Source organism: Ptychodera flava, chromosome 5 (genome assembly GCF_041260155.1).
Source record: "Ptychodera flava strain L36383 chromosome 5, AS_Pfla_20210202, whole genome shotgun sequence".
Taxonomy (NCBI): Eukaryota; Metazoa; Hemichordata; class Enteropneusta; family Ptychoderidae; genus Ptychodera; species Ptychodera flava.
Window position 1 is genome coordinate 22,070,399 of NC_091932.1, and position 123,580 is coordinate 22,193,978.

The following is a 123,580-nucleotide window of genomic DNA, read 5'->3' on the forward strand; positions in this document are numbered from 1 at the left end:
AAAGCTACCATCTCAGTATTTGGTGTACAGGTAGATGCATGGGTCGAGATGTGAATTTGTTCAAATGAACACGTCAGTGTCAAAATGTGCAAATGAAGTAAGAAAAAGGGAAATCCTGCAAATGTGCAGCCACTGACTTGAGTCATTTCCTGTCATTGTGAACTGTTACATATTAACAGACCTGCTCAAACCATAGACAGTAGAGGGGACGAAGACCGTCAGTAGAGGGGAGGAAGACCGTCTATGGTCAAACTAAGAGGGGCTAGCTGCCTTTCTGCTATGCATGTTGCTAAAGTTGACCTCCAGTACCTAAAGTTTCAGACCTTAATTACTTTTGTCATTCTTGTTTTTCTGGTTTAAATATTTCTTGTTGTTTTTCTGGTTGTACTGTGCAGAAATCATTGTCATAACATCAACGTAGAATTTTCCTGCACTGAACAGATAGAAACAACATTTATTGCTGATCTTTGGTACCCATACTGGTATATACCAATTCTGATCAAATTTGAACGACACCGTATAATTGCGGTATTTTTTTACTAAGTGAAACTGTTAGAATACCTCAAGGGGGAGAGCACGAGAGGGGGGTTCCCCCTCTCGTATTGGAAATTTTGAGAAATTTAATGGTGCAATCTGAGAGGAGTTTCAGTTTATTTTGCACTCGGTAAAACTGTTTGAAAATGACATTGAACACTGATATTTTTTACATTTTTTCATGATCAGTGTTTGAGTCACAATATTCAACAACCAAACAATGACAATACAATTTGTGAAAAACAATTCTGTTTGCGAGAGACTGAAGACAAATGAATACAGGAACGAAAAATCTGTGACCTTCTTGTGTCATTTCTCCAGCTGCCAGCTTCTAATGAATAGCCTGAATATGGTATGTTGAATGGTCATTGAACTGACGTAAATTAAAACATGTTTCTGTGATAATAAAGGATGAATTCCCAACAGGTCAGTTTTGTCGATGTAAGTTCTCAGGGAAGATATATGTTCTCTTTTGTGGTCAGAGAAACAAGGCTCACACATTGTGTTTCATTATACTTGTTGTTCCTCAATTTTTCATTGTCAACTTGTACATCTTTCTAACATATTTATATTGAGAGAAGAATATGTTGGTTTTAACACTAGTTTATTGACTCCAGTCTTGTGTTTTAAATTTTCACAATTTACAGAAGTCAAATAGTCCCCTTTAGATAGTGCCTATGCCACTAGGATATTGCAACAGAAATCCTGAAATATGGTTTCTTGGGTCAGAAAAGGGAAGGAAAACATTGAGTGTACTGAGGTGTAAAGTTAGACCTATGTAGTGCATGCTTATATCATAAGTGCTGGGGAAAAAAACATAAGAATTGCTTGTGGTAAAAACATATGCGCCGCCTATGGCGGCGCGCTTGCAAAGAATACATGAGAATAAGGCTTCCAAATTTTGCTAATTTCTTGTGCATTGTGACAATTTTTTTTTTCACTTCTGTCTGTTATGACAAATTTGTTTTATCAGGCCATGACAGGATCAATTTTTTTCCTTCTATCTTACCTGGTGACAATTTTATTTCTCAAAATCCTCCATACCCCCCCCAGAAATCAAATGGTTCTCCCCTTATCGCCACTGCATGGGTGCTTGACGTCGACCTGCCGCTTTCCTGCAGACTTCTCCAAGAGAACGGTGGTGACCCTCTGATTTCTGGACGGTAACTTCAAGGACATACAGATACAAGTACTAACCAGAGGTAGAGGTCGCCTCGCGGACAGATATTCGGACTCTCAATTTTTTGCAGTACTGTTCCGGTTTAAGTCTTTCACTTTTGAAGTGCATTTTTAGTATGTGAAAAATAAATAACCGACACTGAGTGAAAGCACATAGTCTTTTCTGTCTGTCTGTCTGTCTGTCTGTCTGTTTTTCCTGTCATGACGTGAATATAAATTACCGAACAAACGACTGCTTGAGCGTAGAAACCGCCAACGGTATGTGGGTGAAATGATCGTTCATTTGTAAACAGAACCAGATATGAACTGAATATGCTCACGTGTTTTACAACAGGTACATTAATAGTAGTACGCTTCACAGAACAATAAGATATATGTTATCAATGTATGTAGCAGGTTTTTCAACTTCGCACAGTACTCTCAGAGTTTAATCGCTAATTACAAAACTTTATTTAATATGCAATAACTTGACACTGCTCAATGCTTTATGGAACAATTAGATATCCACCAGATCAACATTTGTAGCACGTTTTATTTAATTTAATGCTGTAATTTTAGAGTAATGTCACTAATTACAAAGTTCATTAAATATGCAAATGAACCCCTAAATTAACTTGACACTGTTCAATGATTCATAGCACAATTAAATATTTATCAAATCAACATCTGTAGCAAGTTTCATCAAATCTAACGCTGTAATTTTGGAGTTATACCTAATTACAAAGTTTATTAAATATTCAAATGAACCTTAATTAACTTACAGTACTAAATGCTTTACAACACAGTTAGATATCTGTCGTATCATTATGTGCAGCAGTTTTTACCACATTTGATGCAGTTATTTCGGAGTTATATGACTAATTATAAGACTTCATGAAATATGCAAATGAGCTGATTATTAACTTGACACTGCTCAATGCTTCTCAGTACAATTGGATATTTATCAGATCAACATCTGTAGCAAGTTTCATCAAATTTGTCGCTGTAATTCTGGAGTATATCACTAATTACAAAGTTTATTAAATATGCAAATGAAACCTTAATTAACTTAACGCAACTAAATGCTCTTCACCACAATTAGATATCTGTCGGATCAGTATCTGCAGCAGATTTCATCATATTTGGTGCAATTATTTTGGAGTTATATCACTAATTACAAAACTTCATAAAATATGCAAATGACCTATTTGTTAACTTGACACTGCCAATGCTTCTCAGCACAATTAGAATATTTATCAAACAATATCTGTACTCAATTTCACTCACCTGGGTGCCGTAATTTCAGAGTTATATACCTATTTACAAAGTTCATCAAATATGCAAATGAACCCTTAATTAATTTCACACTACTAAATGCTTTACACTACAGTTAGATAAAAATTGGATCAGTATCTGTAGCAGATTTCATCACATTTGGTGAAATTATATCAGAGTTATATGACTAATTACAAACCTTCATAAAATATGCAAATGAGCTATTTATTAACTTGACACTGCCTAATGCTTCTAAGTATAATAAGATATATATCAGATCAATATTTGCTGCAAGTATCATCAAGTTTGGTGCAGGAATTTCAGAGTTATCTCACTAATAACAAAAGTTCATTAAATATGTAAATGAGAAGATAATTGACATGACACTCACAGTATCATCATAATGTTCGTAGATTGTCATGTGTGAAAAGTTTCATGAAATTTTGTGCAGTATTTCTTGATATATGTCTACACTGTCATTACCGTCTCCATAGGGAAACCATTGTAAGGAAAAAAAACAATATTGCATAACTTCATTAATATGCAAGCCACACTAACAAAAATCTAATCAGTTCTTGCAAGTAGCATATGGTACCTGTGTACCAAATCTGACTTGAATCCGTTCAGGCGTTTTTGAGTTATCGTGTAAACAGACAGACAGACACACACACACACACACACACACTAACACACACACACACACACACGGACAGACAGACAGACATCGCTATGACAATAGCCCACGTGTTTACACACGTGAGCTAAAAATCGGGACATGCACAACTACGCCTACGCCAGTAACTAGAAATCTCAATGGTTTTTTTTCTCTCAAAACAGCGTAGAGAAACAGCAAAGGATAAAAACAAGCGTTTGTATTCTGACTGGAACGAGTACACGGCCAGATTCCAGAATGACACGGTCAACATCGTGACTTGGATGTACAGGAAGTGCACCATAATTCCATCAGCGATCGAAAGTCACAAAACAGCTGGTACAGGCGTGACTCTCAAGACATGGAGTGTCGGAGACCAGACAGTGGAATCTCTGCACCAATCAGCCAGTCAGTTAGTAATACTCCCTAGGTTCATATCTGTTTATTAGACTTGCATGATATGAACACTCACTGTTTCTTTCGATATTCTAATATGACAAGCTTATGTAATTACGTCATGCCTTACACAATCTTATTCGCTATATAATGTTTTATCTTGTGAGCATGTGAAAGGCAAAATGAGAATGGCTTTTGGCCCAGGTCTCAGTTAATAACTCCTAGAGGCCCTACCCGTGTCATCAATGGAAGCTCCCTTGTTCATGGGGTGGGGTGGGGTCAATGGACCAGCACTTCTTAAAGCATTTCTTACAAACGATAAGTATTTACAAACAACCGAACTGACAAAATGTAATGGATTCATGCAAATTGCCTACTATACACGGTGTAGCTATCAGGAAGTTTAACCCAGTAAAACCTTAGCCTGTTTTAGATGGTATCTGCTAAAGTGCGGGCTGCGGGTTGCGGGTTGCGGGCTGCGGGTTGCGGGTTGCGGGCTGCGGGCTGCGGGTTTTTAGAATTATGGCTAGATTTCTAATATATGTAATATGGCATTTAGTATATAAGAAATAAAACCTTTAGAAGGTGTCTATTATCAATAATCATGATCAGGTCTATCGTACAGTATCCCTTTTCCTGCCAAGTCCATATTTTCAACATCAGGTCAAGATGGTTAAAATTAATGAAACACAACATATTCCATATTGTGTATTTTAACATAATACTGTACATTTGAAGGCTGTTGAAAACATATATGCTGTAAAATTGATTTTTTGGACTAAAGATGCTATAACAGACCATACCAAGTGGGTGAAAATACGTCATGTTTCTGAAAAAAAAATCAAAATCTGCTAAACTAAAAGCGGCGATTCCGAGGACCAATTTATTTGTTCCGAGCTGCCTGGCCATCACAAATAATTTGGGATCTGAAATCACTTTTCTTTCTTGCCATGGATGTGAGTGAGAAATAATACCAGACTGACAAAAAAAATTCGCGCCTCGGAAATGTCGCCACTTATCGCGGAATGAAAATTGTTACATTTCTAGTATCAGGCCATAGGAAGTAAATTCTTTGTAATGCATCTATTCACAATTCGGTTCTAGGGCAACACATACAGAAAATTAAACAATGCCTACTTAAATGCAATGTGTAAGAAAGATTTGACTTCAAAAGCGTAGAAGTGTTGTGTATTTAAATGCCGTGTATTTTTCATGAAATCTTTAAAAAGAAAAAGACGTACGACAATGGACTTAGCTTACTTTGCCGTTTCGGTTCAACCGAGGTCACGACCACAGAGAACGACATTCCGCTAACATTTTACTCGAGAATTTCAGCGGGAAAAACACGTCCGGTGCGTTGACTTATTTTCAGGAATCGATCTAATAGGAATATTTTTGGATGAGTTTGTGTTCTGCAGCTCTCAATAATTGTGTATCTCCTAATATCATGAACATATTCTATGACTTGCACTTGCAGCATGATAGTCGCTCCATATGCATTTGATCCAGCGTGACTATGAAAAGTTTCCTAGGACTATTATCGTGTTCACCACAATAAAATAATTTTAAACGGCATTGAAAACGATTCTGAAAATTGTGCTTTTATCGGCGGTTGAACTAATCTGAAGTGTGAGAAGGGCATGGCATTCTATGAAAAAGTAACAAATTATTAGGCGTGTCGAGTTTCAACGAACAGAAGTTCATCTCCCAGTTCATCTGTGCTGTCAACGATCCGAAACTTACTTTTAAACTATCCGTCCTAATCATTACATAAAAAGTTAATATAGCGAGTTGTTGTGAAATCTGTCTTGTGTTCATATTATGGGGCGACTTGCAGCGATTTCGAAGCTGTTATCCAATTGGTCGGCAGAATCGTACCGTTATAATGAAATAATACAAATAAACTCCCTAAGTTGCTGTGAATAGTGACAATCGACCAATCAGATAACCTTGCAAACACGCTGCGAGTCAGCCGCATATTATTACTCACCCGTGTTCAGTCATATCATTTCGAAAGCTTCGATCGGCAGTGCGCTGTGCAACGGCGAATGTTGGATGGGAAATGGACTATCTGACGTTGGTGGTGCTTTACCAGATGTAAGCTAAAATAACGGCATTATTCAAGAAGTTCACGGCTTTTATTCCATAAACAAATACATCTAGATACTATTTTAGCATTTATTCTATCTACTAGCGAAAATGATACCAAAAATTACACATTTTTTCATGCCCGCAACCCGCAACCCGCAGCCCGCATGCCCGCAAAATAGCGCATCCTGTTTTAGACCTACTTACAGGCTTACTAGTCCTGCGCAACCCCGAAACTAAGCACGTCATATATTACAAAAGATTCGAGTTGGCTGTCGTAGCGTTTTGAATAGCAGGTTGTCATAGCGTGGATACAACAGCTGTGAAAATTGGCTGAGGTATAGGTAAGTCATACCGAAATCTACGTTTTTGCATGACTGCCGACATGTCGGGTCATCAGTGACAAATCTGGCAATTCGACCGATTTTGCACAATCTGGTTTTGATTATTAATTCACCCCTGTAGTTCGGAATAATCCTTCTACACTCCACAGACAGTAAACTGCAAAATCTGTTGGTCGTGTGTATGCACCAGGAAGGTTGTGTCTCATTGTGTAAATCTAAATAGAGTCTCGGCCAATCTTAAGTAAAACAGCTAGCATGGAAACAAATTGGATTTGGACTTCTTGCAATTGGTAAAGGTTCAGTAGCGGTAACACCTGACAATTTTCAATGTTTTTGTTTTTCAAGGCCAACTACAGTTCCTTACTCCACTTCCTTAAGTATGTTAACTTTGACCTCAACTGGACCCCAAACCGACTGGACCACTGTCAACTTGACCCCAAGTCAACTGCGCCCTAAATCCTGCACACGGTTACTCTACCCCAACCATGCCCTTAACAACTCTACCTTCCAAACGTTTTATCTGTTCAAATCAATTGTTATTTATGTTTATAATATGTGTATGGCCCCACTTTCGTAGTTAATTATCCCCTATTACTAAGTATTAGCCTACAACACAACTGTCTGTGTCTGTAACTGCGCCGCTTGGTTGCTGAATCGAAATCTATACTACTATCACGCTTGTTCGGGTACGATGCGCATTCTATCCTTATTTTCGGCTTAAGATTCACCGAATTTTCATGGTTACATTTTTTTAAGCCTGTTCGCCTGTGCGATGAAAGTCAAGCCTTTTAACGGGGGTGGTTTTTGTTTTGCGTTCATCACGTCCAAGAATGTCACTGCAAGTAGAAAATCATAACTTGGAGGTACCAGAAAAACCTCCATGGTCATAACCTCCAAAATAAACCTTTCGAGTGAAATTGATTTGGGGCCAGGGTGCTTTGGAAAAAAAGAATTTAGGGTCAAGTTGACTTGGGTATGGGGTCCACTTGACACGAGGGTCCAGATGACCAGTTACCAACCTGTACACCTATATGTAAACTCCACTTTTATTGTCAAAAAGTTGTTGACAAGCTACATAGTAGGGGTTTCTCGTCCTACTCCCAAAAATGCTTTGTTGAAACAAGCACCCCTACTATGTACCTTGTGGTTGAAATTTTAAAAAGTGGCAAAAATCATAAAAAGGTTACAGCTTCAGCCCTTTTTAAACAAAGTGACTTTTGACTCGTTTTTCTCGTTGATGTAAAATGACACAGTTTTGCTTTCAACCGTATCTCATATACAGCAAGTAAATTTTATATATAGCGTCACTCTAAGCTTAAATACATTACAAAAACGAGATGCCCTGAACATACCAAAGCATCACTTAAGGAATAAAAGTAATAAAGCACACCCAGCGACGGTAAACCATGAGATTTTGACCAGTTCATGACATATATGCACGAGCGATAGTGAGTGCATATTTGAAGTGAACTGGTCAAAATCGAGTGGTATGCCGTCGCTGGGGGTGATTTATTGCTATTTTATCATAACACTATATTGAAATTCTGGCGTGGAACGTCAAAAACGGGTTTTTGCTCAAGCTGAGAGCTCGCGCGTATGCCAGCCGTGATATATCGCCAATATACCACGGTTCTTTTGGCGTGTCGACCAATCAGATCGCCGTATTTGCCCCATCAATATACTGGTATGATATAATATATAATATCACATAATTACTATTATATATAATATGTTCCAAATGTATCGTTTTAGTTACAACGATCTATGGACAGAATATTTGTATTTTTGTCAACAACGAAAGTGAGAAAACACAGAAGATAATACTTCAAAAGACCGTGTTCACCAGCGTTTAGTATTGTATTCGGAAATCGTCCAATCATGTGTACGCTCATCAACTCAAACGCATGCTTGCCGATAGTGACATCGCTACATCGTCGTGAACCACGTTCCTCTTTTCACCAACAGCTTGGTGCTTGATTTTTGCGTAGGTCCGCGGAGCGGAAATCATTCTCTGGCTCGCAAGAATTCGAATACATCGCTAACAACCTATTCCAATCAAAGGTAGCGATATTAAAACCCATCATATTTTTGTTTGGCGGACTCCGGATGATCAAGTTGTGAGGTTCCCACATTTTTAAATTGACAGACCGTTGCCATGGGTTGAAATTCCCTGTCATGTATTCAATGAGATTCGCCTTCGACAAACTATTCCTTTGAGTTTGTCGAATAAAACAAGATAAATCCAACTACAGTGTATGCACCGTCCATTTGTGAAACTTGTCAAGCTCCATCGACGTCGCCATGTTGCGTTGGGTGCACTGTTTCCAGCTGGCCATGCCGTGACCAACTGACGTACGACCCGCTTCACCTGTCAACCATTTCTTCTGCGTCAGATACAACAGGGCTTTCCCGATCCCCGCTGTTGACGTATATAGGTCGCAGCGGATGAGGACACTCCCTTGTGCTTCCCATAGCTCACGCCGTCTGCGCTTGCGAATCCCACGTATTGGCGAGAGAATATATCAATATTAGAAAGAAACAGGTACAAGGGACCGTCGACAATCTATACATTACTATGTTGTTCATCCTCAGTTGCCTACGGAAGGAAGTCCAAAAGGCTGGACATGCACAGAAATTGTTTGTTATGGCACTTAACCCTATAAGCTTAGGTATGTACATATTGGCTTAGCATATATAGGGTTAAGTGTCATTACATATTGGGTTCATCATTACACATTTGGATGATACAACCCTAACAGTCGACTTGCCTGAGAACAGCTGCCAATTAGCGGCCACTGTTTAAACCATCAACAGAGTCGATACAGGGCGGAAAACATTTCAATTGATGACTTTCGGTTCAACTTGAATAAAAGACCGTAAATCACAACAGTTACATGTGACTTTTCAATGAAGGTAACAAAAATAAAAACAAATGTTTTGGCAATTTTTCTGACTGACACTGTCACCGCACTGGGAGAAAATGAGTTCCCATAGTAAGATTGATTCCAGTCTAGTCGGTAATATCAGCTGTTTGACTTTCAATTCTCTGAGTAAACCTCTTCAGTAATGGGAAACTCCCAAAATAAGAGTATGTTTAGGGCAATGTTTTGGCTCTTATTTTTGAATGTTTTGGCGTATTCCACTCGCTGATATCCAAAACCATTTATATTGTGTTGATATTTCAAACGGAACAATATACTCAAATTGGTTCAATTCAACGTCCTTTCACAGGCAGTATATGGCAGTTGAGGTAATAAATCAAATCGGAGGAAAAGCAATACCCAACAGATTACGTGTATGTAGTGAAAGAACTGAAACAAGATTTACATCAATGTCAGGTCTCCGCCAGTAAAGCTGGCTTTAATTCTCTTCGCCAGTAAAGCTGTCTTTAAATCTCGCGCAAAAGGAATGTCGATAGTAGGCCTATATATAGCGCTAGAGCAAGGGGTCAAAGGTCAGCTGTAAAACTGAGGTAAAACAAATACGTACACTGTACACCGTAAATGAATAATTTCAACAACTTTATTTTTCTAAAGTAGTGCAGAGAACACAGAATGACATCGTGTGAAAGTCGGATGTGACATTTAAAGGGACAGTCCTTAATCCCTGGTTCTTGGTTTAGTAGCCGGCTGTCCATATTGTTTATGTAATTTCAGTCATTTGATCTCCTTCGAAAGTTGTGCACAGCCGGTCAATTTACCTAGAGATGAAACTGATTAAACCTGCCCCTTTAAGCAACTTCCTGCAGATTTATCAAAGGTGCTTACTCCTACAAATTATTCTTGTCTAGACAGACAACCGAAATCCTACCCTGAACGCTTGTATAAAAGGACTGCTAACTCGATTTTCACTTTTCCATCAACTTTTGTTATATAAATCTTTATTGCACGAGAGAAAGCATTAATTTAAAGATACTGTCATATCAAAGTATATTTTTTTTGTAATTATACAGCAAACAACAATCGATGCGAGTGCTCACTTTTGTCAGTCAAAACATCCATTAAGGTGGGGTCTACTGAAAACTTAAAATTACCAGATATGAACTGAAAATGCTCACGTGTTTAATTATATGTTGCAGTTATGTGTAAATTTGAACCTTTGCCACATGTTTGCAACTTCATTGAAAGTGTTATGACCAACATAATGAATAATATTCACCACAGATTAATTTTAAATCCACGTAAATATCCCCAATCAGGAAAGTTACTTAAAATATGCAAATTAGGAATTGACTGTAATGTTCTCATTAAATATGCAAATTATGAATTGGCTGAAGTAAAAATGTTAAATGACTTTCAATAATGTCGTATCATAGTATCTTTAATGTACAAAGCAGTTCGTCAACTTTGGTCTAGTCAAGACAGATAAATATCCTTAATTAGGAAGATTCATTAAATTTGCAAATACGGAATCGGCTAAAGTAAATATGCTTAATGACTTTAAATGCTGTATCATAGTATCTTTAATGTACATAGCAAGTTTTGTCAAATTTGGTCTAGTCAATACAGATAAATATCCCTAATTAGGAAAGTTCATTATATATGCAAATTAGGAATTGGCTGAAGTAAACGATGACTTTAATAATGTTGTTTTATAGTATCTTCAATATATGTTGCAGGATTCATCAACTTCGGTCGAATCAATTCAGATATATATCCCTAATTAGTGAAGTTCATTAAATATGTAAATAAGTATTTGGCTAAAGTAAAACTGCTTAATGACTTTTCAACAATGTTATATCATAGTATTTTCAATGTACATAGCAAATTTCATCAACTTTGGTATAGTCCATTCAGATTTATATATGTAATAAGTGACGTTCATTAAATATGTAAATAAGTATTTGGCTGAAGTAAAACTGCTTAATGACTTTCAACAATGTCATATCACAGTATCTTCAATTTACATAGCAAGTTTCATCAATTTTGGTCAAGTCCATTCAGATTTATATATCTAATTAAGAAAGTTTATTAAATATGCAAATAAGTATTTGGCTGAAGTAAAAATGCTTAATGAATTTCAACAATGTTATATCGTAGTATTCTTAATCTACATAGCAAGTTTCATCAATTTTGGTCAAGTCAATCCAAATAAATATCCCTAATTCTAAAAGTTCATTAAATATGCAAATTAAGAGTTTGATGAAGTAAGAATGCTTGATGACTTTTAATAATGTTAAATCATAGTATCTTCAATATACATACCAAGTTTCATCAATTTTGATCAAGTCAAATCAGATATATATCCCGAATTAGGAAAGTTCATTAAATATGCAAATTATCCATTATCTTGTATGTCATCCCTTAATATCTTTCACAGCTGATATATCTTCGTGTGATCAACATTTGTAGCAAATCTCATCAAATTGTGTGCAATCATTGTCAATATATATCCGTTTTTTCTAAAATCATTAATTATGCAAATGAGCAAAAAGTAAGCAAGCCACACCAACCAAAAACTAATCAGTTCTTGCCATTTGCAAACTGAATCTATATATACTAGATTTGATTTTGATCTGATGAGCCGTTTTTGAGATATTGAGCCCACAGACAGACAGACAGACCGACAGACAGACAGACCGACAGACAGACAGACAGACAGACAGACAGACAGACAGACAGACAGACAGATAGACAGACAGACACACACACAGACAGACAGACAGACATCGCTGCGACATATGCTCACGTGTGTCAACACGTGAGCAAAAAATTATTGTCATTCTTCTTATTGTTACATATGTTGTGCCCTGTGTGCCCTGATCAAAAACATCAACCAAAATAGACGGGCCTACAGCCCCCCAGCCCCCCCCCCCCCATTCCCACACTCATTTTAACTGAGAGTACATACGGTCTTTTGTCATTTTCGATGGTTTCAGCAAAGAGCATGCCAAAAACTTGTCAAGGAATAATGTAATTTTCTGATTTTTGCGTATGTCGTCCTTTTTAACAAAAAATAAACAGAAAAAGGGGGGTCACTGGCCTTATATTTTAGTTAGGAAGTCCTGAAATGTCCTTACCCTGTCACAGGGCTTTCTCAGCGGCTTTTTCAACCGAACACAGGCTAAATTTTTCGTCGTTTTGTACTCAATACACGTATAAAAGTTGTCAGCAAATGTTGTCATTTTTCTGATTTTTGTAATTATGCTGTGTTGGGTACAGTTATTAGACAAGAAAAATAATTAGGAATAGTGTTGCTCCATCTCGCTTCTTGAGATAAACCGTATAGATATATGCCAGACTCATATTCTATTCAATTTTCACCGCTTTAAGACACATGTAAACCTTTAAACATGTAGGGAGCTGATTAAAGCTGAAAGTATTGCTATTTCCTGCAGTGTAGAGTTCGAAAAAATCCTTTACAAATGACTGTAAGATTTCATGAAGAAAACTGATGGTTGCTGGCCAGTTGATGGAGTTATACGATGATACGCTTATCAATTGCACTAGGGAAAATTGCTTGTTCATCACGTATTTGCAGGTACTTTTGCATTACCAGATATGAACTGAAAATGATCCCGTGTTACAGTATTTATTGCAGTTGTTCTGTAAATTTAAACTTTTTCCACAAGTTTGTAACTTCATTGAAAGTGTTATGACCAACATCATGAACAATATTCACCACAGATTAATTTCAAAGGTCATTAAATATGCATATATGTAATCAGCTGAAATGAAAATACTGAATTGTTTTGACTGCTGTCATTGTATCAGCACTATAAATAGCAAGTTTAATTGCCTTTGGTCAAGATTAAGCTTTTTAGGCTACCTATGAAAGCTCATCAGTTTCGCAAAATATATATTAGCTGACATGAAATGCAAAATATATTTCACTAGTACAATTTAATTGTCTCATCCATGCACATAGTAAGTTTCGTAAACTTTTGTTAGAGTCCTTCAAGTCTTATGTCCGTAATTGGGAGAGTTGGTTAGATATGCAAATTAGTAATAAGTTGATCTCAACATGCTTAACAACTTTCATGAATGTTGTATCTTTAATGCAAATAGACTATACGCAAATTAGTAATTAGCTGAAATAAAAATGCTAAATGACTTTCAATAATTTTATATCACAGTATCTTCAATGTACATATCAAGTTTCGTCAACTTTGATACAGTCAATTGAGATATATGTTCCTAGTTTAGAAAGTTTATAAATGTACAAATTTTTAATAAGCTGCAGTAAAAATGCTAAAGAGCTTTCAATAAATGATAGTATCTTCAATGCATATAGCAAGATTCATCAACTTTGATTAAACCAATCCAGATTTATATCCCTAATCAAGAAAGTTCGTTTAATGTGCAAATCATATTCAAGTTTAAGTTCAACTTTGCGAACACATCTGAATGGACTTTACCAAAATTGATGAAACTTGCGATGTACATTGAAAATACTGTGATATAACATTGTTGAAAGTCATTAAGCAGTTTCACTTCAGCCAATTACTTATTTACATATGTAATGAACGTTTCTAATTAGGGATATATATCTGAATTGACTCGACCAAAGTTGATGAATCTTGCTACATATATTTAAGATACTATAATACAACATTATTGAAAGTCGTTATGCATTTTTACTTCAGCCGATTTCTAATTTGCATATTTGATAAACTTTCTTAATCATGGATATTTATCTGCATTGACTCGACCAAAGTTGACGAAATTTGCCATGTACATTAAAGATACTATGATACAACATTATTGACAGTTATTTAACACTTTTGTTTCACCAATTCCTAATTTGCATATTTAATGAGAACATTTCAGTCAATTTCTCATTTGCATATTTAATGAACTTTCCTAATTAGGAATATATACTGGGATTTACTTGATCAAAGTTGGCAAAAAAAGCTCTGTACATTGATGATTATAGCAGGTTATAACAATATCGAAAGTCATTTTGCATTTTCATGTCAGCTAATTTATCATTTTCATATCTAATAAGCTTTCACAGTTTGGCATATATAGCTTGAAAAACTTGACCAAAGGCAATTACACGTGCTATATTAAGTGATGATTCAATGACAGTACTCAAAGAAATTAATTATTTTTATTTCAGCTAATTACATATTTGAATACTTAATGACCTTTAGAATTAATCTATGGTGAATATTGTTCATTATGTTGATCATAACACTTTTAAAAGGCTCAATTAACACATAAATGAGATATATAATGAAACACGTGAGCATTTTAAGTTCATATCTGGTTAGCTAATCTTACAGGAAGCGGCTGGTACCTCCAAAGAATAGTTTCCGTTGAACCTTAACTGTGATAAGCAATGCACCATTCAGATAAGAAATAAAACGGTAATATGAGTTACCATAGTAACCGCGATTATCAACATTCAGAGAATCCAGTAAACAATCTTATTCTCCATCAAAAGTGTTTAAAGGTAGATTGCGCCTTGGGGATAGATATTCGGACTCTCTAATTTTCAGAATTTCTTTTCTGATCTACCACTTGTGGGTGCTGACTTTGAAGCTCTTGAATTGAGATCAACATTAACCGTCTCATTTTTTCGGAAACCGAAAATTTAATTTTCCCCATAGATTTAACACAGAGATGGCAGCCATTTTGAATTTCAAATATCGGTAAATGTTAGATAATTTGTTTCTCTTGTTCCAAACTTTGCAAGATGACCCCTGATTTTTATTCTTGCTTCAATAAGAGTATGGTTGAAAATTACATCGAGGAAAGTTTGAGGCGTACAACCTTAATTTCACATTCCTGTAAACAAATTGTATTCAAACGCTATGACAGAAAACAATGAGTCGGAACTACTGATGGTTCAAACTTTAACTGTACTCAGAGACTCCACAGTCAAGGTATTACTGTATTTGTTCGATTCCTAGGCACATTTTCACTGCCAAAGGCGAGGGAAAAGATGGGGGGTTTCTTACACATGGATGTAACTGGTAAATCGAAAATCGCCGCTTATTTATGCTAATTAATGTAATGTTATGCAAATTTTATGCAAAGGATTTTTTTTTATTTCACGCAAGAGACAACCCATGCTGTGCGATACATCCATCAATCAAAAACACCTCTGGAGGGGGAGCGGGAGAATCCAAAAAAAGTTCTTTAATTTCTTCAAATGCCCCTCTAACAAAGTCAAAAGGCATTCAAGTACCCTTAGAACTTGCTATAATTTGAAACCCCCTCAAAATAAAACTGGTCTAACTTTGAAATTAGCAAATTTTTCCGGATGTGTGTGTTTTCTTCCAGGGAAGGAGGGTGCTGTTTTGGCATATTTTCTCGGAGTCTTACAGGAAAACTTCATTTTGTAAAACAGAGAAACAGCGATCACATGAAAAAAAAAGGTTTAGAAACAGGATGACTCCCCTTGCCTGCAAGGAAAACTGAACATGATCAAAATGATTGTATAAAAGGGACATTAGCTATACTATTCACCTCAGCATGCTAGAATAACAAACATTCTGTTCGGCATTTTTACTGTGTTCCCACTAGCCAAACCAACGCCGCCGGTAACTAACGGTTTTGATTGGTAAACACCTGTGGATTAACCCTTAATCTCTACTTATGTCCATACACGGAATTTCCTCCGGTGTTTTGAGGAAAACACCGGTGTTTTGCGCCCTCTACGTTCAATATATGTCTATAGTACAGGTTGGATATAAACAACAATAGCGGATGTCCAGGACGCAACTGTAGCGGCGTGTCTCCTGTATTTTCACCTTCATATGCGATCCAGACGGATTCAACAGTTCAATCGTCGCCTCAGGAATGCCCAGCAACATGGACACAACGTACTTCAGTTTGACCATGACGAGTACGCAAGAAATTTTCAAGAACGCCGTAGGCGATCGACCATGCGTTTCATGTACATGCTGCTTCAGCATTTAAACAATGCATTGACGCCAGTGGCCCGAGCATTCTGGACAAGAGAACGCTCAGATAATTGGTGGCAATCAGCCCTGAAAGCTGGAGGGCATTGAACGGGAGCGAGAGATCTGTTGTCTTCCATGGTTCGTGTCGAGTCCAGCTATGCGTACTGTGCACTCGAGCTGATAGGTCAGAGGTAATGTTTTGGACAAAAGTCGTCGCGAGAGGGCGTTTACACCGTCGTTAACCGTTCTGACACACAATTTGCGTCGGCGCGCCGTTGCAGGTCTGACGAAATTCGACGCCGTAGATCGACGCCGTCGCAGCACCGTCGTTAACTGTTCTCACACGTGGTTTTCGTCGTTGTTTACCATAACAACGGCGTTCACAACGTTGTTAAATGCTGTGTCAGAACGGGGTTTTAATTTTGTTTATGTGTAAAGACTAATCATTGTTATTGATGACTAACGAATTCTAGTCAGGACTTGAATTCAAATATTACACAATGACAATGCTGACTGTGCACATATGCCTATGTTGATAGGCTAAAAACTTAAATTTTCACCACGCTTCAGGTAGAAAAATACCAAAAAACAGTAGATACACAGAACAAAAGTATCAAAAAGTTAGCCAAACGTTACAGCTTAGACTCTCGCCAGTCGCTTGTACTGCTTGGTCCGCGTAGCTTCCGGTATCGGCACTCGATCTCGCGCCTTCGGCACGCGGCCCCGCGCCTTCGGCGCTCGATCGCCTACGTTGGATTGCTACCGCACTTTAATAATGTGAATCCGGACAAAGAAGGCACGAGGGACTGTCGACAGTCTAGTTACAGCTATGTAACATAGAGTAAGGTCACTCTCTCACCCATAAATCTGAAATATGAAAGGCCGTCAGAGTGTGTACACTGTTCCATTTGTGTCCTATTAAAGATGACACAGTGAGACCTCCACTGTTCCAGTGCCAATGTCACTGAAAGGGCCGGGGTCTCACAAGTTGTTTTCAGTACGGTTATCAACAGCTGCCGTTTAGCTTGACAACTTTAAGCTCAAACGTTTGATTTCCGGTCTCTGCTAGAGAATGCTGCAAAAGTTGTGGATTGGCTGTTTCATAAATCCCCGAATACTGTAATCTTTGCAGTGCTCTATAAAAACAAAAGAAGATTAATGCTTCTGTCGACATGTACAGAACAAAGAGGCTGGAGCAGTTCCACGTGATCTGGGTTAATGAATATGGGTATCAGAAAGTACCTGTATGTTAGTGTATGGGTTTTTAACAATACCGAATACTGTAATCTTTGCAGTGCTCTATAAAACAAAAGAAATTAATGCTTCTGTTGACATGTGAAGAACAAAGAGGCTGGAGCAATTCCGCGTGATCTGGGTTAATGAATATGGGTGTCAGAAAGTACCTGTATGTTAGTGTATGGGTTTTTAACAATAAAATACACACAGAGAATGTTCTTTCCCGCACAATTTATTTTTGCGACTTTTTTATTTAAGAGACATCCCAACATGTATTTCATATAGTTCAGAGACAGTTTCGTTTCGAGTCCTCCGCTACGTCCCCAAATGTTTTCAAGTGACCTACCCTAATCCTACTCCAGACCTTCACCCCAACAGGTGTATTGGAAGCATTTCATATGTAAATATTCAGGGTAGTAGTGCCAATTCCTTTTATCATAGCTAAAGTTTTATATTCAGTCATAGTTTTTGTTTGTATGTGTACAGGTGTTTTAATGGTACCAGTAATGAAGGGTTACATTGTTGGTCAGAAAGTTTTAACAGTACAGTTGTCAGTTCTTGTGTAGTCACAGTTTGTGTCTAAAAGTAAGGCGTTTTACTAGAAACTTTGACGATGTCGCATACGGTCACCAAGTATTAATTTTATGCTACCCTCTTATAATCACGCAAAGAACGTCACGATAGTGTGAACGGCCGCGTAAAATACTATGGGTTCATTACACTGGCATGCAACTCGAACTTCCGTGTAGCCATGAACTTATGGCCTATACGTATAGCAACTTGTCTTGGGGACTGATATCTTCATGTTGATTTCTGTCAACCTGGATTTCGTGATTACTGTATACGCGGATGTAATTGTGTTGGTCGAGACGAACTCTAATTGTGCTCGATAGGATGTTTTTGTATTGCCCATCCGTTTTGCACTGTTGATAATGGGCTGTTTTTGATACTGTAATGAACAAAAACTTGGTGTTACCTTCCATGTAGCAATATTTTGAAAAAAAAGTTTACTCTGTTTTTTTATCGAGTTGAAAACGGAGCCTCATTGTGCTAAAAATGTAGGAAAAGCAAGCTGTTTGAAGGAGTGATCAATGCAAATTTTTCGAGGAGATTTCAGTACTTTTAAGAAGTATTACTTGTAAAGAACACGCTTAAACTTCAAAGCCACATGCCGGTGTGTTCTCGGCATGTTGCTGCTGCGCGCTGCGTGGCAGGGCTGTGTGTTATCACCGGCTGCGGACGGAGCCCGCGGAGGCATAGCCAGTAACACTACATTGCCTTGCCGCGCAGAGCTACTCCGTCGAAGAATTTACCGGTAACGCTGTGTACGCCGGTCACAATAAAGACATTTCCAAATAAAGGATTTTTATCAACAGCTGTAGTCTGTAGTGTATCAAAATATTTACGAATTTCAAAGCACGTTTCTCTGTGACAAATCTCCTGAATTTCGACCTCAGCATCGGGTCGTTACCTTCCCTGGCCTGACCGTCCCACTTCACCGATGAGTTACAGTAGCTGTTATTTCTAACAGCCGCTCCCAGCAATTATTTACATGTATTTCCCCGAATCTCATTCATTTAATACCAAGGACAATGCGATGTCTACCCGGTCGACGCCGCAAACATCTGTTTGGTAAGACAAGTTCTTTTGGCAAATTCTTTGAGTTCTCTGTTGTCAAGTCCATTATTTCAATTGAAGGACAGAATAGTTTTGTCGTTTCAGGGTATGACTGCAGCCAGGGCAGTCAACGTTAACATTCCGAGTTTGCAAAGTAGCTGCCAGAGTTGTTTTATTGAAAACAATATTTAATTATAAGGTGTTCTGGCAAACAAATGCAATTTAGAGGAGAAAGTTACTTTTTCATCCACTAAGATTTGGAAATTGTCCCTCTCCAAGCCATGTACATCCTCGACATACGATCGATTGGTTCCTCCTGATCTATCTTGTGAGTTGTACACTGAGCGACACACTTATGATAAATGTCCCTACTTGTCCTTTATGTGTCCGCCAATGTTGAAATTCCCTCTTCCGAAAAAAACACATTTTTTACTTGAATATCTTTGTTGGCTGACCCGTCTCAAGCGAACCGAGAAACCTCATAGACGCAAATACAAATATACATACAAAATATATAGACAGACGGATGGACGGACGGATGGACAGACAGGCACATACATGCACATACATACATACATACATACACATACATACATACATACATACATACATACATACATACATACGGACAGACAGAAGACATATATACATACAGGCAGAAAGACAGATAGGCAGATGGATATGTGCGCACATACCATTGCATCAGACAGATAGATAGACGGATATACACACAGAGAGACAGATAGAAAGACAGAACGACCGACAGACAGACAGAAAGACCCACAGAGAGACATACCATACATACACACAGACAGGCAGACAGACAGGCAGATGGATATGTGTGCACATATCATTGCACCAGACAGACAGACAGACAGACAGACAGACAGACAGACGGATATATACTACACACCGACGGACAGGCAGTCGCATATGTGCGCAAATACCTTTGCACAGACCAATGTACATGATACATTCATCAACATTGTTGATAATTTTGATTGAGTGATATTCGAATTCAGTTCTAACATACGCAAGGATGCATGTAGATTGTTTACACCATAGACAGTTGAGAAATGTTTCCCTACTGTCTATGATTACACAGAACTTGACCGCTATTGCTTTCCAGACGAAGATTTATAGTAAACATTAACTTTCGTGAGTGAGTCATGGGCAACAGGAAGACTAGACCTTTGATCTGTAAAGTGCCCCTGTGTCGTTAGGACTTTGTAAGCAAATGAAACATGAGTTCGCGCGTGGGTTCATTTTACAATGTAGGTCCAGCACATGAAAACTCAGTTACATCCGTACACAGATGTTGTGAATAAAATCGGACAAGTTTCAAAGGCTCTTCGGTACAATTTTTTCTTGTACATTTGCACATTTGCACATAAACACCAAAGCTTGGAAATTCAAGAGTAAAATCCTACTGATTGATTGATCGATCGATTGATGGACAGATTAATTGATTGGTTGCTTGATTGTTTACTTGATTTATATTTTAAAAGGATCACATTTAAGATTTTACTAAAAGAAATATTTAGTTGATGAAAAAGGACATATTGCAGGGCTCGAAATTAGCGGTAGTCCCGCGTCCACAGACAACCAACTTTTCCCTGGGGCTACCAAAACCCATGAAATGGTAGCCCACACGGACTACCAAAGCCCGGGACATGAAATTACTTAGTGGGCGACATGATGTTGATCGCTGTGAGATGACCGACGCTCATACAGTCAACCCAGCTAGACATAAAAAGGCCATACTATGACTTTATTATAAAATTAAGAGGCGACAGTGCAGTCGAGTTTTTTTGCGACAAACTTTCAATAAAATATCATTATCTGAACTGATGTACCAGGATGACAGGCTCAGGAAATGATGGCCAATGAAAATTCATTTTCATAGTTATTTAATCACAATGCAACAATCACAATTAAACACAAAATTATTCAAACTGCAAAGAAAAAGCTGTCGGGCCATCCACAAATTACGCTTTCCGAAGTGTACGAGATCATCCTATGATAGTGTACTATCGTTGAGAAATATATACAAAATTGCCAAAATAGCCACGAAAGTATTTGGAACATGACTGTACCGAGTTGTCATCCTGAAATTCATAGCCAATCTATTTTTAGCCATGTTATGTTTACACGTGCTGAGTGAAAAGTCGTTGTCATGGCGAACATCAAACTTTGCATATAAGCTGAGTCTGCGTATGTGTGAATAGGTCGTCAAACTTTGAGGCGTCACCATTATCCACTACACATGCTTATACCGTTCTCCTTGGGCTATGATCTGCAGGTAATGATGTCAAATGACTAGAAAATTCACTTCCGGATAGAATGATGCAAAATAATTTTTCATTGTCTAGATATAAATAAAAATACCCTTTACAAAAACCTCTTCATTCATGCAGGGGCTTCCAGACCTTGTCGCTGGGCTACCAACTTCAGAAAATGGTAGCCCAAGGGACTACCAGGCAAAAAGTAATTTCGAGCCCTGTATTGTCAACAGTACTTCACACATCCTCTAATCCGAGGACGTTTGACCCCCGGGGGGGGGGGTACTTCCATTACTTGCCAATATGAATACGTGCCGCCCAATGGGGTGGGTATTTCAGCAACTTGGTCTAAAATGGGGGTATCAATTCACAGTAAACCAGGGTCTAAAATGGGGTCGATTTTGAGTGCCACACAAGAACAAATTCCAACTGTCAGTTCCCGTCTTCCAAGCAGGGTTTTGAGCTGCACTCAATCAAGCATCGATATCTTTTTGTATGGCAGGGGAACCATTAAAGAGACCCCCTGGCTTTAGCCAAAATAAATATAGACTTTGTTTTAAAACACTGTCACTAATTGGTCAGAACTCCATATATGGAAGAATTTTGCCCAATAGAAAATATCGAAACAAAGTGGCTCTACTACTACTATCATAACAGGTCGACCATGGGAAAACTAGCAGTGCCTTATTGACGAACGGCGAGGCTTCTTGTAGTTTGGAATTTTAAAAACCACCAGTCAGACTGTAACTGCAGATAACTGATAATTTCAGAAGCTGGACAAAACTTTGGTGAGGGTGAAAGATAGTTTCTTTCACTCAATTTTTTTAGTATTTCCAAAAACGTTTTTCGGAAATCATGGCTTGGCCAGCAACAACATAGCCGTAAATGCAGTATAGTGGTAAGCTCTGCCGGTAGCTCGGTCACGCAAATGCTTGCTTTTTATCCGATTAGGGAGCTTTCAGTAATTACAGGGGGGTGGGCCGGGGGAATTTCGCGAACACCTGTACCGTAAAATGTGACCCTCCCCCTATCCTCCTGTCTAAAATGTGACCCTCCCCCTTGTCCGACAATATAAAACTTGACCCTCCCCCAACCACTGCGGTATTCTCCCCAGGAATAACTAAAACAGTATCAGCTAATTTACATAACAATCGGTTCAATTGTTATGTTAGGGACAAATTACAGAGGGGAGGGCTGGTGTTTTTGGAAGGACAGTCGCAATTTATCACGCAAGAATTTTTGAAGAGATACGGTATTTCATACATTTGAGGGGGGTCACCATATTTTGTGCAACTATAAGAAGGCAAGATGTAGCTGATTTAGTGCTTCATCCAAAAATATCAAATCATAATAAACTGTACATGGAGTCTATAATCAGGCAAATTATTGACAATTTACCCCCGCAAAACATGCTATATCTGTATTTTATATATGTTTGATAATGTATTTAAATGTTCTTTGCTTGAATAGGGAAGTAAAATGTGCATTTAGGTACAAGAAATGATTTCAGAATTTCATCCAAAAAGTTTGTTCACTATCCATGGTGTCTATGATGAAATTATGAAAGTCTTTTCCTATAAAAAAATAGGTAAATCTTTGCATTTGTGTACTCTTGATTATTGATATCAATGTTCTTGATTAGACTAGAATGGTTACAAGTCTATGGTTGTGTAAGAAATTTGATTTTGTAATTTCACTGAAATGTCGATTCACTATGCATTGCGGTCTATGATGAAACTATGAATATTTTTTTTTCAGTACAAAATTAGATAAATCTGTGTATTTATGTATGCTTGATTATTAATATTATTGTTCATGATTAGACTAGAGTGGTTACAAGTCTATGGTTGGGTAAGAAATTTGATTCTGGAATTTCACCAAAATGTCAATACACTATGCATTGGGGTCTATGATGAAACTATGAATAATTTTTTTCAGTACAAAATTAGATAAATCTGTGCATTTATGTATGCTTGATTATTCACATTATTGTTTTTGATTAGACTAGAGTGGTTACAAGTTTATGTTTGGGTAAGAAATTTGATTTTGGAATTTTACCAAAATATCAATTGACTATGCATGGCGGTCTATTAGTGTGTGCGTATTTTGTTGGTGATTTCCTATTCAGGAAATATCACATGGACAATCAAAGTTTTGGCCATAATATAAGCTTCTGTCAAAACTGACCCTCCCCCCAAGATAGGTTTATAAAAAGTGACCCTCCCCCTTGAACTGTTTTCTAAAAAGTGACCCTCGCCCCAATTCTCCTGGCCCACTCCCCTGTAATTACTGAAGGCTCCCTTACGTTTTTGCAAATTTTGACACTATGACTTTTGACCTAGGTCAAAGGTCATAAGGTCTAAAATGGGGTCCTAAAATAACGAGATTTTAGGTCTAAAATGGGCCCCGGGTTTTTTACGTGCGGCCGCACACCCCTACCACTTCTCAGAGCAGGTACCCCCCAGGAGTTTGACTTAGAACAATACCTTCCAATACTTGTGAGATAGTTTGGAACTATTGTGTTTTAAACAACGTTTTTCGTACGGTAGTTTTAAGGTAGAACGCACCTCGGGGACAGACATTCGGACTCTCAAACTTTTGCAATTCTCTTCTGATATACCACATGTGGGGGTTCATTTTAAAGCTCTTGGTGAAGAAACTTTTCACTGGCTTAGTTTTTCGAAATTCGAAAATGTTTATATTTCTCCATAGAGTTAACACAGGGATGGCGGCCATTTTGAATTTCTCATATCGGTAAATCTTAGGTAATTTGTTTCTCTTGTACCAAAATTTGCACGGTGACCCCTATTTTTAATCTTGATTTTGAAAGAGAATGATTGAAAGATTCCTTGAGGAAAGTTAGAGCAAAAGTTTAAGTCTTTCACTTTCGAGGTGCATACTACCTTAACGTCCCCTGAGACCATAAATACAAAACTTTCTCCGGTACACTTAATTTAGATATAAGGAGCGATAGCAACCAAAACCGTATATACATGATTACATAACATAACTTTCAAGGGCAATACTTAAATAAAAAGATCAGCTAGGATTACAAAACCATGTAAACACATACGCATTCGCAACCATTCCGGTAGAGAAATAGATTTCGACGGGCACCATACTGCAAGCATCATACCCGGGCATCATGAATCACGACTATTAGTAGCTAACAATGACCCAGGTCACTGACCGATACGACTTGGCTCGCATAAATAACGAGTGATACACAGTAATCGAGGCAAACGAGAGTGAGGCCAAAGTAATTAAATTCTTTGTTTCGCGTCCCCACCCGCGTAGGTTTTTAAGGTTTTCATGAAAAACACACACGTTGTATTTGAATAGGAAATTTTAGAACATAACCGCGTAGCTATTCTGAACTAAATTTTGCTGCAATCAAATTACATTGTGTTACTTTTCTTGTGTGTGTTTTTCAGCCGCTTAGACGCGTACCTTTTCCCATTTTGAGTGGAGGCAAAACAAAGAATTTAATTACTTTGGCGTAACCGAAAAACCCCTTACTCTTATTTCGCAAGTACAGCTTCATTCGCTTAAACGCTTGATACGATTTACAGGGTTTTTGTTTTGATTTTATTGGAACACTTTCTTATTCTACTTCCGAAATAATCTCGAAGTACTCACTGGTCAATCGGTCAACATAGCCTGCGAGTATGAGCAATGTCCAATGTTACTTTTAATAGCAAGTGAATTTTAGTCTGGCGTGGAATCCACCTTTGAACAATAATGCGTCATGTTTGAGAGGAAGAAAGAGATAAGAAAATGAAATATACTGTTTACTTGAATGAAAAGAAATTAAATGTCATCAAAAGCTAGAGTAGGGCATATATATGTTGCCATTTTGAATTTGAATATTAGTAAATTTCTGTAATTTGTTTTTCTAGTCTCAAACTTTGCAGCATGACTCCTGATTGACATTGTTTTGTAGTATTTCATAAAATAAATGGTTTATGTTTTCTTTAAGGAACGTTTTTACACAGTTCTATATCGCCTTTGTGACAATCGACATGTAATCAGTGGCTTTGCGTTCACGATGAAAGGGGTAATTTCGGAGGTCAAGTACATGTATCAACTTCAGGTCTATGTTTGAAAAATTTTTCCAAGATTTCTCAAATTCGAAAAAAAAAATGAAAACACGAATGAACGTGATTAAAGCAACGAACAATTATGCGAATTACCACGAAAGCAAAACGGAAGTGGTAACAGAGTATGAAGTGCGTCGACCTCTCGCCACAATCATATTCACACTGGGTGTAACGCCGAAGTGTAAACAGTACCGACTGAACCATGGACCCTGTGGTCCTATGATTGTCCTCATGCATTTGACGCTTACCTAATGACGACGCGTACCTGCATGCATGACACAAGAGATGTTCAATCTCAGTGTTATCTACATGTTCACGCAGTCAGAATCTGTCTAACCTGTTATTTCCGGCTTCAGCCCGACGTCGAAAGCACGATTCCCGCGACTGTAGTTCGGGAAAACCAGGAAGTACTTTTCCGGGAATCCAACTGTAATCCTGATGTACATTTCAAAATGGAAAAAACAACAAAAACAAAACGTACAAACATTTAGAAATGAATTGCAAGATCCTTTACAAGTCTCTTCGAAAGAAAATGAAATCTTGAGACAACGTCTCATTATTTTATGATCGATGTCGGTGGTACTACGTTAGAATAGGAAATTGACAAACAACACACTTCCAAACAGCTGTGACTTTTCTTCAACACGCCTGACTCAACGTTCCTTCACGTACCTCGAACCAAATATCAAAAATACTACTTTCCTGACACTGTGAGTGGAAAAAGATTGTTCAGAGGTGTAAGATAAACTTTCAAATTTCCAACTTTCAAACCGGATCAGTGAAAGAGTTCTCCAAATAGTTTTAAAGTGAACCAGAAAACCAAGCTTGCAATACATTTTTTCTAAGCTTGCAAGTGTCGTTCGAAATATCCCCGAATCTAATTGTTTACCCTGACGGCAGGTAAATTACACAACAGCCAAGGTCACAGTGTTGTGACTGCGCATAAAGAGGCAGGCATAACTTTAATAAAGTGATATTAAAGCGATATGGCGTCATTTGAATATAATAAATGAGATTGACGGATTACCGTCGTCGATTGTGATTGGCTCGCATTTGCCTCTTCTCACGAATCACGCCGCTTCTTAGAACTTCATCTCCAAATCGTCCGATTGTTTGGATTGGCTTGGAGATTGAATGATCCATCAAGTCGGGAAAATCGTACAAATTACTTCCGTAAGTGGCAAGTTCAATTCACGTCAAGTGGATGGTCTAAATACTGGTGAACGTCGCCAGGCGTGTCAGTTTTCAGACTGCCCAGCGAAGCGGGGCGACGGTTGACTCGACGCTTATCACACCCAACCTTGTGTGCTCCCCCGTTGGTGCAGACTCTGGTTCCGTCTCGTCGATGCACAGTCTATGCTTCTAAGGTATGGTTTCTAAGTTATGTTAAAAGTCCTTTTAGCTTTTTCTTAACGCAGGAGATGATACCAGAACGAAGCACGTGATAACGAGGAAGACAGTGAAGGCGCGTGCAAGTAATTAAAAAATCCCCACAGCCATTTTCTTCTGATTGTAAAGGGATATCCAGATGGTATGCCCACCCGCTAACTTACAGACCGAGACGTGCGTTTAGTTCGCACATTCATTCATGGCGATACCCCTTAGGGACGGACCATTAAATCTGAGGAGGGGAGGGATGTCACAAACTGATTGTGAATATTTTTTTTTTACAATTGTAAATTTTTGAATTTTTTTCGCAACTGAGTCATGATGTAGTAATTATTTTTCTAAGTAAACTGTCAGATTTATCATTTCTTTTTTGCGTTTTGAAGAACTTTCCGCTAATTTTCTGTTTTGACCACCCCTTTCAAGATCTATAGGTTCATCCCCTACAGCGACTGTGTCTAAGGTTTTCTTGGAACGAAGCGTAGCAAAACTCACAGTACGGTCGACGTCATCAACTTATTAATTAGGAGAGACAAGAATGATAGTACACTGACGATACTGTAAACGCCGTAAAATTTGAATACTAAGATCACGGTCCCTCTATCCGTGCTATAATAAAATATGTATGGGTCCCGGAATACATAAAACTTGGAGACATTTTTTTTGTTCATGTTCCGTGCATATTTTTCTGTCCCGCTTTTATATCACGCGATTAGATTATATTTTACTTCTTGATACAGTAAAAGATTGTTGAGAGTGTTTTTTGCAGCAACTGTAATTATCGCCAACACGATTTTCAATACAAACCTCTGAAAGATGAACGTTAACAGAGAACTGGCTCGGACGGTGTTTTTTTCTATGAGAGGAAAATGAGGAACGCAAGGCATTGCCTATGATTTTATAAACATTTTAACCATTCCCGTTCTGTCTTGACCCCTTTGCTGGGACCTCACCACTTTTAGGTCGCCACGCTGCTTTGCCTATTTAGTCATCTATCCTAGCTGACCAAATTAAAAGCTGTGAATTTGCCGAGACCTTGATGTATTGTAACGTCTTGCGTACATTGTGTAATAACATTTTCCTCTTGTATATGAATATTTCAAGTCACTTGTACTCCGCGATAAGTTTACGATCAGTTCATTTGCGTTCTTCGGTTCTGTTGGCTGTATGACAAAGTTTATCGCCCTCATTCTATGGCTTACTATGCAATGTTTGTCCGCACTTATATGTGTCTGCTTGAAAGTAGCGTGACAGGCAAAGCGAGCTCTTGCGGCTCCTCCAACTTGTACACGCCCATATTCTACTCGTGACCGCATTTTGTCAGATGTCGACTATTGAGCTGACAAATTTTGTGAATTCCTGTGTATGAGCTTAAAGGCTTGATAATTCAAACAAGTCATTGTTACTCTAAATTTCTTCATCGGGCGGTTTGGGTTTGTTTTGCTTTCTACATGCCCGGAAAAGGCGAAATTTGATTACTCGTTTTATATTGGCATGGATTCCAACAGCACCAAGGAGAAAATCCACGCCAGGAAAAAATATTTACACATGCTTTTGAAATGTTATAAATCACTTGCCGGAGACATGCCAACCCAAGAACTTCACGTTCGGAAGGTTATCTTGCACGGAACGTCTACATCACGTGATTTGAGAATAAACACATGCCTTCTTGGGCTCAAACTAAAGATATCAGCTGAATCTTCGAAATGACAATAAGGTAACGATGAATTATTTTCAACAAAAATACGTCATTATTAGCTATTATAGACTATAGTCTATAGAAGCTATTTGGATGGGTATCCGTCCGGCGTCCGTCGTCAGTCTGTATGTATGTATGTATGTATGTATGTAATGATGTCCGTTTGTGAGGCGTCCGTCCACTCAAATATCTTGAGAACCGCAGTACTTACTGGTTTGATATTTGTTGTGTAGATTAAAAATATGATTTTGAGATTTTTTTAATTTTTGATATTGTTGAAAATATGCAAATTAATGCCAAAAAGGCGTTTTGGTAAAAAATATTCTTCTTCATAACCGCTGGTCAGACAGCTTTGTTATTTCATATACAGGTCGCTAGGGATAACCCAACTTAGATTTGTTCAAATTGTGATGAAATATGCAAATCTGTATTTTTAAGGAATTTTTTTTGTCATTTTCGTCAAAATTTGACTTACATTGTATGTAATTCTTGTACTGTATAAACCCTATCAATTCACCCAGAAAAAAAATAATTAATATGATTTTAAATATTGAATTAATTAGGAAATCATCAAAGCCAAATCAATTTTAGTGTAGAATTATCAGAAAGTTCAACTTTTTTGGACAGTTCATAGTGAAATGCTACCATCTTGGAGGATTAAAACATGTCAAGGCAACTTTCCTGAATGCCAACTTGACATATTCTGAACCGTCATTTATTGTGCCCTGTATGTTATCTAAAAGAAATTGCTCATAATAGATTTAGAGTGGTCAAATAAATAGAGATAGAGAAAGTTCTAATTTCCATTTATGGTTGACTTGGTAAGGATAAAATAAAATTACTTTTTGAGGAAAAAAATAGAGTGGTCAATTAAAACAGTGTATAGGGTTTTTTATGGTAAAGCTGGGCTGTAAGATTCCTCATGTGCTATTTATAGCAATTATACAATCTGTGTAAACAGTGCAATGAAAGTGTTACATGATTCCTTATAATGCTTTTGATGACCTTGAACTTCTTAAGTTTCAAACATTTGTCTCTTCTGTGTGCTTTCTCTGATTACCTACAGGCTCAACTTATTCAACAGAACTTATTTGCAATGTTAATTTGAAAGTTAAAATGTGCTTGGTTAATAGGATGAAATACTGATAAAGATAACCAGCTGAAGATTCTTTATAACCTGACAGATATGCTGTTTTTATGACGTAAATCTTGATAACAAGTCTTGTTTACTTTAATTAGAATGTAATTAACTCTCATTTATTAGCTACTATAGACTAATATAGTTTATAGAAGCTATTGGGATGGGTATCCGTCCAGCGTCGGCCGTCAGTCTGTATGTATGTATGTATGTATGTATGTATGTATGTATGTATGTATGTATGTATGTATGTATGTATGTATGTATGTATGTATGTATGTATGTATGTATGTATGTATGTATGTATGTATGTATGTATGTATGTATGTATGTATGTATGTATGTATGTATGTATGTATGTATGTATGTATGTATGTATGTATGTCCGTTTGTGAGGCGTCCGTCCACTCAAATATCTTGAGAACTGCAGTACTTACTGATTTGATATTTGTTGTGTAGATAAAATATATGATTTTGAGAAACCTGTTTTTATTAATTTTTGATATTGTTGAAAATATGCAAATTAGCGCCAAAAAAGGCGTTTTTGGTAAAAAATCTTCTTCTTCATAACCACTGGTCAGACAGCTTTGTTATTTGGTATACAGATCCCTAAGGATAACCCAACGTAGCTTTGTTCAAATTGTGATGAAATATGCAAATCTGTATTTTTAAGGAATTTTTTTTCCATTTTTGGTCAGGCCATCCTCAAATGAGCTATCAAAGATATCCACCTTCTTCAACAATACATGTGTCACAAAACGTTAATCTCTACATAACACAGCAGAGCTCTGTCAACTGTTGGGTTGCTTGTTTTTTTCAAAACCACTGGTCAGACAGCTTTAATATTTGGTTTACAAGTCCCTAGGATGACCTTAGTGAGATAATTTCATACAGTCGGAAGTACTTAATTTTGCGTCCATGTCTACAGTAGCTTCAGGGACTTTGGCCCTACGTTTATAAACTAAACACCAATGCAGGCTATTTTCACATACCTCATCTATATTTATGACACACATTATTTGCATAAAAGTCACGTGTTTTCTCGCGTATAAATGGATGTTTTTTTCTGATACGAAAACATTGCAACGACATAGTTTTACAGACGAATCAGGAGTACCGTAAAGATTTCGAACTCTGGTCGTGCAGAATCGGCCTCTCGTTTTAGGCTTGAACGTTTAGATTTGCAATGAGGTCTAAATTTTAGGCCATTCATAACGTGCTTAACGGTATAGTCTCCCACGGCCCCTTGTTCACAATGCAGCCTTAAATCTGTATCTCACACCGAAGTGTCCTGATTGGTTTGGATTTGCAAGGCTTACAGACACTGCTAGTGAATTGCTGTGGATTAACCTTGGCCTATTCTGTCGGTGGCAGGAAATAGCCACATTTTTTCGCAGTCAATGAAGAGCAGTGAGATTGTCTAGTTTAGCAGTAACACGTCTATCCTTTAAGACTTTGATGAATATGAACAAGTATCAGGTGCATAACTGTACTCTGTTAGCAAACCATTATATATAATACTGACACACACACACACACACACACACACACACACACACACACACACACACACATATATAATATATATATATATATATATATATATATATATATATATATATATATATATATATATATATATATATATATATATATATATACTATTAGTTGTTGTATCTCGGTGAAAGATGTTGATTGTAATATTTTTTACAATATCCATGCCTGCGACTGGTTTATCGTGTCGTCTCGTTTTCATATTCTCATCTAGTTCTGTTAAATTTTAAAAGCTCTCGAGGAATGCGTACCCTGTTTGTCTTCTCTGCGGTGAGACACCAACACTTTGACAACCTCGGATTCCAATGTTCTTTAGGTCAGTAACCTGCATGAGGTAATGTTTCCACCGAAACTAAATACTATGATCCGGATTTTCCCCTTAAAACACCGGACCTTTTTTATGATCGCAATAGCGGTCCCTTCCCAGTAGTTTGCCATCAAAACTTTCCGATGGCAAATCGTCCAACCACCAGACTTCAAGATAAACACGTAGATCACGTTTTGATAAAGGGCATAGCACTGAGCTTAAATCCGGGTCGATGAACCTATAGTGTTGCGATTTTATTAGTTGGCAGCTCTTCCGCTCAGTCCAGACATGTTTCGAGTGCGTGAGATGGAAATTCTTCGAAGGATAAATCGAACAGCTTATTTGTGTGCCATCATACCTTTTTCTGGTTAGCCAGCAATGCATTGCTGCGGTCGTGTAAAACTCGTTATATACGCTTCATCCAAAACATGAAATTTCTATCAGCGGAGAAGATATCTTTTTCATTTTTAGTTAGTTTGTCCGAAGTACTCCGATTTGAGAGCTAGATACATTCCTCACTACTACTATACCCTCTCTGTCTTTTTCAAGTTTAAAATACGACTCTAATCAGAGAAAGTAGACACCCTTCGAAAACTTAGCATATACATATTCTATGCGACAAATCGTAGACACGAATTTTTGGATAATTATGTTACATAGTTCTGTATGATATACTTTCTTTCTTGAAGAAAAAAGAAGTCTTTTTTTTTCGACAGACTTGTGTGTTTGCTTATTCTGTTATGTACTAGCGACTGATTCATGTAACATCTATTTCTCTGTACATTTTGGCCGTTGGCCAGCAGTAGTGAATAAACAAACAAACAAACTAACATGATATTTGTTTACTACATACGGTATGCCACTGTCCACTTATGGATTTCACAGTGTGCCAAGAACATGTTAGTTCCTTGTGCTTCGATCGGCGACGAATGTATTGCCCGGAGTTGTATCGTAAGTTACCTAGACCGGCGCGAAAAGCATCATGGGATCGTATGAGGACAGTCGCTTTTAGGCTGCGTTCACAAAAAACAGTTAGGGGGGGGCTGGAGAAATTCGGGGCGGGGGATTCGAAAATTTTTGGGGTAGTAGAAGGGGACTTGAAAGGTTTGCTCTACCTATGGAGGGATCTGAAAATTTTTTGGTTCCGTGCTCTTTACGATTCAAAGGTTTGATGGGTAATTCAATGAAAAATGAATAAAATTTTAATGTCATCCAATTGTTCTAATGTTTGTAATAATCGAACAAAATCTAGAACCATTTCGTTGCATTTTATTACTTTTTCTTAAAGAAAATCTAAAAATGAATGAATTTTCGTAATAAAACAAACAAGTAGGCCTAGTTTTAGGGCAGAAGCTGCAACTGTTGATAATTTTTTCAATATTTCTATGCACTATATCAAATACGTAGTTTCTTGCTATCTATACCTACAGCATGCTGAAACACAAAATATTCAGTTTGACGGCAAAAGCCTGGATATATAAATATTGGGTGATATTTGAATTAGAGTCCAGAGTGAAATACATTTGTCAATTATACAAATGCGGGGTCATATTCACAAGCTGTTTTTGCAAGCTGAATTCTGGACAGTTCAACACGCCGTAGAAAGTAGAACAAGCACGCAGTTGTATAAGGTGAACAAAAATTATTGTCAAAATTAAGTTAATTAAAGTTAATACAGCTACTGCCCTGCTGCTACCTACGGGCAGTGTTACTGTCACTGCATACCGGCAGTGACAGAGATAGATCTGACTATGAAGTAGCTGAAGAAGAGTTCGGGTCATGTGACGCTTCGGGTCATGTGACGCTCATGACAGTGAAGCATACACAAGATCAGGCCAGAGAACATAGAAGGCCAGGAAACTTGAAATTTATCACGAATTTTTGAATTCTAGCATATGAAAATAATCAAATATTAAAGAAAGAAGATGGCGTCACCATGCTTGATTTTGTAAATTTTCACATTCTCATCGTAAAATAACACAAAAGTAAAACTTTGTACAGTAAAGAATCTAATTTGAAAAACATGTGTGCCTAAATGGATTTATTTTAATTTTACCAAATTGCCATTGTTACCAAAAATTTCAGAGATGAAAACGTTTATTTGATGGGATATTTTGACCTTCGAGTACTGTATATTTTGTAAAACTTTACTAAACACTCTCTCATGATCGTCATTTTGTGGGCTCTTCAGCAGGTACCATTGACCTGGCCAGAGTTGAATTAAGTCAAGTCGGATTGACTGATAAATCAAAAATAGTCCACTGATGTGTTTAAAAATGAATACTTGCCTTAGGAATATGGTTCTACAAACTGCTAATAACAGGTAGTGTTAAACATCTGCGAGCAGAACTGCCAATATACATGTTTATTTTTTCTTTGTGTGCATTCCTAATAAATATGCGGCTATATGATAATTGGGGGGGGGGGAGGGCTTGTAAAATTTTGATCATATAGAGGGAGGGACTTGAAAAATTTTTAGCGTATTAAGGGGGGATCTAAAAATAAGATTTCAATCGCGATTCCTCCATCCCCCTCTAATCGTTATTTGTGAACGCAGCCTTTTCTATTGATGATTATCACTTTCAAATGACAATGCGTCAAGTTCTGCACATGCATATTTGAGTTCCTCGCTGTCAATAATTCAAGACTCTGCTTTGAGTACTCACTAATTATAAATATATTGAAAGTATTTGTTTCGTATAGCAGCTATAACGGAAAATGTTATCAAAATTATGTTTTGGCTATAATTTTTTATGTCGGAGAAAGTCTCCTGAAAGACTTTTGTTTTGTCTTTGTTAAACTACTTCATGTCGGCATGTCAAAGTGCTCAAAGGTGTTTCCATCGCATTGTAAATATACGAAACAACAGAAATTGTGGTACTGCCGATATTATTTACAAACGTGCCAGGCTTTACCCCGATTGGTCCCTTTGCTAATTGGAAAGATCAGTCACATAACCATTCTCGTCATTGAGAGGAGCCCAGCAATAGGGTTACAAGATCGTAGAGGTGAGACGTGTTCAGAAGCCCTTTACTAGTTTTCCTATTTTTGTTATCACAGAGGGCGTATACACCATGGAGAAGTTCATCTTTGCCGTGCTACTTTGCTCTCTACACGTCACTTGTGACGCAGTCACTCGGGTTCATTACATCACATGCGATGAGGAAGAATGGGACTACGCCCCCGGCGGCAAGAACATGATAAATGGAAAACTCATCGAAGATGATCCGTAAGTGAATAAAATGGTGTACTTCTCACTTCTGAATGCAATCTGCTACTCAAATGATGTTGTCTTCTCTACAGTTTTCTTTTTAAATTTTAGATATCCAAACATTAATTACAATTTTTAAATTATACGGTAGCATCCACCAACACTATCACGTGAGATGAAATGATGGTATCTGATACAAGGGAACTTGGACATCTCATACTTCAGTTTATAAAGTGGTTCAAGATGGTCCTACTGACCTAGTTCTATTATCGTTTCATTGACCTGTAAACTTTGTAACATTGAAGGAATGTGGCCATTGGACCAGTTTTGGTGCCATGTTAGAAAGGTGTTTACATCAGTAAGTTTCGTTGAATTGAGATTTGCTGTACGAACTCACGAGACAATCCATACTGGTTTATTTCTGTGTTCTGAACGTCAAATGTAAAGAAATCAGAGTCTGTCAAAGTGAACAGACAAGCTCAGGTTGAGCAAATAATCAAGGACGGGTCATTCGCACGCATGGATTGCTTTAAGTAATTAGCCTAATGCCCTTAACTCGTGAACATAACTCGTCAGGAAATGGCCTCCTCAGTGTCGATGTTATGAACACCGTGAAATTAGTCACTAATGGAGACAGAACACATACGAACATGGTCCACGTCGACAATGTTCTCAACAATCGAACGCAAAGGTTAAAGCTACCAAAATGACCGTCACGTGGTAGAGGATTACAGAGATCAGCGAACTCCATCATCGATTTACTTATACTAATCCCACTCAGATGTATGTAAATAGTAAGGCTAAAAAAGAAGATTTATTTCTAGTCCTTGACATTCAGCAAAGTGATGCGATGACGCGATTTTCTTTTCTTTTTTCCTTTTTTTTCTTCCAAAAAATGCTGATTTGTCATATTGATGCAACAGTTATTGTCTTTTATTACTGGCCGCAAAATATTCCTGTTTTCTTTTTAGCATTTTTGGACACGCATCGTAAGAACTTTGAATTGATGCCGGCAACCACACGAAATTCTGACTCATTTATAATTTTTACGAGAAAAAAGACATGACACACAGCTCCTGAAATGATGCGCACGCTGACCAGAAACAAAAGTTTTGTTATGTTTGTTTTGTTTTGTTTTGTTTTGTTTTTTTTTGGGGGGCGGCTAATTAAGCCAAAGCATATTCCTCGTATACTGATATTGTAGACCCTTACATTAATATCAAAGACAAAGAACAAACAAACAAACAAACAAACAAAAACACAGAAAGGTCAAAGGCAAAACGTGCCGTTATTAGAATACTTCCACAGGGTCAATACTATCTATTTCTGTAACTTCAAAAGATGAGATACGTCGTGAGAAGGCAGCATGATTGGTTCTTGTCTATTTTGCCTGTGGTTGAAATTTAGCAGGGAGAAAGGCAACTGTCAGTTAGGGAGCGTTCAGTTATTATGGCCGGGGTTGGGCCGGCAAATTCTACCTGTGCATCAGTCAGTGAACCCCCTATCCATCGCACCGAAAAATTGATGACCCCTTCCCCTTTTAAGATCACAAAAATTTCATGACCCCCTACCCCATCGCTTGAGTAAAGCTGCACACACAAACACCTCCTGGGGTATAGAATCCAAAAAAAGATTCTCAGATTTTTTCAAATGAATGACCCCCTAACAAACTGACAAATCTCCCTTTCTGACTTGCATTTTTGAAGGGTCATGAAATTTCACGAGTGTCTTTTGGGGAGGGTCATCATTTTTGCACACATATTAGAAGGCAAAATGTGGCCGATATAGCGCTCCGTCCTAAAATATCAAATCATAATACATTGGAGTCTATTGGGAAAACTATGAACATTTCCCTTAAAAACAATCGATATCTGTACATTTAAATATATTTGCTGATTCATGTAAATGAAATATGCTTGCAGTGGCAGGTAAAAAGCTCCCACGAGAGGTATATCAGAAAAGAATTGTAAAAGTAAGAGAGTCAAAATATCTGTCCCAGAGGCGCGCTCTACCTTAATAAAGCTAGAGGCAACCACTTGCGTTCGTAGTTTTCAGTGCAAACATGACACTACATGGGGGTACAGTGAACACAGACCGCGATCGCCTTGTAGGAGCAACTGGGAGATTCTGCAACCACAATTCAACACAAACTGAAAATGAAATTATGAAAAAAGAAGGTTCCCGCTAAGACTGCGTGTGCATCTTTTCTAGTACTTTCTCCTGCTTGGTACCACGTGATTTACCTTTTACTATGCCTGGCAACTGTTACTATACGTTCTAAATTTTACCCTCTGCCTATCAAGTAATCGAAACCGGGACGCCCGAACTAAAGACCCTCCCACTGACCACTACGCCATGCGGAGTTATCTGCAGCTGTAAGTTGAAATGTTAATCTTGAACTTGACACTGTATGTCTAACCATGCATTATATACTAAATGAATACTATAAATGACATAAAAATAACGACTATATGGTGTTAACGGACTAAAATAATGTCTCTATACGAACCATTTTATTGGCTTACCCTAAACCTAAGCTTGACCCTAACACTAGGCAACTAATGATATTTGTCTCTTTTTCCATTTTTGTCTTTTTTCGTCAAAACCGGATTGCATCGAAAGTGACACACAACTTCACTTTCAGTTTCATGTAGAATGTGTGTTAGATGTTTCATAAAATGTTTACTAAGAAAATGCACTTGTTGCTGCTTTTAACAAAATGATATGCACTGTTCACCAACAGAAACGCCAAGCCCTATTTGTCGGGAGGACCTGATCGCATCGGTGCGAAGTACAAGAAGGCGCACTATTACGAGTACACTGACAGTACATACACAGTGCGCATGCCCAGACCTGCTTGGCTGGGGATGTTGGGACCAATCCTTAAGGGAGAAACTGGTGACGTCATGAGTATATATTTCTTCAACAACTGTAGTAGAGGATATTCCGTTCACGTCCATGGACTGTTTTACAGTAAGAGTAACGAAGGTATGCTATCATTTAAGCTAGTATTATGGCATGCGCCTCGAAAGTGAATACTGTTTCTCAAACTTTTCCAAATGATAGCTATCAACATTATTCCCTCACCAGATCAAGAATAAAAATCCGAGGTCAACGTTCAACGTTTGGTACTAGAGAAACAAGTTACCTAACGCTTACCGATATTTGAAATTCGAAGTGGCCGCTATCCAAATTTTGAAAAAATCATACGATGAAAATCGATCTTACCAAAAGAGATTTACAATGCCCCCCTCCCCCACAAGTGGTGCATTTGAAAAAAAATTGTAAAGATTTTAGTCCGAATATCTGCCCCGAGGCGCATTCTACCTTAACTTTAGAAGAAAAAACTGCCTAAATGTTGTACTCTCCCTTCTCTTGACCAAGTTTAATGCGTAACTCGAACCTGATTGCATCAGAATAATTGTCTTCTTGCAAATATTGCAAACAAAGGGGTATAGCTTTATAGTTTTTGAATTATGGTTGCCTTTAATGCGAGATGCGAGCTAGACTGATTCGTCGCTAGAGGGCGTATGCGAAATGGATTGGTGTTCAGGCTGCTTTCATGAGCATTGTTTCGGTATTGAAGTTTTGTTCAGAAGATTCTTTATCAATATGGAATATTCGTGTACTTCGCATCTTGCATTGTATTCATCTTTGACAGGGTATTGGTTTTAATGAATTAGGTTAAAGCCCAACTAGCTGTAACTATTGACATTTATTGACCTCATAAAATATCTTCCTATTCTCTTCTGGGTTTCTCTGAATTCTACCCTCTGAAGGGATATGGGCTTTTACTGCGTTAGGAAACCATGCCTTTGTGAGACATTTTACGAGTAAATTCAAATTTTAACGGTCATTTTGCTTTCCCGCCATTTTCAAAATTAGTAATATTACAAAGGAAACAGAACATATAATGTCACAGTTGAAAACATTTACCTCTATGCGTTACATGGGACTGCTCTGTGCAGTTTATGTGAAGATTTCAGTGCAGATAGGCACAGTATCCACGGTGTTTGTTTTTCCACATGGGGCTGCGATTTAATGTTTGTGCAAACATTTAATCGCAGTCTAATCTTTATCTTGTTCAAAATTGTATGTAGAGTCCCAGCGGGTAATTAATAATAAGTGTATACACACCTAAATTAGTACATTCTCAAAACCTTGTTTTAGTTTGAAAGTAAAATCACAAAAATAATTCTAAAAGATACAGCTAGTGAGCCTTTAAGCCTAGAGCTAATCATAAGATTTAATAGGGCCGTATTGTATGTTACCCACTGTTCTGAAACTTTGACACATCAAGAATCAAGGAGTCATGAACAAATTGAGCATCTCACATTTTACAAATTGTTCCTGCTGGGTCCCCGTTGACACTGTGCACAATTAAACTCTGCGTACTGTAGCATGACAATATTGTTTGAAATTTTCAACTCACAAAAACATGTTGCCACTGTAGGGGCACTCTACCACGACAACACCGTGGGAGATGACAAAGCGGACGACGATGTACCACCAGGGGGCTCCCATCACTACGAATGGGTTATTGATGTCGAAGCCTCTCCCCATGACGACGATCCAGCCTGCCTCGCGTGGGCGTATCATTCCCATGTTGATAGTCCAAAAGATACTAATTCAGGATTGGTTGGCTTGATTATTACATGCAAACCTGGTAAGTGTGTTTTAGTTAGAAGTAGCAAGTACAATATTATTGATAAATTGATGAAATGCAGAAGAACTTACTCACTCACTCACTCACTCACTCACTTATTTGTTCACTTACTTGTTCACTTGGTTGTTCTCTTACTTACTTACTTATTTACTTACATACTTACTTACTTACTAACTTACTTACTTACTTACTTACTTACTTACTTAAATACTACTAACTTACTTATTTACTTACTTACTTACTTACTTACTTACTTACTTACTTACTTACTTACTTACTACTAACTTAATACTTACTTACTTACTTACTACTTACTTACTTACTTACTTACTTACTTAAATACTACTAACTTACTTACTTACTTACTTGCTTGCTTGCTTGCTTGCTTACTTACTTACTTACTTACTTACTTACTTACTTACTTACTTACTTACTACTTACTTACTTACTTACTACTTACTTACTTACTTACTTACTACTTACTTACTTACTTACTTACTTACTTACTTACTTACTTACTACTTACTTACTTACTACTTACTTACTTACTTACTTGCTTACTTACTTAACTTACTTGCTTACTTATATACATACTTACTTACTTATGTACTTACTTAACTTACTAACTTCTTCACTTGTTCACTTGCTTGTTTACTTTCTTACTTACTCACTTCCTTACTTACTTATTTACTTAATTACCTACTTACTTTCTTGCTCGCTCTCCAATTCAACCACCCAATCACTAATTCATTTACTAACTCGTTCGTTCTGTCAGTCAATCAGCCATGAACTCGGTCACCATTCACAGACCGATCATTTATTCGCTTACTTAGTTCTTTTGTCCTTTTTACTTTACCTTTTGAAGGAACCCTCGATGACGACGGCAAAAGAGTTGACGTCGACCACGAATTCGTCCTGCTGATGACGACGATGGACGAAAATGAAAGTTGGTACCTGGACGATAACATCGAAACATATTGCACATCACCGGATACTGTTGACACAGGTTGGTCATACAAGTAAAGTTCCCCCCCCCCCCCCCAACATTTCATTTCAATCAATGACGTGCTCCGGCATACCTGTCGACTTTTCAAAACTGAATGCAACTCGAAGTTGCGGGATGATTTACAAACTTGAGTATCGCATCCATTCTATTGGCACACTGTCGAGCGACTGTCGTTGTCATGAAATAGCGAGTAAGGTGATTAATGCACTCAGTACCCATAAAGCAAGAACGCCAGCGTGCCAACACAAAATATTAGTATGCTTCTGAGGACACAGTCGTTTGCATTTTGGTTTTAATTAGAATCGGACAAATCAAGAAGCATGGTACATATTTACAGTGGAAATGAAGTACAGTGAAAGTCTTCCATATTGCATACTCTTACATTTTAATTTTGTGGCTATTTTGACTTACATCAACGAAATGACGTTGAAGAAATACACTATTTGTGATAAAGGGGTCGCACATGCGCAAAGGTGACGCCTGTTGTCCTGCAATAGTACTACATAAACACCCGCAGAAAGTTGTTCAGATGACGTCCAAGGAACATAGCAAATATAGGAGCATATCGTTTGACTTTCACCGACCGCACTGGCAGTAACTTATAGTGACACGAATCCCTGAGCTAAATTACATTATAACATTTTCGTTTTATACTAGAATCTGAAGATTTTATCGAGAGCAACAAGATGTATATGATCAACGGATATATGTTCGGCAATTTGCCGGAAATCAAAGTATGTTCTGGCGATAAGGTAGCCTGGTACGTGTTTGGCATGGGAACCGAAATTGACATCCATACCATCTACTTCCATGGCCAAAATATGGTAAGATGTATAAATTGCATATGTGTAAAATAATTCGTTGATTATTTTAACACGATTCTTTCACTAGTAGAATTCTGGTTTGACTTGCAAGTAGACTAAGAGATGAAATTGGGCACATCAAACATAGCTAAATAGTGCATTACCGGAATCTTACTGTTTTAATTAAATGTTTTAATCCTAAGGCAGGGTGGTGTTGCAACTTGCTGGAAAGTGTCACGAAGCCTTTATCTGTTCAGTACAATCTTAGAATCACAAATTGGGGAGATTTTGACCATGCGATTCCAAATACAAGTAGTTTAAAGGTTTAAAGGTTTACAGTCACCTGTAATCTAAATATGCCCATATATGATCAAAGGGGCGTACCTTGGTATTCAAAACGCACATGTGAGGGCGTTGTTTTTAAAAAAACGGCCGCCCGCTTAAAATCTGTGTGATTGGTTAGATTTTCTCTTTCTTGTAACTGTGGCAAAATTGGAACAGGTGACAGAATGCCTTTAAGATTCGGTGTCTTTTGGAGGTACTTGTCGTTCAGCAAGCCAAAATATAACGGGTAGACTTTTCTCAGCCTGATAGTAGTACACTAAATTTATATAGTGAAAGGTTCATTATGCAAGTATTTCATAACTATTAAGACCTTGATTAGGGCTTTCTCCAACCAGCTGTCTTCAGGTCTTGCCCACTGAGAAAATCCTACAACGTGGACGTGACAACAGATAACTGTCTTTATTACATGCCTCGATGTGAGTGCAAATCAGTGCATTGCTTTGAATAGGAATATCAGGGATGTTAGCGGGCCGGTGAACGATGTTTTGACCGGTTTCCATGGTTACCCGGTCCAGTGAAGCCGTTCGGCTAGGTGTGAAATATCCATGCGCGCACTGCTGTTTTGACTTTCGTTAAAATCTGTTTGATGCTGGTCAATTGTGGTAAAATTGTTTGAAAATGCCCTGCATGTAACTAAATGTCATATAGCATTAACTTTGAAGAGGCATGTAATAAAAATATTATTGCCTGAATACATGAGTTTACGTGCCCTCGCAGCAGGAGACAATTTGCCCTCCTGGCGTCGGGCAAATTGGCACCTGCTCTCGGGCACCTAAACCTATGTATTCAGGCAATAATATATAACCCTATATATGGACATTTTGTACACCCAGCATAGTCCGAACAAGTTCGACTGCCAGTTTTTTTCACGGTATATCTGTTACTTCTTTTTACATGTAATATTTCCGCGAACAATAGAATGTGAAAACAGAATGGTTCGAATGAGATTCATGAATCATTTGCAATCATTTTGTTAAATCAGCGTCCTTTCTCCATGTTGCAGATATATGACGGACATAGAACTGACGCTATAGGAATCGTTCCCGCTTTGTTTACATCAAGTGTCATGACCGCCGGCGCTCCGGGTATCTGGTTGGGGAAGTGCGCCACCACAAGCCATTACGATTGTACGTTTAACAGATAAGCGCCATCAGTGCATGTAGAATAGCGGCTGGCAAAGCTTATCCTAGTATAGTTAGCCTTTTTACAGGGTCCTCGTCGACTTCAGTCTCATTATGGTATTGATGCATTATTATTTTTCACTTTCCGATGATCTGTATTAAATTTCGTCAATTTAAAGGGATATAGTCGTCGGAACTGCGCCTGTGCGAGTTTCTTGTTTACGAACAACGTATTTCGTGCACGATATCAAGATGCACCCATCATCATAGCTGCAACATTTAAATTATACGATGATAGATTATGACAGACATGTTTTAACTGTCATCAATCACCATTATGCCTTGGATACATTGTTGCCATGGGCCGTATGGGTCCCATACGACCTTTGAGCGCAGTTCCGACGACTATATCCCTTAACTAGCCTAAGACAACAAAAACACAATGCAGATATTCGGATTCTCAAACTATACTATTATTGGAATTACTACAGTTTCGACCGGCTTGCGAAAATCTAACATTTGATTTTCCCTCATACTTGCCGTCTTGAATTTCAAGTATGAAGAAAATATCGGGCAATTTGTGTCGGAAGTTGCAAATTTTGAACAACGATCCCTGGTTTTTTATTCCTTATTTCGACAGGAGTGGTGTCAAATTTCGACAGGAGTGGTGTCAAATTTCTTTACGGAAAATTTGAGTAAGACAGTTTTAATCTTCAATGTCCTTAATTAGAGAGAAAGTGTATCCCTTTAACATTTTACAGGTCCTTTTAGTAAACGCAACAATCTAACATACTAATTGTACAGTATTCTTTGGAATTAAGCTGCCGGCATGACGATTGCAATGTTTTCTTTCATTTTAGCCGGCATGTCCTTCCTCCTGAATGTCCAAAACTGCAGTGCAGAAAGTGGAGCAGGTATCCACGGATTAACAGATCATATCAGAGAGTATTTCATACAAGCAGAAGAAGTTTACTGGGATTATGGACCGAGTGGATTCAACAATTATTATGGTGGATCGCTGACAGATTCTGAGAGGTACAAATAGTTTGTTTGTGGCTCAGTTAAAGGTATATCGTCACCTGCTCCGATTTTGCCACACTTACCATGGAAAGAGAAAATCTAACCAATCATAGATTTTAAGCGGGTAGCCAAATTTTTAAAAACAGAGCCCTCACATGGGCACTTTGAATACAAGGAACATCCCCTTTGACCATATATGGGCATATATTACGGGTGACTGTATACCTTTAACATTCAAGTTTGTTGCTAAAGTACCTGAATTTGGACATGTTAGAGGGGATCCTCTCGCTCCATTTGATTTAGTATCATTAAGAAACCTTTTCCCACGGCGTAATCCCAACAAATGAAGTCCACGTATCACAAATATCACAACTTGTTTTGTGGTTTCGTCTAGCCGTCTCGGTATTGACTGAATTCGCCGAATGTTACGTCAAGCCAGAGTTTTCATGATGTGATGCCGTCATGATCATTGGTGACAGGAAGCTAAGTAGTTTTCATTTAATGAAGTGCGTTTCCTTGATATTCATGGCAACACTTGTTCCTCTGTTCACTCTGTGGAAAATTGACATTCAACAGGTGCAGCCAACGAACAATGCACTTTTAAAGGGGTCTTTATTTCGACACGATATATTGTGCATGACAAGTAATGTGAACTGACTAATTTTAAGTCATGAGGGTAATTAATTAGCTGTTCATAATTTGCCCTCCCACTGAAAATTTTTGACTTGCCCTCCCGCACTCAAACTTCATTTTTACCCACTCCCCACTTATTTTTGCCTGTTTCCCCTTCCCACTGTCAATTTTTGAAGCTCCCCTGCCCTGTGGCGAAAAAACTTGCCAATTTCCCTGCCCTAGAAAAATTCCCCTAAATATTTGTTATTCCATTTCCCCTGCAGACATGAAGCTACCCTACCCTGAGATGAAAAAACCTGTAGATTTTCCCCTGCCCTGTGAAAAAATTCCCTGAAAATTAACATTCCCATGCAGACACATACTGCAATGGCCTTCTACCGGAAACACCATGGCTCAACTTCCCCTGTCCCCGTTTTAAAAGTAGCTTCCCCTCTCTCCTCGTTTTTCGCCAAGCCCTGTCACCGGGACAATCAACCAATATCTGCCCTGCCCGACAAAAAAACTAAAATTTGCTCCCCTGCCACCTAAAAATATGTCCCCTGCCCAACCAAAATTAAAATTTCCCCTGCCCTCAAAAATTGCTCCCGGAATAGCTTTTTCAATGAATAGCTCCGTTGGCTGCAACTGATTCAAGTTCCTGACGTGACCTCTAAGAGCTACAGTTTCTGAGTACTGACACGATCTTGTACATTTCAATGTCCCACAGCCGGAAACTCCCCTTGCAACTATTTCATATCATACCAATTTGCATAGCGCCATTTTGTAAAAAATCTAAATCAGTGACTCTTTCTCTCGCTTCAGTGAATCCGCGGCTTTCTTCGAGAAGGGAGAACACAGAATAGGCGGAGTCTACAAGAAGGCCGTGTACGTTGAGTACACCGATGATAGTTTTGCCACCGAGAAAGGCAGAGCACCAGAGGATGAACACATGGGATTGTTGGGTCCGGCAATCAGGGCCGAAGTCGGGGATCAGATCAGGGTTACGTTCAGAAACAACGCCAGTAGACCGTATAGTATGCATCCACACGGCGTGTATTATGACAAGGCGAACGAAGGGGCTGGATACGAAGATGGCACGACAGGTTGGTGATGGTGCAAAAAAACAGGCAAACAGAGAAAAAGATAAAGAAATAATAAGATAATAATAATAATGATAACAAGGCAGTATTGCTGAAGGCAATGAGTACTTGGGCCGTGATAGAGTAATTTTGAGGACAATATATACTACTATTCAAATATGGTCTTGAATTTCCTCTGTCGATTAGGCATTTGATTAACTGGTTATTAAACGAAGCAATGGCATGACAACGGCAAAATATGTCTAGCAACTTTTGTGGAGTTTGAGGCAGGGGTTCTTTATTTATAGTGAAAATTGCTTAAACTCCTTAAATATTCAAATTACAGCAAATTTCTTTTGTTCTCGATGGTAGATGTCTAATATTTAGATGGGCATATTTAGATTTCTACCCTATAGTTATCCCTATATACCAAAAATCGGACATCCAGCTCTATTGGCTTGCTCAGAATTAGATATGCGCATAATTAATGAGGTACAATATGTGGTGTCATAAGGTGTCCCATCATACCAAATATGAAGGGTGTAGCACTTGTGGTTACTGAGTTGTGGACAAATATATCTATTTGAGGTCAAAGGTCATTGAGGTCACGTGACATTTTGTCAAAATAATTGTATTGCTAAGTTATTCCTATATACCAAAAATCAGACCTCCAGCTCTATTGGCTCGCTCGCTTGAAAACAATCTCATAAACCTGGCCATATGGGCAACTGTGTATGGGCAGCTGGATACTTGACTTCCCGGAGAAGGCGAGCTGTCACGAAGCTCAGGATTATTTGTCGATCAAATTTCAGTAAATTTACCTTACCTAGATGAAATTTTGTCTATAGGCTGAAATTTGCCGAATTTTGACGAAATTGCATCGATTTTTCAGGTTCATATCCGACATTTTTGAGTTTTGAGTGCAGACAGAAATAAGTTTTGAGGCAACATGGCTGCGACCCCATGTTGACCCCGGTATCTGCTAAAGTGCGGGTTGCGGGCTGCGGGTTTTTAGAATTATGGCTAGATTTCTAATATATGTAATATGGCATTTAGTATATAAGAAATAAAACCTTTAGAAGGTGTCTATTATCAATAATGATGATCAGGTCTATCGTACAGTATCCCTTTTCCTGCGAAGTCCATATTTCACCATCAGGTCAAGATGGTTAAAATTAATGAAACACTACTATATGGTGTATTTTAACGTAATACTGTATATTTGAAGGCTGTTGAAAACATCAATGCTGTAAACTTGATTTTTTGGACTAAAGATGCTATAACAGACCAAACCAAATGGGTGAAAATACGTCATGTTTCTGAAAAAAATCAAAATCTGCTAAACTAAAAGCGGCGATTCCGAGGACCAATTTATTTATTCCGAGCTGCCTGGCCATTACAAATAATTAGGGATCTGAATCACTTTTCTTTCTTGCCATGGATGTGAGTGAGAAATATACGTAATACCAGACTGACAAAAAAAAATCGCGCCTCGGAAATGTCGCCACTATCGCGGAATGAAAATTGTTACATTTCTAGTATCAGGCCATAGGAAGTAAATTCTCTGTAGGCCTAATGCATCCATTCACAATTCGGTTCCAGGGCAACTCATACTCATACAGAAAATTAAACAATGCCTAGTTAAATGCAATGCATAAGGAAAGATTTGACTTCAAAAAGCGTAGAAGTGATGTGTATTGTAAATGCCGTGTATTTTTCATGAAATCTTTAAAAAGAAAAAGACGTACAACAAAGGACTTAGTTTACTTTGCCGTTTCGGTTCAAGCGAGGTCGCGACCTCAGAGAACGACATTCTGCTAACATTTTACGCGAGAATTTCAGTGGGAAAAACACGCCGGTGCGTTGCCTTATTTTCAGGAATCGATCTAATAGGAATATTTTTGGATGAGTTTGTGTTCTGCAGCTCTCAATAATTTATCTTCTAATATCATGAACGTATGACTTGCACCTGCAGTATGATAGTCGCTCCATGCCGGTATGCCCCCTTCAAGCATTTGATCCAGCGTGACTTTGAAAAGTTTCCTAGGACTATAATCGTGTTCACCACAATAAAATTATTTGAAACGGCGTTGAAAACGATTTTAAAATTGTGCTTTTATCGGCGGTTGAACTAATCTGAAGTGTGAGAAGGGCGAAAATGATATCAAAAACACACATTTTTTCATGCCCGCAACCCGCAGCCCGCAACCCGCAAAATAGCGCATCCGGTTGACCCTGCCTAGCCCTGCGTACGATGCTATGTGCTACAGCTAACACGCATCGTACGCAGGGCTAGCGAGAGAGTTGCCGACATCGACGGTTATTTACGAGAAGTGAATAAAAGACTGTCATTTTTGGAAGCGATCGAGTAGCTGAGGTAGGCTGGGATACGACTTGGGCCCAAGAACGCTGAATTTCGGCAGTAATTTGGCTTTTTACGTCCCAAAATGGATTTGAAGTCACCGACCCTACGTACGGGTCTTTGCAGGGCTGTGGTGAGCGGGGCGATTAGCTGTAGCGGAACACACAGCATCGTACGCAGGGCTAGTTGACCCCAAGTGAAAATGTGTTCGCGATCAAATCTTCCTATATTTTTTTCAGAATTTTCGACAAAATCATTGCTTCTTAAATCTTTTGTAAAATATAAAATACTAAAATAAAAATGCGATGTGCCATGTCTCCAGATTTCTAAAACATCGTTCGTTGACCGTTCGACGGAATACTCATTTCGCAAACTTGTGACGCAGTTGAAATTCAATACTGACCGCCAAATAATCTTAATGAGACGAGATCATTCTAGACCCCGGTTCTAGACATCCTCCAAATTATCCAACCATTCGCGTTAGAATTCAGCTCGCTTAGAGTATCATAACATTCTTCGGCCTTCGTTTAGATCGACCCTAATCTCTCCCATTTAGGAAATAAATACACAAGCTACCTCGACAAAACTTCGTGCACCATCCAGGACCAAACGCACTACAACTCTGTCTTGACGTCATCATCTCCTTACATGGTAATCGGCATACCGTATTTTTTAGCAAAGGAGACACAGAATACGTCGGAGTATTCAGTTTCAAAACGTATTACATTGTGTGATGTTGTCAAAAAAAGGTAATGTTACTGCTGAGTGGTATAAATTACAAAACACAAAAGTTCAAATCAGTTTATTTTGGACTGGCTTTACCCAACATTTCATATTGTTTCTTATGCCAGATTTGACCACGTACTTACTGGCGACCCCTTTACATGCAAATTTTGTGTCAAATGGTGTGTTCTCCTGGAAAAACAAACGTACGATTTCTATATGAAGGAGGCGAAATTTGCCCTCAAAACTCGAAACCACCCCTTTATGGGGTGTACCTCGCTATTTTGAACGAGCTTCTCGAATCTGCAGCTCTATTTCGAAATGATGGTCTGGTTTTCTCAGCTCAAGGATAAGTGTTCTCCATCGCTGTGGGCATTACTATTCTCAACTGGGGGTACAGTTTCCAGTCGTAATGTTTTTCATTGTGTCCGGATATAAAACCTTTCCTTTTCAAACTTTCACTTTGATTAACACTAGTCCACATCTTGTCAGTGATTAAACATGTTTCAAGTTTAAATGTTAAATTCTGGTCTCGAGCCCTCCTGTTCGACCAAACTGAAATTACCCCTCCCACTTTGGCTCGTCCAGTGGGTGTAGCAAGGGTCGTGCTATCGCTTAGGAAACGGAGGGTGCATTAATTGTTGCATTTCGATGCACATTTTGATTATATTCAGAAGATTTTGTGGCAAAAACTCAGATAGAGAAGCATTTATATTCACATCTCACTTATTCATGACTGGCTGAGAGCAGCACTTCCATTAAGTTAGCATCATTACGCCATTTATTATGCCAAGAAAGATGAAGCCAAGACATTTTGCCCTCCCTGGTCTCAGCAAGAAATGGTTATACCTTACAGAGTTTTTTCCCACGGAATGAAAACAAATGTACTTGGGCTGAGGCCCAAGTACAATAATATATATATATATATATATATATATATATATATATATATATATATATATATATATATATATATATATATATATATATATATATATATATATATATATATATTATATGATATGTATGTGTTTGTGTGTGTGTTATACTCCCTGCCCCTTGTATATTTTCTACCTCATCATAACTGCTCCTGATAGTCGTGATATGTACGTCTACCTGAAAGAAATTTTGCATCCAAGTCGGTAAAAGGAACACAGTTGATAACCTTGATAGCCTATCTGGACACCTTCAACAGTAATCGATAAGTCAAAAACATGATAATTACTTTGAAATGTGATTTCAGGTTCTGACAACGCAGACGACGCAGTGGCACCTGGAAACACATACGTGTACGAGTGGTCAGTACCCGTGGAATGGAACCCGGCGTTGGACGACGATGACTGTTCGACCTACATGTACTACTCGTCTGTTGAACCCACTCGCGACCAATATTCCGGTTTGGTAGGACCTTTGATTGTATGTAAAGTGGGCATTTTGGATCCAAACAGTATTCAGGTATGTCTAGTATCATTCCCTCAAAATATACGTTGACCTTTTGAAAATTCAATCGAAGATAATGGTTATAATTGCGTTCTTGTCAAACTGGAGACGTACTATTATAGTACCTTACTTCCCTTTGACTTATAATCACAAATAAACGCTCTCTGTAAATACGTTCCAGGGTGGCATCTCGCGAGAGGTTTACCTCTATTACGGCATATTCGACGAAAATCAAAGTTGGTACGTAGATGAAAATATCCAGGAATTCTGCACCGATCCAGATGGAGTTGACACAGAGGATGAGGATTTTGTTTTTTCCAATCAAATGCACAGTAAGTTGAATAAGTATAAATGATTATGTAAATCAGCTTCAAGGAACAGAGTGCCGGTGCTTTGTACCTCGCTTTGAAAATAGTCGTTTCCTCGTGTGATGTTACTTTAAGTTACTTGATCTGTAAAGCTGTACGATGACCAGTGATGTGGGCGTTACACTCACTCATGATGAAACATGTTTTCGCCTCATTTATAGGGATAATAGCCCAACATTTTGGTCATATTGTCTTTATTTTCATTTTCATTTTCATTTTCTAAAACGATATTTCCCTTTTTTGTACCAAAATTTTAATGAAATATTAAGTATAACCCTCGGCAACGCAATGCATTGTTTACACTATGGAATTGTGGACAGATGATTATTCCACATTACTCACATATGGTCCGTTTCAACAAGTTAAACATTACAAATTTCGACACGATGTTTGGAGTACTAGAATTCTTTTGCTTCGCCGATTTACGTAATATAAAGATAATAAAATTGGGTGCGTGGTGTCATTATTTTCATTGAAAAATGGTGCACTAGACAGTAACTAAGTTCCCATATCATTGAGGGGCGACTATTTTTGCTGATACTAACGTGTTATAAATATGGGACTCTTTACACTCTCATAGGTGTTAATGGTTATCTGTTTGCAAACATGCCCAACTTGGAACTTTGCAAAGGAGATCAGGTGAACTTCCACGTCATGACTCTCGGTAATAATGAAGATATCATGGGGATCCATTTCCATGGCAATACTCTGGTTTGGAACAGTAATCACGCTGATACCATACCAATACGACCCGGCATCTTCAGACACGGAACTATGAGACCGGACAATGAAGGCGAGTCACGATTTTGTTTATTGTCGCTCAGTCGAACCAAACTTTAGTAAGCTCTGTCTTGCTCGATTATGAGTCAGAGGTCACTGGTTGCCATGATTTCTTCCTCCTACACGTGCATCTGTATTCAACCGTCAGAACGGCCTGTTTGAGTAAACCCACGGTATTTTTGAATTTTTTGTCCGCGTTTTAAATTCGGTCGTCGAGAAAAATAGTGCTGATTGAAATTGGCATAATTTGTGACTGTTAACGCATTTTAAAAAAATCGATAAGAACATTTTATGTTATAGATATTGAACGCTAAAAGCCCGCAGATTATTGAAACAGGTGTACAATAATTAAGCAATAAAGCACACCCAGCGATGGTATACCACGAAATTTTGACAGTTCACGACATATATGCACAAACAGTGAACTGGTTAAAACCGAGTGATATACCATCGCTGGGTGTGATTTATTGCTATTATAGCATAACAGTATATTGAAATTCAGGCATGGGACGTCAAAAAAGAATATTTGCTGAAGCCGAGAGCCATGGTGTGACAGCCATGGTATATCACGAATATACCACGGTTCTTTTCACGTCTCGACCAATCGGATCGCTGTATTTGCACCATCAATATACTAGTATGATATAGTTGATAAATTATACAGAGTTACAACCCGTTCCGTGAAGTGATCTGCTTACTATCTGTACCCGTGACAAATCCATCGAAAAATCATCATTTGTGCCCCTATTTCATTTTATTCTCCTTAACAAAACATCAAAACTATAAACGTAAAATCAAAACCATCCATAATGATTCAGCTTAGTTACCATAGCTTGGAGCGACAATATGTAAATTTCCATTCTTTGTCTTTTAGGAGAATGGGGCATCGTTTGCAAAAACAACAACCATTTTAAGAGAGGCATGATGGTCAAATACAATGTTGATAGCTGTGAAAATACTACCCCCAAAGTGAAAGAAACAAATTTTGTGAAGGGAGCTCGAGTTATCTATATTGGCGCAGTGGAGCTTGAGTGGGATTATGCCCCGAACGGGTACGATGGACTCACTGGCGGATCACTGTATGATCCAGACAAGTAAGGAAAGCTTACATGGCTTGTGTCTGTCGTTTTGTTTTATCTAGAATCATAATTTCATTTGTAAATTCGGCAATTTTAAGCCTATTAACAGAAAGAGATATGTATCTTTCCATTAACCTGACCTATTATATTATAAATCTCTGACCCCGAACGTTTTCCCCGTTTCAAAAATCATGTCTGATTGTGCCAACTTTTTTCTTAGTTTTAGTCAAATACAACTACTATAAAACAAACAAACAAACAAAAAGGTTGAAAATTAACATCACTATTTCATAAGAGCACTTTAAAGGGACAAAGTCGGCCATTTTTCATGAATTTTGTTTGATACGAGATACTACTTATATTGTTTGACATGTTGAAAGATACTAATAAGTGAGCGACTATGCATATATTCGACCCTGGTTTCAGACAAATTAAATGAAACCATCGCGAAAATGAATTAATGGTCATGACCATTATTCATTTTCGTGATGGTTTCATGTATCGTGCCTAAAACCGGGGTCGAATATATGCATGCATTGGTCACCCACTTATTTAGTATCTTTCAACATGTCAAACAATATAAGTAGTATCTCGTATCAAACAAATTCATGAAAATGGACGACTTTGTCCCTTTAACGGAAACGCAATATTTTTGCTAAACGCACCGCCATGATATCGCCATATTGGACTAAAAACGCACCAAGTACAATTATTTTACGGTAGGCTAAGGCATGGACGCCCTGTCTTGAATAGTATGTTATTATGTAGTATAAATAGATTTGTACTAGATTATAACGCATGTGCTTCTTTTCCATTACCTTTAAAAAGGTAGGAGGGTTTGGCAAGACAAAAAGTGATAAAAAATAACTTTAGAAACACATTATCAACGTGACCGCACTGAAATATAACTAACTTTCTCCATTTCCAGTCATGGATACGTCTTTGCTAATCGGGGAAACGTGACCATTGGCCACAAGTATAAGAAAGTTGTTTACAGGGAGTTCATGGGTTCCGACTTCAAGGAACAGGTTCAACGAACCCCAGAAGAAGAACATCTTGCATTGCTTGGACCGCTCATTAGGACACAGGTCGGAGACACCATCGAAGTCGTCTTCAAGAATATGGCGTCGCGAAGTTATTCCATTCATCCCCATGGCGTTCTGTACGACAAGACCAACGAGGGTGCAAAATATGAGGATGGAATTACGGAAAGTCCTGGAGACGCAGTAGAGCCCGGTAAAACACACACCTACACGTAAGATCAATTATTATCTCTGGTAACTCTGGGCACTTTCTATTATTTTGAAAATCATAGTACCGTATGTGTGCGTCGACGTGTTTGTTTCAGTCTTTCCCTTCAGAAAATAAATAAACATCTATGTTCAAATGGATTAGATTAAACAGCATCCGTCAGACAACTTTGTCTTCGAAAAATCTTCTGCAACAATAGACAGCTTGAGTGTCACCCGTAAGTTTCAAAACTAAGATGTTGTATCTTTAATGTACCGAACAGTCGCACTATTATAATTTGATTTAGATGGGAAGTACCAGCACGAGCAGGGCCGACTGATGAGGATTCTAACTGCCTCACTTGGGTGTATTACTCCGCCGTTGACACGGTCAAAGACACCAACTCCGGTCTGATTGGTCCGCTCATAGTTTGCAGACAGGGACTTCTGGACACTAGTGGCAAGCGTACAGATGTGGATCACGAATTTGCTCTACTGTTCTCGGTCAACGATGAAAACGAGAGCTGGTATTTAGATGAGAACATCCAGACCTACTGTTACATCCCGGGCGAGGTAGACAAGGGAGACGGAGACTTCGAAGAAAGCAATTTGATGCACGGTGAGTGTGTAAGGGATAGACCATTTGCTCTTTGTGGTGGAGGGCAGAATAAGGAAAGAACACGGTTGCTGGAAATAGAATCAAGGTCTCAAGCAAATAAAAAAGAACTTCATATAGACAAAATTTCATTTGCCAGACACAGAAATACACAAAGTGTATTATGTATGCAAATGTATGTACGTATCTTAACAAATTATTTGGGGAAGAAGGAAATGTGCTTCTTTCATGTAGATTATTAACAATCACAGCTCCTGATCATCAATCATACAGAAATGATGTGTACCGATGTTTCCATGTGTTTAAAGCGTATTTTAGGACTAAAAGCATTTGCCTCGTTTTGTAGGTATAAATGGTAAAATATATTCCAACCTACAAGGGCTGACAATGAACACCAATGATAAAGTGGACTGGTACCTAATTAGTCTTGGCAGCGAAGTGGACATGCACTCGGTGCATTTCCACGGGGAGACTTTTGTACACAATCACGGTGTCGGCGATCATCGTGCTGACGTGTACGACCTCTTTCCAGGTAAGGATTTCTGAGATTGTGTCTGTTGCATGCCCAAATTAAAGTTGCTGGAGGAATTCCTGAAGCTTGTCTGTTTCAGGGGAGGTACATGCTTGGACTTTGAACTTAACTCTGCCTCTGGGACAATTATGCTGAGAATCCAATTATGCTATTGTGCCAATAAATATTTGCAATCTTAGTTTTCTAACAATATTTTTGTTTTGCAAAGCAATCGTTATCTGTAATAACGTACATGATCGCTTAAATTATTTTCATCTATCAAGACTATTTTCCCATGTTTACATTCTGTTCTTTGAAACTAAAATAGTAAATGTATATTTGAAGATTTCCTATGGATGATTTGTTTTTCACAGGTGTTGTTAAGACAGTTGGCATGGTTGTTGACAATCCTGGCCAATGGATGCTCCATTGCCATGTTAATGATCACATCAATGCAGGGATGGATGCTATGTACACCGTACTAGGTCAGTCCAATAAGGTCGATGAGTAAGTGTATGCACCTAATTATAAGATGCAAACACTTATTCATTTGTATGAAGTCTTCATAATTTCTGTGCATGAGAAATTAAACCTGAAAAAAAGATTGCATCTTTTAATGTGATGGTTACAAAGCTTCATACTAAGGTTACAGGGACAATGTAACTGTTTTTGAACTATTAATGTCACGAAAACCTGGAAAATAAACCATAAAATTATACATGTATGTTTTTACTGTTCTCGTGTGTGACCAACACAAACAGGTTTGACTGTGTACAATGTTGGTAGATGCTATGGGAAGAACAAATATGACAGTTTCTGTTGTTTAAATAGTCATTTAGCTGCAATTAGGCTTATTATTTCAATTAATGCAACAATGACTGCTATATCAAATTCCAAAGACATTGAATTTGTCCCTTTAATGTAGAGGGGCTGTGACCATTTTTGAATGAAAAATAGTTGTTGTAAGTTTATCCCTGACATTTCAATTAATCATGGCGCTTAATGGCAATTAATAGCTTTAACAGCTACCATCTTAACGCTTTCTTTTTCATAGCTTTATTAACCATGCTTTGCAATACAATATTTCATGATAACACAGCTATTCATGCTTTATTGGAAAAATGAGATCATATTATTGTGTCAGATTTTTACATCAGCTTTGTGCAGATAAATCTCTTCAGCTGAAAATGCAACTATTCAGGCTGCTTTTAATGAGCGTTTTATCCCATGCTTTCATAATTTCTTTAACACGAATGTATGTTTGTTATTGTGTGCATGTACGGAGTTTTTGAACAAAATAAATCATGTTATTTTCAAACGACAACACTGAGCAATGTCTTTGATATTGAAGACCGGTCACGACCTGCGACATGCGACCTGCGTCTTTAAACTGTGATCTGCGACCTAACCCTAACCCTAACCCTAACCCTACCCTAACCCTAACCCTAACCCCTAACCCTTAACCCTAGCCCTAACTCTAACCCTAACCGCAGATCGCAGTTTAAAAAACTCGCATGTCGCATGTCGTGACCGGTCTTCCATGCTTTGATAAATTTCCAAATTTAAAAGTGTTAATAAACTCTGTGTGATTGTCATTCTTTTGTCTCTTTTCTTGAACAATATTGCCGCCCTTTTTATCCCAGCTCTATCATGCAGGCAGACTTTCCTTTGTAGTGCTGATATTTCCCTACCATTCTATCTGCCAGGTAATCCTATAAGCTTATATTCAACATGGCTCGAAATAATCCTTGTCTGCTTGTCCCAAACATGTACTTTGAGACATTGGATAGGCAGTTTTGAAAGTGCTTGTCCAAGCGGACAGGAGGAATTTTCAGCTGTCAGTCAGAATTACAATATTTCAATCCATGTAACGTTAGAAAGTTTTGAAACCATGATCTGGACATTCAAAGATCAAAAACATAATAAAAACGATCAACGATCATTTCAACACGGTTGATAGGAGGCAGACATATCGGAATATTCAAAATCACACTGTTGAGGGCGCTTTTGCCTTATTAGCTGAATAAGGTATAAATGGACTACCCATGCCCATGGAGAGTGCAATTCAGCCCATTTCGTTGGTTTGCCTGAATGGGACAGGTAACTTGTCCAGTGGACAAGTGATTGAAAAGTATTCCGAGCCCTGTTGTCAAATACCCTGGTAATTAACCTTTAAGGTAATATGCACCTCGAAAGTGAAAGACTTAAACTTTTGCTCTAACTTTCCTCAAGGAATCTTCAATCATTCTCTTTCAAAATCAAGAATAAAAATAGGGGGTCACCGTGCAAATTTTGGTACTAGAGAAACAAATTACCGAAGATTTACCGATATTAGAAATTCAAAATGGCCGCCATCCCTGTGTTAACTCTATGGAGAAAAATAAAAATTTTCGAATTTCGAAAAACTAAGCCGGTGAAAAGTTTTCTTTCACCAAGAGCTTTAAAATGAACCCCCACATGTGGTATATCAGAAGAGAATTGTAAAAGTTTGAGAGTCCGAATGTCTGTCCCCGAGGTGCGTTCTACCTTAATACGTACGCATTCCTTTGCTTTCAATAACACCATGCATAAGCTTATGCAGTAAACCATGACAATGCTTATTAAAGTGTCATCGACCAGATGTGAGTCTTTGTGTACTTCTGCTCAGTCTGAATGCACACGATAGAATTTCGTTAATTCCTCTGAACTTGAAATTAACAGATTCAGCAAAACCAACTGGCGGTGGTAAGCCGAGTTCAGCAAGTTTGAATGTTGGAAGATGCTATTTGATGATGGGAATTCTCAATTTACTCATGGTGCTTGTCTTGATGTAAAACTACTCCTTGGAGTGTTAACCTTCACGGCAGAAGTCTTTTACATTGAGCTTTTTTCAAATGGATACTTTTTTATTAAAGCATCTTTTGAGGAGTTCATTCAGTTTGTTTTACACTTACCTATAAAGGCTAATCTACTCAGTTATTAATCTGGTTTTACATCCTGGTTGTACGACATTTACTCAGTACAATGGAATTCCGTAGAGAGACATACAGCACTGGTTCAAGGAAAGCGTATAGAGCCTGCACTAAACAGCAACCGAAGCTCTCTGTGGGTCGCTCCACCTTTAAGCTTCCATGAACCTGAAAACTTTCTGGAATTGGAGTGAACAGAAGTCACAAATGTGGCATATTGTGCTACCACGACTGTTCGCAAATTATGTATTTTTTTATTTCTATGACCTTCTCATGAAAACAACTTTTGAATACATTGTATTCTGGCATTTAGACCTTTACTAAATATCCAAAGATTTCAGAATACACAGAGTACTGACAGACTGTTTGTATTATGTTATCAATAGAGAACATTAGTTTGCATAAATGCATGCATGTTAAACTAAAGGGACTGTGATTTTCCTTTACTTGTCTTTCAACTCAAGCATTCATTACTTCAATGTACGCCACTTTTTCATCCAAACAAAAACGTTAAAAAGTCAATTTCCGTCTAAAATACATCAGATGCAATGCATAATGTCTGATTTGATAACAGCTTGTTAATTTTTGTTTAATGATTTACCCTTACTTGCCACATATGTGCTAATAATGTGGATTTCTTTTGTATAATATTATGTTATTAAAACTTTGTATATTTTGAATTTAATAATGTTTCATTTTTAGCTCATATTTGGTATTGATATAAGTACCTTTAAAGAGCTTATATGATGAGTCGGTGGCGTCTGTATGTCTGTGCCACATGCAAATTTCCTGGATGATCACGGTACAGCTTTGCGGTTGGTCATCTACTTGGATACATTCAACACTCTACTCGCATGAATGGCTATTTAGTCAATGAAGTGCATTAATAAATGGATGCACAAAGCTTTCAGTAATCAACGGAGAGTGTGATCGTGTCTTTTGATTCTGAATTTATAAGCAGTGCAGGAAATATAAAAGCTATTAACATTGCTGAATCTGCTATTTGGCAAATATCCTAAATTCATGGTAATTCTTCACCGTGGAGTGACGTCAGTAGGTGAATGAGAGATCAGTTTATACAGAAGAGCAAATGATACAGAAATTGCGTGAAAAATAGCACAATTGAAAGTTGTGTCATTTATGTATGTCGAAACTTTGAATATTGGTTTAGTGGTTGAAAAATCAGAACTTCGATTATTTGTTTTCACCGTGCTGTGATGCAAAATGATAAAAGAACTCGCAAGTGCCTCGATGGCCCGCGGCCGAGAATAAGAAATATCATAATCAATTTCAGAAAAATATACAATCATTCCAGAACCTGTTACCAGTGAATTGACATCGGTGAATTGACATCGGAGAAGGAAAGAGATGTATGAACTCTAATGTGATAATTAATGAAATTATGCATGACAACAGAGTACCATATCATTTATGTTGGTTTATACAGAATTTCCATTGAATTTTTAAACAAATAAACATGTACACTGGTAAAGATACTACTGCAAGGTAAGTTTTTTCAATAAAATTAGCATGGATCTGGGACTCATTATAAATGAAGAACTATATTAAAGGTATAGTGTCACCTGTTCCAATTTTGCCACAGTTACCATGGAAAGAGAAAATCTAACCAATCACAGATTTTAAGCGGGTGGCCGCTTTTTAAAAACAGCGCCCTCACATGGGCATTTTGAATACCAGGGAACGCCCCTTTGACCATATATGGGCACATTTAGATTACAGGTGACTGTGTACCTTTAACACTGGACATAACCTATTGATTTAGAAATCACATGTTTAAATGTATTCTTGTGCACTATAATTAATCAGTGAAATGGATTGGTTAAGCAGGCAAACAATGGCTGTTGGCACTCACTTTAACCCTTTGATGCCAGAGTTGATTTTTGATGCCTTTATACAATATAATGTTAACAATTTCTCTCAGATGTAGACTTTTTTTCTGATTTTTCTCCAAAATTTTGGTCAAAAAGTGTAGCCCATGAAAATTTTGTCCATTAAGTCCAAAATCATGGAAAAAATTACAGAAAATTCATAAAAAATTGGTAAAATGTTGCCCTGATATATATATATATTTTTTTTTGGGGGGGGGGGGGGGGGGGGGGGAATTACAGTGCTCAAAGGGTTGACCAGAATGAATTGGTACAAATTGTATCTACCTTACAATTTACTTCCCTTAATCGTTGATTAAACCATTCAATTTATAACTCTTGTAAAAGAAGTGTAACCCTTGTAACCCTAAAACCATAGTGATGCACTATGGGACACAAAAGTGTTTGGATTTCAGAAAACATATCATAGGATAAGGCTGAAATGAATGCTAACTCTAACATATTGTCTGGGAAAGTACGTGTACATGAACTGAGTAAGGCCAACAATAAAATTTTCATTTTCCTTTCACGGCACAGCATTGATCCCTTTTCCGACATAGTTTTGAATGTCATCAGTAAGGCGTCTTGTTCATGTCTGTGACACAAGCTTGCTTGATTGTATGCTTTTAGGATCATGGATAGCTATGTCTCTTGATTGTATTGTGACATGTGACAGTGTGTGCCATTGTGAGTGTGTGTGACATTTGTGACTGTATGTGACACGCGACATTTGTGACTGTATGTGACATGTGACTCATGACATTTGTGACTGTATGCGACATATGACACGTGACATTTGTGACATTTATAACTTGAAAACCGTTACAATGGTATAACTGATCACTATATTAAGTACGTATGGAATGATCAGAGTTAATTTGCAAAACTATATTAAAGTCCCAATAGCTGCGGATGTGTAATAAACTGATCTCAAAATATCTTCAGCTTTCCAAGAGTTTTCTTTGAATTAGACCCATTAAAGTGAAAAAGTGTGTATAAACTGAAACGTTTTAACATCATTTTAGATTTCTCGCCACTGTCAAAGACAAATCATATGACAGAGAAAATAAAGATTACAATAACCAAATCTCGTACATCATGTCTTGTGCATTCAAGTAAATGGCATCATGCTTGTTTCTGGTATGATCACAATGTGTATGTGCAGGACATACTGTTTTCTGTACTTTCCTTGGGGGGCGACATTTTATGAGTGCGGCACCCGTTTAATATTCAGCCTATTAACACGTACAGGCACGGTCCAAATCAGCGAGCAGTGATACTTCTATACACGTCCTTCAGTTAGCACATTTACACGGTCAAACTTTGGTTTGAAAATAAAATCATGAAAATAATGCATAAAAATAGCAGCTGAACTATAACACGACTTTGACTAATAAACTTTTGGTGAATGTAATGACAAACATTTAAGAAGGAGAGAGAAAGAATACCGAATTGTAAAATTATTTTTCTTGTTTTTTATAAGGAGGCAACATGGATTATACACACATGAGATGATTCTTTACAAGGGTAGGCTAAAATATTTTATTTGATTTTTGCATATTACTACAGCACAAGTCAAATACAAAGCTTCTGCCAATATATCTATTATCTATGTACTATACAAAATAGTCTTGTTATAAAATCAGCAATATCTTTAAAATATAATAATTTCACGTTTTACAATCTGCTGATGTTGTTTTTAATAAAAAGAAAATAATTATTAAACATCCTAAAGTATGTACAATCACAATTTTCTATTCACATGATAAATCTATGAAAAATTCTCACATTTCAGTTATGCCAACATTCAAGTTATTATAACATTGTATACAAATGCAACCACAGAACAGATTAAATTAAAATAAGTATCATAGAGATATAAATTATCATAAGAAGTTTGAAAGGAAATTTGAGTGTAAGCTCCAATTCAAAATACCTGTTCTGTAAAGTTTTCTTTGGTGAATGAGATGTGTAAGTGTTAATGCCAAGTAATAGAAGCTTTGAGGGTCCACTAAACAATATGAATTTCTAATGAATTTGCACCCTTGGCGATGGTCTTTTTTGTCTTCACATGCCCAGTTACATATAGGTGATATAACTTGGACATAGCAAAGCATATCTTGGACCATGTTAGGGTAATGTAAAAAAAAACAAACCAAGAGGGTCTGTTTGGACGGCAGCGGTAGTAAGTGAGAAGGTTGAACGGTAAAGCTTATATATAACACACTGTAATTGATAATGGAACCCTTCTTTTGTGTTTGACATTGTATGCATCATGTGTAAATTATGATGTACAATCTTAAACACCTTTTGATTTCAATTATGCCAACAAATGGGAAACAGCCACGCAAGTTGCTTCCACTGATTGAATGATCCAGAGAGTCAACGATTCAGAACTACTGAAGTGTCAATTTATATAAATCTGTCATCTGCAGGTGGAAAGCGTTTCTTGTGCACTCAAGTCCTGCACTTCTGCGTTTATTGATTTCTCTGACTCCTCACAGTGGAAACACATGTTTGACCAATGTCACTGCTATACTCATAAGTATTTTGGATCTCCAATTGTGTGCATTGTTGCACTGGGTAATTTGCTCATGGATGTGTCAAATAATTCAGAGTACATCTAAAAATTACACTCTAGATACACATCATCTGATATCATATTCCAACTATACCGTTTCATCAATTGCTAGGTTGTATATCCAGAGACTGCTGGAATCGTTAAGACTTTTGATTCGTAGGGGAGCTACGGAATGCAGAAATGGTAAAACAGAAAACTTTGGTTTGTAGTGGAAAGATGGAGTGTAGAAATAGAAAACTACAAAAAGAAAAATAACAACAGCAAATATGCAAAACAACGCACAAAATACAAGGAAGAAATTTGGAACATATATACCCGACATGAAATATATGAATCAACACAAAGTTCCCTGTTGTTTTATGTGTAGAATCTCATACCATAAGACTGGTAGCATTTGTTGTAAAATTCTCAAATTAAAACCATCAGAAACTAAGTGCAAAGGCCATTACATGACACAACAAATACATGTACATACACATACATCAAATTCTAAACAATTGCAAATCATCGTAAATATTAATGCTTGTAGGAACATTATTGGGTTCCTCATTCCCAAGGTATTCTCCATACAAATGACTGTGTACACATCTTCAGAACACACATGCTTGTATGAAAATTCCAACAATTCGCAAACCACCCACTGAAAATGCTGCTTTTTAATTATTTCATAGTTTGTCTATGATTATTTTTACAAAAATTCTTGTTTACAGAAAAATTATATGTTACAGAAAGTACAAATTTCTACTTTCAGCTCTCTTTCTTGATAAAAAATTCTATTCAGATTTACTTTATATAGTACTTCTACTAGAAGGATCTAGACAAGAGACTTGTTTGAAATGGCTTTACAGAATCCAACCGTATGGAAGTGATGTACAACTTGACAGGGACATAGACTTGAATGAGCGGTTGAGAGTGTGAGAAAAAGTCCATTCAACTAAGCTACAGTAACAGATACTGATTTTCCAACATTTCAACTATGCATAGAACATTTTCTTCACAGTTTCGGGACAAGGACTGGCCAACGGGAAAGGGTCATCTCTTTGGTAGAAACAGACAGATCGCTATCTAAAGCATTCGTTAACGTGTAGCTTTTTAACAAAGTTCTGTTTGCACAAATAAAAAAGTTTTTAGGGTACTAACTGTAATGCTATAAAGTGATGCCACACAAACAAAAACAAACATGTTTATCAGAACTAGCATTTAATAAGCCTCACAAATGTAGTAATTTTGTCTTCCATATTTGGTCTATTTTCTGGCTCTCAAATTTGTCTACAAATGTTTTTTATGTTTAAAATTTCCATTTCAGAGACATTTTCATCTTGTTTGCCTTGCTAGACTAGTGGCAACTACCTGGGTCTGTAATACTGTATTCCTAATCCAAGAAAGTGGTGTCATACACAATATTTTTGTAAAGGGCGGTAGAACAGTTGATGTTACCATGGTTTCTGCTGCGGGTTTTTTTTGTATTACCGGGTAGTAGGAATTTTTATTGGAGTCACATCTCCTGGGGTTACCCTTGGTGTAATTATTGTCCATCTATGTCCATCTACAGAAATGTTACAAGTTTTCTGAAACCATTAAGTAACATTACTACGATTCCTTAGCAGAAACGCTTGAATATGAAAAGGACATTCAAGCCCCACTAACTGTATCTTTTTTGCATTTTTCTTTGATTTAAACTGATTGTTTGAAATCACATGAAACTTTTGTAAAAAGCTTACCAAAGTGTGACCACTGAATGGTTTTCACACATTTGTGATGAATGCACAACTGAGGTTTTGACAACTAAATAATTTCAAGTTGCGACTCAAATATGGCAGCCACAAACGTAGATGTAAGCAGCTGAATTTAACCCTTTCAGGCCGGATTCCCTATACACCAGGAAAATTTTGGTATGTTTCAATACTTCAAGAAAGTGAAGGCCTGGAAGGGTTTAAAGACAAACCTATTGAAAAAGATTTGCATTAGTGACATTTTCAGCAACAGTATGGCTTAATAACGGATATCCAAAACACCTCTCCAAGATTGGACGGTGTTTTTCGGTAAGTAAAATGCAAAAGATACAGCTAGCTGGGCTTTAAAACAAATCAGTATTCTCCCCAGAGCAGTTATAGAGTGGTGGCTGCCACTCTTTGATTTTTGGTAAACAATACCGTAGAAACTCATTACCATAACAATTACATTTTTGTTATGCAAATTAGTCATCACTCTACCAGAATCCTTGGAAGAACACTGCAAACGCATTTTAATTTTACAAAAAATTCCTCAGAAATACACTGTACATTACATGGAGTATTGCTCTTCATCGTGAAACATTGTACCTGAAGACTCAACGGGCTTTCATGATTTGCCAAGTCATGTGATTCTGTGTGTGGTAACTTTGAATCCGATAAAATGAACTGCTGCAGTCAAATATCCCCCTATGCTTTTAATGACGTCATACGTAGCAAGCCACCATGATGCTATAGCAACAAACACTATGAAAGTCACCACGGTAACTACCCATGGCAACATACCGCTATATCTTCCAAATCTAAATACATGATCCGTGTTTTATCAAAAATATACAACATTTAACTTTTTCTGTCTTTTGGCACAATCTTTTCTCACATAATATTTGCACGCTTGTGAATATATCCTGTACAAAAATTTGCATCTGTTTAGCCATATTTGCTGTGGCTAAAAAGACTGTCACAATCCAATTATTTACAAAAATCATATAAATCATAATGCTTCTCTCTTTAGAAAATTAAAATTTTTTACAGTATACTAGATTATACAAAACTTTATCCAGCTACAATGAAGCTGTTCATCCAGTGTTTTCTATGTACACATATGGACGGCTGGAACTGTAAATAAACACTGCTTTTCATACTATCTCTTTGTAAGACACAGGACAGTTGGAGTCCAAGGTGTAGTCCAAGGTAGTTTCTTATGCTTCTGATACATCGACCTTGTCATCTTCAAACTGAAAGAGTCATGAGAAGATTAAGGTAGAATGCGCTTCGGTGACAGATATTTGGAGTCTCAAATTTTTACGATTTTTTCTGATCCAATACTTTGTGGGGGCTCATTTTAAAGCTCTTAGAGAATGAAAAAATTTCACTGCCTTAGTTTTTCAAAATTGAAAATTTAATTTTTCCCCCATAGAGTTCACATAGGGATGGCGGCTATTTTGAATTTCAAATCGGTGAATGTTTCTCTGCTACCAAACTTTGCACAGTGACCCCCGATTTTTATTCTCCACTTTGAAAGTTCATTGAGGAAAGTTTCAGCAAAAATTTTAAGTCTTTCACTTTAAAAGCGTGTACTACTTTTAACCCTTTGAGCGCCAAAGTCCATATTTGTCCCCTTTATAAAATAAACCCCAGTCAATTTTTCTCAGATTTTTGCCAAAATTTTGAGAAAAAACTGTAGCCAATGAAATGTGATGTCCATTTGGTCCAAAATTATCAAAAAATAGCGTCAATGACACTGTAGCTCCCATCCTGGACTATTTAGTGTTTGTTCTCTGGTCAGATATTTGAACATGTGTGAAAGGGATAAAGTGCATGAAGTGAAAATACTTAAATGTAATGTACTGGAGACAGTGAAATATGTTTAATGTATTTATTCAGAATATAAAATGGAAAAAATACAGAATTAGATATATCGAATACTGTGATACAACCATTAACTCAACAAGTCATTTACAATGACATAGTCCCCACTTGTAATAGGAGTATTAGTCTTGATGGGGCAGGAAAATGTGGTCATTAAGAAGTATCACTGGAGTGTATATGTTGAGATCTATGGGCACATAGGTCTATGTCGTTGTTCCCAATTTGAAACACATGAGGCATGTCTAAGTTATGGTTCTAAATCGGGAAAAAAGATCAGACCTCTAGCAGCATTGGCCAGCCAAGAAATACATATGCGCATTATAAATGAGGTACAAGATGTGACATCTCAAGGTCTAATATCCTATCAAAATTGGAGGGTATAGAACTTGTGGTTACTGAGATATGCATATATATGTGTAATCAAGGTCAAAGGTCATCGAGGTCACATGACATTTTGCAAAAAAAAATTATATTGCTAATTAATCCCTATATGCCAAAAAATCAGATCTCTAGCTCTATTCGCTTGCCCAGAATTAGATGTGTACATAATTAATGAGGTAAAGTGTGTGTTGTCATAAGGTCTCCCATCCTACTAAATACAAAGGACATAGCACTTGTGGTTACTTATTTATTGACATAAACATATATTTTAGGTAAAAGGTCATCGAGGTTACATGACAATTGGTCAAAAAATTTCTCTCCTATAGTTATCCCTATATACCAAAAATCAGACCTCTCGCTCTATTGGCTTGCTCAGTATGAGATATGTGCATAATTATTGAGGTACAGTATGTGGTGTCATAAGGTGTCCAATCATACCAAATATGAAGGGTGTAGCACTTGTGGTTACTGAGTTATGGACAAATATGTATATTTGAGGTCAAAGGTCACCGAGGTCACGTGACATTTTGTCAAAAAAATTGTATTGCTAAGTTATCCCTATATACCAAAAATCAGACCTCTAGCCCTATTGGCTCGCTCAAAATTAGATATGTGCATAATTAATGAAGTACAATATGTGGCGTCATAAGGTGTCCCATCATACCATACATGAAGGGTGTAGCACTTGTGGTTACTGAGTTATGGACAAATAGGTATATTTGAGGTCAAAGGTCACCGAGGTCACGTGACATTTTGTCAAAAAAATTGTATTGCTAAGTTATCCCTATATACCAAAAATCAGACCTCTAGCTCTATTGGCTCGCTCAAAATTAGATATGCGCATAATTAATGAGGTACAATATGTGGCGTCATAAGGTGTCCCATCATTCCATATATGAAGGTGGTAGCACTTGTGGTTACTGAGTTATGGACAAATATGTATATTTGAGATCAAAGGTCATCAATGTCACATGACATTTTGTCAAAATATCCGAGATATCTGCGTGAACGGATGGACTCACGGAAGGACTCACAGACGGACATGACCCAATCTATAAGCCCACTGGACTTCATCCGTGGGGACTAAAAATTGTGTCAGTGCATTCTTTTTGCAATATGAATACGATGAGAAACTAAATTTTTATTTTTCTTGGCCTTATACATGGGAGTCTATGGAGATCTGCCTTATACATGGGAGTCTATGGACGTGTAAACTAAAAATATGCAAATTTCACCACGATTTGCCCAAATTTGGGAAAGGTTACTCCTATGCACTTCCATACCAAGTTTCAAATCAATCGGACTTGTGGTTTTAGAGAAGAAGATTTTTTGACCAAAAATGGGAGAAAATTACAAAAAAATTCATGAAAAATAGCAAGTCCAAGATACTGACCCAAGATGTGCACTATCATTTCATGTCAGCCCAAAGTACTTACATGCTAATTTTTCATGTAATCTGCTCAGTGGTTATTGAGTTTTTTCAATTTTGACTGTTTTTACATTTTTTCACTTAATTTGCATATTTTTGGCAATGACAACTTCATTTGAACAAAATCTCATCTACAGCCCATCATCCATGTACACACCAAATATCAAGATGAAATGTACAGCGGTTTTGGAGTTTTTGATGTTGACGGACAGACATACAGACATACAGACATACAGACATACAGACAAACATACATACAGACATTTCCCTAGCCTATAAGAATAGCTTCCATTGCCATATATACATATGGCTATGGGAGCTAAAAATTACAGAAAAATTCATAAAAAATTTGGTAAAATTTTGCGCTAAAATTTTGGTGGGAGAAAATTTACAGCGCTCAAAGGGTTAAGTCCATAATCTCAGAGAGGAAAATGCATGTAATGTGAGTCAGTATCTAAGACTGTCTCATGATGTTTGAATCTACAGCACATAGTCTCATCATGACTATCGATGACTGGAACATTTTTGTTAAAATCATGGTCAAAAAAGAAAAAGCCTTTGAATTCAGCAGATTTATCAGCTTATCAACAAGCAAGTATACATTTCTGTAACACAAGAAGTCTAACTCCTTTAACCTTGCCAGGATGAAGGCCATCAATGCACACACTAGCTATAAATGGCCATTGAACAACTACCGGTATGTTAACACATGACACACAATTTGTTACTTGGTTCACCTATTTCAAATCACTTTCAAAGAAACTTCATGAAATACAACAAAACATTTATCAAAATTCTGCACCTCAATAATAATTTGCCAGTGGGAAGAATGTCAGTCAAGAAAGGAACGAAGACAAACAATTTCTTTCCCGTACATTTAAAGGTACATCTCATTACTCACCAGAACATTAGTTTTCACTTTGATTTCTGTTGCTAAGTCATTCCTTGGCGTTGTTGTTGCCATTTCACTCATGTGAACTACAAGACCATCTTGTTCAGTGTAATGTTGCTGAGAGCAGGAAAAGAGAAAAAAGAGACACACCATCTTACAGGGTGAGAGCTAAAGCAACATAGTGAGCACACACACTGAAAATCAAGTTTGTGTTTTGTAACCTGTGTATGTCGTTTCTATGCTTGCAAAGTCACTGCCTGATCTAGGACAATGGCAGCTTTGATAGAGATTTTGTGGGTAGTCACTAAGATCCCAGTAGTGCCATAAGCCATGAAGACATCTCCATGTTATGTGTGGTGCGCCATTATTTCTTTCAACTCAACCATATGTGTAAGGTACATGTAAAACGTGGTTGCCCTTCTCTAGTTCATATTACACCAACCAAGACAGACCACTATGCAAGACTTGCACGTCAGCTGTTTGAGAAAAATGGTCGCACTTTTTTTTGTGCAATGCACATCACTGCAGCAAAGATGTGAACATAAAAGTGGGTAGCCATACGCAGTTTGTACATCACAATATCAATAGGTGTATACAAGTAATTATACTCTCACTGCAAAAGCACTTTGCAATTTATGTTACACATAAACAATTTTGATAAAGACAAACAGAGAAAACTCTGAAACGAGATTTCTATATCAACTTACCACAGGAACATCCATCTCCTGGTCTGAAACACTTGGAGGCGTTTCCACACTGACCAGTTTATCATCTAGCTGCACAGACTGCTGTTTGCTGAGAAGGTAGTCTTCCTGCGCCTGTCTTCGTTTTCTTAAAAGTGTCTTGTCTTTCCTCAACTTCTGAAGTCTGAGTCATAATACATGGAAATATCACTTTATTACTGACTTGTGCACCAGTACAATTGATTTGTTATAGGAACGGCACAGATATAGAACGAAGCCTCCAGCATAAGGAATTGGACAACTTTGCGCATGGTGGACAGGTGAAAACATCAGAAGTGAGTACAGTCTGACAAGTGCTGCTACAGACATCATTGAAGAGTGTTCCAGAAATTTTGTTTCAGAGAGACAGGTTTTATATTCTATGACCTGTGCAAAAGTGATGAGACTACAACAAAGGGATACCTAGTGAGTGAGACGAACTGAGTATAAGTGAATTAAAATGTCAATATCAAGCTGTTTCAGTTCAATACATTTCACTGAAAGTGCCTATGAGTTTGCAGTTTGATAAAAATTCAGAGTTCTATATTTTGTTGAAGTGAAGATGCAGTGTGTAGACTGTAATTGCTTATATGCCTTTCATTGATATTACATTAAAGCCCCAGTATTTGTAACTTTTAACAATTTTTTTCATATTTTTGATTAAAATGACATCCTCAGTATGTGAAAGTAGACCATAATTGATACTGAATCGCATGGTTTGCATGCCCAGCCCGCCTCACGATTAACAGTAAAAGCAGTGAAAAATGACTTCTTGTCCGGACCAGAAGTCAGCTTTGTTGACACACGAAACGAAACGTAATCACACCACCGCGCATGCTCAACCACATCTACGCAAGTTTTACTGTGGCGTCCGTAGAAACCATACGCTCTTCGAAAAGGTCTGGTCCATCGAAACTGGAGACTCAGCTAAAAACGCGCGAAGGTTGGGTGAAATACCGGAAAGATATAAATATGTAAGTGTTTACAGATTGTTCCGACTATAATGAGCCGTGCAAACAAACGTCTTGAACAGCTAAACTATAAACGACGGAGGCAGTCGATTGTAAGCTTCATGCAAGGCACTGCACATTGTGACCGATGGTACGGAGATCAAGTTTGCTGAATGAATTGAGAGAGAAAAACATATATGAATAAAATTCACACTTCACCATTGTAATCATTGAACTAGTCGTTTCTTCCATTATGGAGTATAATGAAAATTTCGTTGAAAATAAATGGCGGGACTGATTCTGCTCCGTCTACTCACGAAGTTTTGTGTACGGCCAGGCCGGCTACGCTGCAGGCAACACAGCCTATCAACTTCGCATATCGTTGCCGTACGGCGTAATTGAAAACGCTCAGAAAGGAAAAATTATATCTTGAATGCAGTTCAAAAGTCTTACTTATTAAATTTAAAAGTATTTCAAAATAATATCGAACGTAACGGGTATCTAATCCTCACAAGGACTACAGTAGTACAACAATATCGGCTAGCTGCGATGCGATGGAGCTCCAGGCATTGTAGCTTAGAAGTTCGAACACAAGAGAGATCCCGGCCTCACTGCAAAGTCGTCCCTGCGCACCCGGCCCGACAGCAAACTAACCTCTTGGTTTGATGCTGTTGTTTATATTTTTGTATAAAATTCATGATACAAATCTGACTTTCACAACTGTACAATTTGCTCAGGCTGTAGTCTACAGACGATCGGAGGGAGCTAAGGCAGGCCCCAAATTTGCATGGACAATGCCCGGGACAATTATAGACGCAGCTCGATGAGAAAGTCATTCACATAAACCTAAATGAAGTGATCAATACAAAACTTTTAAACATCACTGGTTCTGAAAATTTATGATCAACGGTTCTGACCTACGGAATTTATACTGCGACCTGTAAGGCTGTACTACATGGAGGTAGTAGACTGCACAAGTGCAGCGGGGCCGGGCCGAGATTGGTGTGGGGCCTGCAGCAAGGTAAAATTGACAGCGAGAATGCCCGCGTGTTATCCTTTGTCGTTTGGGAGGAAATTTACCGCTGTATTCAGAATGCCTATTTACCAGTATAAAAGATCAGTAACTGATGCATCGAGAGCCAAGAGTCTGTAAATTTCTTAGCAGTAGCTCCATTGTTTTTTTCTAAATTTTCGCTGAGATACAGCAGTGCGGATACTGGTCCCGATCGTTCTGACTCAGGCGTTCACAGCTGTTTAGGAAGCCGTCATTATTTACGATCTGGGGGTCGTAGGAATTACATTAGAAACTCCGAAATTTTGAGTCGCACCCAAGCCAACCATGACGACTTTGAGTAACCTCCCCCCTCTAACAGAAAGTTTGGCTTACCTGAGCCCATGTAATAATATGTAGATATAAAAGCTCACCTAATAAGCAGTCTCCGACCATATAGTATTGTTAACTTTGGATGGGTAGCATGTCATTATGGTATGGTTAAATGTCCAAATGGTTGTTGAACTCAAGTCAAATAAAATATACATTTCTATGATAATATAAAGGATGAATTCACAACAGTTCAGTTTTGTCCTAGATCCAGTGCACTTATAGTGATATCTGTCGAGAACATTTCTCCATGACCCAGCCTCTCCTTCCAACCCTGGTAACGACTGCAGAAAACTACTGTGTGACATCATTATCACCACTGTTGATCCTCATCTTTAATGTCGCTGGTGCCATTGCGTACATGAACAACGCTATCATTGTCATCGTCACTATCTTCTCTTTCATAATAAGTATTGCTAGTAGTAGCACCTACTTGTAGTTTTTGCCTTGCTTCATCTAGTTGATATTTATTTGTACTGTTAGAGTATTTATTTTCTTTTTATTTAATATGTATCAGAGTAAAATATATATAATCAACTAATCATTATGTCATTGAGGACAGAGTAAGACGAAGAAAAAACATTTTGAGCACCCCCTTAAAACTTTCAATTTTTGAATGACCCCCAGGTCGTAAATACTGACGGTTCCCTTACTTGCCGCCAAAGGCCACCGCGTTCACTGCATTCGACAGCCTACCATACATTGCCAAACTATGTTGCTTCGATTTCGCAATCACCTTGCCGCTAAAGCGACAATCAGCTAAAATTTATTACTTCAAGTTACTCAATTTTGATAGCTGTTTGCCTACAGAAGTGAGCCAAGTGTATATACTGTCGTCTTGATTTTACATCGGTACCCGGAGTTCTAAGTGACCAACTGCAGGGTGCGCATCGGTGCACTGCCGACTGCAGTTTGAATAATCCGTATATAACGCACACGGTACCAGAATAGAATGTTAGCCTCCTCTGCCAAAGTTCTGTATCCTCTGAAACACAGTAGCAGTACGTATTTGAACGGAGAAGAACAAAATAAAACCATTCGCAGGTCATTCAGCCGGCGACCATGGGCGATTACCCGGGCAGTCAGCATGGCAAGGCCCCAGGAATGTCGCAGGCTCGATGATGTCATCAGTATCGGCGTTCTCGATCACGTGCACAGCCTACAAATTGTCAACAAACCCGCGCGGCAATCCAACTCGATCGGGCAATATTTAGCGTTTGTATGTCACTACAGGAGCACAAATTTGGCTTATTTCTTTACTGAACAACATTTTACGATGGATATAAGAGAATAATATGTAATTTCGAACATAAAAAAAGGTTAAAAGTTACAAATACTGGGGCTTTAATATTCATGTAGTGTTCCGAAGCAGAAACTGTCATCAGAGGCAACCGAGGAGCAAATAGTCCTGCTATAAAAGTTATATTCTATTGACATTGACATTAGCTTTGTTGAACACCACACACTAGCAGCCAAGATGAAATTACGGTGTACCTGGAGAATACTGGATTCAATACTAATCATGAACACAATAGAGTTTTCTTAGGGGCCCCTCCCATCACTTAGTGAACTAACTGGAACCTAAGGATTAATATGCTGATTTGTAAATTGTTCTGTTTGGCAAAGTGTGCTACAATCTTGCCCCGTCTTCTGAAAGACGCTTTGAAACGCTATTCCTTTCTAACTTTAAAGGGATACAATCATTGGAACTGCGCTCAAAGGTCGTATGGGACCCATACAACCAATGTATACACTGTATCCAAGGTACGATGGTGATTGATGAAAGTTAAAAAATGTCTGTTATAATCTATATCATATGATTTAAATGTTGCAGCTATGATGAGGTGCATCATGATATCGTGCACCAAATACAATTTTTTGTAAACACGAAACTGCACAGGCACAGTTCCGATGACCGTTTCCCTTTATATAATATGGTCTTGAGTGATATGAGTCAATTGTGTCTGTGAACTACTCAAATGAAATTGCAAACGCTCGTGATAAAGACATCAGTTTTAATACCTTTGTTTTTCATCTTCTGGCTTTGGTGCCATCTGCTTTGCAGTGCCTGGCCTCGGCGGAATTGGCTCCAAGGTCATAGGTTGCGATGTCAGGTCATAGGTTGGCGGTTTGGTGGCGTCCATATATGGATCTGCCATCATTTGACTGCTTTGTCTACCCTTTGGTGAAGCACTTCTACCTCTTCTGGTCCTGAAGGGTAAAATTGGTGTGAATATTTAAGTATATATATTTGTACCTTTTTGGGAAGATTGGAGAAAAACCGAGCCACTACTAAGCGATTTTAAAAATAAATGTAAGCCTAGTGGGTCTTGTTGATTCAAAATAATACAGGAAAGCCCCTAAGGAAACTATTATTTTTTATAAAGGAGATTGGGGTCCAGTGGTTTTCAGGTGTGCAATATTTTAACCTGTTTAACATTTCTGTTTAGTACAACCCTAATCTCCACAGTAATGTGGTTGGAAATACCAATTGTAAAATAGAGGGGGGGACTAGAGGAGGAAACAGAATACACTGACCAGGAGTAGATACACAGGCATCTTGATCCATAAAGCTACATAGCTGTACTAGTATTTGTGGAACACATGTTACAAGACAGGTCATTTTGATTGTATACGAATATTGAACTAAGCTTTCTGTCTTTGGCAAAGAATTACAATTTTTTTTAGTCTGTGTTGATCACAGATATTTAAAGGGCATGTCACTGGAACTTTTATGATCTCTTTCACTATGTCAACTACACTTCCTTGTTCTATTCCCAAGTAAAGAATGTTGAGATGCAGGGTATTAAGCTTGTCAACTCAGCCTACACATGTGTGAACTACATTGTTATGTTGACAAGTGAATTCTGGTTCAGAATAGAATTCAAATGAAAACAATAACAGTGAAGTCTACACATACAAGTATAGAGATGTACTGGCAAGCTACATACATGTAATTGGTATTTCAGATTGCTTTGGGGAGTGAAGATTGAAAAGTTGAAATCGTTCAATTTCAAGGCACAAACTACCTTAATATGAACCACATTGCCTCACGATAACTTATATCAAGACTAGCCCCTCAACTGTCAGCTGTGTCTATCACAACTATATCATCATGAGATAAAAATTCACCAACTCACCCATCTAATTCTTTGGCCGTCAGATGTGCTACATAGGCGCGTTGTAAACTTTCGTCATTCAGTCCTTCCAGATGTTTCTTGTTGTAACCTCCACCGTCACCGCCATCATCTCCATCATCATCTGGGCCTCTGCCGTATCCGTAGCCTCCTCTGCTGCCACCTAGTGATAAATAAAACAATCCGAATCTCAATCTGAATCTGAGTCTGAATTACACAATTTCATGTCCCTTGCAAATCTCACACGACCCATCAAAAATAGTGTGTGCGGTTCAGTTGGCAAGCTTGCACACCTGAAAACCGATCACCTACTTGGTCGGATAAATGCACAATTTGCGAGCATCGTGTTGTAAATATACCAGCAGCAGAATATGGACCTGGCCCTTCAAATTTTTTTGTTAAAGGCCTCATTATCAATCCTTCCCTCTTATGTGGATAGATGTGCTCATTGGTTATACATACAGTGTCATACACTTTTTCCCCTTTAAAAGTACTACCTGATTGGATCAATAAATTTCCTTGAGGCTTTCTAATATTGTAGACCAGCAAACACACACTCATAAATACATTACTTGGAGAAACCTTCAAATGTTATGTTTCTACAATGTTTTTTAATTTGTCCCTTGCAACCATCCTGTCATAGAAGAATGAAAATCTGCAGTGTAACAAATACAAATAAGTGTAAGTTTACATATGTTAGCTGTTTTCATTCAGAATTTAAATGCTTCTAATGTTTTGTCAAAGTGTTAGAGGTAAATTTGACCATTCTATCACATGCCTCATGCATATCAAATGTCAACTCCCCCCATCGGATGCAATGGTAACTTATTGATGACATATTGGCCTACATGGTCATAATTTCACATAAACTTATCAGGAATTACTTTGAACCTCATAACAGTCATCTAAAATTGTTCCTATGCCATTTAATGACTAAGACTATTTTATTTTTCACTGATTTGTATCTATGATAGGATTCATTGGCTGATGAAACCAAAAACTTCTGTATCGAAATTATGAGAGGCAAACAAAATATGCCAGTAGCCCCAACTTGGGACTATATACCTAATTTAGGAAATGACTTGCCCTCCTGATATCATACAAATGGTTACCAACCCTTAGGCATACACCAGTAGTCTATGTTCACTTCATGAGCCATGTATATATCCTCCAGCGTGATGCTACAGAAATAATTCAGTCAAAATGTGTGTGCGACCGAGGAAATGTCACCTACCATCAGGTGATAACATATCTCTTTTATCAGTTACACAGTTGTTGTAAAAAAATGCTACAGCTAACTATCTGTTGTCAGTGAAATTTTTTTAGAGGATGACATAAATGCTCAGAACTTTAGAAATAGGAAGCTACACCTGGTTTTATTTTCCGATGAGTTTACTCCAATAATGTTTTCCCAGTTACTCTATGGTAAATACAATTCCAGTAACACACTTTCTTCTTGGACCTGAACCTGTGCAATTACATCTTTCTCTTTTATACCTTGAGTACCAGCTCCCAAAACACTACCAGAGAAATAATATCTTGCCCACAGCCTGTCATATCATTATACCTTATCTCAAATTTGTCATGCAACTTTGGAAGACAGCTTCTGCTACCTTTCAATTAAACTACCGGTACACATTTTCCCCTTTCCCCTGACACTAAAGCATCCACAAAAACAATGAAAGCAACCATTCCTTGCTCAGTTTGTGCTGTTGACCTTTGACCTTGAAGTATACAATTGCCATACCGATTGATTGGTTTTGTCTACCTTGCAGGGTCCTTGATCACACAGTACCATGAAAACTTTTCCTTTGAGACTGTCCTCATATTCTCATTCTATCACCGTAACAATGGCACTCTTTTCACTGAATAGAACGCCATTCAACACACAAGGTTTGTCAAAGAATAAAGTCGCCTTTTGAAGAAAGAACATTCTGAAGAATTACTGGTCACGGCTCAATATTCTGTTCATGCATTTTTGACAAAAAAATTCATGTTGAAGTATTATGTTGCTGTGCCAATTAAATATTTTGATAGGCAAATATGAATGTGAATAAGGCTTATACTGGTCTATGCAAATTCCACATTTTTTGATATTGTCCACTTGATTTTCTCGCATTAGCAGTATTACAACCACAACATGCCAAGTGAGACACAATAACAAGGATGTGTGCAAGAAATACACAGCCACACACACACACACACCACTTCGAGATCTTAGAAACGATATCTCTGAATTACAAAACAACCTACACCATAAATTTCGTATCTCAGGCAGTAAAGATAGAAAAATTACATGATACGTAAGAGCTTCACCTACTTGGGAGGACACATGTTCTGAATTTTACACCTGTGATGACAATCCGTGGTTCTTCGGCCATAACGAATACCACACTGAGGTAACAGGTTACTAGGGAGATACCATTATTTGTGAGGGGATTATTTTACACTCTGAACAGAGAGGGTCAGGCATTGACTTCACCTGAGGTCAGTGAATAAAGGAACTGTGCCATTCATGACATAATTTAGACTAGTTCATTGAAAAGGAAAGCTTACCCAACCTCTGAATTTGAAAGGCCTCCTGCTTTGGACTTTTTCTTCAAGACAAACAATGAGATCATTCCAAGTATCGCAAAGTACAAGGGGTGACGGAAACTGATGGATTCACAATAATTTACATTTTTCTGTCATACAATTAACCATATGTGGCAATACTAAATTACAGCAACTAAAAAATCTCAATGACCACATTTGCTGGTACCACTTCAGAAAACATTGAGTCCCAAAAATAACACTAATGCTGATATAAATTTATTTTATAAAAACCAATTTCATAAATAGGCCTATTTGCAGTTTTCAGTTTATTTACATTAACACCATTATAGCCTCGTGAATTTTTTTTGTGATGCGCATTCCTGAGCACTATGATTTCTTTTTCCCATTGTGAATTATCTGACACTAATTTTTTCAATGACTAGTAGATAAACATAGCAACACCACTATTTAATCATAACTGTTACTGTATATATTGCGTAGTACGCAACAGATAAGAACCAGGAAACTGGTGACGTTTCAAAATTCTTTATCTTGCATGTCAGTGTTATGGAGTCTTATGGCACAGGATGACTAATTGGCTAACTCTCAAAGGTCAAAGGTCATAGAATATGTAAATAATCTACAGAACAGAGTCAATAATCTGGGTACCTCGAGATAATCACTGATTTAAATTTAAAACTGAGGGATTTGACAACCTTTCAGTAAAAAAATTCTGAATTAAATCACACTGTGCTCAGTGTTCTATTTCCTTCTGATGTAAGAAATGTTTAGCAGAGTTATTTGGGCTCTTAATTTGCATATTTGCTCACATTTATTAAATTGTATTTCTGTTTTCAGAAACATGGTTTATGTATTGTGAGGACACAAGCGATTAAAAGCCCCATGGAAACTAAACCTTGCAAAGCTTATTTGACAATTCGATAATGTAGACTTTATACAGATATTCAGACAGTTGACATTTAAGTGCCTTATTAAGTTTCTAATGTGAAGTCCAAAACACCCGTGTAGTTTTCTATGGCTAAATTGGGATCATTAGCAGATAGTGCTGAATGTGTTTCAGAACTGCTACTACAACTTTTTATTGAATTTCATAGCAATATCTTAAATTTACTATGACAAAAGATAGATCTTCACAGAAAAATTGAACAGAACTATCAAAAGTACTATATAGCTACTGTCGCTGTTGTGAGAGTTTGCTCAGTGGTGGTTGCTGTTTAAGAAGTATCATCAAAGGAAGCTGAACTGAAAAAATATAGTAAACATTATTCACTGAGATGAAATTGAATGATTTGATGTATTCAAACATACACTGGATATTAAACGTCATATTAGAAATCTCTTATTGGTAAATTTTCATACAGAATTTACAAATTACACTGTACACGACTAGATTTATTCAGTATTACTAGTAAATTGTGGTAAAAAGCAAAGTTATTGTTGACTTTGAAGATTTAACGCGTGACAAAATGTGAAAATAAAACATTGTTTGTTGAACTTACCTTTTCCTTGCCTTTTCAACAGCAAACGCAGCATGTCAAGCACAGTGTTGAAATCTCGTTTCACGTCATCAAAAGCCCTGGTCTGATCACGCTTGATCTGATCAATCTCCTCCTTCAGGTTTTCAATTTCCCTCACGATGTTGGCACCCCCGCGGGAAGTACCGATGCCCATCTCTGTCTTGAAGGACTCTCTCATTCCATCAAGTTCTTCCTGCATAAAGGCAATGTGGCATCCAGTCAGTTAGAGAACTGGAGGGAAATTTCTCAAAGCCCAGAAATCTGAATACCCATCATGCACTTTGACAATAGCAGAGTAGCTATCAGTGCATTTTTCAATGTTAAGTTAAAAATTTATTGAATAATTTTCTCAACAAAACAAAATAATTTTTTTCTCCATACAAGTCTCATAGATAGCATTTGATTGATGTCATAAATGAGATTCACATGATACGGAAAATGGAGGACAAATTTCTTCTGAATCATTGAAATCTAAAAACATTTGCTGACAATGCCAGTATTGTTGTTCAAGCTGTAGGTTCTACTGGTATGTTAGTTATAGGTTGCAAACATTTTGAGGCCAGGAAATGTACTGGCATGCGGTACGTGCAGAGTCTTAAATTCATGCTGATATTCTTGAACTTTGTGTACCCTGTTAATTTTACCACCCTTATCACTACAGTGCAACGCGGAAATTATTGTACAAATACTATAATCCTATCGTTTGGAGTACAGTATCAAGTACTACTGTGTCCAAGGCTTTGTAAGTTACTTGTGTCTGTATGCATATCTCTGTATCTAGATTACCCGAGCAAATGTCTGCATTGTATGTTTTGTACATGTGTATGTATCTATGGTACCGTACTACAAATGTATAGATGTGTACCAAAGTCTTTGTGTGTGTTGTTTTTGTGATTACTATCTATTATAGCCAAAACAAGGGACTGTTTGCCCAGGGTAGGTAAGAGGAGGGGAAATGGTTTCCTGCCTCGATGGGTATTAGTTCCTTGTTTGGGCTATTTTTTATTACATGCCTCTCTTACATACTTTTAACTCCAATGTTTGCGTTTATTTACAAAATGACAATCATATGCTTTATTTCCATGTTGGATAGAAATCCGTTAATAAACAGAACAATTTTCATTGTCAAATACATGTAGTACATTGATATAAGTTAAATCACTGTTAAGTGTGGTTTATTAATTTTTTTAATGCTTAATTTTCTAAAAAACCGAATTTTCCTATGTAAAACAAGTAATTAGAACATTTTTTATCCCAAAGTTGTCAAGTTGAAGATAGTTCTGGACAGGTTGACTTCCAGTCAAATGATGACTATACCACCCGCGATGTCATCAACGAGTTCACATTGAATCTTATGGAGTGTGCGCGTTCTATAGTATGAGGCATGTAATAAAATGTGAACTTGAACATCTCCTTGGAAGACAGAACATCAAATCTACTGTAAGCAAAAAATTAAAATTGAACAAAAATAATTTCAAAGATAAAGAATAGGCTATACAAATGGTGAGTCAGTGTGCTTGGATAGGTGAAATGGTGACGTCTCGAGACAAAGGTGGTTAATATATGAACGATGGATTTGTACATCTTTGATGTGAAGTGTTAGACAAATGCATAGCAGATGACATGACTGCTGGCTGTCATGAACATAAGATAAAATTAAAATATTTCAAGTTAATATTACAGTAACAAACATAACACAGCAGCACATAACGGAGTTAAACAAGGTATTGAGAAAGATTTCCACATGTACTCACAGGCTGTTAAGAGGGTTAAATGTTCACAATATTATGGACAATAGAGGGAAATCACTGGATTGAAATTCTGCAGTCATTGAAGGGGCTTCAAAACATATGAACATTTCAAATATACATGTCAGCTGACTACATGTATGTGCTTCGGCATAGCCAAGTAATGGGAAATAGATTTCACTCAATTTTTTCCAAGTTGTGACACGGCTGTGATATAGAGTCCATCTGCAGAATGGTTAGAGTAACAACAATGACTGGGATAATTATGAAAAAAAAATATATTGATTTTGAGTTCAAGAATGTAAAATTTGAACAGCACTTTTGCCCCACTTTATTGTATGAATACTGCCAAGGTATGTAAATGACAGAAATCAAAATTTATCAGAAAGTATAATTTAACCTTCCTATAAGGAACAGCACGTTCAATTTTGACTTCCTAACCAATGTACTGTGATTTAAAAACTTGCATTCTATCATAGTTAACAATTCAATGACTGAAATTTATCGAAAGTGAATTTTTTTAAAACGCTGATGTCGCTTGAAGCCTGTATTTCAATGACTGTAAAACTGCATCACAGTGTCCGACATTCTACAGTCTAGTGCTGTCAGACTGTTTCCAATGACTGGTTGTCAACTAACCCCATCACTCTTGTCAATCCCCAAGTGTGAGTAAAGCTCTATCTTCATGTCATCAAGTTCCTCCTAAAGATGTTGAATAAAAAATGATAAAATGACAGGCGCAATAATGTGTGTTAATTGATGAAATGTTGACTTGAATCCATCAAAACAAAACAAACAGACAATCACACAAACTTCCAGACCGTTACTCTCGGATATACCAATTCATGTTGTACCACAATCATGAGTATCAAAAAATGTTTCAATTTCTGGTTGAGTTCAGGTCAATGTGATAATTGTTTGCTACAATTTTAAAGGAATTAGTTAGACAACAACGTGGTTTTCTGGAAACTTTACCATCAGAAATAATTAAGACCAGAGTTTTGTGACCTGAAACTGTGTTGTAATGATGATCAAATTTTTTACCACACAAATTACTGTATGACTTTAAGTAAGAAAACTTCCAGTATGTTTCTCCGTCACCAAAGCATGTCAGAAAATTTAGCCATTCAAAATTAAATGTCCACAACAATGTGCAAAACGTTGCCAGTTCACAGTAACAGGTACAAAAACCTGATGAGATTTTCCCGTTCACTGTTTGAGAAGAGTTGACACTGGAGTATGACTGATTCAAGTGGCACACAAATGTTGGCACAAGACATTAATTGAATCAAAATTTCCTGTAAGAGAGACAGCAATCACTCATATGCACACACAATATAGTTAAACATCTATAAAACACACTTTCAGATAAAAATTGAGATGAAATCATCACATGAAGTGATAATAAATTGAAATAATTTATGTATTTTATAATTAAATGAATGTGCTTATGACACAAAATTAAAAATGATAAAGGCTGCATGTACATGTACATGTATGACTGAGCAATTATCACTATGAAGTGATGGCTGTGGTATGATCATGCAAAACCTCGAATTTACGGATCTGAAAATTGAAATTGAAGATTGTGTCAATATATTGGATGACACAACATGACTATTATGTACCTGCATAAAATTTGATACGTTTCTTCGCAAGACTGGTACAAAAAGTGTGTTACATATGCCAATGTTGTTTTCTAATTCATATTCACTGTAGTTGAAACATCATTATATATTGAACACAGCTGTTTGATAGTAGAAAAGCGAATGTCAATAATTTGACATTTTATTTATTGATTTTTTGATGAATCTTATTGTTGAACATCAAAATGCCATAGAAGTTTTCCTTCATTGAAGTGTAGAATAAAACCTCAATAGAAAAGGTGTCATGGTTATTTAAGGTAGATAATACCAAACGATTGTGTATGAAACCACAATCAACCTGGTTATAACCAAGTCGTTTGAGGGACTGTGGTTATAAATGATGACTTTCACTGTCTGGGGAGAGGTCTAGCTCATTTACATGTACCGGTATATAACAAAATGGAAAAAAGATATTGTATCTATTCAAAGTGACATTACAGAAAAAGACTTTACAATATAACAGATTAGGCCAAAGTAATTAAATTCTTTGTTTTGCGTCCCCACCCGCTTAGGTTTTTAAGATTTTCATGAAAAATACACACAGTGTATTTGAATAGGAAATTTTAGGACATAACCGCTTAGCTTTTCTGAACTAAAATTTTGTTACAATTTTTTATTTGCTGCAATCAAATTACATTGTGTTAATTTTCTTGTGTGTGTTTTTCAGCCGCTTAGACGCGTACCTTTTCCCATTTAGAGTGGACGCAAAACAAAGAATTTAATTACTTTGGCCTAGTACATGTATTTAGGGGATAGGTTTTATAGTACTTTCAGTGACTGGAAAACAGATTTACGCAATAAATGGAAGGAGAGATTCTCTAATTTGAATCTTATTGAAAGTGGGACAACATTGAATGAAAATGAAATTATCTTGTACCGAGTGTCTGTACATGAATACATCCACTAGATTAAAATTTTCAACAGATGTAGATCACTGGTTTTTCCTTTTGAAGTACCATTACTCTAGAATAGATCTCGAGCATTCAACCAGCACCTTTGTAGCAAGTAAAATTTCAATGGCACAAAAAGTATACAGTTGCACATAACACAGATTAATCCTTTGAGAGTCAAAGTCAATTTTTATTAATTTTATTCCAGATTTCTGCTAAAATTTTAATAAAAAACTTAAAAAAGTTAATCATATGAAATGTGATGTCCATTTGGTCCAAAATTATCAAAAAAATTACAGAAAAATTCATAAAAACTGGTCAAGTGTCGGTTAAAGGGTTAATACAGGCAATAGTGGCTGCATATCTTATGGAATCAATGAACCTCCTAACTTGATACAATTGGCACTACCCATATTTCACCTTTTTCTTCAAAATTTGTTTGACACATTTCTGTATAAACGGCACATCGTTACATTCATGCTTTAGTCTTGGCCCACACAAACTGAGGGGTACTGACAGAGATTAATGGTAAGTAACTGACCTTGATCTGAATGGTAACTTTCTTGAGATCGTCGTCACCACCGATCGTTGTCAAATCGTCATCATAGTACAGTTCCAGGGGATTGCAGCTGTCTTTGATGTACTTGTAGAACTTGTGTTTCTTTTTCTTGGAGAGGCCATCTTCGACTCCTAAGATGATGGCCGCCTGCTGCATGGCTGCATTTTGCTGGGCATTATCATACACTCTGAAAGGACGAACAAGATGTCCATCTGTGATTTCTTTAGCAAATAAGTATGATATTCCACGAATCTACATGTATACAGCAATAATTTCAATGATTTTTTTAGACAGATAGGAGTGATAAACATTGTAAGTGTTATCTAGAGACCAAATACATTTCTTGGCAAAGTTTAACTTCACCACCTACATTTCTCTTCAACGCTTTTCAAAACTCACCTTTGGAATGTGTCGGAGAGCAATGCAATCATGAGGTTGAGACAAAGGACGGCGGAGACAGCAAGGAATGTACCACAGAGAATATCAGCCATGACGGGATCAACATCTTTCATACCCTACAGGGATGTAAGATATGAATTTTATATTCACCGTTATAATCATTATCATTATTACAACCAGCATAAATGTCATCATATATTAATCTCACAGTATCTGAAAGCTTCGAAAGGTCAGAGGTCAGAAAGGTAGTTAAGTTGGTGTATTTTTTCATTGCCATCATGTCGGAACAGAAACAAAATTTAATGTTTGGTCTGGTGCTCTGTCGGACCAATTTGGCCCTGGCCAAATTTGCCTGTGAAAACTAGATTAAAGTCAACATGTCATGCTACATGTACATGCAATACAATGTACCGATAAAGACAAACCATGCAGATTGATATGTACAGCAGTAACAACTTAGTATGGGCTGGAATAGGATACATCAGCAATGTAGAAATAATTGAAGTACAGGGCATTTTAAGGACTCTGATACCATGTGTGTTTCAGTTGTACAAGGACTGAATCAGGTGGCATGGTCTCATTTGCAGAGCAAAACTTGGTGGGAAAAAGTTGTTTCGACAACATGGGATGATGAGGAATGAATTGAAAACTTCTAATAAATGTTAACTTGATGATCAAACAATCATCTGGGTTCAGGCCCGCATCAAGTATCCAAACATGGAAATCTGGTCTGACTTGGATTTTAAGTTTGCTTCAAACCCTCCTTAACCAGGAAAATTGGTCAACTGCTGGGCCAACTCCAAGCATTCAGTCAGTGAAAGTGGCTAAGCAATGTCTGTGTGCACAGGTTATGTGTATCAATTTGAAATGTTGACTGTTACAATATGTCAATCTGAAATATTGACTGTTACAATGTATCAATCTGAAATGTTGACTGTTACAATGTATCAATCTGAAATGTTGACCGTTACAATGTATCAATCTGAAATGTCGACTGTTACAATGTATCAATCTGAAATATTGACTTTTACAATGTATCAATCTGAAATGTTGACTGTTACAGTGTATCAATCTGAAATGTTGACTGTTACAATGTATCAATCTGAAATGTTGACTGTTACAATGTATCAATCTGAAATGTTGACTGTTACGATGTATCAATCTGAAAAGTTGACTGTTACAATGTATCAATCTGAAATGTTGACTTGTTAACATGTATCAATCTGAAATGTTGGCTGTTACAATGTATCACTTTGAAATGTTGACTATTACATACCTCATAATCATACTCATCCACCAGTGTGATACGGAACAAGCTGTATGCCACACCATAGAATGACTCCATACCCTGCACTTCGCCTGTCACACCAAATATCATCCAAAATGCACAACCTGAAAACATATCAAGAGTTAGTTTTAAGTACTAAAATTGGATTAAGTGTGGAAAATGCCCTGAAAACTGAACACATAATCAGTATTGCACCTGGTTTGTCAAAACTATAACACAATTATTGCAATGCACAACTTCAACATTTATAAATTGCTGAAAATTTTTATGGATAATCGTCCAAAAATAACACTAGTATGAATTTTCCAAGCAAAAGTATGGCTTGCATGGCATTTACCAGTAATGGCCATATGAAACATATGCTCCAAATGAAATGCAATCAATAGCACAAAATTACTTATAGAATGCACCTCGGGATGATATTTGGATTCACTTTTACAATACTCTTTTGGTACCACTTATGGGGGACTCACTTTGAAACTCATACCGATAGACTAACTACTGGCTTACTTTTGAAAAAATATAAAATCCAATTTTCCTTCACATAGGGTTCACAGTACAGTGATGGTAGCCATTTTGAATTTCGAGAGTTGAAAATACTTGGTAATTTGTTCCTCTAGTATTAAATTTTGTGAGGTGACGACTGATTTTTATTGTTGATTTCGAAAGGGACGGATTCAAAGTTTCCAAAAAGTTTGAGCAAAAGTTTAAGTCTTTTGATTTCAAGGGTGTGCTATCTTTATTCTAAATACCAGGAATATTGTTTAAATTTCATCAACTGAAGATACGGCGGTTTCATTCGGGTTCGAACTAGTTGCAGTTACTTTGTCGGAGATTTTTTGATGAAATTATATTCTATGATGTATTTAAGAACCATTCTCATCCTACGCTATGGATAAAATGAAAATATTGCAGTCCAAATTCATAGACTTCAAATACACAGGAGAAGTTTTGAGACAAACAATTCAAATAAAGGTCAGTCTGTTTGCAACACTTCAAACTTTTTGGTACCGGTATCAATGTTATCATACTATTTGTAAAAAGATATTATGTTTTTCAATAAAAACAATGTATGCAGGCGTTCTAATCCGAGTAATATGTTACTTACAGTAAGGTATCCAGAATTCAAGATAGAGGTACAAAAATCTGACAACGTCCATCACAATTTTACCCAACATGACGATGAAAGGTCCTATTCAACAGACAAAAGACAGATAAAGCATGAAGCAATCATGTACACGATTTTACTGCCACAAATCGCGGCTCAACAAAGTGTATTGTCATTTATTGTAATATACTGTAATGAAGACTACATGATTGGTCACACACACAAGATTGCACTTCGCTTTCTCTTCATGATTTGCCTTACTCTACTGAGTTTGTACTGAGGTTTCTCGAAAAGTCACTTTGGCAATGTAAATTCGTATACATATCCAAATATGGTGAAACAGGCACATCAGCCATGTTTCCTTGTCAAACAGCAGTTGCAATTCACAGCGTTGGTGGCCTCTTTTCTTCAATTGGCCACTCAAGCGAAAATTAGTGATGTGATGCAGTAGATACAAGTGAGTGAATTCCTTTAACCCTTTGAGTGCTGTCATTGTTCCCACCAAAATGTTGGTGACATTTTTACCAAATTTTATAAATTTTTCTGTAATCTTTTGATAATTTTGGAACAAATGGACATCACATTTCATTGGCTACAGTTTGTTATCAAAATTTTGACAAAAATCTGAAAAAAAATTTGACTGGAGCATATTTTCTATAGGTGACAAAAGTTGACTTTGGCGCTCAAAGGGTTAACTAGTATAATATTCTGCTTTTCAAAAAGTAACACGATTGCTTTTGGTCCTGAGGTAACTTACACGACATGACAGAGAAACACAAGTCTTGTAACTGTAACTAGTTTCCTGACAACTTAAATAAATCTCTCACCTAGGGCTCTGAAAGCCCGACAGGATTTCATGAGACGAAGCCACAGGAAGATGATAGTGATGGCAAACAGTCTGTGATACACTTTGGTGAGAATGTCTTCACCTGTTGGATCATCTGATGACTGGACCAAGATGTCCACAATGTGGATGATAGCACAGGACAACAATAGGATGTACACAAACCAATCAAAGTAGTTCCTGTCAGAAACATAATTAAACAGGAAAACTTACATTGCGATGCTTCTGAGAAATCCTTTTAAGTAAGCAAATTATGCATGTAGATGTATGTCATCAATCTGTAGACTTGAACCCTTTTATTACGTGTTGAAAAAAAAATTCATCTTTGATAGATTCAAAATCTACCCCTCATCAATAATCAAGTTATCATTGGTCACCCTTATTCAAAGAGAAGCTTTCATTTTTTTGGTGTTGACAGACAAGAATCATGTATCATGTAATACATAAAGACAGTAGTTTCAGTATAATTTTGAAATGTGAAATTCGCGGCTTTGGAAAATTTGGAAGATTCATCACAATTGCGCATTTACCGCTTAATCTTTTAACCAGATACAACTTTACTGTACAAACTTACAAGGTTGTACTAAAATTTGGTGGTTAATTTCAAACCCGCTGGTTTTGATGGAACATAGCTAAGCTTATATTTGTGATTTTTACACAGTCACAGTGAAAACAATAGCACTCACCAGGAATCGCTAAAATAGGATGGTCCCATATCATTCAATTCTTCAATTTCTCTGTCTATGTATTTTCTTTCCTGTGGCCATCTCGGATGACAAAACTCAGTATCGCGAAGAAGTTCCTCTGTTTTCCACTGCTTCCAAAGCTAAAACAAAAGAAGCAAAACAAAATAAACCATATCAATACAAATGCTGTGCTGTCAGAAGAAACTTTTTGCCAACTTTGACCCAGGAATTCCTGACCGTATGAACCAGTACCGGTATATGCTTTGGGATCAGAAATTTGGCATCTAAGGTGAGTTCAAAGTTATTGTAAATATCCTCCTAAGTGACTGCAGGTTACAATTGCGAATAAACTTTGGACATTTCGAATGAAAATGCCAGCATTATTTTTAATGTAACTGTTGGCATGTATCATTAATGATCTTACATCTCCTAATCAATCCGAAAGTTATCATCTTTTGATGAAATCATTATTTTGTAAAGCAAAACAAATTATGTTTGTTTCTCAATCTAGGTCGCCAAGAAAAATGATGCCAGTAGTTTTTTTTTTCATTTCTGTGGTTTTGACCGTGCAATATCCAACTACTGATATGAAAACAGCAGAACAGGAATGTTATGAGTGATGGTTATTCTGACGCACAGAAAGAATGACAATAATAGCTTCACTGCTTAAAACTGAACAATTCACACATTCCACACTGAAGATATTGACATTTCTGATGTGCACAATGCACCGTCAATTTCTTTTCATATATTCAATTCTTCAAACAAATCCTTTCCTTTTTTTCACCCTAGCATACGGTAAAAGCAGCAATATTATGCAGAAATGAGAGGTAAAGGGAAGACATCATTTTTATTTAAATCCGCCAAACACTAGAAATGGTACTGACTATCTTACAGTAAGGGTAAACCTTTGTCTAAATTTTGTCGATTTATTTTCCAGTCCATGCAACCACTATGAATCACTTCACTGATTGAAAACTGACTATAAAAGCATGAAAGTGTCTTTTGTGTTTCACTCAACAGTTATTACATGGTTATGTGCAAATAGTTTGTATTACATGGTTATAGGTACATGGTCTGATGTAACTGAATGCTCACTATTTCTGCATACTCACCGTGAATTTTTTCTTGGACTCAAAGAATTCTTGAAGTTCCACAATGATCAGGTAGAGTGTGAATGCTAATGCTGTTGCCTGGTATGAAAGAGAAGTGTAGAAAAATAAACTTATACAATGCATTGTGTTCAGGTGCATAAACATGCGAATGTAACTGTACTGCAGTGCAGAGATTATTTTTCTGTCAATCCACAGCCTCTGTACACTGAGAGATTAAGAGATGTCTGGCTTCAAGGTTATTTCATTTTACATAGGTTACTCTATTAAACACATACTGAAGTTTTAACCCTTTGAGCGCTGTGGTAGTTTTCTCCCGCCAAAATTTTAGTGCAAAATTTTACCAATTTTTGTGAAATTTTCTGTAATTTTTTGATAATTTTGGACATCCCAGGCATCATTAGATCTAGGGAGTATTGTTTGAATTTTGACAAGCACATAGTTTTTACATTAAATATTTTGACAAATTGAGCATTTTAAAGCTATACCGGTACATAGCATACACACATTTTTTTCACATTGTCACACTTGTTTCCAGCCCACCTTCATGTAGCTTTTGTTTCAAAGATCATCACAGCTGCAAAAATTTGTTTTAGCCAATATTAACTCTATGTTTTCCATTTTGACCAGCCTATCCCAAGATGCAATGGTCCATCCCCACTGACTGAGTATCTGGCCCAGAGTAGTAAAGTATTGATGACACAGTTTATCAATTTACCTCTAGGACAACCCTCCAAATGTCTTGTGGGAAGTTGTACTGATCACTGTCTTTGGGAAGGGTGACACCTATCACCGTCCACAGCAATATGAAGATCAGATTCATAATCGTTTGTTTCCAAGCACCAAGTCTGACAAAGAGGATGAAAAAAATGTTCATTGTTTGTTATCAAATTGTAATTACTGAAGTGAGATTTTGGTTTCAATGCATTTATTCACTCTTAATTTAACCCTGTCACCCCCATTTTCCTATGTAGAGGTCCAACTTTACCATAGAAAACAATGGGATTGGTTCAAACCATGGTGGTAAAAAGGGTTACACATGAAACACCATTAGCTATAACTCTGAATGTATTTTCCAGTATTTTGGTTCCGTTTGTAATACCGCTTTCCTTTTCGGTCCACTCTAAAATCCATGTTGAAACACATGGTGTTAAACTTTCGAATATAGCCTGTGTGTGTTAAGTGTCTCTAAAAGCGCAAGTTCGATTACTTTGAAATTTGCTATGTGGTTCAATTGGGGTGACCTATTTTGGGTTTGTTCAAATTATGGTGAAATACGAAAATTTGTATTTTTAAGGCAATTTTTGTCATTTTTGGTCAAAAGAGTGATGTCCAATGTATTGTTGACAGCTGAACTATCATACTACCATTTCTTTGTAAATAACACCTTTACCTATTGTACACACACATTGCATTGGCTAAAGTGATAGTTTAGAAGAATAGGAATTTGTAGCAATGAGCTTACAAAATCTGTCCTGAACATGAAAACATATGTAAATAAAGTGCTATCTATTATAACTGCATTGTTTACTATATCTGTATGACGTCATCCTGTCCCATCTATCTCCTTTCTCACTCAGAAAGCTTTCATTGTATACTGTATGAATCCGAAAAAAATCTTCCCATCTACCTGCGACTGGAATTCTGTATCACACTGAGAATATTGCTTACCTGCCGTATTTTCTCCATTTGAGACTGATTAATTCTTGGAAGATAGGATGGATGATCAAATCAAACTGCTTGTACTGAACAACTGCTTGCATCTGAAGTCACAAAAAAAATGTAAGTGACTCTATGCATCCATGATTGGCTCACTCAACTAAGTATGCTTGGTATGTGATTGGCTGGTTCTGATTGGAATATCATGTGATTGGTTCATTCAAATGAGAATGCCATTTGATTGGCTATAGGCCTTCTGAGGCCTGGTTGATAGGCCGATTCAAATATAACTGAAGGCTGACAAAATCACTGCTGTGCCTCTCTTAGACTTGACTTAAACCTGACAGTTAGTTGACCAAAAATCAACGGTAGTGTTAGTGACAAGTTCAGAGCGGATGAATATTCAAACTCAATTCAGAAAGTATAACAGAAAAATGTCATTGAGAGCTGAAATTTCAGCAAAATATTCAACAACAAGATCTTAGACAATGCAAATAAGTTTTATTACAAAAGATAAAAATATTTGAGAATTTCAAAACACAATTATAAAGCTGAATATTGACTTACTGGAGTCCGCCAGATATTCTTGGTATTTTCTGAAGATTGAAAGATGAAATATACATGTTATGTAGAAATTTATAACGACTGTTTTCAGATGACGACTTTGAAAAAATTTAAATTGTTCAAGCAATGTATAGCCCTAAAGTGTATGCTTTCACACATCTCAGTACATGTATACCGGTATTGCAAGCTGTTTAAAGGTATACAGTCACCTGTTATCTAAATATGCCCATATATGGTCAAAGGGGCATTCCTAGGTATTCAAAATGCCCATGTGAGGGCGCCATTTTTGTAAAGCAGCCACCCGCTTAAAATCTGTGACTGATTAGATTTTCTCTTTCCATGGTAACTGTGGCAAAATTGGAACAGGTGACAGTATACCTTTAATGCAAAGATATTATGATACTTCAAGGGACTACTACTTTCCAGAACTTAACATTGCTGACAGTAATTCTGCGTGAGAATTTGACCTCTATGGAAGGAAATGAGTGAAAGGAGTAGTCTAGATTTGTGGGAATGACTGTAAACTCACCTGGGTCAACTGGTTCCAAGGCATGTAAATCATAGAATTGTTTCCTATTTGCTCTGTCAGTTCTGTGGAAATGATCTAACGCCTCTCTGGCCTGGAAAAGACAAAGCACAGAATAAAGGCACAGCAAATATGTAACCTGCGAACAGATAGGCAGAGGCTACATTTTTTATAACGAGATGATTTAACCCTTCAATCCCCGTTTGCTTTTGTAAGATTCCAATTTTACTACAGAGAACAGTGAGTTCGGATGAAACCATGGTGATGAAGGGGTGGAACTTTTTTTAAATGATGGTGCAATTTTAATTGATTGGTTCCATACCAGAGCATATTTTGCTCATGTATGACAACTGCTCTTAGGAAATGCTTGAACATAGATTCTCCATCTATACATTGGCCTTCTTGTTCCTAATAAAATGTTGTGTCAGCAAACTTAATTTGACTGTAATCAAATCAAAGTTGCTCATACCGGTACTATGTACACTCACACAGACATATTGTGTCACCTGTTGTTCGTTAGAGGCTTAGGAGTGTGCCATCCAGATATCCAGATAGTACAGCGCCCCCTTTAGCTACTTTTCACTAAACCTTTGTTTATTTCAGATTTGGCCATTTTGAAAGGATGATTCTGAATTACGATTAACTGTTACTCACCACAGGTGGCATTTTTGTCACCATGAGAACCAAGGCAGGTTGTCCATTTTCATCAATGTCTGCAGGATCTGCTCCGAGTTCTAACAGTGTTCTGGCCGTCTCGCTGCGGTCTGATACAGTAAAATATAGAAAACCAGTGAAATGTGTGGAATTTTCAGGAAATTTACAATCCCGGCAAATTTACATAAACAACCTTCAACACTGAAACAATCATATGATTTAAACTAACAACATGGAAACCATAAACTGTAACATAACAAGACAAAACTGATGAAAATTCAAACAGTCCACTAGCCTTATTTATACCAAGATAAAAAATACCACTGAAAAAGTTCAAACATTTGTCAAACTAAACACTGGAATTTTGAAACATGACCTAATAACTTGGATTGTATTCTCATTAGTATACAACCTAAATTGTCTCACTACAGATTTAACCCTTTGAGCAGTGATCAAGTTAATTTTTTTCACCTATATCAAAATATACACCAGTCAATTTTTTTCTAAATTTTGCTAAAATTTTGCTAAAAATCTGAAGCCAATAAAATGTGAGGTTCATTTGCACCAAAATTGTCAAAAAAATTACAGAAAAATTCGAAATTTGGTAAACTGTTGCACTATAATTTTGGTGGGAAAAACTGCAACACTCGGCCTGAGAGTGCCAGTCGCTTTTATCCCTTCCTTGCAGAGGATCTCATTCATCACGAACATACACCTGGAAATCGACATCCGTCAAAAGCTCCGATGGAACTACATAGTATATAAAACATTCACAGAAGAAAAAGTAAAACTACACTTAAGGTAGTACGCACCTCGAAAGTGAAAGACTTAAACTTTTGCTCTAACTTTCCTCAAGGAATCTTTCAATCATTCTCTTTCACAATCAAGAATAAAAAAAGGGGGTCACCATGCAAATTTTGGTACTAGAGAAACAAATTACCTAAGATTTACCGATATTAGAAATTCAAAATGGCCGCCATCCCTATGGTAACTCTATGGAGAAAAATAAAAATTTTCGAATTTCGAAAAACTAAGCCGGTGAAAAGTTTTCTTTCACCAAGAGCTTGAAAATGAACCCCAACATGTGATATATCAGAAGAGCATTGTATAAGTTTGAGAGTCCGAATGTCTATCCCCGAGGTGCGTTCTACCTTAATTGCAGCTCTGATGACATATTACAGAAGTTCAGTTGGAGTATATAGGAGTCTCCGCACTTTACCTCCTTCTGCCGCCACTTGCAATGGACTTCTTTTCTTAAAATCATTGGCGTGAAGATTAGCTCCACGTTTTATGAGTGCTCTTAGCGAATGACATGCATCGTTTTTCGCAGCATAGTGAAGTGGAGTCTGGTCCTCTCCATTGGTCAATGCTTCTAAGTCGGCTGGAGGATAAACAAACAGACAGAAATTGGGTTTCAGTGAATGGTTCTCTTGGTGAAATGTTTTTAGGTGCAGCCTTCATGTCTATACCAGACCCTATCAAAGCAAAAATTTCAAAATCTAGTTACTTGCGACTCAGACCTTTTACACACTACAGGCCAAGAAACTGATGAAATACATTTCTCATTATAAACAATGCCATAAACAAGGATTCTCTTTCGCAGCTGTAGAATCATATAGTCACCATTTCAACTAAGTTACCTGACAATGTAACAAATTAAACAGTGTAATTAATTTAACCCTTTGAGTGCTGTGATTTTCAGTATGTTCAAAAAGAAACAAAAAAACTAAACTAGAAAGCATTTGCAAGCAAAAGCGAAGTTCCAGAGCGAGCACACCCACCTAACCTAGGTACACAATGTGCCCAGCCACGCCTGTAAACTTACGCAAAGCCTACTTTTCTCTCTCTATGCAAGGGAAGCGTTCGTATCTGCCGCCATTGTTAATCTCATCAACCCATGAGCACTCAGGCGAAAACCAGCGTGAGTCTAAACCATAGGAAGGTGTATAACGTAACAGTATAGCCACGTACGGCGAGTATTTAGAGAAAAATAAAAATCAAAAAGCAACAAAAAACAAAGCGAAAGAAAGCAAGAATTATTAATAGCTGAACGCAATTTGATATTTGTGCAATGCAAAATAAAAAATCAATAAACAAACAAGAAATGCCCGTAAAACCCGTCCGAGCTGAGCGATGACGTCATAAGCGTGTCACAATGCATTCTGGGTAATGAAGGTAAAATTTGTATGTAGCATGTTCTATGGTAGTAATACGAGAGAAAGAAAGAAAGAAAGAAAGAAAGAAAGAAAGAAGGAAAGTGAGCAAAAACTAACAGTTCCAGAGCTGGTCTCTGGAACTTATATCTTGTTTTTGAGAAGTACTTGATATTAATACATCTGTTTTTGATAAGGAAACAAAAAATTCTACAGATCTTAACCTGTTCACCCTGATTGCCCGTAAACAGGTCCCCATTTACAATTGATAACAATAGGTTTGGGTTAAACCATTGTAGTGAAAAGGTTAAGGAAAACCACAGTGGTGAAAGGGTGAAATGTATAACTTCTTACCTCCATTATCTAAGAGGCAATTAACCATTTCAGGATAGTCAACGGCCGCTGCTACGTGTAGCGGAGTCCGTCCAAAGTCGTCCCCCTGATTGACGTTGGCACCTTTTTCAGCGATAAGAAATGCGGCAACGTCTGTCTCCCAGACCCTGGCAACCTTGTAAAGAGCAGAGAGCATGATGGTGCCATCAATAAGGGATACAGTGGTTTGCGTTGAACCATTGGCAATATGGGAACTAAATATACTGTCTAAGTTGATGAGTTGCCAACACTGTCAGGTGTACGTACATGTATCATCTAGCGGTAATAAACGTCAATCATAAAGAAATCAACTATGCGAAAGTGGAAACATTGTCTGGAAGGTAGTCAGACCTGGTCAAAGCTTCACCATCAGATCTGCACAAACAACGTTTGCAAAATGATGCCTTCTGGAAGGTTAGAGGGATGTGTGTGGACATGTGGTGCTGTTTTGACTACGAGTCTTTCATACATGTAGATCCTACTCTCACCATGAAAGATTGCTAACGCAAGATTTGAACATTTCTTTCAAAATCATACATTGACAGACATAAATGAAAAACAGATGACATTTTTCTAAATTCATACTTTGAGGTATGGCATACAGAATTGCAGTTATTGCTAAAAACTTGATTTGATGAAAAAAACCACTAACAAGGCAAATTTTTTCCCTTCAGTAACAAACTTTTTGAAAGATTCACCCCACCTCGTGCAGAATGCTCTGTCCATGTTTATCCGTACAATTGATGTTCGCTTTGCTGTCAACCAAAGTTTCCACAAATTCCAGGTCGATTGTGTCGTCTTCATGGTCAGACTTGGCCAAGGATGCAAAATATGAGATGAGAGCTCTGTTTGCGTTGCTCTGTGCTGTGTAGTCGCTGGGAACATACTCATCAATCTGGCCCTTGGCTCCTTTTTTGTCTAAAATTGCAACAGAAGTACAACATGCTTCATAATATAGCAGATAACACATCTCCTATCATTGAACTGAAACAGTATACAGGTACTCATCTGTAGTTTGTGACACCTCATGTATACCGTATGATGCACGATAACACTGTACTCTCATTTGTCAAAACGTGAAGCAATACCTAACATTTAAAAAATATAAATTGAAGATTCTGAGGAATTTATCAAAATAATGACAAAACGGATTCCACACTTGCATTTGTTTGTTTGTGGCTGAAGATGCCTGACCTACTACCGTACATTTCGCTTTTGGTTGAAGCATGGAAATATACCATATTTAAACTAAAGACGTAATCTTTTGAAACAACGGTATGTTCACATCAACAAAAAATTCTTTATCTTGGTATCAATAAACTATGGTGAACGCAGATGATTCAGCCTGCTCTAGTTACTATGGTTACAACTTTTACAAAACTAAGAGAAGGCACATCCATGAATGTTGCAATACTCACAGCTTGGCTTTGATATGTAGAGCATAATTTTAGTAGAAAGATTTTACATCGCAACTTTTGGAAAATTTCTGACAGCTTCTTAACAGGGAAGCTTTGCGAAGGATTTGGCATTTGAACACTTGCATGAGATCACTTACATTTGTACATGTATCAGCGACAAAAATAATTGGAGGCCATATTAGTTCAGTCAAAAAAAGTCAGTAAGAAAAATAATGAATAGCTCTCATAAACTGATTTCTTCTTCAAATGATTGTTGGTATGTTTCTATACAAGAAATGTTTCAAAATATACCACGATGTTGGAAACTTTAACAATAGACACTTATTGGTATTCATAAATTTTCACACATAAAATAGATGTTTGTTTTCAAATTAATTAAACAGGTTTGACAGATATACAGACGACTGCTAGCCTGTGATTAAGTCTTGATGAGTGTTACTGTTAAGCTTTATCTTCTTAAATGTCTAACATTTTGCCTGGTTATCTGTAGCATGATGGCAATCGTTTATAACTGTTCGGTTTGCTTTTAAAAACAAAGTAATTTTGATACAGCTCTTGAGGGCGCTTTCCACCACTGTTGCTCAATTTATCTCTCACTGCCTCCTAAAACGAGTGGTAGTACACTTGGATGATTAAATTTCATATTTAGTACCAAGGCAACCTAGGCAATTTTAGTTTTTCACACTTGCTAACTACAAAACATTTTACATGCCCAAAAATTTAAACTCTATGCTACAAAGCTCACATTACAAATATAGGCAATAAAAAACCATTGGATAAAAGACAGAAACAATTGCGTTGCACTGCTATTTTTGCAATGCTCAATTTTAGGTGAATAAATATTCTCTGTTGATAATGACTCATGATAAGCTTATTTGGACAATCAAACAATTCTCATTAATGCACTTTGCATATCTGAATACAATTATTTACGAAATTGACGTTTGGATATTTCTAAAAGGTAATATCATAGACCTTAGAAACAGTCTATGGTAATATGGAACTGAGAAACACATATATGGTATGTGACATGGTGTCAAAGTTTATCAGGAAACTATACATCAAACAAATCAAAGGTCAGATATTGACCCTTTTTAGTAGTTTCAATGGTAGAAAATACAGCATTTCTCAAAAACTGGAGCTATAGACATCTGTAAACTTTTTATTGACTGAACTTATATGTCTTATCTCTGTTATTACATGGCAAATACTTTTGATGGTCATCACACTGCAACTGAAATTCATAGATAATGTCTGTTAACATTGTCAATGCTCCCGATTTTTTAAGATACTATTTCAATGTTTCTAATTGAAAATGTGATTCTAATAATGCTTTGCAAATTACAATGTTGGCCAGCACTGGTCGGACTAAATCCCACAGCTAGCACCAATAGGAGGCAGGCTTTATTTGACACTTTGTAAACTCTGCTATTTGGGTCATAAATCAATAAGTCACAGAGTGTTTATAGGGTTTAAAACCCTGTTACCTGGTGACTAATCATAGCCAATACAAGACACTCTGTGTAAGGTGTGGTACTGTACCATTCAAAAAGCAAGCTACAATTGTAAATCTGTAAAAGGTCATTGAATGTTCGTAGTGACGCACATATGTACGTATTTGACTGTCTGTCACTGTATATGATGATTATATGATCTCTTATAGTTTGCCGTTTTCCATATACCGGTAATTCAACATTTTAAGAGAACTCATCTGAACTAGTAATGAAAATTGTTTTCAAAGAACTACGAGAGTCATTTTTAGGCAGAATTGTACTAACTGCAGCTTCACAGGTAAAAATGCCATAGTGGGTCCCACCTTGCAGTCATGGCTGTAGGGGCAGTTGACACCCATTTTTACCACAAATTACTGCCGATGTACAGTGCAGAGTGTCATATCTGCCCTAAGTATTGGTAGAACACAATTCTAAAAAATCCGCAGTAGTGTAACACCACTTGGAAATTTGCCAGCCACATTCCGGTGATCGTTGGCAACAAAAATCATTGTACTGAATTCTTTTGTGAAAATCACGAAAAAATGATTGCAAAAAAAATTGTTTTGTTTCTTTCAGGTAAATTTACACAAACACTGTACAACTCACCGTAACTGTGAAATTATTGGTCTCCATTCAAACCGACTTACCATTACTTTATGATTTCATGAGAGCTTTATCATAGGAATTTTCTCTTCCAGCGACCAAAAATTCTGATATAAGTTACAGTAAATCTGTTTCTGTTCAGCTGGTATTTTGTCAACTCTGAATGCGAGTCAGTGCGAAAAGCGATTTACCGCAAATAAGCTGAAGATCAGTAAAGCTGCAAAGCGTATGAAATGAAATTTTGAGCAGGGTGATGTGGAAAAAAAAAATAGTTAAAATAAAGGAACAGTGTACTTACTGATATAGAGACATTGGTTTGATCGGTAAACACAGACAACAAGGCAACCATAGTGATGGAGATTGGTAGGAGTACAGGACAGTAGGAAAAACAGGAATTGGTGGCAATACAGATACAGGGAAGAAATATGAAAAAAATTTAACCAAATATGTTCTGCAAGCGTCAAGCTATAGCCATGCAATATTACCACAGCATGTTGTATCGTACAACCATGCGTTCGAGTGTTGCTAGGTTAGATTGCAAAAGCAAGCGGCATAACCTTGTCATACAGCTGTGCTTACACACCCGTTTGAGTAAAGTGTAGCGTGATGTGATATAAGCACACCATCCTTCAAACATGTCGGTGACAGTTTCTGAGACAATGAGCAAATATAAAGGTTCCTGTCCCATAGAGAGATTGGTGAATTTCCATCTCTGCAATTATATAACATGAAATATGGACATATACATCTTCTGTACACTGTTTTATGACAAAGTAACAGAGATTTTCAAGTATTTCCAACATTTGCTGTAAACTAGTGTATCAAACTTTCCTTCAATTCAACATGGGAGGTTTTTACACTGACAAGTCAACACTGATCTTCTAAATATGAAAACACATCATGGCTTTCCCTTGTGTGCTTCACCTTGACTGCTGTTCATTTTGAGGGAAAATGGTAGCGTCACAATCCAATGAGGAAAATCACAAATTTCTTCAAGGGTTTCGGTATTATAAAAAGGAATATGTCCACTTACTAAACATCGGAAGTTTGCCAAGCTCTTGCTTTCAAAGTTTCATTTTGTCGATTCTGTATTTGTTTCTTAAATTTGTGTACATGGGTCAATGAAATGATCTTTTCCCCATTTATGTATATGAATTGGGATAACTCTATTAAAAGTTATTCAATGTGGTATATTAACCAAAAGTTCACACAGCTGACAAAATCTACCATTTTTACGATGAGGTCTACAACAGGTAAGATACGGCTGGCATTAGGGAGTGCACAGCAGGAGAGAGTGGTCCCTAATAGCAGACCATAAACAAAACTGAAACGGTGTCCTCAAAATAAACTCATGGCACTATACTGTACAAATAGAGGGACTGTCTCATTGTCACTATCATCATCAGTGGAGGTGTGAAATACTTAATTTACACACTTGAAAATTGGGCCATGTTCAAAAAGCTGAAAAAAGTTGACCGGCCGAATTTGAGGGAAGTGCAAATTTCACACTTTAATTTGTCTATTATCTAGCAAACGTGGCGTGGGCAAAATATGTCCATGGAAGTGAACATGTCATATCGCATGAAAAGTTCACTAGTACCGTAAAATTCCCAATTGAAGCCGCGGCTTGTATTAGAAACATTTTTGAGGGACCCCTGGGATCACGCACTGAAGTCCCGGTGCGGCTTCAATTACGTACATTTCCTGTGTTTCGATATTTTTCTCAATGCTCACCAAGCATTGCAGGGGCAATCGCTATTGTTATGCAAATTAGTACCAATGAATTCTGCGTGAATAAATTACCCGCATAAAAAGCCCCTACAGCAGTCCAAACATTTGTGTGTCAGACCATTTCATAGGCCCTTTAAGGTAGCTACGTACATTGTACCTTACAGACACTTTCAGATTTTAATTTTTTTTCTCAGATGTAGAAGTCCCAAACCCCAATAAAGTATATATTTTCTGAAATCCCTGATTTTGGGAAATCCGACCGTGCACAGTACACAGTCATTATTTGCATAATAGTCACGTGACAAGTGTTTTGCTAAACCTTCCAAAACTCGTTTTTTTCCTTTTAGCGAACACGCTGCACGATCTACGGTTGAAATTTGTGCATTGACAAGCCTTGGTAATACCCTTCAAATCCCTGTCTGGGATTTCCTTTATATGCCTTTCTTTTTTTGTTATGCACTATTAAAGGTGTTAGACTAAGGTGCTTTTCAAGGAATTGTAATTGTCGCGCCATATAATTTGTATGGAGACTCGGAGAAAAAATCGCAGCCACAGATTTGAAGGGTATTGCTAAGGCTTGTCAATGCATAAATTTCAACCGGAAATCATGCAGCGTATTCATTTAAGGGTGGAAAAAGCGATTTCAGCAAAACACTTGTCACGTGACTACATTGTAAACATTGTATTATGCACGGTTAGATTTTTCAATATCAGGGCTTTCAGAAAATATATACTTTATCGGGATTTGGGACTTCTATAACTGAGAAAACAATAAAAATCTGAAAGGTTCTATAAGGTACATGTATGTAGCTACCTTAATGTGTTGTTTTGGTTTTTCGAGAAATAACTGTTTGAAACTTATTTTAATTTCCAGGAACCAACATACATTACTCAATTCTCTCAGACACTACTTAATTCCCCTGTGCATGAAACACAAAATAAGGCAGAATCACAAGGTGCTGACTTGCAGTGCAAACTGGTCACCTTCAAATGCTGTCACTTTGTGTAGGATTTGAACTCACAAAACTCAAAACGATTGCAATTCAAACTCATACACAGACACGGATAAAGTGAAACCTAATCAGACAGACACATCTTATCAACAGGCATCTCAATATTGACGACAGATTTTGCAAGCTTAAAATTATTTTCATTACATTTTCAGTCTGTAGCAACACCATTTATAATCAAAATATTATCAAAACAGTACTTGAACATTTCCTGTTTATCGGCTTTTGTCCCATTACTGTTAAATCTAAATAAAACTTTTGTCAAACCAAAGTATACTTGTAAATATTTATAGTTAGAAACAAGCATATTATTGAAAAAAATTTAGTAGATTTAAATTTAATGGATTATCTCACATCAAAATGTTTTAAATAACACTATATATTTTTTGACTTTTTGGAATGTTAGTTTCTCACACTAGTGAGGGTATAAGGTCATTCAATACATGTATGGCTGTGGTTGCTGAAGTAAAGATATTGGGATAAAGTTATGACCCAGGAAACTGTACATTTCTAAATCCACTATTTGTATTGTACTTTCTACTTTTCCATAAGACACTTTTCTCAAATACTTGAAATAACATCATCACTATACTTATAGTAATCTTATTGCGGCATTTCTTGGCGAATAATTAGCACTATACATGTAAGCTTTCAAAATAATAAATGGTATCAAATTTGACAATGTGATATAGATTCCATTCAATTCACTTTTTTAAAAATTCATTTCATTTTCAATAAAATTATAATTTAAATTAACATAAACATGTGACTGGTAATTTACTACATATTAAGGAAATTCTTGATTTAATGTACAGAATATTACTTTGACCAACACTGGGTAATTTTTCTTTTCAGATAGCTGTATACATTTTCTTCCAGTTTTTCTTGGTGAATTGCAACTCATTGGAGGTTTAATGGCTTTCAAAAACATTGATGATTTGTGTGCGTCCCTGTGATATCATAGTTCACAACTTCTTGATTTGATATTACTAATAAAGCTAACACGAATTCTTAGTTTAGGTGAGTTTTTGGGAGTTACATTACATTGATTGACAGTAAAATATCAAACCCTTCAAATCTATATTTTTGCAGAGCAACCACAGACTTACAAACATGTACTGGTGTGCATCGTGACTACCACATTATAGTGTGTTTGTGGAAAGTGTTTGTGGAAAGGCTTGAACTCCCCAGCAGTTGATTGTGTTAATGAAAGTTACAGAGCACACTCAAATTTCATTGAAAAAAACATTAATATTAATTTAAAGAACATTGCTTAAATGTAGCCTTCTCTTCAATTCAACCTATACAACCAAGCTGTATATGCTTGTAAACAGGATAAGAAAAGTCCAAATCTACAGTACATATGTGGTTTGAGAATGGTCTAACTGGTTTCACTCCTTTTTCATAGGATTGCATTGGTACTTGCAAACCTATATACATGTAGAGGATTGAACCTGGTTTGGTTTGGTTATAGATGACTATTGCGATAAAATTGTTCTAAGCTGGATACATTGTATAGTTGACTTATCTAATCATACATGTACATACATGTATACGTCTTACATGTAATGTTCTCAACTCAAAGAACAAACCAGTACTGCACATGTATGTTACATGGAATTCAGAGTTCCAAACAGACCATACATGTATCATACAAACATCTCAGACTGTACAATTTGTGCAAAAAGCTAATTGCTCTGTCTGTGTCCAACTCTATTCATGGTAAAAAAAATTGCCAACATTTTATCAAATAACCTTCACTTTGACTTCACATTGTGGTTGAATAGAAAATCCTGCTGTCACACCGGCTAGTTTTAAAAAAATACAATGCTGTGAAACAAACTGTGGACAAGCTGATAATTCCAAAGTCATGTGCAGTTGTTGCTTCGTCCAATCTCACATTAAAACCTACCTACCAGTTTTTGAAAAGGAGTGTGCCATGACAACTCTGGCTTTAACCCTTTGACCCTGTTCTGACCAAATACCAGTAGATATCTCTGATGATGTCATAAGTTATCACAGGTCAGAGTTCAAAAGGTCAATCATCACAGAAATCACCATACGACAATGAAACATGAACTGCAAATACATCTTTAAGTGGCGGAATATTAGAAAAGAAACAATGCTTTGTATTCTTTGAAAACGTTTATTAGAATCTAGCCTAGATCCTTTCTGTCCGCTTGCCTCCGTACCTCCGTCCCCACTACCGTCTAGTCTCGTGAGCAGTATTTCGAGCTGGAGTTGTAAAAACTGCTCATTTGAATGTCAATGGTCACCAACTGAGACCATGATGTCACCAGCGTCCCTTTCAAAGTCAATCACTGAAAATGACCCTCTCATGATTGGCCTATGACTTGGTTGGGCAGAGCTGCAGTGTCAACACAATTAACATATTTGACGTCATTATTAATTAGGACGGAAAGAATCTAGGCTAATTAGAATCGTACTTGCTTGTCCATGGGTTGTTTCTATAAACTTGTTTTAATTCAATTGTTAATGAAGCATAACCATTACTGTAACAATAGACTTATTTACTATACTGAGGATATTATTCAGACATCAGGGAAATATGAACACATGCATTATTTGGTTGTGATATGGAAGAACGGAAAAACATGTGCATAGAAATAACTTAAATAAGAAATAAAATGTTGGTACCTGCTGATTGGGCTGGTGGTGGTGACATACATTTTACCGCATCAAGGAAGGAGACGACAAGGGAATCATGCAAAAGGAAACAAAAAAATTACAGAATTATGACATGCATGCAAGACAGAACAAAAGAATATTTTGGTTCAATTTTGGGATTCTTGGATGTGATTAAATCATTGAAGTTCAAAAGCACACCAAAATTGGTCTGTCACATGAACATAAATTTTACTTTATCTCATTCTGCTATGATTCAAAAACCCCATTCAAGTCTGCATTTCTGCTCAAAAATACTGGAATAGATACCGGACAGGCTACCTGAAGTGCTTTGAATTAGATAATAGAAGAAATGTGTGAAGATGATGGTGACTCAGCTTTCTAGAAGGAAAATATTATAAGCCAGTAGACAAGAATGATGAAAGACCAGCACTAGAAAGTAGAATACCATTCTTGTGACAAACTCCATCTTTCGCTTAACAATATTAAGATCATATCACGGATCTTTCAAAATCAAGACCCTGCAACATTTCACGACATTACAGAATTCATTCTCTGTTTCATCAATTGTCAACGGATGACTTTTGGTGATCATGAAAGACACAGCATCTACAATCTGTGTAATTGCTTAAATTTTCAAACCTTGAAGTTGTTTTTACATCCATTCAAAATTTCACTCCTAAATAACGATGTTTTAGAGTGCATCGATCATTGTGACAACGTCAAACTTCCAACCGGTGTTTTTGGCTCATGTTGGGGAATATTGGTAAAATGATTTGGGAACCGTGGTAGATTTCTCCTGTCCCCAGATATGATTGCACTAACAACAACGAGGGGAATTCCGGTAAACTGATTTGGGAACTCCAGTAACATTTCTGCTATTCTGCAATGTGATTGTACTGATGTACCGAGGGGAAAACCCTAGTAAAATGACTGGGGAACCCCTGTAACATTAACCATCTTACCACCCTTACATTGTAACAAAAACTCTGCCAATAGTTCATTTAATGCTTGAAACATGAAAATAATGAATGATGACTCATTATAAATTTTGGATACTCCATGTACTAAATTTGACTGTTCACAGCAAAGTACAGTATACTACAGTATTGTACGAATTTGGTATATTTTGTGTACTCTATCAGACGTACCAGTATGTACAGTATATTCAGAAGATCATGAGCTATGCATAGTAATATGTAACTGAGAGAAAATTGCCTCAGTAACATAGAAAATAGCCTACAACACTACAGGTCACTTTTGGAATGCAGTTGATGAGCAGCTTTATGAAGTTTTGTGAACTACATGCAGAATATTGTTCACTGCCATAAACTACATTGTACATCCTCAGACCTTTTTCATATTTTTAAGTGTAAGAATTAAAACTCATTTCCTCACATCACGGTGTTTAATCTGACGTAGAATCTGTCAACACGATGGAAAACTCTTGTATTCTAAGAGAACCTTCACAAAATACAAATAGAAAAGTGGTGTGCCTTTGTCATGCATTTCAAATCTTTGTCCTGAAATGCTTCCGTCTTTGCATTCTTTGTTCTTTTGTTTCGTTGTTATCAGTAAAATAAAATGAAATAAAGTAAAACGCCATAAAGACGGAGTACAAAATACAATTTTACAATTACTAACCATCTGCGCTGAAATCCTTGCGTCTTTTGGTTTTCAGGTTCTTGAATTTCTCACCAGCTTTCCTGACATTATTCATGAGGACCACAGCCTCACCGACTTTCTGCCCTGCGTTGTTCTTCTCCTGAATCGCTGGGGTTTTAAATTTACTGGACTCGGTTACCCACAATGCATTGTTAGTTTTGGGTTTTTCTTTGAGTTCGTATTGGGAGTTTTCAGTTTCACTGTCAAGGCCATCCATGGTGTTGTTGGGGTGGACTCTCTTCCGTCGGGACTTCTTTCTGTCACCCTTCTTGTGCGGGTCTGAAGAATCCATTTTTTATGTTTCCTAAAGAAAGAAAAAATGTTCTTATTCACATTGAAATGACTTAGGGGCAGTTGATAATAAGGATTTTCGTCTTTTGTTTTCGAAGTGCAACTTTGCAGCGAGAACGCAATGCTACCTTCGTGTTCATTGCGAACAGAATGACCACAAAATACAGAGACAGAAAAGACAACGAAAAGATATAAATGTGAAATAAAAACTTGAATGCTTTTTCAACGTGAAACATGTATGTGAAACATTTTCCTACACGCAAAATACATTAAAATGTTCTGTCTTAAAAAGTGAAACACATAAAGTGGAGGATTATTAATTACTGTGCACTTCCGGTATTTTTTCGTGGACATACGGATCGGAGATACATGTATGCGTGTGGGTTTGTCAGAAACAGCATCATAATACGAAATTGATTTCGCATAAGAACTTTCGTTTTGAGAGGGTAGGGGTCTGAAGTAAAACGAAGGAATTACGTTTCTTGTGCATCAGCTTTTATTATCGACGGCCCCTTACTTAACTGAGACTGAGTCTATTGGAGATTAATAATCAATGCAGAAACACCATAGAACATCTGCAACCAAAATATGTGAAGACTATGGCTAGTACTAGATACATGTATGGTGTGGCTTCTACAATGTATGTTCCATGTCACCTGCACCCGGGGGAGGAGAATACATACATGTATGGATATTTTCAACTCTTGGTCAAGAATCTCTGTATGCAGAATTACAACCATGTACCTAGTACTAGATGATTTTATTTGTGTAGAATATGTTGACAAACTGACACAACAGCAGAACTCATCAAAAAATATCCCATCCAATACATAAATGTGGGCTTGTTGCAATGTTACCGATAAATGTCCTAGTCTAGAGAAGTGTTTATTGTTGAGGTGGGGAGAGCATTGGTAAATGATTTGGTAACCATGGTAATATTCTGCTGTTCCCTAATGTGATTAAATTTATGCAAAGGGGAACCCCCCCCTAGTATACATGTACAGTGGTTTGCTGTGAACCATTGGCAATACGGGAACTAAACATATACTGTCTAAATTAAGGAGTTGCCTACTCTGGCACAATTTTATAGTCTGAATGGTACAAATAAATCAACTCTGCAAAAGTTGAAACATCGTTTGGAACTTGGAAGGTAACTAACTTGTGGTCAAACAGCACCACACATCCACAAACATCCCGCCTATTGTCCAGAGCACGTCATTTGCGAACACTGTTTGTGCAGATCTGGTGATGTTGTTTACACTATGGCTGGCCTCCTTCCAGACAATGTTTCATTTTGTGTAGATTTCTCTCTGATCGACTGATAGTTGACCTGACAGTGTTGGCAACTCCTCAATTTAGACAGTACATGTACATGTACGGTACGTGTACATGTCTGGTTCCTGTATCGTCAATGGTTCAACGCAAACCACTGTAAAAATGACTGGGAGCCCTAAATATTACATTTACCCAATTACCACCCCTAAACAAAAGAGAAGAAAAAGTTATGATTAATACAGAAATACATAACCCCAGTACTGTGAAAATGTATACCATAGATTCATACATGTACTGTTAAAGCCGCTGCCCAAAAAGTATTTCAACACCGTTGTTTGTCCAAAATCAGTTATTATGTCGATCTGTTTACACAGGGAATTGGGGTAAACAGGTTAGTAAAAGAACACCACATTTGGATTGATGTCAAAGAAATCTTCAAAAGAGCTTCTTCAAATTTGCATTATATTGTGATGGTAAGAGATATAGGTACATGTATGCTGCATGAGGACTGTCAAAGGCAATTAACCTTCCGTCAGATTCCACCTGAATGGAAATAACCCTGGTTGATCAGGTAATTTAAATGCGTAGTTTCAGGAGAAATTTTGGAAAAAAGCACTACGTTGGGGGGTGTTCTCTTTTGAGAGTCACAATTTGAGAATTATTAATATCAATAAGATGGTTGCTTATGAAAATTTAATTTCGTGCACAAAACATATTTACATGAGTATATCACATTCCTTCATTGTTGTGAACTGTGTGCTGAGTGAGTAAACAACAACGATTATGAGAACAGGGTCAAGTAGAATTTGCTCAGATCTATTCTTTGCTCACTACTGGGAACCCACTCTGTTACCAAGATCACCCTCAGCAAATATACTGAGAATTCTACATTTTACTTATTTCTAAAAGATAATACAATTCAACTCCATTCTCCTCTAAACCTAGCGAATAAACCCTTTTCAGCACTCAAGATTTGGTGTCAACCTTATTGTCTGCTACATGTATGTAGTTCAGTCACCAGACAAATCATATACAAGTACAGTAGCCCATCAGTCCTTAGGCTTTGTTTTGATGTTTCAATAAATTTGTCCAACTAATTGTATCATTCGATCCCTGTCTTCTATTTGTATTAATCATTTTTAGCTCATGCTTCGTATTGGCCAGGTGTATGTTAGTGCTTGCCTGTGAGACTGCATAGCTATTCTGTGATCAAACCAATCTGAACAAACTCAATCGGTTCACAATACAATATAATACAACATTCAATCGATGGAGACAAATTTTGCTGAATTGCATTTTATGACGAAATAATACAGCCCATAGACTTCCAAGGGCAAGTCTATTCATATACGGTAGGTAAAAATGGGTACGAAACTGGTTTCCCCATGATCCCTTCCCTACTTCCCTCATATTTGCCGCTGTAAAGAGATTCCTAAAAATGTTCCCAAAGCCTTATTGTTTGCTACATGTACATGTATGTTGCCATACCAGACTATAGGGTTGCAGGAAAATTTGGAAATGAAAGGATTACAGTCGTAAGCTAGCTAGAGCTGTTCAATACAAGTGTGGCATTTCTAAAGCCACGGAGGGACTGTGCTGAAGCACTGCCCAGTACTGCATTATAGTTACACTGGAATTCAATAACAAATTACATGAATAGTCACAGTTTACACTATGTTGTCAAATGCTATCCCTATATTGATTGTTGTTCAGAAACTTGAAAGTTCAATACAGCCTCATCTGGAACAGATCTGCACACATATGAACAAAGCTTCCATGCTTTACGCACCAATTTACAAGCTATTGTGTGTAGGCTCTGATCTGAATTAAAATTTGTTCCATACATTTAGAGAGATTATCATGAACACATTCATTTATGAATAAAAAATTGTAAGTAATTTGTGTTCACACTTTCATTGACATTTAAAAAATGTTTCATTGAAACGCGTACATGTATAATATTCATTTGGCTAGCTGACAAATATCAACATGCACCAATTCCCATTCACGTAATTTAAGATTGACCTACACTAGACTACATTTTCTGTACATCTTTTTTCACATTTGCAGAAACCTGCAAGCGTTGTTCTGGAGTCAAATTCTTGTAATGCTCAAAGTTGGACATCACTCTCAGTAGCAGTTTGTATTGCGGGTTGCTATGATACACTGATAATAACTTATACCCAAATTGCGACTTATATACATGTATATCCCTACTTCAGTATTGTTTTGCTATCGTTCACTGTTTTATGGTACAGGCATAAATTCAAGTACTGGGTAATCGGTATGGTATGTTTAATCCAGACATTTTGACCCTTGCTAGTTCTGATCACTTTCATGCTTGTCTATGCAATTTTATTATAACACCAGTAAAACTTGAGTCAATGACCTTCAAACTTGGTTCTGGTACAGTTCTTCTGTTTTCCATGGTAATATAGAATCTACATGTACCCAGTGCTTACTACTAGTACTGTCTCAGTAAGTCCCTCATTGGGTTAGCTCAGTACCAGCCAAGGGTAAACTTGCCTAGTATCTTGACTCTGTCTTTTGACCTTCATCCATACTCTGAAGGCCAAAAGACGGAGTGGAGATACTGGACAAAAGGTAAACCACAGGCCCTTGACAAAGACTTCTGGGTTTATGACCTACAGTAACCTATTAAATCAGAAAATGTCCTCGATCTGTACCGTACATGTACAAAATGTACTTTGTACAAAAATAGGATACCAATTTACGCAGCCTGGCAGCAAGTCATTGTATACATGTATGTACATGTAATACACGTACTATAATGCTACTATGTATTACTACAGTGGTACACATGTAGCAGTACATGTACATATACTGGTAGCAAAGTACCAAAGCTGCAGTAGATGTGTACGTAGCTGTGTAGCTGTCTTGATTCACATAAGGATAAATTTTATCAAGGTTCATGTTTACAGGGGCTGAGGACAAATCAATTGCATCCATTGTATGATATACATGTAGCTATAGTACCCCTTCAGATGTTAGTTTCATTTTGAAACCTTTTTCTGTAAAGAAACGGTAAGATTCTCATTAAAGTTTGCTAAGCATTAATCTTGAGTTTCTTACTTCCATGATGGATGTTATTCATTAATGCATATTTCTTTGGAAGTTTTTGATAAAATCGGCAGAAGTTTTCTGTACTTAAACTTTCTTTTCATTTACCATTTATGTCTATCTAATCATGGAGGTAGAAACCTCTATGATCCAATTTAGGTGACAAAATTGCCTCTAGACTGCCTACAGGTCCTAATTATTCCTAATTGTTCAGTAGCTGCCAAAACACTATTTTTCTATACAAGCTACATGTATCTAGTACGTCAGTATCAATTTTTGTACTGCACCTGCCAGTTACGTTTGCCAGTTACCTTTATCATAGACAGTAGGACAGGGTTCATCCTATTGTTTAGCTCATGAAGCATTCAACACATGATCATCAGCTGCATTGTAGCACAGTAACTTGTGGTTCGATAAACAGTGAAGGCCTCTGTAAGCATTAGAAATATGACTAATGTTTGCCAGGGTCTTTGCCCTGTATCAAACCTAAAGCAACTGTGCCCTGTAGGGTATTCAACAGCCTAGTATTATAGTAGTAATCCCTTATAAGAATAATAAATGGGTTCAATCACAGTCCCTCCATGATGGAGGGACCGTGGTTAAATTTTGACTGTTTTTTCATAAAGATCACACCACAAGGATAGTCGTAATTCAGTAATTAAGGAATTTTAATAATTTTGAATACTGGGGATGAAGTGATCTTGTTACCAGATATGGGCAATTGAGATTTGCATATTTACACATGTCGACAATATCATGGCTAGCAGACTTTAAAAAACTTGAAGTTCGGATGTAATTGTAAGTGCCACCCCCCCCCCCCCCTAGCTGCAATAATTGTAGCCTTGGTTGGCCGTGGGGCTTGGGCTTCTGTCGTGCGGCTCGTGCCTTGGTTGGGGCAAGGCACGAGCCGCACGACAGAAGCCCAAGCCCCACGGCCAACCAAGGCTACAATTATTGCAGCTACCCCCCCCCCCCCCCCCAATCATTTATAAATATTGATCCACAACTAACTTTCCCTGGATGTCCTCATTATCAGTAGCTCTATGTAAATGTTACATCACGAGCAATAACAACGTGGGGCATTAGTCATAACTGATATGATTTATCATTTATGAAGCAAGATAGTCGCCATCGAGAGAGACACACTGGCTCATTGGACCAAGCAAGAAATCAATGGATTTCACACACATGTATTTGACAACCACTTGGATTGGAGTTTCTGAGGAAAGTCACTTGATTTAGTCGACATGTTCGTCTGGGACTGCCTTCGAAAGGCTTCTGTGGGGTACATAATGATCAAGAATATAGTAGAACTTAGGGGCAAGTCGATAAGTTAATCATTACGGCCATGCTGCTAACTTGGCCATGGTCACGAACACTATCAAAACATTACAATGTGCCGTGTGAAAATAACCGATTTTACGTACCGATCCTTCGGTTAGAACCCTGGCGTGATAGCTAGACTTTGGTGAAGTTCATCCCTTGATTATTCAACGAAGCAGTAGAAAATCACTCTCCGTCTGAAACAAACCGTCTCTCTCCTGGCTCCTTTGCAATCTGTCCCTCTGTGCGTCTGATTATGCAAATAGCTCAGCTCATTTGCATTGTTGCTATACACAGGTAAATAAAAGTGAAACGGTGCCATTTATAATGTAAAGTGACATTATAGATCTTATAATGTAACTAAGAATCATTTTGGTTAGATCTTGGTACATTTTATCCGCACTTCATGGGGTTAATTGAGAGATTTGCAAATATTGGCAACCACCTGTTCGTCAACTTCCGGAACCGCTCGGCAGCCATCGGCTATATTAACTGAGAATGCGCACAGCTGACCCATGACATCACCAGCCGCCATTTTAGGTTTTCTCTCGTGTTGTGAACTTTCAGGTTTTGACCTGTTTTGCGCTGTTTCAGTTCGTATTTGCCCCTGTTTGAAAAATTTCTTGGGCGACGCATTTGTCGCAAAGCGAGGTATGGAAAATTTACTTCGAACATTTTCCAATACTGGAGGTCACAGTCCACACCGTTCACACAATTCTTGCAAAGAAATAAGGTGGAAGTACTAAAGTGTTATTGTGCGAACATTTCTCCGTTTGTCACCTGGTTCGTCGACACCGTCGTGTTGCAATCAAGATATATTGTATTGGTAGGTATTCCTTCAGCATGGGAGACCCAAATACGAGGAGAAAGACGCAGTTATCAAGGCTTCGGGATCAGCTCAGAAAGAAAAGGGAAGCACTTGCAGACCAGTTCGAATTTAAGATGTTCATAGTTTTTACGTTCAAAGATCAGGTAAGAATATCCAACGTATGGATTAATTCAGCTTGTCCACACTAGTCTACAGAGATAATGCGGAAGCACTACATATATGTATTTGTGCCACAATGATTAGACTGTTTGGCAGTCATCTCGGGATGCAGTTAGGGATGTGCATTACCCATCTTGTCAATGGGGCAGTCCTTGTTCTTTATCGTTGCGACCAGATTTCCGTATTTGTTTTGATGTGTCACGTGCACTGCAATTGCAATAGAACCGCGCTGCTTCCCCTCGCCAAGATGGTTTCGCGTTTCAACCGTGATTTTTTTAATACAGTAACAATTACGGCGTGATATCTTTGTCAGTGCCGCTTATCTTACATTTATGACAATTAATATATCCATGGTCTGCATTTTTATCATCAATCTCAGTGTACACACGACTCAAAAAGTAGAGTCAGTCTGTGCACCAGGGATCATTGGAAAATCCTATTTTTTCAGGATACAAGTCAGACCAGTTCAACAAGTCAAGCATGTCAAGAGAGTCATATAATTAAAAGTTGAACTGCCTTCTGGTAAAAAAGACAATCAGACAATGTAGGTAGCTACCTCCATGATCAGACAATGTAGCAGTACAACAGAGCCTGCTTTCCTTTCCCAAAGAAATATTATACTGTAGAGACCAAATGTCAGTGCATAAATGTGATCATGTAGCAGTATATTTGGCATGTAGGTGTGTAGAGCATGTGGGGTATTTCCCAGACATTATGACATGAGAACCACAAAACACCTACTGAATTATTTTCTATGTGGCTGATGTTATCTCAATGTTGCTGCCTCTATAGCAAGCGGTTGATAATGTAAAGGGTAAAGGCAAAACTCAATTGTTCATTTTGTATCGAAAAATTTGGGAACAGGTCACCTTGTCCACTGTCCGTTCAGACCCCAGTAATTCACACTCTCTTGTGATCACTTTGACCCGGTACCCAAGTCACTTTGATCTTGTCACACTTTCCCTGTTCTATGACGACATTTAAATACATGTATACCATGTGACTTGCCTTGGAGAATTTATGTCATTTCTATGACTGTTTGCTTCAAAGCAATAATTTAGCTGTTTTGATAAAATGCAAGCACCAAGGCATCACGCTACTCCTGTGCGTAGTAAGTGTCGGTACGATTGGTCTTGTACAAGAATACAATGCATCTGCCTTTTTAGCCGTCATGAGTTTTGGCACTCGTGTGTGTCTGGGTTTACTGGCTTCCACTGAAGCCCTTCAAAGTGCTATGAGTATTGAACAAATCAAACAATGTGCTCTTGAGATAATGATATGAGTTTGTCCCCTTAATACCGAAGGAAACGAGTGAGGGGTCGAGATGACCAGGGCTGACGGGGTCGAAACGGTCGTCAAGGTGATCAGAAGCCAAAAAATTCTACGATCTGTGTAGCTACAGGTACATATACTGTAAAGTCTTGCAATAAGGATGTGTGCTGTAAAAATTATTTCATTGGTAATGATTTTGATGTCTTACTGTATACATATGTAAGTCAATCTTGTGCAATTATCTATACAGTAATACACACTATGCACATTCTAGGGTAGTATTGCATGTATTTTGATTCATAATAATACTGTATTGTCTTTGACAACCTATCCGAACAAGTGAAGAATACAGATATTGACATAAGCTACATCACTCAATTTATATGTACTTTATTTGTTGTGTTTATTTGCAGAAAAAAAGGCCAGCAGTTTTTGAAACTGCAGAAGTTGTTCCCGTGATGACAAATAATTATGAAGATAGCATACTTAAAGGAGTCAGGGTGAGTTTCATAACATTTAATTTGAGAGTCTTTAGAGCAAAGATATAGACAAATGTGTCAGTTCGTTTGCAATCTCAGGAAATCAAACACTGGTTAGTGAAATCATTAGGGTTTGGTGACCTGTCACTCTAGTAATAACATGCATAAACGGCTCACTGATGCGCTTATATTATTGCTGTACATTAGGAATTGATTCCTTGATCACATACAGTAGGTGCCACTATTGCCATTCCAAGATGCTTGTGAATGCATCATCACACATACTGTAGCCCAGCTTCAATAGTTTTGACTTTGATCAAGATTTGCAAGCATTATAAAGTTGCTAAGACAGCTTAAAACAAACTGAAAATAAATTAAAAGCCATTACTATATTTTTATTTGAAATGAAACATAATACATCATTTGGTAGCAACGGCCAAGTGCACGGTGGCAGGCGTTATGACGTGTGTCAAGGGTCACACTGCCATGGTACATAGTACGCTGAAGCACGCTGGGCAGTTGGGCCAGTCAGTAGCCGGATGCATAGCCAGCGAGGCTGCAAGGCCATCGACGCCTGTGACAAAGAGGAGTGTCTTTAAAATATCATCATAAAACCCATCTGCCAGTAACAGTGAACTTTCACTTCACTAAAGTTACACAGCTCGCGAGTTTATGAGCTGATATATCATTCTATTTCAAACAACCGTGACAGTACTTGTCAAAAAATATGTATCTGATTATATTTTACAATGTTATATTTGTTTAATTCACCTTCATTTTTGATACAAAAAATTGTTGAATTGGTAAAATTGTACTTTTCCACTATTGCAGGAAGAAGCGTATTCATTAGAAAGTTCCAAAGAACTACTGCAGAAAGACTTTGTACAGTTGCATGCCCCTAGGTATCAGTCAATGAGAAAGGTAAGATTTCTCTGAGTCCCCAAAAAAGAGATGTACTCTAGCGAAACCAGATTCAGGTTTTATGATTCTCTGGTCAACAGAGTCAAACGACGAATAATTTTGCTACTCACTGACCAAGTTGAATCTTGTTGAACACTTTTTTCTCTGCCCCTGACACGTTCTAGCACACAACACTTTCAGTTTCAAAACAAGTCAGAATTTCTGATGTAATTTTGACATTTCAAAAGTAAACATCCTTGTGTAGGGTCATGTAGGGTATTGAATAGATGACATGTCTAAATCGGGTGAAAATTGTTGGACATACTCCAAATTGCAAGTTTGTTGGCCATTGAGCATATTTTCAACAAGATTTGGCCATGTGGCAGCGAACTTTCACCCCAAGAGAGAGAGGTTAATATGTATTTTGAAATATCATGGTAATTGTTTTGATCCTATTAATTATTCAAAAAAGTGAAACTGCAGATACATGTACCTTTGAACGTTTTGTAAAGTGACACTATAAGATTTCTATTCAGGTGCTATATGTTAGATACATGTACAAATGTATGGGTTATTTTTTAGAATATTTGACTGTATGTAAAAACTTGACAAGTAAGATTACATCGTAAGAACCTCACACACTACTGTCTGTCTTATCATAAACATTCTTGCAGGATGTCATAGGATGTACGCAAGAAATGGATTTCTTTTTATGGCCACGCAATGATTTAGAGAAGATGGAGTGTCTGCTGTTTTCACGCTGGAAAGGAGAAGATGACACTTTCAAACCACTTCAGGTACATATATGTAGCTGTTGTAATTGTTTGTTCTTTCAGTTCATACTATACATTAAAGGTATACTGTCACCTGTTCCAATTTGCCACAGTTACCATGGAAAGAGAAAATCTAACCAATCACAGATTTTAAGTGGGTGGCCGCTTTTTAAAACAGCGCCCTCACATGGGCATTTTGAATACCAAGGAATGCCCCTTTGACCATATATGGGCATACTTGGATTACAGGTGACTGTATACCTTTAATGTATGCCACGTTGATCTTGCTCCTCTCATCTCTGAAATAAATATACCCTTCTTGAAAATGCATTTTCGCTTGTTGAGTGCAATCAATGATCTATAGCCATTAATTACTATTTCAGAGTGTCCCAAAATGGTTGTGTCCTTCGGAAGTCTTCAACACTGCAAACAGTTAATGTGCAACTCATGGTTTGACAAGATTGATTATTTGTCAAATTTTTTGATAAGATACCACAGTGCCTGCTGTGAGCAAAATAAGTGCTAGTTGCCCTAACTTGTGATTTAACCCTTTTCCTGCCAGACAGTATCACTTCCCCATCAGCCAAGTCAGTAAAAAGCGGTATTGAGCCAAAACATGAAGTATTTTCACCCACTTGGCTTCGTCTGTTATAGTATCTTTAGTCCAAAAAAATCAAGTTTACAGTATTTTTGTTTTCAACAGCTTTTACACCATATGGAATATGTTGTGTTTCATTAATTTTAACCGTCTTGACCTGGTGGTGAAATATGGACTTGGCAGGAAAAGGGGTATTTTCCAGAATTTCTGTGCAGACTGTGAAGTTCTGGATCTTGTTCTCCTCCCCGAATCATGTCAAAATAATGCTTTTTTCAACTTGTTCATACCGCCTGTATGTGTGTTGTGTTAACTGTTACATGTACTTTTGATAAATGATTTCTTGTCTGGACCAAAATTCATTTGTCAATAGTAACATCTCATAATGTACAAAATGCATTGTGTTGTCAATGCTGATTACTGTGCTCTCCAACATAAAGTGGGGAGAAGAATGAGAAAATGTGTTTATTTATAGAAATAAAAATTAACAAAAATGTTATTTAAAATTACAACTGTTTTTCCTTTTGATGATCTGATAATATATCAATGACTTTAGTTTAACTCCATAACGCTTGCATTTTGCAGGCCAAGTTTGACTTTTTAACAGAAGACTATGAGAAACAGTTGATGCGGCTTGTTAGTAGGAAAGACAAAACTGGTCTTATAATCAACAATCCTTCACAATCTATGTTCCTCTTTGTTGACAGACAATTCCTACAGGTTAGTTCTCTCAGATGTCGTTCATAATATAAGTTTCCTTTATATTTATCATATTTGTATCTGTATTGAACCAATTGTCTTTTCTGCTTGCATCATGTGCACACTTGCACTCCTCTGTAGTAATAAGATGTTCCTTCCTGTACTGTATGATTTTCTGTCTTTTCATGTCTTGATTCCATATGCGCTTTACAACAGTGGACTTTGAGTATGAACTTTTCAAAAACCCTGAATTTCAACAGCTGAAACTTATAGCATTGCTGAAGCAGAATAGTACGTGTCCAATCATCCTTATAGCAATACTCTGCTGATTATCTGATATTAATCCAAACTATAGAACTGACCATATGCTGTGCTCTAGAATAATGTTGAATTTTAAGGATGATAAGGAACTTCATGGCATAGATTTAAAAAGCCAAACCACATTCACAAATTTCAACTACATGTATGGAGCTGACAAAAAATATTACTACCGTTACATGAGTGTGGATCTAAATTGTAAATCTTCATATTTATCATGTAAAAGTGGAGTGAAAGTCAGGGTACCTAAAGGTACAGCTTATCATTAGTATAGCTATGTGTAATGCCAATATTCAAGGGTTTTCTTAATATTTTCACATGAATGTGTATTGTTCATGAAATCTTTGTCTTTGTTTTCTCAGACACCAAAACGAAGAGTTCTCATATTTAAATTATCAAGTGTATGCCTCTATCAGCCACAGGTAAATAAACTGTATTTTCATTTCTGTGTGTTGTGTTGCTAGATGTTTAAGTTTTATTTCATGTTTAATTTGTTCATCAATTAAGTAAGACCAAAGATGAAGTTTATACCGTTCTGAGCATTACTGTGAGATTTTTCAGGTACAAAGACATGAATGAAACTGCAACTGAGCAGTGTTCTTGTAAACTACACAAACCAAACCAAATCCAACCACAAGTAATCTAGTCTATCTGCTGTAGCTTTAGTGTCTTGCTTGTACACCCCATTTCATGCCAATAGTCACAGCTCAGTTACAGCCAATGCTTTGTATTATGTGGGGGAGTAATAATGCCTTAAATAACAGCCAGCTATCCAGAACATGTATTGCAAGTAAATGGCCAAATTTAACGTGTGAATTTTATGCAGCAAGTAATTTTCAAGTTGTGTTATCAAGCAGCCAAATTGAAATGGTGTATAATTTAATTCTCATAAATTGTTTTGTTACAGGATCAGCTCACTCACTGGGGTCCGGGAACAATGGACGAAATCATGGCGCCTTTCATAGATGGAACATGACATTGAAACTGAACCAAAGAGAGAAAGAGACAAACTTTACATGTACTATGTAAGACATAAGAAAGCCTTTTAACATTGGATGCAATGCAATGATGCACCCAAAAGAAGAAAGAAGCATTGCTCTGACCTGCTTCAAACAGAAAATCATCGTAATTGTCCATTGCCAGGTACATCACAGAAAGAAGATGAGAGAAGCCAGTTTAGATTTTATTGGACTTCGGTACTTGCGTCATTTTGTTAACTTCCCATATTTTAATATTTGTAACAAAAATGTTATGTTTTGATACACCTTATATAATCAAGTTTCATTTGATCATATGGAATAGCAGACATCAAATCCTTTGCCTTTTGTCAACCATATGCTGCATATAATGATATACGTTTATATCAGAACTTTGTGTCAGCCCAAATAATTATTTCAAAGCCAGCACTGGTAAGTACGTACTGAAACACGTATTATACTCCATGTACTGGTCTTAGAACACACCTTGCATGTCCAATAACAAGTTGATTGTCCACAGACCACATCACCTTTATCAAGAAAAAATTGTGTTAGTAACTTACATGTACGTTGTCAGCAAATTTGCTTTTGTTTTCTCATTCATATCCACTTTCAACAGTGTTTATCTAGACTTCTAATCCACAGCATGGTAGAATGTTGTTAGCAGGTAGCAAGTTGCAGAAGGTAATCAGTGTTAAGGAATCTCACCTCAAGGCAAGTACTAGTGTTTGTCAGGAGAATAATACCTTGGCCTGTGATCAAAATCTTCAAAGGTCCAGTGGTTGTAACTTTTGAAGATTTTTAAGAAATTTGATTTTGTATGTCAATTGCAAGTACTTGTTCTATTAGGCAGAAGCATGTTCAAAGACCTACTATTTAGCTTTGCCAACACACTGTCTATATGTGTCAAATTCACTGTTATTGCGTACACGTGAATTCTAGTCCAGATCAGAATTCACTCGTCAATAATGACAATGCAATTTGCACATGGTACAGGCTAAGCATGCAAGTTGTCAACCTAGTATTGGGTATCTCAACATGCTCTGAGGAGTAGAACAAGAAACTGAAGATGACATATACACAAAAATAATGAAAAAAATATCATCGAAGCGTACAGCTACCGGCCCATTGATTTCACTGGAGAAGAATTCACACGGAGCTTTAGACCCCTGTGCAACATTCAAAAACTAAATTAACAGTTACAATAGAGTTTCATGATGCATTTTTTGCATGACCGCATTTTCATTTGATTAGGGTTAGGATATTAACAGGAACGAAAAAGGGACTATGTACATATTTTCGAAAAACTATATTCACTATTTTATTATTATTTCCATAGCTATTAGTCTGTACTACATTGTATTTTCAATAGTCACTGTGAAAAAGTTTTGAAACCCTTTTGTCACCGTGGTTCATCCCAACCCTATTGTTATCCACTGTGAATGTGGACTTCTTTACAGGTATTGGGGGTGAGCAGGTCAAGATATCAAGTAAATTCAACCAGTTTTCTGTCATGTGAGGATTAGTATCCATTACCAAAAGCTCATCGTCTAGTTTTGTAGCCCTCCTCGGTTGTTTGGTCTACTGGAATATCAAAGTCAACAGACTCAGAGTAAAAACTGACTTGTCTTTGACCTTCACCACATACATGTAGATTTGCCCTCCCAGTGTTCAAACAAAGGTTTATGATAAAAACCCTACCAAAACTTGACAATGGACTTAACAGGCAGTATAGTACTTCAAAAAAATGTATGGGACCATGTTTAAAGAAGTAATTCAGCGTGTTCATATTTTTAGCCGGATGCCGGCCAAATTGACCGGCTACTTTCGTATTTTGGCCGGCTACTTTACAGCACTGTTTCGCTCTCTGGCCCGGAAATTCTGGTTTTGATAACAATAATTAGATTTTTTTGGTGGTCTTGCAAGCCGCAGATAATATTTCAGAAGTGCCGATATGGCTATATGTAGTCTATCACTGTAGTACCGCGATCAGCGAACGTGTTGTACTATACACTGGGCATCGCTCTCGAGGTCAACCTCGCTCGCCCGATCACAGCCCGAATTATTCCGACGTTCACATCGGGTATAGCCGAAAATTGGACTAACATACAATTACGTTATGCCCGCGAATAGCCGACCATTTCCGAATGAAGCCGACTTTTGTTTCGCTCAAACGCGGAAGAGAAAGTCGACGCTTGAGAGCTTTGGTTTTCTGCGTAAGGGTAGGGCCTAGTCTGATGGGTTTGGTAGGTTTTTGATCAAATCTAAAGCGACCACAAGTTACTGAGTCTCACTGTTCATACTTTCGAAACGCCACGTCAATCTATCTATCCATGGTCGATCACGATGTCAATATTCAACTCAAGTCGATCGACATCGCGCTTTGTGGAGGGGCTGTGGTTGTGTGCATCGCGGAAGAGAAAGTCGACGCTTGAAAACTTTGATTTTGTGACTTTGTCTGTACTGTTGGTTATGGAGGTTTAGGTCAAATCTAAATAAACAAAAAATTACTTGGTCTCACTTTTCGTACTTTTGAAACGCTACGTCGATCACAGTGTCAAATTTCAGGTCGACCGATATCGCGTTGTGTGTACTGTGTTACAATTGACTTCCAGTGTAGTACAGGCTGGCGTTCAGTGTCGTTTATAGTTTGAGGTTTTATCAAACATGAACACTAAAATTTAGCTCTCTTTTTCAATTATATTCAACATCAGCAAAAATCAATAATCAGCTCGCGGATTCGTTTTATTGTGAAATTAGTACAGTGAATTAAAATCACTGAAAATTGTGTTCCTACAATTCATTGAATTGAATAAACTCTTTGATTTTACTGTATCTTCAATCAAGTTTATTTAAATCAGTAAAACACTTTGTACAGCCAGGCTGGTCAGGATTCTAGCGGATCGTTACCTGGGTTGTGAAACCCTAAGCCCCATTCTACGATGTATTTCAAAATGTTTGTTCAAGTCATGAGCTAAACATAATTTTACACAACAGTCTGGTGAAATTTTGCTATTATCCTTGTCAACTGAATGTAGTTGACAGGCCCAAGTGATATCAAATTAATTTTTCTGACTTTTTTTAAAACTTTATCCCTTCAAAACATGTTGTAATTGGCAATGATAATGATTATTCTGTATGCTGAAACGGTCTTTAATACTGTACAAGAATGTATAAAATTACTCCAAAATGTCTTCAAAATTTGAAAATTTCTTGCCCACCCCCGTCCCTGAAACCCTCCCCCTTTGTGTATGTTGAAATAGCCTTTTATACACTGTATAAGAATGTATGAAATTGCTCAGAAATGTCTTCAAATTTAAAAATAATCCTTAACACTCTCATGCTGAAATGGTTTTTCATACAGTACAATAATGCATGAAATTACTCCAAAATGTCTTCAAATTTTAAAAATTTCTTGCTTTCAGGGAGGGGACCCCCTCCCTGAAACCCTCCCTCCTGTGTGTATGTTGGAATAGCCTTTTATACACTGTATAAGAATGCTTGAAATTGCTTAGAACTACCGTACTCGTCCGAGTATAAGCCCCTGCTCGTGTATAAGCCCCCCTTCTGATTTTAGAGGATTTTAGAAAATGCATTACATCCGTGTATAAGCCCCTACCCTAGTGTAACTCAAATACAGAAAGGTTAGGGGAGTATATTTGGTCATTTGACTTGGTAAAATTAATTTTAGATAATAAAGAAACCATTAAAAGATGCTAAAGCAATGGGAAACTGGAGTTCCCTTGACAATATCGTAAGGAAAATGACACGTTTTTTCCAGTACTATCTTGATTCTTTGCCCTACTCACCCCCGTCGCCTAAATAGAATAGTCTCACTCACGTCCGCCATTGTTTATTTTCATTCACGGCCACGATGTTTTCATGCTTGAAACATGCAGTTTCTTTTGTTTGAAGTAATTATCCTTTCATTTGTGAAGACTTTTCCTGGTGACTATTAAAATTTTCACTGCTATGTTGTTGTTTTCACAGATGTACACAGTTTGATATTGGAATATTGAGTTGCCTTTCCGTGTGGGCAATGCATGCCTGTTCACATTACTGTTGATCAGCAGCATACATGACGTCTTTGTTTCAAGTTGGGGTTTTTTTCGACGCTGAAATTTCACCAAAATGTCACTTCTGTATTCAGAGATTGTACAATCAATTTCTTTGGATTTGTAAGTCGATTTTGAAAGCGATAGAAAAAACGAGTGGTGTTGAAAAAAATCGTGCATAAAATTAGTATAAATTAAGCGTCCATGCCAGATAACTTGGGGTTGCTCGAGTATAAGCCCCTCCCCTAGTTTTACCGCTGTTTAGTGTTGCCGAACCGGGGGCTTATACTCTGACGAGTACGGTATCCCCCCCCCCCCCCCCCCCCCCCGCCCAGGGAACCTGGTTGCACACATTAGCTAACCGCCTACTTTTCTGAATTTTCCGCCTACTTCAAAAATTTTTGAGAACCCTGGTAATTGCTTAAGGAGAAAAATTCACAGATAATATGTTGGATTGTAAATGATGACAATGTGAGTGAAATATTTTTGAATGTGCATTACCACTGTTAATTATTTTTTGATTTCATTGGGCCTCAACATTTCCATCTAACACAGACCTTAAAAATTTCCAAAAGATATTCGTAAAAATCAACTCTCGTCAAATCCGACAGGCTGCAAGCACGCACAAAATCATTCAGTAGTGAGTTAAATTGCAATATGTCAACGAAAATGATCTGTCTTTGAACAACTCAATCTCGGCCACTGATACTACTTATAAGAAATTGCATTTGATTTTTTGTCAGCTGATATCTCATGAAAATCATTATTTTTCTCAAAGTCAAGAACACCTTTTCATACAATGTGTGCCTTGTGAATTTATGCAGTAGTGATACGCTGCAGTTTGTACTCTTCGTGTTCCTGATTAATTGCACATTCACTTGTGCGACTTCTGTAGAGCCATATTCGTGTCTACTGGCTCTTGAGACGGCTTCTGTGTGTGGTCAGACTGCCTGACATGAGGTACCATGGTGCTATATAGAATATCAAGCCAAGATTAATGTAGTTTGCTACCTTGTCAAACACTGAAATAGCTCTGTCCACTCATACAGAAAATACGTATCAGACTTTTAAGTCACAACAACTAGAAATACTAATAGGTATGAACAAGTGGACATGTCATAACGGTTTTGTAGGATGTTCATCTGTGCTGACAGGGTTCCACAGAATAACACTTCCTTTGTAGCACATCAATCTACATTTCTTGATAT

At 37.3% G+C, this 123,580-nt stretch overlaps 3 protein-coding genes across 10 annotated transcripts; 2 read left to right on the forward strand and 1 right to left on the reverse strand.

The window, feature by feature from the left end:
- The first annotated feature begins 6,290 nt into the window (after window positions 1-6,290).
- Window positions 6,291-58,216, forward strand: LOC139133268 (hephaestin-like protein). Of its 4 annotated transcripts, none has more exons than XM_070699796.1 (18): window positions 6,291-6,447; window positions 34,680-34,848; window positions 37,574-37,818; window positions 39,284-39,496; window positions 40,362-40,502; window positions 41,160-41,326; window positions 42,654-42,777; window positions 43,632-43,806; window positions 45,226-45,506; window positions 49,811-50,022; window positions 50,189-50,339; window positions 50,956-51,168; window positions 52,030-52,249; window positions 53,163-53,489; window positions 53,772-54,082; window positions 54,426-54,611; window positions 54,965-55,075; window positions 57,291-58,216. In XM_070699796.1, the coding sequence occupies exons 2-18, from the start codon at window positions 34,694-34,696 to the stop codon at window positions 57,401-57,403; spliced, it is 3,345 nt and encodes a 1,114-aa protein (XP_070555897.1). In that variant the 5' UTR covers window positions 6,291-6,447; window positions 34,680-34,693; the 3' UTR covers window positions 57,404-58,216. The 4 variants fall into 4 exon arrangements, with proteins under 4 accessions (XP_070555897.1, XP_070555896.1, XP_070555895.1 ...); XM_070699795.1 differs by lacking the exon at window positions 6,291-6,447 and adding an exon at window positions 26,583-26,902; XM_070699794.1 differs by lacking the exon at window positions 6,291-6,447 and adding an exon at window positions 31,532-31,628.
- Window positions 58,217-60,938: 2,722 nt separating this feature from the next.
- Window positions 60,939-111,562, reverse strand: LOC139133259 (transient receptor potential cation channel subfamily V member 3-like). 5 transcript variants are annotated; one of them, XM_070699778.1, is made up of 25 exons: window positions 111,421-111,557; window positions 105,326-105,650; window positions 103,694-103,705; window positions 95,484-95,689; window positions 94,763-94,916; window positions 93,475-93,636; window positions 92,256-92,365; window positions 91,605-91,695; window positions 91,079-91,107; window positions 90,524-90,615; window positions 89,571-89,700; window positions 88,856-88,933; window positions 87,741-87,880; window positions 87,038-87,234; window positions 86,211-86,294; window positions 85,091-85,206; window positions 83,815-83,930; window positions 83,398-83,602; window positions 80,960-81,022; window positions 78,555-78,765; window positions 74,503-74,662; window positions 73,385-73,573; window positions 69,017-69,176; window positions 68,319-68,426; window positions 60,939-64,973 (listed from the first exon to the last, which is right to left on the reverse strand). In XM_070699778.1, exons 2-25 carry the CDS (start codon window positions 105,636-105,638, stop codon window positions 64,938-64,940), a joined length of 3,162 nt encoding a protein of 1,053 aa, XP_070555879.1. In that variant the 5' UTR covers window positions 105,639-105,650; window positions 111,421-111,557; the 3' UTR covers window positions 60,939-64,937. The 5 variants fall into 5 exon arrangements, with proteins under 5 accessions (XP_070555879.1, XP_070555880.1, XP_070555881.1 ...); XM_070699779.1 differs by lacking the exon at window positions 103,694-103,705 and having other exon boundaries at window positions 95,484-95,698; window positions 111,421-111,562; XM_070699780.1 differs by lacking the exon at window positions 103,694-103,705.
- Window positions 111,563-111,806: 244 nt separating this feature from the next.
- LOC139133260 (uncharacterized protein C6orf62 homolog) lies at window positions 111,807-121,152 on the forward strand. Its single transcript, XM_070699783.1, has 7 exons — window positions 111,807-112,288; window positions 113,990-114,076; window positions 114,887-114,976; window positions 115,630-115,752; window positions 116,909-117,043; window positions 117,703-117,762; window positions 118,248-121,152. The coding sequence occupies exons 1-7, from the start codon at window positions 112,160-112,162 to the stop codon at window positions 118,314-118,316; spliced, it is 693 nt and encodes a 230-aa protein (XP_070555884.1). The 5' UTR covers window positions 111,807-112,159; the 3' UTR covers window positions 118,317-121,152.
- Window positions 121,153-123,580: the final 2,428 nt, after the last annotated feature.

What these genes read in the sequence shown, in the direction of transcription:
- LOC139133259 (XM_070699778.1), bottom strand. Translation starts at nt 105,638, where the DNA reads ATGGATTCTTCAGACCCGCACAAGAAGGGTGACAGAAAGAAGTCCCGA. An exon ending in AGAATATCTGGCGGACTCCA is followed by an intron (nt 90,616 to 91,078) that starts GTAAGTCAATAT and finishes TTGTGACTTCAG; the next exon opens with ATGCAAGCAGTTGTTCAGTA. An exon ending in AGTCCAAGAAAAAATTCACG is followed by an intron (nt 87,881 to 88,855) that starts GTGAGTATGCAG and finishes CTTTTGTTTTAG; the next exon opens with CTTTGGAAGCAGTGGAAAAC.
- LOC139133268 (XM_070699793.1), top strand. Translation starts at nt 32,492, where the DNA reads ATGGATTTCACAGTGTGCCAAGAACATGTTAGTTCCTTGTGCTTCGAT. An exon ending in AAACTCATCGAAGATGATCC is followed by an intron (nt 34,849 to 37,573) that starts GTAAGTGAATAA and finishes GTTCACCAACAG; the next exon opens with AAACGCCAAGCCCTATTTGT. An exon ending in TTTTTCCAATCAAATGCACA is followed by an intron (nt 50,340 to 50,955) that starts GTAAGTTGAATA and finishes ACACTCTCATAG; the next exon opens with GTGTTAATGGTTATCTGTTT.
- LOC139133260 (XM_070699783.1), top strand. Translation starts at nt 112,160, where the DNA reads ATGGGAGACCCAAATACGAGGAGAAAGACGCAGTTATCAAGGCTTCGG. An exon ending in ACACTTTCAAACCACTTCAG is followed by an intron (nt 115,753 to 116,908) that starts GTACATATATGT and finishes TGCATTTTGCAG; the next exon opens with GCCAAGTTTGACTTTTTAAC. An exon ending in TATGCCTCTATCAGCCACAG is followed by an intron (nt 117,763 to 118,247) that starts GTAAATAAACTG and finishes GTTTTGTTACAG; the next exon opens with GATCAGCTCACTCACTGGGG.